The sequence below is a fragment of the Dasypus novemcinctus genome, chromosome 22 (genome assembly GCF_030445035.2).
Source record: "Dasypus novemcinctus isolate mDasNov1 chromosome 22, mDasNov1.1.hap2, whole genome shotgun sequence".
Taxonomy (NCBI): domain Eukaryota; kingdom Metazoa; phylum Chordata; class Mammalia; order Cingulata; family Dasypodidae; genus Dasypus; species Dasypus novemcinctus.
Genome location: NC_080694.1, coordinates 70,508,316 through 70,652,494, shown reverse-complemented (window position 1 = coordinate 70,652,494; position 144,179 = coordinate 70,508,316). Strand labels below are relative to the sequence as shown.

At 37.9% G+C, this 144,179-nt stretch overlaps 4 protein-coding genes, 1 long non-coding RNA gene and 3 pseudogenes across 5 annotated transcripts; 4 read left to right on the top strand and 4 right to left on the bottom strand.

The window, feature by feature from the left end:
* The first annotated feature begins 16,524 nt into the window (after positions 1–16,524).
* On the top strand, positions 16,525–17,460 carry LOC101439978 (olfactory receptor 12D1-like). Its single transcript, XM_004458698.1, has one exon. It carries the CDS (start codon positions 16,525–16,527, stop codon positions 17,458–17,460), a length of 936 nt encoding a protein of 311 aa, XP_004458755.1.
* Positions 17,461–46,830: 29,370 nt separating this feature from the next.
* Positions 46,831–48,842, bottom strand: LOC139437358 (uncharacterized; annotated as a pseudogene).
* A 10,777-nt stretch (positions 48,843–59,619) lies between these two features.
* Positions 59,620–60,546, top strand: LOC105746140 (olfactory receptor 12D1-like; annotated as a pseudogene).
* Positions 60,547–66,346: 5,800 nt separating this feature from the next.
* Positions 66,347–68,225, bottom strand: LOC105746141 (endogenous retrovirus group K member 5 Gag polyprotein-like). Its single transcript, XM_012525232.2, has 2 exons — positions 67,388–68,225; positions 66,347–67,281 (listed from the first exon to the last, which is right to left on the bottom strand). The coding sequence occupies exons 1-2, from the start codon at positions 68,223–68,225 to the stop codon at positions 66,347–66,349; spliced, it is 1,773 nt and encodes a 590-aa protein (XP_012380686.2).
* Positions 68,226–74,623: 6,398 nt separating this feature from the next.
* LOC101440852 (olfactory receptor 12D1-like) lies at positions 74,624–75,550 on the top strand. Its single transcript, XM_004458699.1, has one exon. The coding sequence runs from the start codon at positions 74,624–74,626 to the stop codon at positions 75,548–75,550; it is 927 nt and encodes a 308-aa protein (XP_004458756.1).
* Positions 75,551–80,305: 4,755 nt separating this feature from the next.
* On the top strand, positions 80,306–89,877 carry LOC139437390 (uncharacterized). The gene is made up of 2 exons (XR_011647144.1): positions 80,306–80,431; positions 89,395–89,877. It is a non-coding gene; the product is annotated as an uncharacterized lncRNA (long non-coding RNA).
* Positions 89,878–100,125: 10,248 nt separating this feature from the next.
* LOC105746142 (olfactory receptor 2W1-like) lies at positions 100,126–101,088 on the bottom strand (annotated as a pseudogene).
* Positions 101,089–122,022: 20,934 nt separating this feature from the next.
* On the bottom strand, positions 122,023–122,961 carry LOC105746145 (olfactory receptor 2B6-like). The gene has a single exon (XM_012525235.1). The coding sequence runs from the start codon at positions 122,959–122,961 to the stop codon at positions 122,023–122,025; it is 939 nt and encodes a 312-aa protein (XP_012380689.1).
* Positions 122,962–144,179: the final 21,218 nt, after the last annotated feature.

The window sequence follows — 144,179 nt, the reverse complement described above, 5'->3', positions numbered from 1 at the left end:
CCTCTGTTTAACATACATTTGAATGTGTAATGGATTAATACAGATACATACAAGTTTATAGGTTTCTCAGTGGTCTAATTTCATGAAGTCTCTCACTTCACAGTATTAATCCAACTCATAAGAATATTTAACATTTGTAGATGGTAGCTTGGGATTACAGTGGCATTGCCAAGCATTTTTAATTTTCTTGCTATTTTTAACCAGATCCTCATTGGAGGTATTTTATGTGAAATGCTCCCAATCTATTTCATTGCAGACATACTTGAAAAGGCTCAAGGACTCAGGTGGAATTAATCTGGCCCATAAACACCAGCTTGGTTGCATAGTTTTATTAATGATGACAATTCTCAGCTTCCTCAGCTAATGATATTTTCTTACAAATTTCATTTGCCTGGATCTTCTAGAACAATACTACCCCAAGAATATTTTGAGAAGATGGGAATTATCTAGATCTGGGTTGTCTTCCATGGTAGCCACTAGCCTCATGGCTGGTCATCACTTCAAATGTGGTTGATTCAAATATGAATGGGAACTGATGTTTTAATTTTATTTAATTTTAATTAATTTAAACCTGTGGCTAGTAACTACCATATTGGACAGTGCTGCTCCAAAATATCAGAATAGTATGGACCTAGACAACATTATCAGTAAAATTAATGATAATTAGTGATTGTGAGTTCTAATAATATCCATAATTGTTCAGGACATTGATATATTTCTTCATGTAATTATTATGTAAGTGTTTGGTAGGTATGCCCTGAAGAATCATCTTTGGAAACACCTGAACAATTATGTGTTTACTGGCTTTGAGAGAACATTTATAATATTTTAATGATACAATTTTCAGTAAGCTTTCTAATGAGTACCCAAGTGACTTACTGGTAGACCAAGAGCCAATTTCCAAGAAGACTTTTTAATTGCAAAGAAACTGCAAAATGATGGCTTAAGCAGCTGCTGTTTGCTCTGTGTCTAATGGTTGAACTACTTCCTTATACAGGCATCAGTGATAAAATGTCTTTACTGCAGATTAACAGTTGTTATAACCTGTAGCTTCAGAGTAGAAGTAAATCCTTGAAGGACCTTCAGGATAATGATAGTTGGCCACTTTCTGTATTAGGAGAATGTATTTAAATTTAAAAATTTAAATTTCTCTGATTTGTGGTTAAATGAGCTGGAATAATCTAAAGAAATACTCAAAATACATTGATTCAGTGCTTTATTCTGTTTTTAGTTCCACTGAAAATAAACCGCACTGCTATTTCTCAATATGTATATATACCAGCTAGAATAAAGCCTTTGGAGTTAAATTTCTTGAGTTTGTGCAATGGTCTCATCAGTTCTTAGATATGTGAACTAGGAAAGCTGAAAAACGTTTCTACGGCTCAATTATTTATCTATAAAAAAGATAGGAATAGTACCTCTCTCAAGGGCTTGCTGTGCATATTAAATGGGTTGGAGATTACTAATCATACAAATAGTGTCATACATGATATTCACACAAGAAATGTTCACTCTCATCATTCTACTACCCTAAAACAATGTGTTATTTTTCCATGGTCATTTATATCACAAAGCACATTTGCATTTATGTTTTTAAAAGTCAGGTTCATTTTACAGAAAGGCAAATCTAAGATAAGGAAACCACAGCGACCTAGACTAAGTTTGCCCTGGTATTGAGCAGGGAAGTCTAACTTCAAACACAAGTCTTCTAAAGTAAGCCTGGTGCTCCACTAACTCAAAGCTATTTCCACCCCTATCTGCAATTGCTGTTATAGGTAATCTCTTCTGAAAACAGGATGGAAACCACATCTGGAAGAAATAAGCACCAACTTTTTGTTTTGCTCAAGTTTAATGTAACTTCAAAATATGGCTCTGATTCCCAGCGTGGTGGAGTAAGCACATTCATCCTGTATTTTCCATGGAGGGCACCTGTCCAATCAGAAGAGAGCACATGGGAAGTTATTTGAGCACCCTTGAGGTGCTCTGGAGCTGTATGTACCCAGAAAATTATATTCTTACATTTAATACCTTCCTGTGGGTGTGAGCCATTGTAAGTAGGGGCTTTTGATGAGGCTGCTTCAGTTAAGGAGGTATAGCCCACCTCAGTTGGGAAGGGTCTTAATCCTACTGCTGGAATCCTTCATAAGTAGAATGAAATTCAGACAGAGAGAGCAAACCACAGAGGAAGCATTCGGAAGCTGGACATCAATAGAATCTGAAAGAGGGGGAACCTGGAGAAGCCACTGTTGTAGACATCGAGAGAGGTCCAATTATTTGTGTATAGAAAGGCCAGGACTCAGGAATAATTTGGGGAAGGAAAAATAGGTTTATTTATGACCCATCAGGCTCAGAGCTTCTCATCCCAAAATCCAAGCCCCAAATAAGATTTCTGGTTCCCTTTTATACTGAGGAAGTAGGTGTGGCAGAGTCAAACTGTGCTTTTCTGCGAAAAGGACTTTTCTTTGTTAGTTTTAAGTATTCGTCTCTATACTAGATAGTTTTTTTAAAAAGATTTATTTTTATTTATTTCTATCTCCTTGCCCCTGTTTTCTGTTCCATGTCCATTTGCTGTATGTTCTTCTGCGTCCGCTTGCATTGTCAGGTGGCACTTGGAAATTGCATCTCTTTTTGCTATGTCATCTTCCTGTGTCAGTTCTCTGTGTGTGCAGTGCCACTCATGGGCAGCCTACACTTTTTTCATGTGCAGCAGTTCTCCTTATGGGGCAAACTCTTTTGTGTGGGGCTCCCCTACACAGGGGCGCCCCTGTGTGGCATGGCACTCTTGTACACAGCAGCATTGCACATGGGCCAGCTCACCACATGGGTCAGGAGGCCCTGGGTATAAAACCCTGGACCCTTCATATGGTAGGCAGATGCTCTATCAGTTGAGCCACATCTGCTTCCCCCAGATAGGTTTTGAGTTAACATATCACCCACCTTCCAGGTAAACTTGAATTAACATATTGCCCACATTCCATCTGGATGCTACTTTGAATACATATTAAGCCTATGTCCTTTCTGAACATTCAAAGCCTATAGGGCCTATATTATTTAATTGGATTTCTAGAGACTAGGCACACCTGGATACAGAATTAGACAATTTTGAATTTATGCACAGGCTGTGTTATATCCCCGTCTCTGAGACCAAGCTTAAGTTTATTAAGCATTGGCATCATTATTTTCAGGGGACAAAACAGGGAAGTATGATGAGAACATAGGAGGAGCTTTGGCTGTTTGCTGTTTTGATTGATTATCCCACCTATCAATCACCCCTTGAGGGCCCAGTGATAACGTTCTTAGGGAATAACTGTGGCATTTCCTTGCTCTTAGGAGAAATTCTTATTTTGGATAGCAGAATCCTTGGGGTGGGAGTCTTCCAGCAGCCATCTTTGGGGTTAGTGATGGTTACGTGGAATTCTTGCCAGGTTCCAGATCCATCTATTAATTTTATTTTACCCTTAGAACCTACACCTTTAATCTTAAAAGGGTCTTGAAGGGAAATAATCTCTTTTCTGTAACTACTTCCTGCTGGCCATGGGTTTTAGTTCTTACCTAACAAGGTGTAAAAATTGTTATTTTATTTTGACTGGACGAAGATGGATCTGGCATGAAGCTGGATGGAGTTTTCATATGGCTAATAAGATGTTCCTTCCGAAAGAAACAAATTCAATTAGAATTTTGGAATACCTGTTTTTAAAAGAGGACATTGTATTACAGAGGTAGACAATATTAGGTGCCTAATAAAGATGGCACCCCTTTTAAAAGCTGGTAGGGAACAGTATATATATATATATATATATATATATATATATATATATATATATATATATTAAGTTATTTATTTTCAGAGAGAAATTGTAATGAATAACAATATTAGGTATTTAGCTTTGTTTTGAAGACACATTTCAGGCTGTTTAATGATTGGCACTCATGTGCTCCGTCTGGTGCTTCTGGTGAATTGGTCCTTTTGGGCAGTTGCTTTCATTCAGGATTAATGCACCACTTGGAAACTCTCTTAGTTTTTATCTATGGGAGTGATCAGAACTATAGAATAAAGGATTTTTTTTTACATTTTGTTTTAACTGTACAATTCATGGTAATTTTTCTGTTTAATAAGTGACCCATCACTAGCAAGCAAGCCTTATTTCACTACACAGTAGAGCACAGTAGAGTAGTAGGGTGGCTGAGCCTGGCATTAATTAACTGGTTACCTGTAAGCCACTGGTGGTCCCATTGCTTTTAGCTAAGATTGCTATTTTATTTTATAGAATATTTATTAACCATTTAGAAAATAAAGTTTACTAGGAATTCAATATATTTAATATACTTTTGTACATGATTTAGAAAAGATAGCATTTTAATTATTAGGCATATTAGAATAGGATAAAGGTACAACCCTTAATATTAATTAATGTATTACTTAATGCATAAGGATTCTGAGTTGCAATTAATAGTTTTAAGTTTCAGGTTTGCAATACTTTACATGTTATCTCTCCATGGGAGCAGGCCATAATGCCAATTGTGTTTAAGTTTTACTTACAGTATCCTGGTAATCATGGCTTCACTTAGTATGTTCTTCACACAGTGAGCAAGTCACAGCATCATTGATCTTAGAGAGAGTTTCCAGTATTTCACTGGCCTGATACATAGTGTTCTCTGGCGTTATGGAACAGTGCCAGTTTGGAGGCAATATCCATTGTACATTTAGCTGTACTGAGCCATCACTGGCTGCTGCAGGAGTTTGAAACTGCAACATAGTTTCCGTTCACTTCAGGAGCTCAACCAGAGACCTGATGTGGTAAATACTTCTATTGTTTGGCGGGTTAGTGACCAGCCTAGCCCATAACTCCTATGGAGAGGCAACCTGTAATGTATTCAAGGCCTCGTTTGAATCCACAAGAGTTTGACAATGTTGACGTTTATCTCTTGATTTTTTATACCTTTAAACATTTCCAGTGCAATGTATGACATATCAAATGACTCTGCTTGCTTCTACAATTTTACCATGAAATTTTAATAGGTATTTTAAATAGAGGGGAAAAAATATCTTTCATTGTTAATATGAGAACAGAAGATTCCTAATGGAATCAAGATAATTTTTCATGACCATTTATTTAAATATGTACCTTGCAGTGACCTTCAGACAGGTTTTATTACCATGAAGTTACTTTTTGCCATCAATACAAATCCAGGTTTCTAATAAATGACTCCTTGGAATTGGCCACTTAAATGTTTCAATTTAAAAGATGCTTTCACAAACTTTTTATAATTAACCATAACCACATAGACTAGTTACTTACATTTAAATAAACTTATTAAATTACTATTACCAACCAAAGAAGTTTACTTTATTCATTTAAGAGAGCATACCTACATTTCTTTCTTTAGCTTCATTTCATTAACATGAACTTACAGTTTTTAACACTCCAAATATTTTGTAATTATAATGTTAATTTATTTAATGTGTATTTTATAAGCCAAAGGAGCTTACACCCAAGCTAAATAATATTGAAACCATTATAGTTTTTGCAAGGAATGTTCCCTTTCCTTTCTTTACAGGAGGCTAAAACCTCTTTTCTTTGTTTAAGTTCTTGAAACTGTTTATAATTTTAAAAGCATACTGACTACTAGGTTCTGAAATATATTATAACTATATAATGTGTTTAATCATAATTTAGAAAAGATCTTTCCATAGCTTTTATGGACTTTCTTTTACTTACTGGAACTTGGTAATAGAATTATTAACCACCCTTATTTTAAGGCTGTTAAAAAGTTTAAACTGGGGAATTACAGGGCAAACTGATCCTTAATTCCTCAGCCTAGAAGATAGTTTAATCTGCCACACCCAGCTCCTCCCTCAAAGCTCTTGCAAAGAGAAGGCCCTTTCCAAATGGCTCCTATAATGAAATTTAAATATGATTACCACTAACCCCACAGAAATAAATATTGTAAGAGGATAATTTGAAAAATTAAATGCCAACCAGAAGAATAATTTAGAGGAATGGACAAATTCCTAGAAACATTCAAGCAGCTTACATTGATGAAAGAAGAAATTGATGAACTCAATAGACCAATCACAAGTAGTAGGTTGAATTAATCATAAAAAAAACCTAACTAAAAAGAGCCCAGAATCAAATGGTTTCAAAGGTGAATTTTACCAAACATTCTGGAAGAACTAACAAGTATCCTGCTTAAATTCTCCAAAAAATTGAAATTAGAAGGAACATTGCCTAACTCATTCTTTGATGCAAAGTTACCCTTATACCAAAGCAAAACTAAGACACCAAAGAAATGAAAATTATAGACCAATCTCTCTAATGAACCTAGATGCTGAAGTCCTCAAAAAGTACTTGCTAATCATACTCAACAACACATCAAAAGGAATTGTACATGACCAAGTGAGTTTCATCCTTAGTATGAAACAATGGTTCAACAGAAGAAAACCAATCAATGTAATATAACACATAAGCAGATTGAAAGGGGAAAAATCACATGATCATCTCTATAGATACAGAAAAAGCATTAGACAAAGTACTATACCCTTTCCTGATAAAAACACTGGAAAGGCTAGAAATAGAAAGAAACTTCCTCAACATGATGAAGGGTATATATGAAAAACCCACAGCTAACATCATATAAAATGGTGAAATACTAAAAGATTTCTCTCTAAGATCAGGAACAAGACAAGGATGCCCCTTATTACTGCTCCTATTTAAAATTGTGTTAGAAGTACTTTCTCAAGCACTGAGGCAAGGAAAATGTAAAAAAGGCATCTAAATTTGAAAGGAAGAAGTCAAAATTTCATTATTTGCAGACGACATGATCCTATACAAAGAAAGGCCTGAGACATCTACAACAAAGCTTCTAGAGCTTATAAATGAGCTCAACAAAGTCACAGGTTATAAGATCAATGCATAAAAATCAGTAACATTTCTGTACACCAACAATGATCAGTCTGAGGAGGAAATCAAGAAACAAGTACCATTTACAATAGTAAATAAAAATCAAATACCTAGGAATAAATTTAAAGATGTAAGTGACTTACATTCAGAAAACTGCACAACACTAATAAGGGAAATCAAGGAAGACTTAAATAAATGGAAGATATTTCCTGTTCATGGATGGGAAGACTAAACTTTATTAAGATGTGTATCCTACCCAAACTGATCTACAGATTTAATACAATCCCAATAAAAATCAACACAGCATTTTTTACTGAATTGGAAAAACTATGAAGTTTATTTGGAAGGAGAAGAGGCCCCAAAATGACAAAGACATATTGAAAAAGAAAAATGAAATTGGAGGAATCATGCTACATGACTCTAAAACATACTACAAAACTACAGTGGTCAAAACTGCATGATATTGGCACAAGGATAGAAATACCTACCAATGGAACCAAATTGAGGGTTCCAAAGTAATGCCTTACATATACAGTCATGTATTATTTGATAGGACACCAAGCCCACTCAACTGGGAAAGAAATGTCTCTTCAGCTTGGAGAATTCTATATCCATATCTAAAAAAGTGAGAGAGGAACACCAGCTCTCATCTTAGGCAAAAATCAACTCAAGATGAACAAAGGTCTAAATATAAGAGCCAAGACCATAAAGACTTTGGAAGGTAATGTAGGGAAGCATTTACAGGACCTTGTAATAGGAAAAATTTTAATCAACTCTACACCCAAAGCACAAGCAGTGAAAAAAAATAGAAAAATGGCACCTCCTCAGTAAAAACTTTTGTACCTCAAAGGAGTTTGTCAAGAAAGTGAAAAGACAGCCTACCCAATGGGAGAAAATATTTGGTAACCATATATCTGATAGAAGCCTAATATCCAGCATAAATAAAGAAATCCTATATCTCAAAAAGAAAAAAGACAAACAACCCATTTTACAAAATTGGAAAGTGATTTGAACAGACATTTCAAGAAAGAAGAAATACAAGAAAAAACACAAAAAAAAATGCTCAAAATCACTAGCTATTACGGAAATGCAAATCCAAACTACCATGAGATATCATTTTACACCCATTAGACTGGTGACCATTAAAAAACATAGGACTATAAATGTTGGATAGAGTGTGGAGGAATGGGAACCCTCATCCACTGCTGGTGGGAATGCAGAACGGTCCAGCCATTATGGAGAACAGGTTAGCATTTCCTCAAAAAACTAACTATAGATCTGACATACGATCCAGCAATTGAAATATACTGGGTATATATCCAGAAGAATTCAAAGCAAGAATATGAACAAATATATGCAAATTAGTGTTCATAGCAGCATTATTCACTATTGTCAAAAGGTGGAATCAACCCAAATGCTCATCAACAGATGGGTCGATAAATAAAATGTGGTATATACATAAAATGGAATATTACTCAGCTATAAGAAGGAATACAATACTGGCACACAGGATAACATGGATTAATCATAAGGGCTTTATAATGATTTTAACAAGCCAGGCATCAAAGGACAAATATTACATGACCTCACCAAAACAAAATAAGCAAATCAATCTGACTCAGAGTGCTAGAGACTGAAAGATAGGTTTACAGGAAATAGAAAGGGAGAAGAAGGTTGTGAGCTAACACCCATATGGAAGAAATCTGTGATGAGGTGTAAATGAGTAGTTGTTCAGTGAAGGGATATGACAAGAGTATAATGATACTACTGGTTTAGGTGGTGAAAGTTTGACAGGGGTAGGGTGGGTAGGGTCATCTGAAAGGTCCATGGAACTGGGGAGGGGGGAAGGTTGGGTGATGAAGGAGATAGACACTGAGGATTGGCGGGTATGTGGTTGAAACTACAATGCTGAGAATGCTCTAATGGCAACATGACGAGGGAAGGTTACGGTTTAGGGTGTTGGTTGGAGGTGCATTCAGGACAGGGTGCACCTGTGGCATTCTTCTAGAGCATGTGTGGGTGATCATTTTGACATAGTGTGTTGTATCAGTGGGTGGAGACCAAAATAATAGGTGGGGAGGAGTTTGACTCTCATCCTGGGGAGGCTCAATGTGTTCTCAAACATAGGGGTGGGTGTCTCTCTAGAGCATGGGTGGTTTATAATAGGGGAGGGAAGACCAGTATGTCAAGCCCTCAGTGTTGTTGCAAGTAACTATGAATCCTGCCCTTCAATCACTGATGACTGTTGTTTGACAAAGGTCCCAAAGAGAGGGGGAGGGAGAAATAGAATAGATGAAACAGGGGCATTTTCAGGGCGATGGATGTGTTCTACATGATCTTGCTATGATGGATCCAGACCATATTAAATTACATCAAAATTTATTAAATATGTGAACCAAAATATAAATCATAATGTAAACCTTTGACCAAGGTTGGTAGCTATGTTTTAATATTTGTATATCAGTTGTAACAAATGTACCATATACATATAATAAGATTATGACAAAGGGAAGGGGGAAAAGGGTGAGGAAGTTGGGTATATGGGAGCCCTGTATTCTGTATGTGACATCATTGTGACCTAAAACTTCTTTGAAGACAAAAATTAAAAAGAGGATGAAACAGGAATAAATGGAATAATATGTCACTGTACATACAGGACAACAGATATTACAGTGATGAAGAGTCAAAATGTCAAAAAAATTCTTTAATATTTTTCATCATTTTTAATATCCTATTTTTTATTTTATATTTAGTTTTTCTGAATTATGTGTTTAATTTCTTATGTTTAAAACTATCATTATTATTTCATTTTCCTATTAATTGTATTTGCTGATATTCTTTGCTTCATTTCTGAAGAAATTTTGGATTACAGAAGCGTTAAAACTGTGACAATGCAGGATCAATGGTGTGGAGTATCAGTGATGGGTGATACATGGGAGGAAGTTCACCTGGGCATACATATAAGGTATGTAAATGTGTAAAATGTTCTTGGGGGCATTGTCACAGGGGGTAAAGATTCACAAAATAAAAAAAAGAATATTGAATTCCCATCATAGGGTGCTCTTCCTCATTCTCTAATGGAACAACAATAATCCCCCACATACAGGTGCAATGACTACTGAAGGATGGTCCAATTGATGGGCCCTTGATATTGATGACTGTGTTTATGAGCCTTTGCTCTTGCAATGGCAACCTAGCCTAGTGTTGTAGGGTCCCTAAGCATTACCTATGGAGAGCCACCATGCTTCTAAAAAGTGACCTTTCTCTAGGCCAAACAGCATATAAATGCATTACCTTCCCCCCAGGGTGGGACATGACACCCAGGTATGAGCCTCCCTAACACCGAGGGAATTACTATGAAGTACCAACTAGCAATGCAACTGGAAAAAGGCCTTGAATAAAAAGAGGGGGGAGATAAAGACAAATGAGTTTTTATGGCAAAGAGACTTCAAAATGAGTCAGGAAGTCATCCCTGGGGTAATGCTTTAGCACATCTCAGGAGGATCTTATAGACAGTCAAAGTAGTTAATACCCCAAATAGTGGAGCTCCTGAGGGCTCTGGAGATTCCCAAGTCCTATGTTCATGGCAGATAACGCTGGAGTTTGGTGCCTTGCCAACAGGCCCTACTTTGGAGTGTGTGCTCCTGAGTGTGACAGAGTTGGACTAAATTGTGACATCTCTACACATGCCTCTTCTGTCCCTTCTATTTGGACCTGTATTTGGTGCTGGAGTTGGTAGATGTATGTAAAGAGTCTTGAGTCTGGAATTTCAGTGTGCCATCTGGACCCTGAGCCTCAGCAGAGTTGCAACACCTGCTCTCCATGTCACGGGACTGACCCAGAACAACTAACAAGGAGCTGAGGATGGATAACCAACATACCAACTAATAGAGAGAGTCTATAACTGCAAGCAAGAGAGTAACATCCATCAGCCATATCTTGAATGGCATTGCAATGACAGATATAGGCCATTATATATTCTGCCATAGCCTGCAGAATTGAGTGGTAGAGAGTGTAAACTACAATGTAAACTATGATCCATGTTTCTTGGTAATGCTCCAAAATGTGTTCACTGATTGCAATGAATGTACCACACTAACCAAAGAAGTTGCTAATGTAGGGGAAAGTGGAAGGTGTGGGGAGTGGGGCATATGGGAATTCCTTATATTATTTAATGTAATATTTTATGTAATCTAAGTATCCTCTTAAACAATAAAAAATATGTTTAGAAAATATTAACAATTATAGTGATTCTCCTGAGTCCTTTGAAAGAGCCTTCTCTAAGTATTCACCAATATAGCATATTTTCTGGGGAGAATAATTAACGAATGAATACAGAAGAGGACTGGGCCTCATGTTTAAGATTTTCTACCAGGGATACCTGTTGATTGTCTGCCCAGCATGTTTTCTCTTGAAATTACATGTCCCCTCTTATCCTCTTTGTTGTAAAAGAAGCGGCCATGTGTGGGCTCAGCATGAGTCTTAATCACTCTTTAGACTGGAATAAAGTAATTTCAACTTAAAGCAGTTTAGTGTTTAAACCATTGGTAAATTAAAGGGCCTTTTAGTGCAAATATTCTCAACAAAATTAATGTATTTTTTTAAATCAAGCAATGTTTGTATATGTTTGAACTTTCTTAAAATATATTCATTTCAAACTGAATGTACATTTTTATAAATGATAAATATTATTTTCTGAAGCACATTAGGCTATGAATTATTTCCTCACTTTTGAAGTTGATGAAATGATGGTTTATATCAAGAAATTTATCAAAGAAATAATTTTAAACTACAACAAAAGAGACTGAGTCATTTAATTAGCACCACTAGTGTCAGTTTTCTTTAGCTAAAAACGGAATGATATCAGTATCTATTACTGGATTTTTAAAAGAATTAAATGAGATAATACATACTGAGGATCACAACAATAACTTGCACCTTGACTGTTCTTTAATTTTATCATATTTTCAGCATTAAATAAGAGAATTATTAATGCAATGACTATACACTTAACTCTCCTACAAATTAACAAGAATATAAACGCAATAGAAAAAAAGGACACAGAATAAAGCATTAAAAACAGTTATTATAATAGAAAGTTTGCCTAGATTTCAAAATTATACAGAACTATTCTGCGACCATTTCCAAAACACAGAAATGTGAGCTTTTGGACCCAATATTAAGGGAAAAAACTTCATGTTATTACCAAAAGCAAATAGTCATATTCTGGAGGAACAGAAATTAATGCTTCTATTGATTAATCTTTCTTTATTTCCCATTAAACTTATATAATAAAAAATGAGGATGTTAAATGTAATCATCTGAATGTACAGAACAATGTGATGTAATTGCCTTGCATTTCCTAACTTTTATGACCAATTTTCTTTCCATTTTATATGAGACTATTTTCCAAGGGAGTGCCCAATATGAGAAAGTCAATCCACACCTCTGTCCTAGGAAATCAAAGTAAATGCCACTAAGAAGATAGAGAAGGCAAGTGACATTTGTGGTGTTATCCATGGTGCTGAAACCAAGGAAAACACTTTGGAAGGCTAGAAAATGGAAAGAATGGGAAAAAAAAATGAAATTCAAGAAACGAATTCCCCAAAGATGCCGCCTCATCTTGCACGTGTGGGGAATAACCTGTTTATTCTTACAACATTTTTCTCAGTACCCAGGGGACACTATGTCTCAGGATTTATAAATCTAGAAATCTATCATTCCTAAAAAGGCATGCAGAATTCTGAAAAGGAGAGAAGTTTTTGAGGATGAAGAAACTATGCTGCAACTCAACCTTAATTATGATATTAAATAATGTTCATCTGTTTATGATCACTGTAAGTGTAATCCTGAAAAGCTTTGTTGCCTGGAAGTCTGAATGCTCAGTAAGTAAGAAAAAATAGAAGAGTGGGGTGAAGGGGGGTATGTGGGAACCTCATATATTTTTAATGTAACATTTTTAGTAATCTATCTTCAAAAAATATAATTCAAAAATGATTGATGTGGAGGGTGGGGAGTGGGATTTATGGGAACCTTTTATGTTTTTAATGTAACATTTTGAGTGATCTATTTACTTTTAAAAAGATAATTAAAAATAAAATAAAAAATAATAAAAAAGAAATAGAAAACTAGGAATTTTCCTAGTAACTATCTATAGTGAGCAAGCTGTCTTCCTGCTAGTACTAAAGTTAAGTGCCAAGATTTAAAACCAATTTCCTGTATTAGAGTGGGCTACTCCTTGACATTAGGGGTTATGGAGAAACTTTAATTACCACATTTTTTGCAGTATCCCATTCTCAATTCAATGTGCCTAGTAATTTAGATATTTCCAAAGCAAGTCTGTATAGTTTAAATACTAAAATTGTCACAAAATCATTTAGTAAGAGGAGTCTGATTACTAATTTTCTTTAAAAGTTAGGAAAAGGTTTCTTTCTTCAAGAGATTTTAATACAGTTATATTTTTTGAGTCAGAGACTCAAAAATGATATTGGGCCTATCATCTTTATTTCAAACAAGGATGTTAAAAACTTTAAGATATATATCTATGAACAATCTTTTCTGAGATTTTTGAAAGCAATCCTTAAAAGATGTGTATTACATATTAGATAATTTTTCCAAATTTCTTATAGAACCTAGAATCACAAGGGCTTCCTAAAAGTGCTTTCAAGTTCATTCAAATTTTTATCTAGTAACCTCAAATTATTTTCTTCTCCCATCAATGATTTCTCATACCTTAAATGATTCCTTCTTTTTAGAACACTTCCCAATATCTGCATCACTATTTGGAATTCCTTGCAGTTTTTGTTCTAACAGTTCCTCACATTCTTCTACAGTTCTTATGTATCATTGTATCTTCCTTCCCAATAACAGCCAATCCAATATATAAGGATGGGAAATGTATGAGTGGAAGCTACATCACAAAGTATGTCTGTTTTTATGAGTGAAACTAGGGGAAATAGTGTTAAGTACTGGACAAACAGTAGAGCCAAGATGATTCAAAAGTTTGTCTGCCTTTCTGTAAACAGACCAAATTCAGTCAAATATTGAACCTTGTTATAATTAGCTTATTTCCATTTCTTCAAGAATCTTAACATCACTGAAGAAATCACTATTGCTTCAATTCTGCAAATGAAATGAAAATTAATTCATTACTTGTCTAGGAAAAATGAATTTATTTGATAAAAAAGGGGGGCATAAAGAGAAAACACATTTTTCAGTTCATAGGTTCTGAAAACTTACAGGGATTTGGAGGATTGATATAAGGCAGACAGACTTCCATGGTGCCAATTTAATGGAATTACACATGAAAAAGGTACATTTGACTGAAGGTGGATTTTACCTTAATATCTGAAGTGTGAGTTTATTTAAAGCAAAATAAAAACAAGACATAAGGAAACAGGTATAAAAGAAGATAAGATGTCAAGGGGGCTGAAGTCTTGGACATCTCACAGAGAAGTCGTTGTGTGAACTAAAGGAGGAACTCTTCAGTCCTTTCAGGGAAAGATCTTCTTAACAGGGATGCAAGTATCTGGAAATGGAAGAGTCCCAGGGAAACCACAGAAAAGATATAAAATAACATTGTCATCAAGAAGTAATTTGGGGATCCTGTTTTGAGATAATGTAAAGGCTCATATTATATGAAGACTAAATTTACAAGCTGATAAGGCAAAGAAAAATTCCATTTGCCCCTCAGGCTAACATCTAAATAATGTGGGTTCAATTCCAACCCCACACAAGACTTCAGCATGCTTCCAGTGGTAAGAGTCAGGAAGGGGTCAGAGTTTGCCTCTGAGACTATTTACATTGAAGAAAAGTCAATATCACTATTTTAAAGCACTTTGTGTTTATTAACATAGTCATGGTTCTGAATAGTTCATCCCTGTCCACTTTGGTAAGTTACAATCCTTCAGATGATTTCTTAATTAGCTTTTTTTTTTTTTACTTTTTTTTATTAGACAAGATGTAGATTTAAAAATAATCCACAGTATGGAGGAATAGACTATGAATTAGAGTGGACTTACTGATATTTCAGTATGGAACTATTGTGACTAGTAATGGAAGAAATTATAGCATTGATGTGGAGAAAGTGGTCATGATAGCTGCTGAGGGCAGGGAAAGGGAAGAAGTGATGTGATGTAGGGGCATTTTCAGGACTTGGAGTGTCCTGGGTAGTATTGTTGGGTCAGATGCTGGACACTGTATGTTCTGCCATTGCCCACTGGGTGGACTGGGGGAGAGTGTAAACTACAATATAAACTGTTATCCATGTGGTGCAGCAGAGCTCCAAAATGTTTTCACTAAATGCGTTGAATGTGCCACAATGATGAAAGAGGTTGTTGATGTGGGAGGAGTGGGGTGAGGGGGGTGGGAGGTATATGGGAACCTCTTATATTTTTTTAATATAACATTAAAAAAAAAAATAAAGAGATTGTGGGGGGAAAAAAAACATGTACCAGAAAAGTGCTGGCTGCAGGGGCTCTCTGGGATGGTTGAAAGATGCATGAGGTAAAGGCAAGACTGCAGCTGAACAGCACTCCTCCACATTTACAACTGTACCCACTTAGATGTAAAGCAAAAGTAGTCATCACAGTTCTAATTAAAAATTTCCTCAGTTGGGAACTAAAAAACAAACAAACAACAATCATGCATTAAAAAAAATATTTGTATTCTACCCTATTAACAACTTTCCTTAGTGTGGAATATTTTATACAAAAGATGATTACATGTTCTTTCACTTATACTACTAAATATATTCCATAGTTTATCTTAGATTTCAAAATTTCTCTGGTGAATTTCCATCATTTTTTTCTTTTTTTAAATTTTATTGATACATATTTAGAAAGCATAAATCTGTCCAAAGAGTACAATCAGTGGTATTTGGCAAAATCACATGTTTGTGCATTCATCACCCCAATCACTTCCAGAGAACTTTCATTAGCCCAATAAAAACAACCAACAAAAAACATAGCAATTCATCACCTCTCACTCTCTTTATGCCTCGGCTGCCATACATAGCTGTTACTTTTCCTTCTTTCTAGTATATTTAAAATTATATTATGTAAAGAACAGTCATATATATATATATATGCATGCAGTATCTCCCATATTCATCTTTTACATGGTGTTTCAATACCTTATATTCCTATGTTAAAATTTTTAGCATTCCTTCTAGTAATATACATGATCTTAGACTTTCCATTTCAATCATTGTCATACTCATAAAATAGCACTGCTAGTTACTTATTTGGCTTTTGAGAGAACTGTGGTGGAGTACATTAAAAATTTCATCCCATTAGAACTGACTCAGGAAGAGGAAAGCTGAATAAAATTGTGGATGTTCACAGCCAGAGAGGACATTAGACTGGCAACATAAAACTCTGAGAGAAGGGAAATATTAATGAATAGTCTAAAAATGAGAGGAAGATTGAGTAATTCAACAAGAAATCTTACTAATTAACAATCTAATGGCCTATTACCTGTAAAAGCTCTGTGTACGGGGTCATTTAATACTACCATACTCACCTTCAAAGCAGTTTTTTCTTGGACAAAGATCCTGGGCTGGAAGCATTTGACCCTCCATAACTAGAATTTCCTAGATGGTATTTTGCCTTTTCTCCCAGGGATGCTGAATCAAACGTCAGTCATTGAATTTTTCCTGCTGGGAGTGACAGATATCCAAGAGCTGCAGCCTATTCTCTTTATTGTTTTCCTCATCATGTACATCTGCAATGTGGCTGGGAATGGGGCCATCCTGATGATCGTCATCTCTGACTCAAGACTCCACTCTCCCATGTACTTCTTCCTGGGAAACCTCTCATGCCTAGATATCTGCTTCTCCACGGTGATGCTGCCCAAGTTGCTGGAAAATTTAATCTCTTCACACAAAGCAATTTCTTTCTTGGGATGTATAAGCCAACTGCATTTTTTCCACTTCCTGGGCAGCACGGAGGCCTTGTTGTTGGGTGTGATGGCCTTGGATCGCTCTGTGGCTATCTGCAAACCACTTCATTACACCACCATCATGAATCAACAACTCTGCATCCAGATGGCCAGCATAGTCTGGGGCATTGGTTTCTTCCATGCCTTGATGCACTCCATAATGACCTCTCACTTGAACCTCTGTGGTTCCAACCATATCCGTCACTTCTTCTGTGATGTTAAACCACTGCTAGAACTGGCCTGTGGGAATACTAACCTCAACAAGTGGCTGCTTAATACTGTCACAGGCACCATTACTATGGTCCCCTTCTCTCTGACACTTCTCTCCTATTTCTACATTCTCATCTACCTCTTCTTCAGGACTCATTCTTGCAGTGTGCCTCACAAAGCACTGTCCACATGTGTTTCCCACCTCATGGTAGTTATTCTTTTCTACTCTCCTGCTCTCATAATCTATGTTAGTCCTGCTTCAGGCAGTTCCATAGAACAGGACGTGGTCATTGCCATCATGTACAGTGTGGTGACTCCAGTACTAAATCCACTGATCTATACCTTGAGAAACAAGAAGGTGAAGGGGGCCTTGAATTGGGTGATCAGAAGGAAGCTCTCACATGAGTGAACACAGTGAACTCTTCTGAGGCATAAATACAAGTCATGAGATAGCTGAAATGTCCATGTACCCTGACTCTCATATTGATGACAATGTGTAGTGAAGACAGAATATGATACAGGAAAGTTAAATGGGAATGTCAAGCATTAATAGGTATTATAAGGGAAAGGTGGACACATTGGACACTAGACATGGAACCCAAATGCTAAGCTGGTTTTTGTGGTATCAGTAAATAATTATATATATATATATATATATATATATATATATATATATATATATATAAATCTAACGTGTTCTTCTATGAAACCAGATGTAAAAATATACCTATGTCGCCATTGTGGTTAATATTTAGGACTGTTCATCTGTGTTATCTCTTTTGGTTAACCCATTTTAAGGTAATCATTAAAATTATTATTTTCATTGTTATTTTTTTTTTCATAAAATTTAACTTAGGGTAATGATAACTCAATTGAGAAAAGAAATGATAACCCACATATTAATTAGGAGAATTTTTATGAGCTATGTCATGGTTATTGTTCTCCGTGCAGGAAGATAAATAATTAATTAAAGCCAATGACATAGTAAGCACTAAATAAAAGAAATAAAGTCCATTTCAAGAACAAAGATATCACCTAAACAAATTGTCATGATTGTTGTGAAATATTAACAATGTAGGCAGACTGAAAAAAAAAATTCCTTTCTATCTCATTAGTGTATTACTTTCCCTCTCAGCCTTTGGCAAATTAAAATCATGATTTTCAAAACACTTTCTACTTATTAAAATTTTCTTTCCATATTTATATCCCTTTTGACAGATTGTAATATGACATAAAACAGGTGAAAATGAATTCCTTAAAACTGTTTTGTTTTCCTTTCTTAGCACAAAAGCTGATACTAACTGAAAGCTATGAAATCATAGTTGCTGAGGTATTTCTAGAGTTAAGAGGCAAATGGTGTTATGCTCTTCACTACTAAGGCATTTTACCAGAACTAGTTGGTGCTGGGGTTTAATATATACCCAGGGGACCTGAATCTCTGGACTGACCATGTGATAGCCAGGCCATGAGCCTCAACAGACTTCAGCTCCTACACTCTGGTTTATTGGACTTACCCCACTCAGCTAACATGGAGTTGAAGAAGGTCAACCACCACACCATGGAGCCAAGAGTGCCTACAACTGAGAGTGGGAGGATTGCATCCAGCATCCATGTGGAATCTAGGCCCTCTCTTGTTACAGATGTGGAGTGGACATGACCATTCCAGGGTCCACAGGATGGAGGAATAGAGTATGAAATTGAGTGGACTTACTGATAATCTATTCATGAACTATTTTGATTAGTAATCGAAGAAAATGTGGCATTGGTGTGGAGAAAGTGGCCATGGTGACTGCTGGGGGTAGGGAATGGGAGGAAGAGATGAGATGTGGAGGTGTTTTTTGGACTTGGAGTTGTCCTGGGTGATGCTATAGGAACAGTTACAGGACATTGTATGTCCTCCCATGGCCAACTGGGTGGAACCTGGTAGAGTGTGGGCTATGATGTGGATCATTGACCATGAGGTGGAGTGGTGCTCAGAGATGTATTCACCAAATGCAATGAATGTCTCTTGATGATGGAGGAGATTGTTGTTATGGGGGGAGGAGTGGGGTGAGCGGTGTGGGGGGTATATGGGGAACTCATGTTTTTTAAATGTAATATTTAAAAATAAAGACAAAAGAAGAAAAAAAATTGGGTTGTATGGCTTATTGAGTATTTACCTTATGAGAGTAGCTACCACACGGAATTGTCATCATGACACTTCAACTGAAGGTTCATGCTTTTCATTTTATTTAAATGCATATATACTGCATTTTTCATGTCAGACACTATTTTAAGTAACCTACACATATTAACTCATTTAAACCTGTTAACAACCCTTATCTTTTTTTTACATATGAGAAGAGAGTCACATACAGATATTAAGAAATGTGGCCAACGTTTTGAGACTGTAATTGACAAAAATGAACTTCAAACCTGCACAATGTGGCTAAAGAATCTTCCCCTAAAACCACACACTGAGCTTTCACTCAGTCTGAAAAGTTTTCAGCAGTCATCTCTGTGAATACTGTCTCTTCTTCACTCTCCTTGCTTTCCTCCTCTGGATCCATTTCCTATTAGATGTGATGGGAACCTCTCAATCTATTCTCCATGCCCCATAACCTTTTTTCTTATACTCTGGTTGTCAAGAACCACATTTTGATTTCTTTTAACCTCAGATCTAACTTCTATTTTTGTATTTTTCTCTTTAGCTTTATCCAATCAGCAATTTGACCTATTCATTTTTTATTCCAATAGCTATGCTACACTTATAAAATCTTGTCTTGGTTATTTTTCATATATGCTTTTTTCCCTTAATGCCTTTTTCTTTCTTGTGGTTTCTAACCCTCATTTTAGACCTTTAATAATTTTAACAATTATACTTGCTTTTAGATCTTCTTGTATCAAATACTAAAGGTTTTAGTCTATTGCTGTATTTGATCACATAGATTTATGCTGGATTTTTCACAACATGTTTGCAATATTTATTGTTCACTAATCTTTAACAGGAATTCATTTTTTAGGAAATCTGTTGTAGACTGAATTGTCAAGATACCCTCCCAATGTTACTTTATTTTTTAATTTTTTCTCTCATAGGTCAGTGCAGTAAAATAATGTGATTATGTCAATAAATACAGGCAAAGAATTTGATAAAAATTAATATATATTGTAAGAATCATATGAGGTAATTCATAAAAAGTATTCAGAACAAGTTCCACTAACAAAAAGACACTGGAAGAAATTCTGCAGGCCCACTTACTAACCAAAACAGTGTAATTGAAGAAAACTATGTCAAAACAAACCTTTATAGTCTCTAGAAATGTTCTTAAAGACATACAGCAAATGAGGAAATATTCATTTAAGAACATCTACTAAACTGTGGTAAGAACAACCAGCTTCCATGGCCCACTCCTTCCCACTTCCATCTTTATCCTCATCTCCTCAACTTCGTGAAAGCTCAGCTACATATGTATGTGACCAAGAATACAGGATCCCTCGCCCCTCAGCCCCCAATCCAGGCTTCCTTAATCCTCCCAGGTTGAGCTCACGACGAGTACACATCATCACCTCTATCTCCATATTAAAGAGTATAAATTCCTGGTGTGGTTTACAAGGTTGAGAAAACAAACATAGAGAACCCCAAGAGTACTAGGCCCTGTTGACCCTCACTCCAACTGATTCATATTGTAGCATTTCCATGCTGAGAGAGAAGTCAAGGGACTACTGTCTGGCTACGAGTCTCCAAGAAAGAGTCGAGAGGTCCAAGAAAGAGTTGAGAGGTCATCAGAGGGGTCGCACTTATGCACATCTCAGCAGGGTCCCAGAGACAGCCAAAGTAGCTATAAGCCCAGGTACTGGTTCTTCTGAGGGCTACAGAGACCCACAGGTTCTATGGTTATGGCAGATGGCTCTGGAGTTCAGTGCCATGTCAGCTGGCGCTACTTTGGAATTTGTGTTCCTGAGTGTGAGGGAGTTGGACTCAGATTTGACCTTTCTACACATGTCTCTTCTGTTACTTTTACTGGACTTGTGGTTGGTACTGGGGTTAGTGTATACTCAGGAGACCTGAATTTCTGGACTGTCCATGTGACAGCCAGGCCCTGAGCCTTAGCCTTGCAACTCCTAACCTCTGGTTAATTGGATTTATCCCAACCAGCTAACCTGCCATGGCCCACTGGGTGGACTAGGGGAGAGTGTAAACTACAATGTAAACTGTTATCCATGTGGTACAGCAGGGCTCCAAAATGTATTCACCAAATGCAATAAAAGTTCCATGATGTTGAAAGAGGTTATTGAAATGGGAGGAGTGGGGTGAGGGGGTGGGGAGTATTTGGGGACCTCATATCTTTTTAATGCAATATTTAAAAAATTAAGGACAAAAAAATGTATTCACCAAATTCATTGGATGTCTCACGATGATGAAGGAGGTTGTTGATGTGGGAGGAGTGGGGTGAGGGGTTGGGGAATTTATGGGGACCTCATATTTTTTTACTATAACATTGAAAAAAATATTAAAGAAAATTGTGTCAGAGAACTGACCCAGGGAGAAACTGTCCATAAGAAAAGAGAGTTCTGATGTTTTCCTCAAAGGTCCAAATTTGTTTGAAGGAGAGTGTGGAAGGTTAAAGCATAAGGGTGCTTTTGAAAACATAGGTTCTTTTCATAAAGAGAAATAAGCTATGCCATAGGACAGCTAGTTCATCAGAGAGAACTAAAAAATTATAGATATGAGGAAATTCTCAAGGTCAAAACATCCTCAAAGCCTGGACTCAAATACTATCCATGACTGAATTTATTTGGACAACATTCTGAGCAACTTATATTCCCAGGCATTTTAAAAATCATAGAGCAATCATCCAAGTATCAGTGGAAACTAATAGGAGAATTGTATACTAAATAAGCTAGACATCTTAACAGAAAGATCAGGGAAAGAGAGAGTCAAAGAAAGCCATGCCAAGGGGGATTGAGGGCCATGAGGGCCATGCCGAAGCCTGCACCCTCAAAGAAGGGACACAAAAGGCTTGACATCTTGGGCAAAATAGACTTCTCTAAAATAGCCTTATCAATTAAATACCTAATAAATAAGAAAGCAAAAAGAATGGCAAGACCAAAAGAGACAGAGAGAGAGAAGGTAAGGAGTATCCTGAATTGCTACAATACACTATCCAAAACTTCCAGTTTTCAACCAAAACTTGCAAGACATTTAAAGAAGCAGGAACATAAGACCCAAGCATAGAAAACAAAGTAGACAATAGAAGCTGTGTATGAAATGGAATAGAATTCACATTTTAATAGAGAAAGCTTTTAAAATACCCATCAAAAATATGTTCAAAGAACAAAAAGAAACCTGGTCTATAAAAAAATGAAAGAATACTGTCTCCCATAATGAAGAATTTCAGTATAGAGATAAACATTATTAAAAAGGAAGCAAATAGATATTCTGGATTTGAAACATGTAACGGCTGAAATGAACGTTTCACTTGAGAAATTTAGTAACCGATTTAAACAAGCAAAAGAAACAATGAATAAATTTGAAGATACGTCAATTAAGATTATACAGTCTGAGAAACAGAAGAGAAAAACAATGAAGAAAAAACATGTGCTAATGAGAGTCCCAAAAGTAAAGAAAAGCAAAAAAGGAGTTGAAAGACTATTTTTAAAATAATGTCTGAAAATATTCCATACTTAATGGAAACACAAGAATTTTTCGAGTAGACCAAGAGTACTCAATTAGTACAAATTCTGAAAAAGCCTCATTGAAAAGGTGACAGTGAGCAAAAAAGTAAATGTGGACTGGATTTTAAGGGAGAGGAAGGAACTAGAACAAAGTTGCTAAAGCTAGAGCTGGAGAAATTATTTCAGAGTGAAGGTAGGCTATAGGTAATGGGCATCCGGATTGTATTTGGATTTAGAGGCCACTGCAGGATTTTGCTGGCTTTTCAGTAAAGTGGCATGATCTGATTTATACTTCGAAGGATTATTCTAGCTTGGTGGTGGCAACAGTCTGTAACAGGGAAAGGTTAGTTCAAAGAGGAGACTGCTGCAATCACTCAGGTGAGGGGTGATGGCTCACACCAGGGGAGGGAGCCACCATCACTTGTTGTATTCTGGATATTTAGGCGATGAAATAAGAATCATTTCCTGGTGACTCCGATGGGAAGTGTGAGAGAAAGAACAATGCTTTTGAATAAGAGATGCAACTGCAAACAGAAACTTCAAGAAGGGTGTCGGGTTGTGATGCTGCCATGACAGGTTACCCTAAATTTGGTGGCTTAAAACAATACAAATTTACTGTCTTACAGTTCTGACATCCGAACATAGTCTGCATGGGATAAAATCAGTGTTGGAGGCTGCTGTCTTTTCTGGAGGCTCCAGGGGAGTACAAGTTTCCTGCTCAGCTGGGTTATTGTCCAGATTCACCTCCTTGTGGTTGTAAAACCGAGGCCCCCACTTTCTCGCTGTCAATGTACTGAAGGCCTAAGCTTCTAGGAGCCATCCTGTGCTAGAGGCCCCTGTCCTCCATGCCCAAAGCCACAAAGAGCCTGCTCTGTCCTCATCACATTCACTCTCTCTGACTGCACTGTGACAGGTTCTCCACTTTTGATGACTATTTGGATCTACCCACATAATTTTGGAAAATCCACCATCTCAAGATGCAAGCTCTAATAACACCTGCAAACACATTTTTCAATGTAGGATGACATATTTACAGCTTCTGGGGATCAGGATGTCATCATCCCTGGGGTCCCATTGTTTTTGCTACCAAAGGAAGGCTCCTCATGGAGTGGTTCTCTAAGGGGAATGCCAAGAGTTAGTTCTTAGTCAAGTTAAATTATATATCCAAGTAGAGTAAGCAGCTGGCACACAAGAGTCTGAAATAAGGAGGAAGCTCTGTGATGGGAGATGGCATCTTTGGAGGAAACACAGACAAGAGACTGAGAGGACAGCATCATTTTCAACAGATTAGAGAAATACCCAAGAATTACATTTTGATTTTACACACTCCAATTCATTAGTATTATTAAACTCTAATTTTTTTTTAAGAGGTACTGAACATTGAACCCAGGACCCATACATGGGAAACAGGTGCTCAACCACTGAGCTTCATCTGGTTCCCAGTGAAACTTGGTTTCTTCATTTGTTTGTTTTTAGGAGTTACTGGGGATTGAATTTGGGACCTTGTACATGGGAAGCAGATATTCAACTATTTGAGCTACATCCATTCCCCTCATTCTAAGTTTTAAAGTCTGTTCTTCCTTGGTTTACTTATTAATTCACTTACTAAAATCCTTACTATTTTTTCCTATTGATTACATTAATTGCTGAAAATGAGGAACAAATAATCCAGTTATATGGATTTGGATAGTCAACAGTTTCATTTTAGGCATTTAATTTTAGTGAGAGTAGAGTTGGTTCACATTACAGAATTAACTTCTATTTAAGCACTTTTGCATTTGTTTATAGACAACTCGACTATTCTCTTTTGAAATACATCTGTTCAAAATGTCTGCTCATTTTTCTACTAGGCTGAACCTTTATTAATGGATTTGGGTGCAATGAATCTAGTTATAAATTATGTCAGACTGATAGATAGATGGCAAATATATTCTCCCACTACCAGGTTGATGTTTTATGACCTTGCTTGTGCTTCGAAGTATGGAAATTCCTGAGGATCCTTTCATTTTTTTAAAATTCTGAAACATATCCAAATAATTCTATTAGAGATTTAAGGATTAAATATGAACAAAAATTTATAAGAAATTAAGTGACATAATTACATGTGGTATTTTAACTCACTAATCTATTTCTACTTCAAGTATAAGTAGATTTGAATATATACAATTCTCTGACTCTATTATAAGAACCAGAAGAAAATCAATGAATTTATATCAATTTAGCAAAGGGTACTAAATTTTTAAGTTCCATGAACAGTATCATTCACGTCAAAAGTAATTCTCTACATTTGGACTCTACAAGTGACCTAATGGCTAACAATTTCAAAGGAAAGTTGTTGGCAAGTTTTTTTTTTTTTTTTGCTTTGTAAGTCTTGAGGCAAACAGACCCATTTGCATAGAAACACTAGTAAAAAGCAAAAATCACATGAAAAAATTCCATAAATTCAGCAAATTATTTGGAAAGTATCAAATGGAATTGATGAATGATTTATGTCTCTATATGACCCAGGGACAGTTTATATTTTACTTCATTTAGGTGATAAAAGGATAATTATTAAATGTTATTTCATTACACTAGGTGTTAAGTATTCTTCATGACACATCTTTATATGTGCCATCAGAAATATTTCCTTCAGCCATTTGCTCCAGAGATATAATCACCCTGATGTCACTTTTTGTGCTAAATCTTATTTTCAGAGTTCCAAAATTTCCCCACTGATGTAGAGGCAAATCCATGCACCCTGAAGTGTAGGGCTATAATTACAACTTAAAAAAAAAAAAAACACAGTTCAAGCTACAATAGCACTTTTTTATTATCTCCCTCTGTCTGCACGAATACTTCTTTTCACTATTTTCTTTTTCCTTCAAGCATTCTAGCTATACCTTGAAGTCTCCATTATACTCACAACCTTCTGTTAGATTCTTCCTTTTGGGAAAAAAGTTGTGTTTAACATTGACACTTCCTGGGAAATGAACTGCCAAATCTTCCCAAGGCATTTTTTTGCAGAAGATGAATAAATTTCAGACTGACCAACAAGATATTAAGACTAAAAAGAAAGCCATGTTAATTAAAGTGCACTTTGTTACTGGCACAGGCACAGAGAAGTCACTGGAACAAAATGGAAAGTGGAGGACTGGGTAGTAAATTTATGAGGAGGTGTAGCATTTCAGAATAGCATCACACATCTGTGAAGAAAGAGTACCTAGTTTGCTTACTCTGCACAAAGTAGAGCCAGTTCTGGCTGATTATCTCACAGCATAATTAACTGAAACTCTAAAAGGACTAAAGGTATAAATAGCAAATCTAATTCTCAAAAGCTAATAAGCAGAACCAGCAACATAATTTCTGAGAAGTGATGTGAAATAAAAGGAACTTCTTTGTTCAAATATTAAGAAGTGTTTTAGGATGGTGACAGTATTTTTTTTTATTCTTTATTTTCTTTTAAATGTTACATCCAAAAAATATGAGGTCCCCATCTACCCCCCACCCCACCCAACGCACCCCTCCTACATCAACAACCTCTTCCATCATTGCGACACAGCCGCTGCACCTGGCAAATACATTCTGGAGCACCGCTGCACCATAGCCACAGTGGTCTACACTGTAGTGCACACTCTCCCCCAGTCCACCCAGTGGGACACGGCAGGACACACAATATCCAGCATCCATCCCTGCAGCACCAGGAACGTGGGGCCATCTGAGCACAGGGCCCTGTGACTGTGTAGGTTTCAAGCCCATGAAGCTGGCCTTGCTAATAAAGAAAATTGAAGATATTATTATTATTACTAAAGGAAGTTAATTAATTTATAAACAAGACCCGAGGACGACCAAACATAAAGAGGAAAATTGCTAGTCATGACCTCATCAAAATAACAGACTACTAGTCTACAAATGAAACTGTTTATAAAATTAACATGGTTAATGTGGGAAAGTGTGGGAGGGGTAAGAAGTAAGGTATATGGGAATCCCCTACATTTTTATGCAACACTGATGTAATCTAAGTATCCTTTACAAAAACTTTTTTTAAAATTATTATGGCGACATTTCAAAAAAATGGAGACAACATGGCAGTTATTTCTAGAACTAGAGAGCCTCAGATTGAATCTTAGTACCAGAATTGATCTCAAGTAACTGACACATTTACTTGAACCCCTAACCCTCAGTTTTCTTATGTTAAATTGTAATCATGTTAGTACTTTCTCTGTTGGATTTTTGTAATCCGAAGTAAACTAATATACATGAACAAATAACAATAACTTATACTTACAAAACAAACATTAAATGTTATTTGTGTGTATTCATATTTGCAATATATAACAAAATGGTGATATTAATGTGATGGATATAAACAGAACTCTTCTTCAAAACAATAAGAATGGAAACAATACAAAGGGGGAGAAAGAACACCATATGTGATCTTTAGATCACAAAATAAAAGAATATCTTAGTATTAGTACGGCAGTAAAGAGTCAGCTTTAGCAGGGACAAAAAGCAATCCTACTTCTCTTGATTGTATTACTGAGCAATAGGCCAGCTGCTTGATGTACACAGAAGATAATATTATGACACCAGGATTTTGAAAAAAGAAATAATTTTATTGGAATGTTGTCCAGCAAGAAGATAGAAGATAAGTTCAAATCTTTCTGCTCAATCTGAGAATTTAGGGGAGTTTTATGGCATGGGAACAAAGGGAGGTGGGGACAGTGTTGGGACCTTGGGGTGGCATGTTTTGATAGGTTGCTCACTGTATTGTCTATAAGTGGTGGTAATATGCCTGTGCACCAGATCTTCCTTGTTGAGGGACCCATTGCTTTTTATATTCCATGATGACCTCTCACCATCCTAATCTTGGTTCCAAGGAAGATTATTTCTGCTCCTGCTGCCTCAAAGGTGGCCTGAAGGACAAGAGTCAGTGTTTTCTGTGCAGGTTCAGGTAAACTGACCTGCAGGAAAACAAGGTCAGAAGAAAAGGTTACAGGAACAGAAAACATCATTCCAAACTATTTTTAACCTGCCAGTACATTCAGTTCCTCTTCTTTGGTTTCCATAGAAACAGGGCAATTTTTAAAAGAGAGACTATTAAAGATAATCATATTCTTGTATTAATCAAGAGGATGTGACTTATCCACATTTCCTAATTCGTATTGCCAATTTTCTTTCCACTTTATAAACTAAAGAGTATTTTCCAAGGGACACCCCAAATGAGAAAGCGAATCCGTACCTCTGTGTTGGGAAATAAGAGGAATATCAACAATGGAATCATAACAGGCAATTGAGGCTTGTGTCATTGTCCATGGTGCTAAAATAAAGGGCCAAACATTCCATGGGAGAAAAAAAGAAGGGAAAATGACATTCAAGATTGGAATTTCCCAAAGCTACATTGCAGGGAAGAAAAGATTACCCTGTTTATTCTCAAAACAGTTCTTTTCAGCACCCAGAGGAAGTATTCTCTCTAGATTTTCATGGCTAGACATTCTTGGCTCATAAAAATGCATGCAGAATTTCAGAAAGATAGGCATTATTTTTGGAAGGTGTAGAACTGATACTGAGATTCCAGCATGAATTATCACTTCAAATATATTTCTATTCTTTTTTATAACCGCTGGGAGTATAAACCTAAAAAGCATCCTTGGCTATTTATCTGAACAATCAATCAGGTAAGAAATTTAAGAGGAAACAGACTAGGAAGTTACTCATATAGTCTACCTGTTACTGAATGGTATGTCTTCTTCCTATTATTTAAAACAAATTTCCTTCTTTATGGTAAGCCACAACATACGTGGTGGGTTATGAAGCCACTTTACTTCTCATAATTTTCCTGCCATATCTTATTTTCAATTCAACCCCCTGGTTCTCCAGATGTTTTCCAAAGCATATACATAAATTCCAAATATTTTTTAAAATACATGAAAATCATTAAGAATTGAATTTAATTTCTAATTTTAAAATTTTTTAAAGATTTATTTTATTTATTTCTCTCCCCCCCCCCAGTTGTCTGTTCTCTGTGTCTATTTGCTGCATCTTCTTCTTTGTTCACTTCTGTTGTTGTCAGTGGCACAGGAATCTGTGTTTCTTTTTGTTGTGCCATCTTGTTGTGTCAGCTCTCCATGTGTGAGGTGCCATTCCTAGGCAGGCTGCACTTTCTTTCATGCTGGGTGGCTTTCCCTGCAGGACTCACTCCTTGTGCGTGGGGCTCCCCTACACGGGAACACCCGGGCATGGCAGGGCACTCCTTGCAGGCATCAGCACTGTGCATGGGCCAGCTCCACACGGGTCAAGGAGGCCCGGGCTTTGAACCATGGACCTCCCATGTGTTAGATGGATGCCCTAACAACTGGGCCAAGTCTGCTTCCCTCTAATTTTTTTTTTTTTAAATACCAGGAAATTATATTTTAAAATGGATTTTTCATGCAACTTCATTTTGTGGATTATGGAATTAGTAATGTTGTTGGTCATATCATGTGTATTTTAAACAGGATTGTAAAATTTTTTAAATATGCAAATTATATATGACAATAAAAAAGGTATTGGGATGTTTTGAAAGCAACCCTTATTGGAAGTGTAGTAGAAGTGAGAAAATTTCTCAAATTTTTTTCCACCTAAAAAACCTGGAATCTAATCTGCTCCCTAAATCTGCTTCCTAGGGCACTTACTGTTTTACTGTCACCATTTCAAAATATTTCCTTCTCCTGTCATTGTTTCATCAAATGCTATTACAGAGAGCTCCCAAATCTGCATCAACTTTCAGATTTGAATTCAGTGTTTTATTCTTCTGTCAATGCCTCCCACTGTAAATTTCCCTTATGTCCTTCCTTGTTCCCTCCCAACTACAAGAACTAATCCACTACATTTGAAAATGAAAGGATCAAAAAGAAACTGTAACACAAAATATACCATCTTTGTCTAAGTACATAAAGGAGATAATATCAGGTTTTTGCAAATAATGAAGGAAAGAAGATTAAAAAGATTTTTCTGGCTTTCTGCAAAGAAACCAAATTTAGTGAACTATGAAACCTTATTACAATTACTTATTTACAATCCTCAAGACTTTAACATCACTGAAGAAAACACTGTAATTACAGAAGTACAAATGAGATGAAAATTAATGAACTACATTTGTAGGAAACATGAGTTTTATTTGATGGAAAAAGGAGCATAAAATAAAGCACGTTTTTTCAAATAGGAGATTGGCTCCTATTTGGAGATCTTTCAAAAGATCTGAAACTTATGGTGAACTCAGAGGGAGCTGAAATGAGACAGATATTATACTGGGGTGATGGAAGCCAATGTTGCTACCAGTGTCATATCAATGAAACTAAGGTGAAGAAAGTACATCTCACTTAAAGTAGAGTACTCCTTAATATCTGAAGAGTCAGTTTGTTTAATAGTAAATAAAAACAGGAATTAAGGAAATTTATCATACAAGAAGATAGGATTTCATGGGGCTGTAGTCACAGATACCTCGAGGAGAAGTCAGTATTATGTGATCTAAGGAAGGAATTCCTGATCATTGGAGACAGGAATTTTCAGGATATGATCAGTAAGAAGTCACCTTTAGTCCTGTTTAATTTTTAACTAAGATAAGGAAAAGCTGTGATTAGTATCTAAATGTTTTTGTTCAAGTCTTTAAAAATCAGGTAGTCATAATTCGTTTATCCCTGTCTTTTTACTTAAGACAAAATCCTTCAGGTGTTCTTTTCTCTAGACTTATTGATGTAGTGTGGTGGAGTAAGTAAAAATGTCACCCTGTTAGACTGACTAAGGAAGAGGACAGGGAATTTATATCAAAAGGAAAATGTTTACAGAGACAATAGGCTGAAACAAGGATCTCTGAGAAAATATTAATGAGATCTATACCAGGAAAATATTGACTAAATCTCATTCTTTATATAACCTTAATATCTAACAATCGAATGACCCATGATCTGTAAAACCTCTGTGTTTGGGGTCATTTAAAAGAACCATACTCGCCCTCAAAACATTTTTGCCTTAGACAAAGATCCTGGGCTGGAAGGATTTGATCCTCCATAGTGAGTATTTCCCAGAACTTATTTTACCTTTTCTTACAGTGATGCTAATCAAATCTCAGTCACTGAATTTTTCCTCCTGGGAGTGACAGATATCCAAGAGCTGCAGCCTCTTCTCTTTATCGTTTTCCTCAGCATCTACATCTGTGGTGTGGTTGGTTATGGGGCCATCCTGATGGTTGTCCTCTCTCACCCAAGTCTCCACTCTCCTATGTATTTCTTCCTGGGAAACCTCTCATGCCTGAACATCTGCTACTTCACACTGATACTGCCAAACATGCTGGAGAACTTAGTGTCTTCAGGCAAAGCAATTTCTTTCTTGGGCTGCATGAGCCAACTGCATTTCTTCCACTTTCTGGTCAGTATGGAGACCTTGTTGTTGGGCGTGAAGGCCTTGGACCTCTGTGGCTATCTGCAAACCACTTCATTACACTGTCATCATGAATCATCATTTCTGTGTCCAGATGTCCAGCATAGTCTGGGTCACTGGTTTTTTTCATGCCCTGCTGCACTCCATAATGTCCTCTTGGTTGAATTTCTGTGGTTCCAACCATACCCATCACTTCTTCTGTGATGTTAAGCCATTGCTAGAACTGGCCTGTGGGAATGTTGACCTCAACCAGTAGTTGATTAATACCATCACAGGGACTCCTTCTCTCTCACACTTCTCCTGTTCCATTGGGAAATGAGAAAGAGCTTCCCAGGATGGGAACTTAGTACTCTTTCAGTTGTTATGTGTAACTATGACAATACCCAACTTACATCTAAACATATTTATATACTCTATATACATGCCCTGGAGAACTCCCTCCCAACAATGTGTCCCCATCAATGACACCCCAAAATAGTGTTCCTCCCCTGCCATAGTTGAACCCCTTTGTGGTCCAAAACTTCTTAAAAAATGAATCCTAATATATTGTCAAATTCAATTAGTAGGAAAATGAAATACTAATTATAGTTTTAAAGATTAGAAAGAGAACATGTAATAATTTCTAAAAACTAAAATTTAAGTAAATAAATTAAGGTATTAAAAAATGAAAAATACCATAAAGCATTGTTTTTGATATTTTTTCTTTCATCTCTGTAATAATAGGTGTTGGCCTGTATATACAGGGCAAGACAATTTCTTCCACTCCTTCCTCAGTGTCTACATCCTTTTTTTTTTTTTACTTTTAATTTTGTCTTCAAAAAAACTTTATATCATGGTAAAGTCACATATACAATATAGGGGACTCCCATATGCACAACATCAAACCCTTTTCCCCCTTCTCCATCAGTGATCTTTTTACATGTGGATGTTATATTTGTTACAGCTGATGTACTGATATTGAAACATAGCCCCTAACCATGGTTCCATTATGGTTTATATTTTAGAATGCACAATTTTCTAGATTTTTTGTTATATTATGCTTTCATTTTAGAAAATACCATTTTATAAATTTTTGGTGAAATTTAACATGTCCTATATACATTATTGCACAGTCTTGTGGATCACTTCCATTGCCTCCCAGTTACCCCTTCTTCTGTCTATTCTATTCCTCTCTCCCTCTCCCCTAAGGGCCCACAGACAACCATGTTTCACTCCCTGAAGGACAAGATTCATAGATACTTGCAACAATGCTGAGGGCTTGACATGCTAGTCTGTCCTCCCCCATTGGGAATGACCCATGCTCTCAAGAGATATACTCTCCTCTGTTTGAGAACATCAGGCCTCCCCAAGAGGGGGATACAACATCTTCCCACTCATTGTAATGGTCTACACCCACTGATAGAACATACTATGACAAGATGAGCACCCCTCAAGCCTGTAAAGTCCCATCCAATAGTATCTCTATGCCCCAACTTATCCCTTCACTGCACAACTACTTACCTACACTTTATTATAGATTTCACCTGGTTAGGCATCAGCTCACTTTCTTTTACTCCACCCCTATTTCCTGTAAGCCTATCATCCACTCTCTACTTCTCTGAGACAGCTTCATTAGCTTAATTCATATCAGAGAGTTCACATAGTATTTGTCCTTCAATGCCTGGCTTGCTTCACTCAACATAAGGTCCTCAAGATTCATCCATTTTTATTCTATGTGTTAGTATTGTAATTCTTCTTACAGCTCAGTAGTATTCTACTGTATATATATACCACATTTTGTATATCCATTTATCTGTTGATGTGTATTGGGATGATTCCAACTTTTGGCAATAGTGAGTAATGCCACTATGAACAATTGTGTGCATATATCCGTTCATATCTTTGTTTTCAGTTCCTCTAGGTACATATCCAGCAGTGGAATTGCTAGGTAATATGGCAAATGTATAGCTAGTTTTTTGAAGAACCACCAAATTGTCCTCCACAATGGCTGGATCCTTCTACTTTCCCACAAGTGGTGGATGAGGGTTCCTCTTCCTCCACATCCTCTCCAACTCTTGTACTTCTCTGTTGTTGTTGTTTTTTTAATAGATGCCAGTCTAATGGGTGTAAGATGGTATCCCATTGTATTTTTGATTTGCATTTCCCTAATAGCTAGTGATATTGAGCATCTTTTCATGTGCTTTTTAGCCATTTGTATTTCTTCCTTGGAGAAGTGTCTGCTCAAATCTCTTGTCCATTTTTTAATGAGTTTTTTGACTTTGTATTTTTGAGCTATAGCATTTTTTAAAAATATGTTGGATATTAGGCTCCTATCAACTCTTTTCTCCTGTTGGGTAGGCTGTCTTTTCACTTTCTTGATAAACTCCTTTGAGGTGCAAAAATTTTATTTTTAAGGAGGTCTCATTTTTCTATTTTTTCTTTCACTGCTCATGCTTTGGGTGTGAAATTCATTAAGCCATTTCCTAATACAAGATCCTGCAGATGCTTCCCTACATTGTCTTCCAAGGTCTTTATGGTCTTGGTACTTATATTTAGATCTTTGATCCATCTTGAGTTAACTTTTGTATATGGTGTGCGCTGGAAAACCTGTCTCATTCTTTTGCATATGGATATCTAATTATCCAGGCACCATTTGTTGAAGTGGCCATTCTCTCCCAGTTAAGTGGGCTTGGTAGCCTTGTTGAATATCAGACAACTGTATATGCAAGGGTCTATATCAGGACTCTCTGTCAGTTCCATTGGTCAGTATGTCTATCTTTGCAAAAATACCATGCCATTTTCACAACTATAGCTTTGTAGTATGTTTTAGAGTCAGATAGTTTGATTCCTCTGATTTCATTTTTCTTTTTCAATAGGCCCTTGGCTATTTGGGTCCTCTTTCCCTTCTAAATACATTTCATAGTTAGTTTTTCCAGTTCCTTAAAGAATGCTGTGTACATTTTTATTGGGATTGCATTAAATCTGTAGATCACATTGGTTAGGATAGACATCTTGATGATATTTAGTCTTTCTGTCCATGAGCAAGGAATATTTTTCCATTTATTTAAGTCTTCTTTGATTTCCTTTAACAGTGTAGTGTAGTATTCTGTGTATAAGTCTTTTACATCTTTAGTTAACTTTATTCCTAAGTACTCAATTTTTCAATTTACTATTGTATATGGTATTTTTTCTTGATTTCCTCCTCAGATTGATCATTATTTGTATACAGAAATGCTACTGATTTGTGTGCATTGTTATTATAACCTGCAACTTTACTGAACTCATTTGTAAGTTCTAAAAACTTTGTTGTAGATTTCTATGTATAGGATCTTTCTATGTATAGGATCATGTCATCTGCAAACAGTGAAATTTTGACTTCTTCCTTTTCAATTTGGATGCCTTTTATATCTAGTTCTTTCCTCAGTGGTTGAGCAAGTACTTCTATCACAATGATAATAGGAGGGGTAACAGTGGGCATTCTTGTCTTGTTCCTGATCTTAGAGGGAAAGATTTTAGGATTTCACCATTGTAAATGATGTTAGCTGTGTGTTTTTCATATGTACCTTTTACCATGTTTAGAAAGTTTCCTTCTATTCCTATCTTTAGGTAGAATTCATGTGTGAAGCCATCTGGCCCAGGGCTCTTCATATTTTGGTGGTTTTCAATGACTGGTTCTATCTCTTTAATTGTGATTGGTTTGTTGAGGTCATCAATTTCTTCTTTTGCCAATGTAGGCTGCTTATGTGCTTCTAGGAACTTATCCATTTCCTCTAAATTGTCATTCTTGTTTGCAAATTGTTTTCAAAAGTATCTTGTTATTATAGTCTTGTTTTTTTGTTTATTATTTATTACTCTCCCCTCCCCTGCCCCAGTTGTCTGTTCTCTGTGTCTATTTGCCAGGTGTTCTTCTTTGTCCACTTCTGTTGTTGTCAGTGGCATGGGAATCTATGTTTCTTTTTGTTGCGTCATCTTGTTGTGTCAACTCTCCATGTGTGCAGTGCCATTCTTGGGCAGGCTGCACTTTCTTTCACACTAGGCAGCTCTGCTTATGGGGCACACTCCTTACGCATGGGGCTCCCCTACACGGGGACACCCCTGCATGGCACGGCACTCCTCGCATGCATCAGCACTGCACTTGGACCAGCTGCACACAGGTCAGGGAGGCCCAGGGTTTGAACCGCAGACCTCTCATATGGTAGATGGATGCCCTAACCACTAAGCCAAGCCTGCTTCCTTATTATAGTTTTTATTTCTGTGGGGTCAGTGGTGATATTCTCTTTCTCATTTCTTATTTTGAGTATTTGCATCTTCTTTTTTTCTTTCTTAGTCTAGCTAAGGGTTTTTCAATTTTATTGATCTTCTCAAAGAAACAGCCCTTTGTTTTCTTTACTTTTTCTAGTGCTTTCTTATTTCCTTTATCATTTAGCTCTGCTCTGTTCTTTCTTTCCTTCTTCTTCCTTTGGCATAGTTGCTGTTTTTTTTTTTTGTGTGTGTGTGTGTGTGTTTACTAATTCCTCCAAGTATTCAGTTAGTTTTTTGATTTTAGCTCTTTTTTTTTGATGTATGAATATACGGCTATGAATTTCCCTCCCAGTACAGCTTTTGCTGCATCCCATAACTTTTGACATGTTGTGTTGTCATTTTCATTGTTCTTTCTTTCCTTCTTCTTCCTTTGGCATAGTTGTTGTTTTTTGTTTTTGTTTGTTTTGTTTGTTTGTTTGTTTTTACTAATTCCTCCAAGTGTTCAGTTAGTTCTTTGATTTTAGCTCTTTTTTTTGATGTATGAATATATGGCTATGAATTTCCCTCCCAGTACAGCTTTTGCTGCATCCCATAAGTTTTGATATGTTGTGTTGTCATTTTCATTGTTTTCAAGGTAGTTACTGATTTTAGTTGAGATTTCTTCCTTGATTCACTGTTTGTCTAAGAGTGTGTTGCTAAACTTCCATATCGTTGTGTTCTCTGGTCATTGCAGACTTCTAACTTCATTCCCCCGTGGTCAGAGAAATTCTTTTGTATGAGTTAAAATTTTCTGAATTTGTTGAGACATTCTCTGTGGCCTAGCATGTGGTCTATCTTGGAGAATGATCCATGTGCATTTAAGAAGAATGTATATCCTGCTGTATTTTGGTATAATGTTCTGTATATGTCTTTTAGGTCCAGATCCTCTAATATATTATTCAGAGTGTTGTTTTCTTTACTGGTTCTCTCTTGAGAAGTTCTGTCTAATGGTGTTGATGATATATTAAAGTCTCCCACTATAACTGTACCAGCATCTATTCCTTCACTTAGTTTTTCCAGTGTTTGACTCACATATTTGGAGGAGCCCAGCTTAGGTGCATAAATGTTTATGATTGCTCTTTCTTCTTGAGAGTTACCCTTGTGCTAATATGTAGTGTCCATCTTTGTCTCTCAGAATAGATTTCCATTTAAAGCCTATTTTGTCTGATATTAGTATAGCTACTTCTCCTCTTTTTTGGTTATTGTTACCTTGTAAAATTGTTTTCCAGCTGCTCACTTTCAACCTCCTTGAGTCCCTGGGTGTAAGGTGGTTTTCCTGTAGGCAACTTATAGATGGGTCATATTTCCTTATCCATTCTGCCAATCTGTGTCTTTTGACAGGTGAGTATAATTAGTTAACATTCAGTGATATTACTTTCAAGGAATTATTTACATTAGTAACATTTTCTTTGGATTTCTGTATGTCATATGTTGTTTTGATTTCTGTTTGTCTTTTTATGTGTTCTTATACTCTTCTTTAACTCTGTCTCTCCTGTTTTCTTTTTTCCTCCTGCAGAACTCCCATTAGTATTTTTTGAAGGGCCATTTTCTTGTTGGCATACTCTCTTTGTTCTAATTATCTGTGAATATCTTTAACTGTCTGTCATTATTGAAGACCAGCTTTGCTGGATAGAGTATTCTTGGTTGGATTTTTTTTCTTTTAGTACCTTGACTATGTCATACCACTACATTATTGCTTCTTTTTTTCCAGATGAGAAATCAGGACTTAATCTTACCGAGCTTCACATGTATGTGATAGTTCTCAGTTTTCTTTTTTCTTGATGCCTTCAGTATTTTCTCTTTGTCTTAAGCATTGGATAATTTGACAAGTGTATGTCTTAGAGTAGGCCTTTTGGGTTTATGCTCTTTGGGGTACATTGCACTTCCTGGATATGTGCACCCAATTTCTTCTATAGGTTTGAGAAGTTTTCAGCAATTATTTCCTCCAAAACACCTTCTGTAGCACTTTCCCTTCACTTCCCCTTCAGGGATGCCTATAATGCATATGTTTGTGAACTTTGTGTTGTCATTCAGATCCCTAAGTCCCTGTTGAATTTTTTCTATCTTTTAATATATCAATTCTACTATCTGTTTGATTTCAGATGTACTGTCTTACACATCACCCATTCTTTCTTCTGCCTCTTCAAATCTGCTGTTATTAGCTGAGAGTTTGTTTTTGATGTTTTGGATTGTGACATTCATCACCACCATATCCATTATCTTTTTGCTTACATTTACAATTTCTTCTGTATGCTCTCCAAGTATTTTCTTAATATCCTTAACCTCTTCCTTCCCTTCATGAAGTTGGCCTGTGATATTTGTTTGGATAGCTTTGATTAATAGTTTGAACTTCTTCTCCTCCTCCTAGTTTTTAGTTTCTTCCTTGGATTAGGCCACATATTCCTGATTATCGGTATGGTTTGTAACTTTTGCTGCTGTCCATTCTTCATTTTATCTTAATGAGTTTGTTTAGTTGATTCGTTTCTCTGTGTAGTCTCAGGTTTTATTTAGGTGCTGTTTTTTTTGTGTTTGTTGTCTTTTCTTTGACATCTTGTTCTTATTCTATTGTCTTTTTGTTGTTTAAGTTACCTTGAAGGAAAATGATTAGGGCCATGGAAAGCAAAAGAAGTAAGAAAAGAAAATGTATAATAATAGAATTGATAGTAAATATTAGTAATATATATATATATATATAAGACCTAAGAGAATGAATATAAAACTCATGTAACCTGTATAGAGTTATAGGAGTAAAAAAGTGCAGTACCTATAATAAGATGGGAAATTGAATATGGTGAAGAATATAGTGTGAATTAAAAGGCTAGTGTGATCAGGAGACAGGGAAAGAGAAAATAAAGGACAATACCATGAAGAATGAATAAAAGATAGAAAACAGAATGGAGGTGTTAGAAATAAAAAACTAAAAGAAAATTGGTGGCTTGGGGACTAAACAAAGAGGTGGACTGTAAGAACAGCAACAGAAGATGGAAGATAGAAAACTGTAAATAAAAGGAAATAGAATTGGTAGCCAAAATCAGTATACACAGAGAAATGGAAATCAAGGACAAGGAAGCACAGCAAACAAGAAACACAACCCGGCAGCCACTAATGTAAAAAAAGAAAGAATAATAAAAAAGAGAAAAGGGGTGTATGTGGATAAAGAGGAAGGAAAGACAAGAAAACAAACAAACAAACAAAACCAGACAAGCCCTCAAGCAAGGAGTCCACTTTGCAATTGAATAAACTGATTAGGAATCTGCCCTTCCCCCTTTCTCCCTTCCTCACTTCCCTCTCTCCAAGGGCAGATGGATACCCATGTGAGAGCTCCCCTCTGAGTTTCAAATGTGACCCTGGTGAGCCAACTCACCACAGAAAATAGTGACTCTCTCTTTGAGAGAGAGCTCCCAAACCTTGCTGGTAACACTAAATATGCTATTAGAAGCCTACTATGCATTTCCCACTGCCCCCCTCCCTTATGTATGTTGCACAGGACTAGGCAATTACTTGACTCCACCTTCTCCCAGACCAATTATCCCTATCTCAGGGCAATTAGGTAAATCAGGTTGCCTTAGCAAATTCCCCTCTCATCTCTTTCCAGCCTCTCCCCCAAGCCAGCTGGGATACTCCTCCAAGCTCAAAAAGGGGGGACCAGACAATTGAACCTGCTCTCCTTGGGCCACTCTGCATCCCTCACCAGAGCCCTCCCACTCCTGGAGATTCGCTGAGACCAGCAGGCTCAGCAAATGCTGGGGGTGGGGTGGGTGGGTGAGGCATTTCAGGGAGTGCTGGGTTCAGGGAAAGCAAACTCTGGAAACACTGATTTGGTGAATGTGGGCCTCAGGAAATCTGTCGTGCAAACATTGGGGTTCAGGGACTTCCACAACTACCAGCCCTAGGGGAAGGATTTAGTCTCTCCACAGCTTTGGGCACAAGCACCAGAAACCCATGGTTTTACCTTGAGAAATGACTTCTTTTGTCACATTCTCTCCAGATCAATGTCCAGAAGCCGTCTGCTTTGTGGGTTCCCAAAATGCTCACTCAGCTAGGATTCTGTCTCCACTCAGTCATTTTCTTGCAGAAGAGTTGAGGATTCACTCACTCAGACCCTGTCTTGCCCCGCCCAAGAGATCATTTTTATATCAATTAAATTGTACCTTCAAAGAGTTTTCTCACCATTATAGTTTAAACCACATACCTGACAATCTCCCTTACTCACCTGCTCCTCCCAAACCCTCTCCCCAATTCCATGGATCATTTGATCCTTCCTCCCAACCCTAGCCCCCCTCAAGCCTGCAAAGCCCCACCCAATAGTGTCCCTATGCCCCTGTCTTATTCCTTCACTTCACAACTGCTTACCTCCACTTTATCATAGATTTCACCCATGTAAGTGTCAGCTCATAATTTTCCTCTCCCCCCTCAATTTCCTGTAAGCCTATCATCCAGTCTCTAGCTCTCTGAGACAGCTTGATCTGTTTAATTCATATCAGAGGAGTCTTTTTTTTTGTATTTATTTATTTTCCATTTTTTCTTTCTTTGTTTTTTTAATGTTACATTCAAAAAATATGAGGTCCACATATACCCCCCACCCCCTCACCCCACTCTTCCCCCCATAACAACAACCTCCTCCATCATCATGAGGCATTCATTGCACTTGCTGAATACATCTCTGAGCACTGCTGCACCTCATGGTCAATGGTCCACATCATAGCCCACACTCTCCCACAGTCCACCCAGTGGGCCATGGGAGGACATACAATGCCTGGTAACTGTCCCTGCAGCACCACCCAGGACAACTCCAGCCCCCCAAAATGCCCCCACATAACATCTCTTCCTCCCCTCCCTACCCCCAGCAGCCACCAGGCCACTTTCTCCACACCAATGCCACATTTTCTTCAATTATTAATCACAATAGTTCATGAGTAGAATATCACTAAGTCCACTCTAATCCATACTCTATTCCTCCATCCTGTGGATCTTAGAATGGTTGTGTCCACCCCACATCTATATCAAGAATTGTAATATTTGTCCTTCAATGTCTGGCTTGCTTCACTCAACATAAGGTCCTCAAGATTCATCCATTTTATCCCGTGTGTTACTACTGCATTCCTTCTTGTAGCTGAGTAGTATTCCATTGCATGTATATGCCATATTTTGTTTACCCATCTATTGATGGAAATTGGGTTCATTCCAACTTTTGACAATAGTAAATAATACCACTATGAACATTGGTGTGCATATTTAGGTTCGTGACCTTGTTTTCAGTTCTTCTGGGTATATACCCAGCAGTGTAATTGCTGGGTCATATGGCAAATCTAGAGCTGTTTTTTTGAGGAAGCACCAAACTGTCCTCCAGAATGGCTGGATCCTTCTGCATTCCCACCAGTAGTGGATGATAAGGAAGGGTTACTTGTTTAAAGTGTTTGACAAGGGACATCTGGCACAGGTTATAACTGTTGCAGGCTCCTAGGGAGTGTGTGAATGCTCATCTTGTCATAGTTCATTATATAATTGGGTGGAGACCCATAAAATGAGTGGGAAGGTGTTGTACCCCCATCCTTGGGATCCTTGATGTTTTCAAACAGAGGTAAGGGTGTCTCTCAAGAGCATTGGTGGCTCACAATTGGGAAGGACAGACTAGTGTGTCAAGTCCTCAGCATTGTCGCAAGTATCTATGAATCTGACGCTTCAAGCAGTGAAGCTTGGTTGTCACTGTAGGCCCTGAGGGGAGTGGGAAAGAGGAATAGAATAGATGGAAGAGGGGAAAAATGGGGAGAACTGGAAATGTTCCACAAGTTTGTACAAAAACAGATATAGGTCATGTTCTGTTTCATCAAAAATTTATAAAACTGTATAGCCTTCAATGTAAACCATAATTCAAACCATAATGTAACTAAAATTTTAGAAAAGTGTAGAGTCTGAAATATGCCTCATAATGTAAACCATAATGGAACCATGATTAATAGCTATGTTTCAATATCTATACATCAGTTGTAGCAAATATAACATCCACATGTAAAATGATCATTGCTGGGGAAGGGGGAAAAGGGTTCGATGTTGGGTATATATGAATCCCTTATATTGTATATTGACTTTATACTGATCTAAAACTATTTTAAAGATAAAATTTAAAATAAAAAATGATTTATAAACTGAGGAAGGATTGGAAGTGATTGCCTTGCCACTGAACTTATAGAGCAACACCAATTATAGTGATGACAGGCATAACATCAAAAACAAAGTTTTATAATTTTTTTCATTTTTCCACACCTGAATTTATTTTTTATTTTATTTTAGTTTTTCTAAATTAATGTGTATTCTATTTATAATCTTTATCCTCTCATTACTATATCATTTTCCTACCAATTGAATTTGGCAATATATTAGGCTTCATTTTTGAAGAAGTTTTGGATCATGAAGGGGTTCAAATATGGCAGGGGAGGAGCTATGGTGTGGGATGTCATTGATGGGGGGCACATGGTTGGAAGGGAATTTTCCAGGGCATGTGCATGGGGTATCTAAACATGTTTGGATTTTAGTTGGATATTGTCATAGTGGATAGAGTTACACATGACAACTGAAGGAGTGCTGAGTTCCCATCCTAGGAAGCTCTTTCACATTCCCCAATGGAACAGCAACAATCCCCATGTGCAAGGGCAAAAATCAATGAAGAAGGATGGTCCAATGATGTGCCCTTGATACTGATGACTGCTTATGAGCCTGTGTGCTTGAAATTTCTAGTAATCCTAGTGTTGCAGGGTGCCTTGGAGTTACCTCCTAAGAGCCTCCATGTTGCTCAAATGTGGTCACTCTCTAAGTCAAACACAGCATGTAAATGCATTACCTTCCCTCCAGTGTGGAACATGACTCCCAGGGATAAGCCTCCCTGGTGCCAAGGTATTACTACTGATCATCTGATGGTGATGCATCTAGAACAAAACCTTGAATAAAAAGGGGAAATGGTAAAGACAAATGAGTTTATATGGCTAAGACTTAAAAATGAATTGGGAGGTTATCAGAGGGGTCAGGCATATATACATCTCAGCAGGATCCCAGAGACAGCCAAAGTAGTTATGACCCAGGTACTGGTGTTCCTGAGGGCTATGAAGACACACATGTTCTATAGTCATGGGAGATGGCTTGGGGGTTCAGTGCCTTGCCAATGGTGCCTACTTTGGAATTTGTGTTCCTGAATGTGATGGAGTTGAACTCCATTGTGACCTCTCTACACATGCCCCTTCTGTCTCTTTTACTGATCCTGTGATTGACTCTAGGGTTGGTGTATGATAAGGAGACTTGAATCCCTGTACTTTCCATGAGCCAGCTTGGCCTGGAGCCTCAGTAGAGTTGCAACACTTACTCTTTGGTTTGTTGAACTTAACCAGGTCAGCAAACAGCAAGGTGAGGATGGTCAAATGCACACCAGGGAACTGAGAATGTCTACTACTGCAAGCAGGAGAATTCCATTCATCACCCATGTGGGATCTAAGCCCACTCTCTATTTAGAGGTGGAGTGGACATCACCATCCCAGGGTCCAAAGGATGGAAGAATAAAATATGGATTAGAGTGGTGTTTCTGGTATTCTACTATAGAACTATTGTGACTCTAGCGCTGGAAGAATTTGTATGATTGATGTGGAGTCAGAGGCCACAGGAGTTGCTGATGGTGGGGGAGGGAAGAAAAGGTGTGATATTTGGGCATTTTTGGAACTTGGAGTTGTCCTAAATGACATTGCAGGGACAGAAGCAGGACATTATGTATTCTTCAATAACCCACTGAATAGACTAGGGGAGAGTGCAAACTACAATGTAAACTATAATCCATGTGGGGTTGCAGTGCTCCCAAATGAATTCATCAAATGCAAAATGTATTCACCAAGTGCAATGAATGTGCCACAATGATGAAAGAGGTTTTCGTTGTGGGAGGAGTGTGGGAGGTGGGGTGTGGGTTATATGAGAACCTCATATTTTTTAATGTAACATTTTTTGTGATCTATATATCTTTTAAAAAACAATTAAAATTTGCTATTAAAATAAGATAAAAAATAAAAATAAAGAGGGTAAGTTAAAAAAATGTTGTACCTCCAATTGCCATATCAGAGTCTGGAGCTGAGGAGGAAGATCTCAATGGAGGACAGGAACTTCAGAGAATACACAACCAAGGAACCAAGAGGCATATCCAAGTTTAGAGAAATTGCTAGGAATTACATGCTAAATTTATAAACTCAAATTCATCAATATTAATATTATTGTTCAATTTTTATGTTCAATATTTTCTTAGTTTATATTTACATATTCATTTACTATGTCTTTATTTTTTTCTGGCAATTTTATTAATAATAGGAATATATAATTGTATATAGTTCCATTATGTGGATTTGTGAATATATATCATAATCCTATAAATTTTATTTTAAGGTCATGTTATTATCAAATAAGCTTAGAATTATTGTATCTTCTTGGTAAATAATTTATTTTATCATTGGAAACTAGTCCTCTGTATCATAAAATTACTTCACTGAATTAATAGTGTAATAATAAAAAACACTTTGGTTAGTGTTTTCATGGGAGATATTTTCTTTACTTATATTTTCAACCTTTCTGAGAGCCTTTGTTCCAGGAATATTTTATGGAAACAGCAAATAATAAGTGGCTTTTTAAAATAATTTACACTTTTGTCTTTTAATTAGCTCAGTTAATCTATTTCCATTTGCTGCAATTACTAACAATTTTGGAAAACACCAGCCATATTATTTTGTGTTTTCTAGTTACCCTGATTTTTCCTTACTTATCATTTTCTCTTTCCCAAATTATACAAAATAAATGGAATTTTTAAATATTATTTTCTTCTCTCTAATTTTTAAGTAATAATATATTCTCCTTCTAATTTTAGTCAAAGCTTTTATGGATATTTTAATTAACGAAGTCCAGAGCTATCCAATATTTCTGTCAACCTCTTCAAATTTTAATACAAGGACCTCAGAACATTTTTACCTCCAATCCTTCAATTCACTAACTTATCCAATAATTTTGTTCTTCTAGGGTGTATATATTCTAAATTGGGCAATATTGTTATGTTTAAATACTCATTGTTTGATTAATTTACATATACATATAGTTTTTATTATCATTAATTATCATCATTACTTTTCATATCCCTCTCCTTCCTTTGTCCTTTGGATTAAATCTCTTTTCTGAAATTCTTGAAAAACTATTAGTATTTTTAAAAAGTCAGAGTTCCTATTTGTTGGAAACTGAGGCACAGTGGTCTTGCAAGGAGAGGCATGCTGTTTCCATGGCTATGCTTGTAACCTAGGAATGAGGTAATTAAGAGTTCCTGGCAAACAGGATGAAGCTGTTAAAGGCTGAAAGAAAAAGATTAGCAGATAACGTTTTGTAGTAAATAGAACGAACACTTAGACTTTGTACTTTGAGATAAGATTTTTTGAATTCCTTAGACTATGAGTAATGCTGATAGTTAACTGCATGTTGCTGTTTGTTCTCACGTAGACTGGGGTATATATAGCGCTCCTTGTAAACAATGAAGTTGTCTGATGAGTCTCCACTCGCAGACTCCCTGATTCCAGCTCTCTCATTCTTTCTTTCTTTCTTTTTCTTACTTTCTTTCTTTCTCTTTCTTTCACTCTTCTTTTTCTTTCATTCCTGATACCATTTGGGCCCAAATCTCCAACACATTTTTCTCTTTTTAATTCAAGAATAATGGCAATTCAGGAGAGGTATAAATCACAGGAGTAATGCACAATAAATTTTCACAAAATTAACTCACTAGTCTCTGTGAACACTCAGGTACCTTTTTCTAAAGGAACTTTCGTGTTGGCTTTTGTTGCATGTACACATGTAGAATGAATGTTCACATATAAACATTCAAATAAAAATATAGAAGGAAAAGTATTGAAGGAGAGGTATCAATTTGTTCAGTTTGCTAGGAAATTGAGAAAAAGCCTCCCACTCTGGTTGTGAGAATTGATTTCCCAGAAGACACATATGAGGGCCCTAGCTTTTCCATGTATAGACCAGCATTTGTCATAGTCAGTCTTTTTCTTTTTAGCCATTTCATTTTAGTGGATGTGTAGTTGGATCACATTATAGCATTAATTTCTGTTTCTCTGATGACTAATGAAATTAATGTTTTTCAAAAATTTTAGGCCATTTTTCTATTGAAGGTCTACCTTTTTAATTGATTTGACATAATATGAATCAGGATACAAATTATCTGTCAGACAGATAAATAGGTGGCAAGTATATTCTCCCAGCCTTGCTCTGTTTTTTTATAAAGTCAGGTATGTCTTTTGATCAAAAGAAATTCAGGTGGGTTCTTTTGATTTATTTAAACTTTAATCTTGCCCAGATGAGGTTTTCAGAGGGTTAAGGGTTAAAGATGAACAAAAAGTAGTAAGAAATTGTCAATTCTTTGCTTGTGGAATTCACTTAGTTAAATGTTATAATGGTAATAATTCACTTCATAATAAAATATTAATGATAAAATACTTATATTTGACTTGATCAATGGTAAACAAATTGAATATATAAAATTTTCATACTTTAAGAGTCAGAAAAACAAATAACTTAATACACTTTGGCAGAAACTGGTAACAATTTTCAGTTTCATGAACACTGTAGTTCATATCAAGAGACATTCTGTTTTGTTGAACTTATAAGTCACCATGGGATTGTAATTTAAGAGGAAAGTTGATATAAGTTAATTGCTATTCCATAATCAAGTCTTGGAGCAGAAAGATCTCCATTCACCTAGAAACAGTAATAAAAAGGAAAATATCACTAGGAAAATTCCTTAAAATCAACAAATTATTTGAAACCTATCAAAGAATATTTAAGAATAATTTTTCCTCTTACTAGATGACTTTGCAAGCAGTTTTATAATATATATATTCATTCAGTTAGAGGATTGTTAGAAAGAAATCTTCTTCTGGAAGAAAATAAGGCTCACCCAACTGTGAAGAAGAAAAGAATTTATTCTCAATCTTGCAAGAAGGGACGCACAACCAGAAAACATGGCTGGTGCCCCGAACAAAGAAAAATGACACAATTTATACCCCTAAGCCTAGCATGCAAGCCCTTCCTCTGTTTCTCCATAGATTGGATATTTCAGAAGTTACAGCCTATCCAAGAAGATCTAACTTTCCCATGCGAAAGTTTGTGATTAACCGCTTCCCCCATCACATTATAACCACTTTAGTTTTTACCTGCTCCCCTTTGTCAAATAAGGAATGGAATTTAGTGCCAAATTGGTATTGATTTAGCTCTTTCGTGGGCATCTTTTTATTACCTATAGGACTGGCTTAAGCTGGTTTCCTTTGTTGCTGTTTAACCTGGGAGTGGGAGACTGAGGCAGTAGGCTGCCAGGTTATATTAATCATTATTTTCTTCCTTTATGTGAAAACTAAACTAATCTTTGTTTCTTACAATTGCCCCTCTTTCTTTTAAATTCTTTTTAGTTTTCACATTTCCATTCTTCAAACTTTCTAAGTGCTATCTCACACTCTTCATCATAAGAATCTCCTTCTTTAAGGGGGTACATATTGTTTTGCCTACACTGTATGGGCATTTGTTTGGTTAGGGCAGTTTCAATGAGTCTTTGAACCAGCCCTCGGGCACATGGAATGATACAGCATCTGACTGTGGTAAGCACCCCAGCTGAGATAATGAGGGAAGTTAAGATGGACAATGCAACCACCTTCCATTTTCCAAACCAATTTTCAAGCCATTCTGTGAGTGAATTACTAATGCCAGAATTCTCTGCTAATTCCTCAAATAGGGCTGTTAGGCCTTATAAATCTTTAGTGATAGTTCTGTCAGGGGCAGTGTTATTGGGGATGAGTGTACAGCAACTACCTCCAATCATAACACAGACTCCCCCTTTCTCAGCTAGCATCATATCTAAGGCCATTCTATTTTCCCATGCCATTCTGCTAGTAGCATCTAATTGTTCTGCAATTCCTTTAACTACATTTGTGGTGTAATTAATAAATCTCTGTTGGTTATAGTAGATATAACTAATCCAGTCTACACTTTTATTAATGGTGACCCACCAGAACAAGAATGACTTAAACCTAGCTGCTACCTGATTTCTAGCCTTAAACTCATTTGGGACTCCTCAGGGAACACCTATATTGTCTAAACAGATCTGCTCATCAAAAGAACCAATAAACTTCTTTTCTCTCTCCCTCCCTGGGATGATATTCTCGCTTCTTTTTCAAATGCCAAGGTGAATGGGATAGCCAATTGGACCAGAGCACAGGTTCCACCCCACCTCTCAAGCAGTATTGGTCAGAGAACACCCTTTCCACAGTACCACCACAGGTCTGCTTGAGGTCTGACCAAACTGGAGAAATTGTCAGTATGATCACTGCTTACGTGCCACACTTGTGTACACAAGGCCATAGATCCAAGGTCCTGGAATCCTTTCCCCTGTCTAGAGAGACAAACAGAATGATTCCCTGGGCCCAGATGGGAGGCAGGTATGGCATTGATGTTTCCATTTTTGACTGGTGGGAAGAGAGAGGACAACGTACTACAATTTTCACCCAGAGTAGCATTTTGAAAGAGGAGTATCATACACTTAAACTCTTTTTCATGCTTTTCCATACCAATCGGAAAGGGTACAATATGAGCTGTGGGGTGGCCTGTTGCACAAGCATAACAGTTGCTTTTGTTTAGACTCTGGACTGTATATTTGATCCATTCTACCCAGGCATTTATGTCCTCATATCCGGTCTCTATTTCTATGGTTTGCTTTAAATCTTCTGCCTTAAGTATCCTAACTGCTTTGGGATCATTTTGAATTGGGGAACTGACCTTTGGTGGTTTTTCCTGTGGTATTTCTGAAGGGCTAGCTGGAGAGGGTGTTGTCAATGTCATATCTACAGGGGGAGGAAGGACTCGGATACGGAACCTCCCCAGAGGATCTTTACCTGTAACATCTGCTCCCATTCCATAGACTCTATCGACCACTTGGTCCCTGCTGCTTCTCCTAGTTTCTAATTTGTCTGCTTTCTTAATAGTTATTACTATTGGATTGCACTGAGGACTTTTACAGTCTGGTGGGGTATTACCTTTGTAAAAGTTTATCTTACCCTTTAATGGCCTTGAACTTGGTGAGACCCATCCCATATTCACGGTCCATCCCTTATACTGGGTAGTCCACCATACATCATCCCAGGAGGGGCAAGGGGGGGCTTGACTGTAACCATTTCCCACTGGCTCTGGGCATAGGGATTTATTTTCCCCACTCAGCCATCGCTGGTGCTCAAAATTCCCACAGTCTATTACTTGGCAGACATGAAACTGCACCATCTGGGATTCTAGACCTTCAGTCACATTTATAACTAATTTGATGGGGCTAGTTGCTTCTTGGGTTTGAAACATCATGTCTAGTAAGATTATTTTCACCTGTAACTTAAGATCTGAATTTCTCCTTTGGTATTCTGATAGGACTAGGGCCATTGTTGACCAGGACAACACACAGATCAGCCCCATCCTCCCACCCCAGTTATTGTTTTTTCAGTGTAATCTTTAAGGGATCTGGGGCTGAAATTTTTTTTCCAAGACTCAGATGAAGTTGTTGGGTACTTATCATCCGGTTCAGGTACTGGTCCCTTTACTCGAGTGTAATGAGTCCAGCCTTTTTGTGCCATTCTGACTGTTGTTTCAGTTGTCAGCAAGATTTTATAAGTTCCTTCTAAGGTCTGTTGGAGTTTGGACTCTTTCCACGACTTGATTAGGACCCAGCTGCCAGGTTGGTGTTGGTGGACTGCAATTTCAAGAGGCGGAGTCTTAGCCAGCAAACCCAGATGTCTGTGGGATGACAAAGTAGAAGACAGGGCCAGTATATAATTTTGAAGAAACAGATCCTTTGACTCAAAGGAAGGGAGTTCTCCAGACTTCCCAGGGAAGGGCAGACCAAAAAGTATTTCATAAGGAGAAATTCCCAGTTCCCTCCTAGGGGCAGTTCGGATTCTTAACAGAGCTATAGGTAAACATTTTAACCCATGGTAATTTGGTTTCTAAGACCAACTTCGAGAGATGTTTTTATAAGATTTAGTTCATTCTTTCCACTTTCCCTGAGGGTGGTGGGTGCCAGGGTTTATGGAAGTTCCATGTGATACCTAGACCCTGCATAATATTTTGCAATACTCTGGATGTAAAATGACTACCATTGTCTGAATCTATGTTTTCTACTAACCCATATCAGGAAATGAGTTTTTCAAGGATAATTTTTGAAGTCCCTGATGCTGTAGCTGAAGCAAGAGGGTATTCTTCTACCCACTCTGTCAGGTAATCCACAATAACCAGAACATACTTTAATCAACCTACAGGGGGCATTTCAGTATAATCAACCTGAATGCTCTGTAATGGTCTGAGGCCAGGCTCCCTCCCCCCTGGCACTTGCTTTCTTAAAACTTTCTTATTAACTTTCTGACAGATTATGCACTGTTCACTTATTTGTTTGGCTATAGTATAAAGGCCCATATACCCAAAATGCTTAAGAACCAGGTCACACATGGCCTGTACTCCCCAGTGACTCCCTTGGTGCATAACTGCTAGTACTTCCCTCATTATTTGCTTATTCAACATCTGCCAGCCATCTGGGAGGAGCCACTTTCCTTGGCTATCTAACCTTGCCCCCAGTTGTTCTAATTCTTTTACTTCCTTTTCAGAGAATACAGGGATTCCAATTTGTTTGGTGATTGAGGGTATCAGGACCATTAGTTCCAGAGGGGAACAGAAGGAAGCCTCTTGCCTTTTCATCTGCCAATCTGTTGCCTTTTGCTTCAAAAGTGTGACACTTCTGATGCTCATTTATATGTACCACAGATATTTCCCTCGGTAAGAGCAGACTGGCTAACACTTCTTTTACCAGTTCCACATGGACTAATTCCTTCCCTCTGCTATTGATCAATCCCATTTCTTCCCAAATTTTTCTAAAGATGTGGATCATGCCAAAGGCATATTTAGAATCTGTGTAGACTGTACTATCTTTTTCCTCTAACAATTTAAGGGTTTGATTTAATGCATACAGCTCACAAGTTTGAGCTGACCAATTATTGGGCAGTTGGCCAGCTTCTTTCACCTCACAAGTTAGTCCATCAACAACAGCATAGCCATTATGCCTTTTTCCTTCCAGGATCCTAGAAGACCCATCTACAAACAATTTTTCCCCTGAATGTAAGGGAAGATCCCTTAGGTCAGGCCGGACTTGGGTTTGGTATTCAATTAAGTCTAGACAATCATGTTCAGGAATTTCTACTTGGTTGGGACCTTTACAAAGGAAAGAAGCTGGGTTCAGACTATGATCAATTGTCAGTATTAAATCATCTTTTTCCATTAGAATAGTCTCATATTTCAGAATTCAGGAATCTGTTAACCATCGTCCTGCTTTTTGAGACAAAATAGTCCTGACCTGATGAGGGGTGCTAACAACTAAAGCTCCTCCAAAGGTCAGTTTCCTGCTTTCTTCTACTAAGAGAGCAGTTGCTGCCACGACCTGAACACACCCTGGCCATAGCCTGGAGACAGGATCCAGGATTCTGGAAAGGAAGGCCACAGGCTTCCTTTGGCCTCCCCAGATCTGGGTTAGGACTCCTAAGACTGTCCCCTTATCTACTGTCACAAAGAGATGGAAAGATTTCTTGAGGGAGGGAAGGGCTAGAACAGGGGCTTGCACCAATGCCTGCTTGAGCCCCTCTAAGGCCTTTATTTCCTCCTCCTTCCATTCTAATTTGTCAGACTCCTCCTCCAACAGTTTTTGGTATAACCCTTTGGTTTGGGATGCATAAGAATCTATCCATAATCTACAATATCCCACCAATCCCAAAAATCTTCTTAGTTCTCTTTTTGTCTGGGGAAGAGGTAATTCAGTGATAGCCTGAATTTTTTCTGGATTTATCTTCCTCCTTCCCTCACTAATGAGATGAACCAGGTATTTGACTTCCTTTTCTACAAATTGTAGCTTATTTTTGACACTCTTAGCCCTTCATCTCCCAGGAAATTCGATAAACTCTTTGTAGTTCAGGGCACTATCTGCCTTTCTTCACCTGATAACAGCATATCATCTATATATTGTAAAAGGGAAATTTCAGGTGGGACTGCAAATTTCTCCAATACTTTTTCCAGTTCTTGCCCAAAGAGTTTGGGGGATTCTGTGAAGCCTTGGGGTAAAACTGTCCATCTATATTGCTGTTTTCTTCCTATAGAGGGATCCTCCCACTCAAAGGCAAATAAGTCTCTACTCTCTGGGTCAAGGGGACAGGCCCAAAAGCCATCTTTTAGATCTATTACACTATACCATTTATGATGGCAGGGGATCTTACTAAGGAGAGTGTATGGATTTAGGACTACTGGGTGTCAAACCTGAATGATTTGATTAATGGCCCTTAGATCCTGTACCAGCCTCCAACTACCATTTGATTTCTGAACAGGCAAGATAGGGGAATTGAAGGGAGACATGCAGGGCTCCAAGAGTCCATCCCGAAGGAGGCCTTTGATGATGGGTTGAAGTCCCTGCCTCCCCTTAAGGGGAATGGGATATTGTATTTGACAAATAATTTCCCCTTCCTTTTTCAATTTGATTTTAATAGGGCATACCTGCAAAACCCCTCTATTCCCTTCTCTTACCCTCACTTCCTCTCTGATATCTTTTTCATCTTCTTCAGTGAGCATGGCTAAGGCTACTTCTGTCTGCCCATCTCTTACTTCGGAATCCAAACCCATGAATACTATTAAGTCCCTTCCCAACAAGTTAGTCCCGGCTTCTGGGATGTACAACAAAGGGCTTACAATATGATTGTCTGCCCAACAAATATTAGTGGAAGAAAGAATGGAGACCTCAAATCTTTCTCCTTTTACCCCTGAGACTGTAAGGGAACTTCCAGAGAATTGGGTTCCTCTGGGAGATGAGTCACAGAGGATCAGGCTGCACCAGTGTCCACTAGAAATGTAATTTCTTCCTGATAAGGGCCCACCCTTAGATTTACTAAAGGCTCCCAGTGGGCTTTAGAAGTAAGGAGCCTCAGACACCCCCCCCCAATCCTTAAAATTCATGAGTGGAATCACCTGACTCTCTTTCTTTAAACTTGGGCATTCCCTTTTGAAATGACCAGGCCTTGCACAGTGATAGCTTCCGGCAGAGCCTTGCATTCTCCTTGTCCTTTTATCTAAATAAGCCCATTTTGCATCTTTATCTTGGCTCTGCCTGTTCTCTCCCTGACTCATCTCCAGTCTTTTCCTAACCATTTGATCAAATGTTCTAATCATAACCTTTGCTTTCTGTTTCTGCTTTTCCTCCTCTCTCCTTACAAACACTTTCTGGGACTCTCTCAATAACTCTTCCAAATGCTTATCCATCCATCTTTCTATTTTCTGAATTTTCTTCTGAATGTCAGGCCAAGACCCTTTCACATAGCTGACTTTTAACATTCCCTGAGCCACAGGATCATCAGGGTCCATCCCTGAGTATTTCCTTACTTGGTCCCTCAATCGTTGCAGGTAAGCAGAGGGAGTTTCATCCTTCTCCTGGGCTACTTCAAAGGTCTTACTCAAGTTTTGAGATTTGGGTACAGCCAATTTGATCCCCTGTATAATGAGGTCTCTAAGATCTTTCATTTGTGCTCTGTCCCCCAGGTCATTATTATCCCAATTAGGGTCTGTGTTTGGGAACTTCTGTTCTGCTGCCATTACCCCCTGTCTGGGTGGATGCTGCCTTTCTCACTCCTTCATAGCTGCCCTCCACACCATTCCTCTTTCTTCTCCTGTAAAGAGGATATTCAGTATGGACATAAGTTTAGGCCAGGTATATAAACTAGGACCTAGGAATTGATCTACTTGTTCAGCCAGCCCCACTGGATCTTCCATTAGAGATTTCATCTCCTTTTTGAAGTTCCTTACTTCAGTACTTGTCAGTGGGGCATTTACATAGCCAATCTCCCCTTGCCCCATTGGTACTTCTCTCAGTGGATACAAAGGCTCAGTGCAGTTTTGTTCTTTCACTCTCTTTTCCTCAGATGCTCTGTGGAATGGAAAATTTTATGTCTTTCTTACACTGTTCCAATTCTTTCCTCAGCTGTTGGTGGGTTGTAACCAGTGGGGCTGTTGGTCCCACCTGATTCTCCAGTTCCCCAGGGCTTACAATGGGTCCTATTGGGCCCTCCAAGTCTAATGGCCCTTCTCCTGGGAGGGGAGGGGGAACATAAGGATGAGGGAGATTAGACAGGGGTTCCCAGGATTTAGTTTCTAAAGCTTTTGTTTATGCAGCCTTAGTTTATGCAGCCTTAGTTTCTGCAAGCTTAGTCTTGGGGCCTGGATATTCAGCTTTCATAGGATAGAAAGTGGCCCCCTTCCCTTTAACCAGCACATGGCATAGTCAGACTCTTCTTTGGAGAAGGGTGGTTTTCCATTAAGATACAGTACAAGGTCAGCACAAAGCCAATCCTCATCTGTCCCGTATTTTGGCCAGAATACGTCACGCAGTAAAGTACTTTCCTTGGTTCAGATACAACAGCAGTATTTAATCATTTTCTGCTTGTCTTTTCCCTTGGTCCAATCACTATCTGTCCAATGCCTTAACATCCTCCCTAGTGGACTATCTAGACGAATGTCTCTGGGTGATCCTACAGATACCACTTTCCCCTTTTTCCAGTCAACTGACTGCCTCTATTTCCCATTCTGAATCTTGTCTGGATCTCTTTCATTTGAAACTTTTACTTTGTCTGTATCCAGCCCTTTCCCTCACAGGAGAAGGGAAATCCGAAGTGGGTCTCCACACTCACTTCACAGTGTTATGTCATGCATCTCATGAACACATAGTGAACCCCAGACTCATCAGAATTCCCGACCACCAAGGTAATACTTAATATTCTTTGTTCTTACCTTGGTCCATGCATGGAGTCACCTGGTCAACAAGAGACAGATTTTCCCTTTCTTTTTTCTCATCCACAATCAGCAGATCTAAGTGTCTGTTCTCAGGCCTCCTGGCTGCCAGAGGCGATGCCGCTGCAGGTGGAGTCCAAGACTGCTTAAACAGTGGAGCACACCTCCCTGTCGTACACCCCAGGACTCCACTCTGAAGTGTCAGAATCCCAGGCAAGCCCCCATAGCTGTTAGAAAGAAATCTTATTCTGAAAGAAAATAAGGCTCACCCAATTGCGGAGAAGAAAAGAATTTATTCTCAATCTTGCAAGAAGGGACGCACAACCAGAAAACATGGCTGGTGCCCCGAACAAAGAAAAATGACACAATTTATACCCCTAAGCCTAGCATGCAAGCCCTTCCTCTGTTTCTCCATAGATTGGATACTTCAGCCTATCCGAGAAGATCTAACTTTCCCATGCAAAAGTTTGTTATTAACCGCTTCCCCCATCACATTGTAACCACTTTAGTTTTTACCTGCTCTCCTTTGTCAAATAAGGAATGGAATTTAGTGCAAAATTGGTATTGACTTAGCTCTTTCTTAGGCATCTTTTTATTGCCTATAGGACTGGCTTAAGCTGGTTTTCTTTGCTGCTGTTTAACCTGGGAGTAGGAGACTGAGGCAGTAGCCTGCCAGGTTACATTAATCATTATTTTCTTCCTTTATGTGAAAACTAAACTAATCTTTTTTTCTTACAAGAATGAAATGATAACTACTAAGTTATTACACTGTACATATTAAATACCCTCCATGACATCTCTTGATGTACACCTTCAAAAATATTTCCTTTAGCAAGGGGTTCCAGGGATAAAGACATCCTGATCTATATACATTCTAAGTACTCTTAGGTTGGTTCTGAGCTGTCTTAAGAAGTGTAAATTCACATTCCAAACACACTGAAGGGCAGCCCTGCAGTTATGCCTTCAAAGCCTACACCACAGCAGAAGAACTTCTCCCTAATCTCCTTTTGTTTACGGGTGACTTTTGTCTTTTATAACATTAGATACATTATTATTCCTCAGGTATCCTGGGTTTAACCAAGGATCTCAATTTTAACCCTCTCCCTTCTGGTGACCTTAGATCTTCCTCCCCAAAGCAAAGAGTTCTCTTAAATGTAAATTCCTTATAAAATGACCTGTCAAACCCTATCAAGGCATTTTTACTAAAGACCAATAAACACTGGAGCCACCTATAAGATATTAAGACTTAAAATAAATCTACCAATTATTTTACAGTTTGTTGCTGATAAAAAGAGAAAAGTCAATGGAACAAAATAGAATGAAGTGGACTATTATGATGTGGCATACTTTGAAATGGCATCACATCTGTGAAGAATAGCTAGTTGTCTGGCTCCAAATAGACAAAGTAGACCCAAGTCTTGGTGATTATCCCATAGTGTAATAGAATTTGAGAGAGTTTCAATTATTTGTGTATAGAAAGGCCAGGTTGATGGCTGGCCAGTCTCCAGAGCTTTCTGTTGCAAACCCAAGCCCCGAACAAGATTTTTGAGTTTCTTTTATACAGAGAGGAAAGGTTAAGTGGTCCTTTTGTTTCAGTTCTCAAAAGTCTTGAATTAGCATATATATCTTCCACATCTTAGGTAAGCTTTTAGCATGGACTTCAGACATTCTAGATAAGCTTTTAGCCCATTTGGTTTGCATTTCCTCTGAATATTCAAAGTCTACAGAGTTTGCATGGATAAACTGTTTCCTGGGACTGGAGTCATTGCCATGGTCACCAAGGGCAGGACTGCAGCCTCTTACCTTCTCACACCCGCAAGTCACAGACAGCTTAGGTTATCTCTGAAGAGACAAAGAACCTCCCACCCATAGCCCACATCACAGCATCAGTAAGCTAAACTCTAAAAGGACTAGAAACAAAAATAGCAAACCTAAAGTTCTAAAGAGCTCATGACGATGAAAGAAGTTATTGATATGGAAGGAGTGGGATGAGGGGGTGGGGGGTATATGGTAACCTGATATTTTTAATGTAACATTTTAAAAAAAGTAAAGAAAAAAATTATATAAATTTTAAAAATAATTAAAAAAGAAAATATACCACCAGAAAATATAATGAAGATAGAGAATGGAAAGTCGAGGGTTACTTTTACACTATTGGTTAAAAGTTGTTTGGAAATGTTTGGAAATGAATGGATATGTTGAGAGAACCTCATGGTGTTTGTGACTAGCAGAGCTTTTATATTGGTATGAAAGTCATCTAAATAGAAAGTCTAAGGACATGTATATTACTAGAAAGAAAGTTTTAAAATGTTACATGGGATTGAACAACATTATGTAACCTCATATAAAATACTAATATGTGTGATATTTTATATATAATACTGTTTTATAAAACAGAAATACAAATATACTGGAGAGAAGGAAACAGAATAATACAGAATAATACAGAAGGGGAAAATGGAGACATTGAGAAGTGATGAGTTTTGTTTATTTGTTTGCTCTTTGCTTTTATTATTCTTACTGTAATAATGAAAATGCTTTAAAATGATTGAGCTTATGAATGTGTAACTGTGATTATAAAAAATATCACTTGTTGCAAACTTTGGATGGATTTCTGCTTTATTAATATGTATCAATTAAATTTATCTGTTAAAAAATAAATGGTGGGATTAGTAAAATGCAGGGTCCCTTGATCAAAAATTATGAAGAACTTCAAAACAGTGCTTGAAAGTCATTGAGCCAAGAAACAGGCCCTTCAGGGCACAAGGATTGGAGCAACCAGCCATATCAGGGCTCAAGAAGCCAGCCTAGCTGATAGAACTCAAGACCATATCAAGATGATTTAAGGAGGAAAAATACTGCATGTACATCACACTGAATGAAAATAACATGAAGAAGAAAATTCCTGGTCCTGACTTCATCATCATTGTTTATTCATACATTCTTCAAAGCACCCAGGGACACACTTTCTCTGGAATTTATGTTTGGCATAAATTCATAAAAAGACAGGCAGTGTTCATAAAAAGACAGGCAGATATCTGAAAAGGGCAGAGAAGTTTTGAAGATGAAGAAATTATGCTGCCACCTAAACTGAATTACCACAATAAATAATGTTCTCCTATTTCTAGCCACTGAAAATGTAAACCCAAAAATCTTTCTTTCCTGGAAGCCTGAATGCTCAACTAGGAAAGAATGAAATAGAAATCAGGCTAGCAGGTGGCCTTCATAAACTATCTGTAGTGAGTAATCTGTCTGCCTGCTAGTACTAAAGTCAAGTGCCCAGGATTTAAAACCAACTTCCTATAGTGGAGTCGACTGCTTCTTGAGGTGGTGGGTTATGGAAACACTTTACTTTAAAATTTTTCTTTTTTATTATTTTACTCTCAATAATATACCTGGTTCTCTAGACATTCTAAAATCATGTTAAATAATTTAGTAGAGTGGGGTCTCATTTCTAATTTTCTTTAAAACTTAGGAAGAGTTTATTTTCAATGAATTTTGATACAATTAGAGTTTTTGAGTCAGAGAACCAAAAGCAATATGTGTTTTATCATTTCTATTATAACCAAGGATGGTAATATCCTTTAAACACACAAAATATATATATATTTCTATCAGTAAAATTTTCTTATAGTTTGGAAATCAACACATATCTAAGTGTAGTAAAGATTAGATAATTTCTCCAAATTTTTGCACATAGAAAACCTGGGATCCATGGGGTTCCTAAAAAAAAGAGCTTTAAAGTTCATTCAATAAATTACTGTAGCAACCTCAAATCATTTTCTTCTTCCCTTAGATTTCCTCATACTTTGAATGATTCTCTCTTTATAGAAAGCTTCCAAATACCTGCATCTCTATTCAAAATTCCTTGCAGTTTTTGTTCTAACAGTTCCTCCCACTCCCCTGAGCTTCTCACATATCCTTACTTCTTCCTTCCCCAAAAGTGCTACTACATATGGAAGTGAAAAGGACAAAGAGGAAGCCACCTCAAAAAGTATGTCTGCTTTTTGAGTGTACCTAAATGAAGTAATGTCGGTATTTTGCAAATAAAAGAGTAAAGAAGATTCAAAATTTTTTTCTGTTTTTCAGTAAACAGGTCTAAATATAGTCAAACATAAACTTGTTATAATTAACTTATTTTAGTTTCTTCAATAATTTCAACATCACTGAAAAAACACTTATTTCAAATCTGTAAGAGAAAAAAAATTAGTGCATTAATTTGTAGGAAAGAAGTTTAAAAATTTGATGAAAAAGTGGGGCATGAAGAGAAAACACATTATTCAAATGATAAGAACTGGAAACTTACCGGTATTTGGAGGGACTGTTTGGAGTCCACATTAAAGGAAATACAGGTGAAGAAAGTGAACTTCATTAGAGATAGATTATTTCTTAGTACCTGAAGAGTAAGTTTTATCTATCAAAATAAAAACAGGGCTCAAGGAAACAGGTATAAAAGAAGATAAGTTTTCAAGGGGGCTGAAGTCTTGGATACCTCAAGGAGTGGGGAATGTTGTGTGATCTAAAGGAGGAACTCTTGAGTCCATCAAAGGAAGGGTCTACTTACCTAGGGATGCAGGTATCTAGGAAATAGAAGAGTCCCAGGGAAACCAGAGGAGAGATGTAACATATCATTGTCATCAAATGGTGATCCTGTTTTGAGATAATATTAAGGCTCATACTATATCAAGACTAAACTTGAAAACAAATAAGACAGTGAAGAAGCTCCATGTACAACTCAGATTAATATCTAAATAATGTGGGCTGAAGTCTGACCTCAGATAGGCTTGCACGATGCTTCCAGAGATAAGAGTTAGTAAAGGATCAAAAAGGGGACACCATTGGTGTTATTTACATTACAAGAGGAAGAAAAGGTATCATGATTATTTTAATCACATTGTTAGTTATAGATGTCATGATTCCGATTACTTCATCCATGTCCATTTTCCATAAGTTAAAATTCCTCAGGTGGCTTTTTATTTCACTTTTGACAGTAGTGTGGTAGAGCATATTAAAAATATCACATTGTTAAGGTTGACTTAGGAAAAGGACATTTGAATAAGTAGATGTTCACAGCCAAAGAGGATGATGGACTTACAAGATGGAACTCTAAGAGATGGAAAATATTAATGAATAATCTAAAAACAACAACAAAAAGTTTGTTTAACAGACAACCTGTAGACTTAATATTTAACAGTATAATGACCCACGTTGAGTAAAACACCTCTTTTTATGGAAAGGTAAAACAGCCATACTCTCCCTCAAAGCATTTTTGTCTTAGGGGAAAAATCATGGGCTGGCAGGATTTGACCCACCAATCTGAATGATTCCCTATGATATTTTGTCTTTACTTTTATTGATGTTCAATCAAACCTCAGTCACTGAATTTCTCCTCCTGGGAGATTCAGACATCAAAGCACTGCAGCCTCTCCTCTTTGAGGTTTCCCTCACCATCTGCATTGGCAGTGTGGCTGGAAATTGGGCCATCCTGATGATCATCATCTCTGACCAAAGACTCCATTATCCTATATAATTCTATCTGGGAAACCTCTAATTCCTATATAACTGCTACTCCACAGTAATGCTGCCAAAGATAATGGAGAACTTAGTGTCTTTACACAAAGTAATTTCCTTCTGGGACTGCATAAGCCAATTGTATTTCTTCCACTTCCTGGGCAGCACAGATAACTTGCTTTTGGGCATGAGGGCCTTGTACCTCTTTGTCATGATCTGCAAACCACTTCATTACACTGTTATCATGAATCATCAGCTATGCATCCAGATGGCCAGCACAGTCTGGGACATTGGTTTCTTCAGTGCCTTGCTGCACTCCATAATGACCTCTTGTTTGAACTTCTGTGGTTCCAACCATATCCATCACTTCTTCTGTGATGTTAAGCAACTGCTGGAACTGGCCTATGGAAATATTGACCTCAGCCAGTGGCTGCTTAATTCTGTCACAGGGACCATTGCCATGAACCCCTTCTTTCTGACACTACTCTCCTATTTCTACATTCTTACCTATCTCTTCTTCAAGACTCATTCTTTCAGAATGCTTCAGAAAGCACTGCCCACCTGTGCCTCCCACTTTATGGTTGTTATTATTTTCTATGTCCCTGTTCTCTTCACCTAAATTCATCCTACTTCAGGCAATTCCATGGAAGAGGATGTTGTCATTGCCATCATGTACAGTGTTATCACTCCTGTACTAAATCCACTGATCTATACCTTGAGGAACAAGGAGTTGAAATGGGCTGTGAGTAGGGCAATCACAAGGAAGTTCTGAACTGAAGCACTCTCACACATCTTCTGAGTCTTGAATAAGCAGGCAATGAGAAAGTGGAAATTGGAATATTTGCCATGCCTCCTTCAAATAATTTATAATATATATATAAAATTAGGAATTGGGTATGTAAAAGATAAATGGGAATGCGGGGGGATCTCTTCCTGATGGGGGCAGCTGGAGGGGTCAGGAAAGCTGCACTTCAGCGGGGTTCGAGGTCACGGCAGATGGCCTCTGGGGCTCTCAGGTGTGGAGGACGCACGGCGGGGGAGAAGGAAGAAGCCGCGGAGACCAGGTCTGTGCGCAAGTCCGTTTTATTAAGGAAGTACAGTGGGTTATATAGAGAATGAGGAGGGCAGGGGGAGACATGGCGGTAGGGGATTGGCAGAAGCATGGGCGGACTTGTGGTTGGCTGTCGTAAGCAGTTACTAGGGATGGGGGCGGGTATTAGGTCTATAGGGACGGGGATTGGTGCAAGCGGGTACTGCCTTCCGATAGGTGGTTACTAGGCAGAGGGCAGGCAGAGAGGCTAGGGGCGGTGGGGGGGAAAAGGGGGGGGAAGTGATCTGGTGGGAGTCCACTGTCCAAGCCTCCAGTACAGCTGTTTGAGGAGATAGGCCAACATTTGCCCCTTCTAATTTTTTGAATTGAAGGAGCGCGATGGGGTAGCAGGGGAGGGGGAGTGGTGCTGGACATGATTGGTTGTGGGCTGTTTCCTCGCCTTACATGGTTTGGCGTATGCCGAGTGTTGTACGGCTTTGCTCGCAGCGCGGGAGGGGTGTGTGAGCGCGGGTGGCCCAAACGGCTGCCGGCAAGCAGTTGCAGGTTGACTGGGCGAGACTGAGGACAGTACGCCCGTTCCATGGCTGAGGGCAGTGCGCCCGTTCCAACCGCCCTACACCCGGGTGGTGGGCTGCGCACTTCCCCCACCAGGCGCGGCTATGCTTGCCAGCCAAACTTGAGCCTGTCTCGCCTCATCTCCCCTTCTATTTTTGTATATGACCAATGTCGCTGCCGCTATTAACTTTTGCCGATCCTGGGTGGTTCGGAGGGACCGCAGAATGCGGCGCAAACCATAGAAGACGAGGAAGAGGAGGATACAAAGGAGTCCTATAGACCCATATGCTATGAGGGAAGAAGGGGAAAACAAACTAGCAATCTTTGATAAGACATCATTGAGCAGGTTAGCTGATAAGGTGGGAACGCTCACGGTCTGTAAACTTTCAATGTCCGCTTGGAGGCTTAGGATATAGTTCCAAAAAGAGTTATTATAAGAGGTAATAAGCCAAATCCGAAGCTGCAATCTGGTGGCGTTGAGCGCGGAGACTGGCGTTACGCAGATGGAGGAGAAGGGGAAGCGCCCATCGCAAAGCATGGTAGACACTTGCCACAGGGCGGCAGTTTCTTCTGCTAAAAGATCAATTTGCTGTTGAAGGTTGAGGATAGCCTGATGGGTGACAAGGTTGATGTGCTCCTGCTGCTGTAGCGCATGAGAGACGGTACTGGAGATGTTGTTGAGGGCACTCACAGTGAGACTTTGTTGAGTGAGAGCCAGGGCAGCGGTCATTGTGGCTGCTAAACTTGTGATGAAAATTAGGGAAAGAATGGCGGTTAATCCGAAATCTCGTTTTGAGCGCGGTAAAGAAAGAGCTTGAGAGGGATATTCACAGAACACAGGGGCAACCCATGAAGAGATGTTGATCGGGAGCCAGAGAAGAGTAGGCTGTTGTATGAGGAAGGCATAAGGATGGGATGTGTTCCAAAAGTTGGAGATATTGCAGTTTGAGTCAGAAAATTTGAGGGATGAACAGATAAAGAAGGCAAAAGGGGGGTTCACATAGACGTGAGTGGAGATTTGTTTGATTTTGTGGGGCATTACATGGGTGGCTTCTTCCCAAGAAGAAGAAGTGTTAGTGGTATAAGTTCCATTGCTGAGAGACAGTTGTTTAAACAGAGGAAGGCGCAGAGGTCAAAGCATTTGAAAGGTCCACAGAGCTGGTGTCGGCCAAAGGCTGTAAAGAGATGTTGGCTTGGGTTTCTGCGCATATAGTGCTTTGATGTTGCATTTGTCATTGCTGGAGCAGAGGCTAGGGGGGATATCCAGAGATTACCGGGGTGAGGATGAAACACTGCTTCTCCCTGAGAGGTGGAAAGACAGGGGAACCAGCGGAAATCTTCTAGCCATGATGATCGATTGCGTAAGGGGCTGCAAAGAGGAAAGCTAGGGCGTGGGGTAAGCACCCGCTCTACACTAGCATTTCTTTTAAACGCTCCGAAGGGCCAAGTACCGTTAATCATTAAGAAGGATCCAGCTGTTTCATTGTAGCGATAGAAATCTCCTGTCAGGTAAGGAAAAAGAGTTAGGTTATTGAGGAAGGAGGGGAGACTTGTTGTATCATCTGAGTTGTTTATGCTTTTTCTAAGAATAAAAAGTAAAGTGTCAGCAGGGGGGGTTAAGGTGGTGTTGAATATGGCAGACGCAGGAATGAATGTCAGGTTGCAGGGTAGTCCGAGGGAACAATTGGAGTGATAGAACTTAGGGAAGTTAGGGCTTTCACTAGTTAAGAAGAGAAACCCAGGGGGGTGACGGACTGCGGCTCATACTGGCTTGGCATTTGCAGTAGTGGCTGCGGAGAGAAGAAGGATTAGTAGGGCCACAAGGTTGATGGGCTGGTTAGGTGGGCGGGGAGTGTGTGCTCGAACTCGGCGGTAAAGATTGAGGAGCAGTTGTTCTTCTGTTGGAGGAGATGGGTCATCAAGGACGAAGCGTGTCATCTGATGAGTCAGGTGCCTCAGTCGTCAGCGTTCCCTCCTCGTCAGGCGCTGGGTCAGTGGGGGCTGGGCGGATGTTGCGTCCCGGGATCCAGATGGGCTGGGCGGCGTCATCTGGGAAAACACAAGCAAAACCCCTACCCTGGGCAAGGAGGGGAGTTGGCCCTTGCCAAGTATTATTTTTGGGGTCTTTCCAATGAACTAGAGGGGCTTGGGTGGGGCGGTATGAGGGGCCCCAGTGCTTATGGACAGGAGATATCCCCTTCTCATCAAAAGAGAGCAGATTAAGATGGATAAGGCAGGAAGTAATGACGTCTCCTGGCGTCTTTAAGGGATTTTCCTGTCTTTTTTTGTGGATCAAGAACTTGAGTTGCTGGTTGACACGCTCGACGATGCCTTGTCCTTGCTGGTTGTGTGGGATGCCGAAGTGATGGGTGATCTTGTAGAGTTGCAGGAAGGCCGCAAAGGCAGCACTTTGGTAGGCAGGGTCGTTATCTGTCTTGAGGTCCCAGGGCACTCCCATGAAGAGAATGGCTTGGCGCAGAGCTCGAATGGCGTGTTTTGCTGTTTCTCCAGGCAAGGGCATGGCATAGCACATGTGCGAGAAGGTATCGATGGCCAAGTGCATGAATTTGAGCGGTCCGAAGGAATTGACGTGCGTGACGTCCATCTGCCATCGGGAGTTGGGGCGGAGGCCGCGGGGGTTGACTCCTTGTGGCTGGAGAGGCCCGAGGGGCAGGAGAGGTGCACAGGTGCATCAGGAGTGCACTAGATGCTTACAGGTCTCTATGGGTAAGTCTGGAAAGAGTCGGTGGATGGAGCGCGCGGAGAAGTGGAACTGCATGTGTAGGAGCTTGGCTTGGTTGATGGTATCCCCAGGGTCAAGGGGCTGAGGCACCGTGTGGTTGGTGAAAGCAGCAGACGGGGTGGTTGAAGGTTGCATGGCTTGGTCGGCTGCCTTGTTTCCGGTGGTCAGCGGGCCTGGGAGGCCGGAGTGGCTTCTGATATGTGAGATGAACCACGGATGATATCTCGACTCTAATTGACGCTGAAGGAACTCGAGCGCTCTGTCGATGGGTGAGTCCATTGGGAAAAAGGTGGCGAGGGGCAGGGCATGGCATGCCTGCAAGGTATACAAACTGTCCGTGAAGATGTTCAGTGGTTGATCTGCACAGGTGTGCAGTGCGATGGTGACTGCAAGCAGTTCTCCCACTTGGACAGAGAATGCATTGGCGAACAGGAGAGTCCGTGGTTTCTTGGTTGTGGGAGCATAAATGATTGCAGCATAGCTAGTTTTGGAGGCATCAGTGAAGATAGTGACGGCATGAGGAATGGGCTTCTGAGCAGGAAGCGGATGAAAGAGGGGGGAGAAGGGCAGCCGAGTGATGCCTTGCAGGAGTCGGTGATGCGGGTAGTGGTTGTCAAAGGAACCTCTGAACACTTCGGCGAGGACTTGCATGTCTGCATCATGCTGGAGCAAGTTGGTGATGGCCTTGGCGTCGAAGGGCCAGATTATTCGAGCGGTTTGGAAGCCATAGGTATGCATACTTTGGTAGACCAGGTCGGTGGCGAGAGTGATCCATGCCCGAGTGAACGGGCAAATTTTTGGGAGTTTGCTCTTCGCCGTGTGAAGCCAGAGTAGCGGCCCGTCTTGCCAGAGGAGTCCGGTGGGTGTTCCCCGCGTAGGGAGAACAAGAGCTTGAATAGATTTGCCAGGATCATGGCACTCGAGTTGGCAGTTTTTGAGCGCTTCATTAACAGCCTGTACAGCTGCTCGGGCTGCTGGGGTGATGATGATTTTCTGGGCAATGGCTTCTGGAGGCTGGCCCTTAGTCTGCAGGAGCGAAAAGAGAGGTTGGAGCTGGGCGGTGGTGATGGGGAGCGCAGACCGCAGCCAGTTGATTTGCCCGCATAATTGCTGCAGCTCCGCGAGCGAAAGTTTTGGCGGGATGGTTAGCTCTGGTGCTAATGGAGTGATGGTGTGATGGAAGCGGAATCCCAGGAAGTTAAAAGGTGGTTGAAGACGAACCTTGTCCGGCTGAACAGACAAACCGATTTGGGCGAGGAGACAAAGAAGGTCTTGAAGGACACTTTGTACTTCTTGAGCGTCCTCGTGGGCAACGAGCAAATCGTCCATGTAATGGATGATAAATGCCCGTTTGCGCAATGGAGCAACAGCACGGTCGACATAGAGCTGACAGTGGGCAGGGCTGTTGCGCATCCCTTGTGGAAGCACTCTCCATTGGAAGCGCTGCGCTGCTCCTTGGTGATTTGTCCGTGGCACGGTGAAGGCAAACCGTGGGCAGTCATTTGGGTGGAGAGGAATAGAAAAAAAGCAGTCTTTGATGTCGATGGTTGCTGCATGCATATACTGAGGAACTGCGGTGGGGTGGGGACACCCTGGTTGCGGTGAGCCCATTGGCTTGATGTGTCTGTAGATTTCCCACAGATCGTGGAGGAGGCAGTACTTTCCATTGTTCTTCTTCAGAATTACAAAGACAGGGGAGTTGTATGGACTGGTGGAAGGTTCAATGTGTCCTGCTTGTAGCTGCTCCTGAACGAGAGACTCAAGAGCTTTCAGTTTATGGGACGGAAGAGGCCACTGCTCAACCCAGATGGGTTCCTCTGTGTCCCATTGTAGAGGAATGGGTTCAGGCGGTAAGACGAACAGTGGCGCTTAGTATTGGGGGGACTTTTGGACTGGGGAGGCTGCCGTGGTGAGAATTGCTCCCGTCTGTTCGAGGATGTCTCGGCCCCAAAGAATGTTTGAGATGGTGGAGAGTATGAGGGGGTAGAAGCGGCCATGGCGACCTTCTCTATCTTCCCACTTGATGGCAATGGCGCACCTCCAGGAGTCAGAGGAGCCCGTGGCTCCAATGACTTGCGGCCCTTGCTCAAGGGCCCAGTGGTTGAAGGCAGCAACCTCAAACGGGATGCAGGAGATTTCTGCTCCGGAGTCGAGTAGACCTTCTAGCCATTGGCCTTCTACTTTAAGCTCCATGAGGGGCTTTGTACCTCTAATGGGAACACATCACGGCTGAGGCAGGCGTGGCATTTTGGCCTCTTGGGTGCAGGGCTGAGGCCTGCCCCGGGAGGTGTTTAAAGGCGGCTGGTTGGCATTGGTTGAGCGGCAGTCACGTGCCCAATGGTACCCTTTTCCGCACCTGGGGCACGGGGTAGGTCGTCCTCGGCAGAGAGGTGGAATAGCTGGAACAGCGATCGCATGGGGTGGCGCAGTGGGCCGAGCATGAGGGCATTCTCGGGCGAAGTGACCTGTCTCTCCACATCTGAAGCAGTCAGAAGAGATGGCGAGGGCTGTAGCTATAGCCTTGGCTAGAGAGGTGGCTTGTGGATCAAGGCTGCGACAGGCCAAGACCCAGTCATGCACCCCCTTGTCTCTCATAGTGAGGATGACCTGTCTGCAAACCTCGTTCGCTCCCTCTAAGATGAGCTCTCTGGAGAGAGCTAGCTGGGCTTGCTCCCCGACGACTTTACGCTTGCAGGCTTCAGTGACTCTTGAGACGAAGGTAGAGAACTCTTCATCCTTGCCCTGTGTCAGTTGGGTGAATTTCTGAGGCCGAGAGGTGGCGGCGCTGCGGAAGGCTCGGAGGGCGACTTCCCGGAGCCGGAGCCAAAAACCAGGCAGGGCATTCTGGTAGCGAGTGGGGTCAGCGTACCGTCCGGTGCCGGTGTACGCATCCGTAGGGTCTTGGACGCCTGTCCTGGCGTTCTCGGCGACACGCCTTTCTGCCTCTGCCTGGAAATGTGCTCTCCATTCAATGAACTGTCCTGGGGTTAGAATGGAATGACCCAGGGAGACCCAATCGTACGGGAGGACCAGCTGCGTGCCGAGCTCCTCTAAGAGTTGCTGAGCGTATGGGCTACCGAGACCATCCTCCTTCACTGCGCGCCGGAGATTCTTGATTTCATCGGGAGTGAAGGGATACCAGTCATGCGGGCACTGCGCTGCCGGGTGTGCATTCAGCGGATAGAGGTGCAGAGTGCACGGCGCGCACTAAGGCTGGCCCCAGCCTGCAGGACTAGGCTGCCCTCGGGGGGGAGGTGGCGGCACTGCGAGTGGGTGAGTGGGGGGGGCCGCTGGCATGGCGCGGTGGGCCCCCAGAGTCTGTCCAAGTGTCAGCGTCCACCCATGATGGCGCCGATGGCCTCGCTGCCTCTGCCTGTCCCCAGGATGGTGCTGTCCCTCCTTCCGGCGGACCACCAAATGGTGGCCGCGGCACTTCCAGCGGCTTATAGGATGGCGGTGGCCCACCCTCTGGGTCGCTCCAAGATGGCGCCATGACAGGAAGGGGCGGGTATAGGGAGCTGGAGTTCCCACCCGCCTGCCCCTCTGGCAGGGGCTTCCCCCTTTCAAGCGGAGAAGAAGGAGGAAGTTTGCCATCTTGGCGCCCTGGTGGGGACTTCCCCCTTTTGGGCGGAGAAGAAGGAGGAAGTTTGCCATCTTGATGGCCACAGTCCTTAGGGGGATTCTGTTCGAGATCGGCATTAAGCTGATCTGACAGAGACTCGTTGTCAGAGTCATCGGGATCCGACTCCCCCTCTCCAGAGCCGCAATGGAGGGGTCGTTTATCGCCCCGTGTGTCACTGTAATAGGCGCCTTTCGGAGCAGGTGCACCAAGAAGACAAGCGCGAATGGCCACGAGCGTGGGCAGAAGGCCCAGGGGGAACGATCTGCCGTCATTCTCCATCGAGGAGGTAACGCGATCAATTAGGCGTGTGTAAGTTTCTGGGCTCCAAATGTGGCCGGTGGCCAACCACGGATTGAAGGGTAGGAGAAGGTCCCAGTACTTTTGCAGTTGGCGCAGGGAAACCCTGATGCCATTAGTGTCTAAGAGGCTGGCAAGTGCCCTGACTTGCAGCGCTTGGCGGGAAGATAGATGCCCGCCCATTTTGCTGCCGGTGGCCGATCAACGGGGGGTCCTTACCTTGAAAGTGCGGCGGAGTGGTGGGAGTGGGATCCCACGGGGGTGAGGCGTCGGTTGCGGTGGAACTGCCCCACGTTGGGCGCCAAAGTGCGGGGGGATCTCTTCCTGACGGGGGCGGCTGGAGGGGTCAGGAGAGCCACACTTCAGTGGGGTTTGAGGTCGCGGCAGACGGCCTTGGGGGCTCTCAGGTGTGGAGGATGCACAGCGGGGGAGAAGGAAGAAGCCGCAGAGACCAGGTCTGTGCGCAAGTCCATTTTATTAAGGAAGTACAGTGGGTTATATAGAGAATGAGGAGGGCAGGGGGAGACATGGCGGTAGGGGATTGGCAGAAGCATGGGCGGACTTGTGGTTGGCTGCCATAAACAGTTACTAGGGATGGGGGCGGGTATTAGGTCTATAGGGATGGGGATTGGTGCAAGCGGGTACTGCCTTCTGATAGGTGGTTGCTAGGCAGAGGGCAGGCGGAGAGGCTAGGGGCGGGGAGGGGAAAGGGGGAGAAGTGATCCAGTGGGAGTCCGCTGTCCAAGCCTCCAGGACAGCTGTTTGAGGAGATAGGCCAACATGGGAATGTCTAGTCCAGTTGTATTAAACAATGCATTCATAGGTATATTAGAGAAACTTGAACAGATGTACACTAGCCTTGAAACCCTAATGTGCATTTATTTTAGGATAATAATTGCTATAATCAATTTGTTAAAAACTTTAATGAACTCTAGTATGAAATCAGAATAATATGCCTATATTTCTAATGTGGACAGAATTAGGTCTTTTTATGTGTATGATCCTTCCTGATTAATACATTTCAATGTGAGCAATAAATACTATTATTAGTAATATTATTATTGTTGCTCTTAAATTTTGAGTATGTTGATTTAGGGTCATGATTACTCAAATCTAAAGCATCTCCTAATTCACACATTAGTTATGTAGAATTTTTCAAAGGTATGTCATGATTTTTTCTTCTCCAAGCAGGGAAATCATTAAGTAATTAAAGTCAATGACATTGTAATCAGAAATGAAAAGAAATAAAATAACCAAAGGCCTACCTAAAGTGTAATGGAACCTCTCTATCCAGAGATCTTTTGGAATTCAACTAGCCAAACTTTCAAAGAATCCTGTGAAATTGCATGAAACTGCAAGCAAGTTGAAAAAACTCTTCAGAATTTCTTTTGTCTAGTGACTGTATTATTTTCCCTTTGGATGGGACATGGAAAATTATGACTTTCAAAACCTTTCACCTTTTTTGTTTTCCTTTTTGAAAGGATGTATTGTACTGTGTTGTAATGCTGGAGAAATATGAAGAATTCAATAAAACTTTATATTGTTTTCCTTTTCTGACAACAAACTCATACTAATTTCAGGCAAAGAATTCTTTGATATTGATATTGAGATGATTCTGGAACTAATAGAGAAAAGGTATTATGTTCCTCACCTTGAGGTACCTATAAGTGAAAAATAGTACTAAAATTTAGGGGAGTTGTCAGCATTTTTATGTATTTAGAAAGTCAAACAATAAGACAAGACCATGAAAATACATTTTGAAGTGTAGGGCTACCCATTCAAGAATCTGCATTCACTGTTGCAGACCAGGTTGGCTCTGGAGAAAAGGAATATGCATATCTTTTAAGAGTACTGGACAAATGATTTGATTGGCATTGATCCTCAAAGAGACTAGACATCATGGGCCACCTGTGCACCTGTGGCTGGGTCATACAGATGCAATGTAATAAACAGAATCTTGGTTAAAATATGTTCTACAGTGGATCTTCTGGTACTGCAGACACACCCAATAGTTACTTACCCAATTCCTGGAGGTATAATTGGGATTGAACCAAACTTGTCAATTAGAGAATCCTCTATACCAGGTTTTTCACTGTGGGAAATGAGTTCTCACAATGAGGAAGAACAAGTGGAAGCCTTTAGAACTTCTCTCCTCAATCTGGCCAGGACATGTGAGTATAACAGTAGATTATCCCAAGGCAGTTTTACAAGAGAAGAATAAGCAGTGGAACCAGCTAAAAAATATTAAGACTTAAAATAAAGTCATCAATTAATATGTAGTTTGTTGCTGGCATAAAAAGAGAAAAATCAATGAAATAATCTGTGGAGCAAAAGGCTCAATATTTACAGAGACCTGGCATACTTTAGAAATGGCATCCCACATCTGTGAAGAATAGCTAGTTATCTGACTCAACAGAAACAAAGAAGAGCCAATTCTTGGTGTTATCTCACAGCATAAGTAGGCTAAACTCAAAGAGGACCAGAAATGCATTTAGAATTCCAAATTCTAAAGCTAATAAACATATCAGCCCTATAATTGATGAGACTGAAAAACGCAGGACTCCTTGATAAAAAATTATGATAATTTGTGGAGAGTGAGTTCAAATCACTCAAGAGAGAGACTCTCCAGAAGTCAGGGCCCTGTGCAGCTACTAATGTCAAGGCTCAAGAATCTAGCCTGGCTCATAAAACTTAAGACCATATCATGATGATTTGAGAAGGAAAACTACTTCCTAAATAACATGTGGAATGGAAATAGCATGAAGATGAAAATTGCTGGTCATAGTTTCATCATCCTAATGGATTTCCGGTCCACAAGGGAAAAGGAGTTAATATTGAGATAATGATATTTGAAAAGAATAGAGGACCTGGTGGGGATCTCTAAAACTAGAGAGCCTCAGTTAATGTCCTAGTACCACAATTGATCTCAAGAAACTGAGACATTTACTTAACTCCTCTGAACCTCGGATTTCTGAAGATAAAATAGGAAAGGTATTAATTTTTCCTTCATTGTTTTTTTTTTAAGAATTAAATGAGATAATACATATTGAGGATCAGAACTGCAGTGTATTCATTGACTGTTAGGGGACTCCCTTCAAAAATTCTGTTTTGTATAAAGTGGAAAGAAAAATTGCCCATAGGAGTTAGAGAATGGAGAGCAGTTACATTCCACCGATCAGCACAGAAATACAATTGCCTTTAACATTCTCATCAGTTAAAAATGTTTCTCTATTTGGGAAAAAAAGATAGAGGAATAAAGACAAATATCTGATTTCCCCTTTCTCTTTAAATCTGACTATTCATTCTTGGTAATAACACTAAGTAATTTCCTTTAATTTTGGGGCCCAAAAGTCACATTTCTCTGTTTGGGGTAATAATTCTGGTATCTACAGAGTGTATTCTGCTTCTCACTGTATCATTTAGTAATAAAACCTCAGCCTTTTAGCCAAGGAATATGTTTGTATGATTTTTATATCTAGTGAAGCTTTCTAATAACAATTAAAATGCCATATCTTTGTCTATTTTTTTTCTATTGAGTTTACATTGTTGTTGCTTTGTAGGGGAATTAAGTATATACTCATTACATTAATAATTCTCTGTTATTTTATCTGCCTCAAATATGATACAATTAAGTCAATTGATACATCTTTCCTAGGATTTCAAAGTAAAATCAACAAAGGAAATATATAACGCAATTGACACTTGTGGTTTTGTCCATGGATCTGAAACCAGGGAAAACATATTGGAAGGAAAGAAAAGAGGGAGAATGGGGCGAAGAAGGAGAAAAAAATTCCCCAACGAGGTCACCTCATCTTGTAGGTGTGCAGAATATCCTGTTTATTCTTAAAACATTCTTCCCAGCACCAAGGGGATACTCTCTCTCAGGATATTTATGTCTAGAGATCTAGAGTTCATAAAAAAGCAGGCAAATATCCAAAAAGAAGATAGAAGTTTTGAAGATGAAGAAATTATGCTGCAACCCAACCTGAATTACCACATGAAATAATGTTCTCCTATTTATAGTCACTGAGAGTGTAAACTTGAAGATCTTTCCTGCCTGGAAGTCTGAATGCTCAACTAGGTAAGAATGAAATAGGAAACAGGCAAAGAAATTGCCTGTATAAACTATACGTAGTGAGTGATCTTTCTTCCTGCTAGTGTGAAACATAAGTGAGTGATCTTTCTTCCTGCTAGTGTGAAATATAAGTGCTCAGGATTTAAAATCAACTTCCTCTATTAGAGTGGACTGCTCCTTGAGGTTGTAGTTTATGGAGACACCTTACTTTCTCATATATTTTTTTAATATCTCATTCTCAATTATATGCCTCTTTCTCTAGACATTCTACAAAGCAGGTTAAATAATTGAGGAGAGCAGAGTCTCATTTGTCATTTTTTTTAAACTTAAAAAGAGTGTATTTTTAATACAATTATATTTAACAGAGAATCAAAAATGATATGTGGGTTATCAACTCTATTTTAAACAAGGATGGTAATGTCCTTTATATACATAAAATATATATGGCTATGGAAATCTTTTCTCAGGCTTTGGAAATCAACACATTTCTAAGTATATTAAAGATGAGATAATTTCTCCAAATTTCACACACTTACAAAATCTAGAATCCAATGGGTTCCCAAAAGAAAGTTTCCAAGTTCCTTCAATTTTTTACTCTAGTAACCTCAAGTCTTTTTCTTTTCCCCTCAATAATTTCTCATACTTTGAATTATTACTTCTTTATAGATATCTCCCCAATACCTGCAATCTCTATTCAGAATTCCTTGCAGTTTTTATTCTTCTAAAATGTTCTCCCACTCTTCTAAGTTTCTCACATATCATTGCTTCTTCCTTCCCAAAACAGTCACTACCTTTATAATTGAAATGGACAAAGAGAAAGCTACCTCAAAAAGTATGCCTCCTTATATGAGTGTATCTATAGGAAATAATGTCAAGTACTTTGTAAACAAAAGATCCAAAAAATTTTTATACCTTCCTTTAAACATGTCAAAATTTACTCAAATATTAAACCTTTTTATAATTAATTTCATTTCTTCAATAATTTCTACATCATTGAAAAAACACTACTATTTCAAATATGTAAGTTAAATAAAAATTAATAAAATACTTTTTTAAGAAAGGTGTTTATTTGATGGAAGAGGGGGCATAGTTTTCACGATGTTGTGTTTGTCCAGATGACCATGCAATGACAGACACAGGCCATTATATATCTTGACATACCTTATAATATTATGTGGGAGAGGGTTTAATCTTTAATGTAAACTATAACCAACACTAAGAGCAAATGCTCCAATATGTGTTCATCAATTGCAGCGTACGTATCGAACTAATGAAAGATGTTGCTAATATGGGAAACTGTGGACTGAGTAGGGAGTGGGGCTTATGGGAATCCCCTACATATTTTATGTAACATTTATGTAACCTAATAATCTTTAAAACTTTTAAAAAATATATTAAAAAGAGGGAGAAATAAAGAGAAACACACTTTTTAATTAAAAATTCTAGAAGCTGACTGGAATTTGGAGGGACTGATCTGGAATCCATATTAACGGAAGTACAGGTGAGGAAGGTGACTTCCCTGGAGGTAGATTATGCCTTTATACATGAACAGTAAATCTGTATTCATGAAAATAAAAGCAGGACCTAAGAAAACAAGTATAAAACAAGATACGTTTTCAAGGGAGCTGAAGTGTTGGATACTCAAGGAGAGGAGAGTGTTGTGTGATCTAAAGGAGGAGCTCTTGAGTCTATCGAGAAAGGATCTTCTTACCTAGGAATGCAGGTATCTAGGAAATGGAAAAGAGTCCCTGAGAAAGCAGAAAAGAGCAATAAATACCACTTTGCATTGAGAAGAAATTTGGGTATCCTTTTTAGAGATGATACTAAGGCTCAGATTATAAGAAGACTAAATTTACCAGCAGAAAAGCAATAAAAAAAATTACAAATGCACCTCAGGCTAATATCTGACTTATGTGGGCTCACTTCTGACTGCAGATTGGAATTCATGATCATTCCAGGGATAGGAGTCATAAGGGATCAGAAAGAAGTCACCTCTGAGGCTACTTACATTGAAAGATAAAGAAGAGTTAGTATGACTTTTTAAAATCAATTTTTGTGTGTTACAGATGTCATGGTTCTGATTATTTAATCTCTTTCTTCTTTTAGTATACTAAAATCCTTTTTGTGGCATCTTATTTGACTTTTTGAGGTCCTGTGGTAAAGTACATTAAAAATCACCCTGTTGGTACTGACTTAGGAAGAAGAAAATTGAATAAATATATAGGTGTTCACAGTCAGAGAAGACAGAACTTGTAAATTGAACTCTGACAGAAAGGAAATATTAATGATTAGTCTAGTGAAATAAAAAAGGTCTGTGCAGCAGTTAATACGGAAGCTTAATATTTAAAAGTCTAATGGTCTATGTTTGGTAAAACATTTTAGGAACATGAAAAATAACCACTCTCTCCCTCAAAGCATTTTTTACTTAGAGAAATGATCCTAGGCTGGAAGGATTGTCTCTATACTGAATATTTCTCAGATATTTCTCTATCCTTTCTTCCTAGTGATGCTAAATAAAACTTCACTCACTGAATTTTTCCTCCTGGGACTGACAGACATCCAAGAGCTGCAGCCTCTGCTCTTTGTGGTTTTCTGCACCATCTACATTGGCAGTGTGTCTGGGAATGGGGCAATTCTGATGCTCGTCATCTCTAACCCAAGACTCCACTCCCCTATGTATTTCTTCCTAGGAAATCTCTCATGCCTAGACATCTGCTACTCCACAGTAACGCTGCCAAAGATGCTGGAGAATTTAGTCTCTTCACGCAAAGCAATTTCCTTTTTGGGATGCATAAGTCAGCTGCATTTCTTTGACTTCCTGGGCAGCACAGAGGCCTTGCTGTTGGGCATGATGGCCTTGGACCGTCTTGTGGCTATCTGCAAACTACTTCATTACACTGTCATCATGAATCATCAGCTCTGCATCCAGATGGCCAGCACCATCTGGACCATTGGTTTCTTCCATGCCCTGCTGCACTCCATAATGACCTCTCGTTTGAACTTCTGTGGTTCCAACCATATCCATCATTTCTTCTGCGATGTTAAGGCCATGCTGGAACTGGCCTGTGGGAACATTGACCTTAACCAGTGGTTGATTAATACTGTCTCAGGCACCATTGGCATGGGCCCCTTCTTTCTTACAATTCTGTCCTATTTCTATATTCTTACCTACCTCTTCTTCAAGACCCATTCTTTCAGAATGCTTCAGAAAGCACTGTCCACCTGTGCCTCCCACTTCATGGTTGTTATTCTTTTCTATGTTCCTGTTCTCTTCACCTACACTCGTCCTGCTTCAGGCAGCTCCATGGACCAGGATGCAGTCATTGCCCTCATGTACAGTGTGGTGACTCCTGTACTAAATCCACTGATCTATACCTTGAGGAACAAGGAGGTGAAGCAGGCCATGAGTAGAGCAATCAGAAGGAACTTCTGACTGAAAGCAATTTCAGAAATCTTCTGAAGCATAAATAGTCAAGCAATGAGAAAACTGAGGTTTGATTGTATACTCTGTCTCAAGTAATTTATAATATGTATATATACAGATGGAATGGTTACCAAAATGAATGGAATGTCTAATATAGGTGTGTGAAACAATGCATTCCTAGGTAATATTGGAGAAAATTGAACTGATAGAAACTGGCTTTGAAACCCTAATGGTGAATTCATTTTAGAATATTAGTTGCTATAATTTATTTGTTATATATTCTAATGCACTCTTACAAGAAATGAAACAAAGTAATTTGCCTATTTACTCTAGTAAATAGAATGAGGTCTGTTGATCTGTATTATCCTTCTTAATTAACACATTTTAATGTGAGCAGTAAAATACTATTACTAGTAATATTATAGTTGTTGTTATAAAATTTTGAGTATATTGATGTAGGGTCATCATTACTCAACTCTAAAGCAACTGCTAATTCATGTATGAGTTAAGCGGGATTTTTCAAGGGTATGTCATAATTTTTTTCTCTAATCAGGGAAGTAAATAATTAAAGCCAATGACATTGCAATCAATAATTAACAAAAATGAAATAACCCATGGGTCACATAAATTGTGAAAATTCTCTAAACAAAGGTGTTTTGGCATTAAAGTAGACAAATTGTTCAAAGAATCCTGTGAAATCACATGTAACTGCAGTCATGTTGAAAAAAATTCTGCAGAATTCCTTTTGTATAATGACTTTATTATTTTCCCTTTTGCTGGGACATGGAGATTATAACTTTCAAAACCATTTAAACATTTTTATTCTCCTTTTTGACAGGTTGTATTGTTGTATGAAATGATACTGGTGAAATAGGAAGAGTTCATTAAAACTTTGTATTATTTTCCTTTCCTGGCAACAAACTCATACTAATCTAAAGCAATGAGTTTGTAGATGCTGAGATGATTCTGAATCAAATGAACAAATTTATGATATTCCTCATCTTGAGGAACCTGTAAGTGACAAATGACACTAAAATGCTAAAAGTTGCCAACATTATTACATATTTAGGAAGACAAGCCATCAGACAAGACCATGAAAATATATTTTGAAATGTAAGGCTACCCATTCAAGAATCTACATTCACTGTTTCTGACCCTATTGACCCTACAGAAAGAGAATATGAATATCTTTTAAGAGCATTGGACACATGATTTGATTGACATTCATACTCTAAGAATCTTGGCATTATGGTTCACCTGCAATAGGGGCATACAGTGTGCATGTAACTTAAAGAGTCATGGTTCAGATCTAATCTACAGTGGACATTCTGGGTACTGCACACACACAATAGTCACTTACCCACCTACTCATGATATAATTTGGATTAAACCATAATTGGCAATTAGACAAACCATACACCAGGTTTTTCATGTTGGGAAATGAGTTATCAGACTGTGAGAGATCAGGTGGAAGCCTTTAGACAGTCCATTCTCAATCTGGCCAGGGCATATTATAATGACAGTAGACTACCCCAATGCATTTTAACAAAAGAAGAATAAGCAGTGGATGCACCTATAAGATATTAAGACTCACAATAAAGGCATCAGTTAATATAAAGTTTGTGGCTGGAATAAAGAGAAAAAAAAATCAGTGGAATAAGGTAGAATGTGGGGTGACAGGTTGAATATTTATGGAGACATGACCTACTTTACAAATGGCTTCACACATCTGTGAAGAATAGCTAGTTGTCTGACTCCACAGATTCAGAATTCCCCAACTCTTGGTGATTATCTCACAGCATCAGTAAGCTAATCTTTAGAGGACTAGAGTGATTAATAACAAATCTAAAATTCTAAAGCTAATAAAACTTTGAGCTACCTAACTGGAGGGACTTGAAAAACACAGTCACTTGATTAAAAGTTATGAAGAATTTCAAGACAGTGCATGCAAATCACTCAGCCAAGAGAGAAGCCATCAGAGCCCAGAGTCATAAGCAACCATTTAGGTCAAGGCTCAGGAAGCCAACCTGACTAATAAAACTTAAGACCATATCACAATGATTTGAGAAGGAAAATTACTTCATAAACAACACCCTGAATGAAAATAACATGAAGAAAGAAAATTTCTGGTCATGATTCATCAACAGAATGGATTTCTCACCACCAAGGGAAACAAGTTAAAAATTGAGACAGTGATCCTTGAAAAGAATGAATGACCTGGCACATATCTCTAAAACTAGAAAGGCACAGTTCCAGTTCTAGTTTCACAACTTATCTCAAGAAACTGAGATATTTACTTAAGTTCTCTGAGCCTCAGTTTTCTGAAGATAAAATAGGAATGATACTAATGTTTCCTTCATTGAGGTTTTGTAAGAATTAATGTAGATGATACATATTGAGGATCAGAATAACAATGCACTCTTTGACTGTTATTTAGTTGTATCATATTGGAAGCATATAATATAGCAGAGAATTATTAATGTAATGACTATATAATTATTTCCCCTACAAAGCAACAAAAATGCAAAATCAAGAGAAAAAAAGGACAAAAAGCTTGACAAGATATAAGAATCATACAAACATATTCCTTGCCTAAAAGGCTGAGGTTTTATTACTAAAGGATAGTGCAAGAGGCAAAACACACACTGTAGATACCAGTAATTATTACCCCAAAAAGAGAAATGTGAGCTTTTAGACCCAAAAATTAAAGGAAATTATCTAGTGTCATTACCAAATGTGAATAGTCAGATTTAGCAGGGGATATAATGCAATATTTTTCTTTATTTCTTTCTTTGCTTCCCATAATATTAATGAATTAAATTTTGAGAATATTAAGGCAATCATATGTCTGTGGTGATCAATGGGATGTAACCACTTGCCATTCCCTAACACATATGGCCAATTTTCTTTCCACTTCACACGGAAGAGTTTTTTCAATTGAGTCCCCAATATGAGAAAGTCAGTTGACATCTCTTTCCTAGGATTGCAAAGTAAATTTGCCTAAGAAAATATGTAACACAATTGACAGTTGTGGTTTTGTCCATGGTGCTGAAACCAAGGAAAACAAATTAGAAGGGAAGAAAATAGGAAGAATTGGGAAAAGGAGAAAGAATTTTCCCGATTTGGCTGCCTCACCTTGTAGGTGTGGAGAATAGCCTGTTTATTCTTAAAACATTCTTTCCAGGACCCAGGGGACACAATCTCTCAGGATGTTTATGTCTAGAGATGTGGGGTTCATAAAAAAGCAGGCAAATATCCAAAAAGGAGAGACAAGTTTTGAAAATGAAGAAATTATTTTGCAACCCAAACTGAATTACCATGTGCAATAATGTTCTCCTATCTTCAGTCACTGAGAGTGTAAACCTGAAAACCTTTCTTGCCTGGAAGTATATATATCTCACTCTCAATAATATGCCTGGTTCTCTAGACATTCTACAAAGCAGGTTAAATAATTTAGTAGAGCAGAGTCTCATTCATAATTTTCTTTAAAACTTAGGAATAATTTATTTTCAGTGGATTTTTGATACAATTATATTTTATGAATCACAGAATCAAAAACAATATGTGTTTTATCATGTCTATTTTAAACAAGTACAGTAAAAGTCTTTAAACACACAAAACATAAATGACTATGAAAATTCTTTTCTAAGAGTTCAGAAATCAACAAATATCTAAATGTATTAAAGATTATATAATTTCTCTGAATTTCTTGCACTTATAAATCCTAGGATCCCATGGGTTCCCCAAAAAGGAGATTCCATGTTCATTAACATTTTTACTCTAGTAACCTCAAATAATTTTCTTCTCCCCTTAGTTTTTCTCATACATTTAATGATGCCCTCTTTATAGAAACTCCCCAATAACTGCATCTCTATTCAGAATTTCTTGCAGTTTTTTCTTCTGACATTTCATCCCACAACTCTAATTTTCTCACATATCATTGCTTCTTCCTTCCCCAAAAGAGCCTCTACATGTCGAAATATAAAGAAGAAAGAGGAAGCTACCTCTCAAAGTATGTCTGCTTTGTGAGTGTACCTAAAGAAGATAGTATCAGGTACTTTCTCAGATACTTTGCAAATAAAAGAATAAAGAAGACACAACAATTTTTCTACCTTCTTGTAAACATATCAAAATTTACTCAAATATTAAACCTTATTATAATTAACTTATTTTCCTTTCTTAAATAATTTCAACATCACTGGAAAAACACTATCATTTCAATCATGTAAGTGAAATAAAAATTAATGAATTATTTTTGTAAGAAAGGAGTTTACTTGATACAAAAGGGGGCATAAAATTCTGCACATTGGGATTGTCCTGAATGATCTTGCAATGTCAGATAATGGTCATTATATATCTTGTCATAACTTACAAAATTACGTGGGAGAGAGTGAACAATAATGTAAACTATAATCCACACTTATTGGAAATGCTCTGAAGGAAGTAATGACTTGTTGGCTGAAGAAATAAGACATGATGTAACCTAGGATACAGAACAAGAAAAGAATGTTCTTTGTTAAGCCTCCCTTGGTCAACAGGCCAGTTTAGTAGAAAGAAAAAAGTCACTTTAATAGTTAAAAAATAAATGGTCTTTCCCTGTTTCTAATAATAAGATGACAACCATAAATCTGTATGTGCTTTTAGCATGCAGACTTTCTCTATAAATGGGTAGCTGAACAGAAATAAGCTTGTCTGTAGGCATTGACTTGCAGATCCCCTGATCCCGTCTCTCTTGCTTTTCATTCCTGATACCCTTGGTTGGTTGCAATATCTGATACCCAATGTAGGGCCTGAAGAAGCTCTCTTCTCTGCAGTATTGAGGAACCAGTGGAAAGGACACCTGCGAGGGTCACGAGCATTGTCCACTAAGTTTTCGACTTGAATCTTATGGTAAGTAACATTTTCAAGGATCATCAGAGTAATGGGTAATCAAACAGGACGACTGGAAGAATATTCTGAGGTTTTGAAAAGTTTACTGAAAATCACTGGGGTGCCTGTTAAAACTTTGGAATTGCTTGAGCTTTTTGCTTTAGTTCAAAAACATTGTTATTGGTTTCAACCACAGGGATGAAATATCTTAAATTTGAAACAATGCAAATTAGTTATGAAGGTGCTTTGCCGAGCTTATCAGAAAGATGAGACTGTTCCTTTGTCTGTTTGGGCTTTATGTCATCAGATTGCTGCTGCACTAGATCCTTTGCAATCAAAAGATGGAGATGATGATGAGGTTATTATATTTTCTAAAACTGCTGTTAAGCAGGAATCTCATGATAACAAAAACTCAGGTTCAGATAGGGGCAATAATAATGACCCTGATTGTTATATGCCTTCCCAAAATACTAATCCTTTTTTGGATGAAAATGTTTCCATTAATCCCAGTGAAATTCTCAGACTTTAAGTTTTGCATCCCACTAGTATATTGGGATTAGATGATCTGGAAGCACATGTTTTTCCTGTTCAACCTACTGCTCCTTTATATCCTCAGTTGATTTCTTCAGTGGCTCCTCCACAAATGTGTCCTATGGTGAATGACCCTTTGGGTTTCTTTCTGATACTCATGATGCACTACCTTACATTAACAAGGTTGTGCATGCAAGGAGTGCCATGCCACGCAGGGGTGTCCTCTGCATAGGGGAGCCCCACGTGCAAGGAGTGCACCCCATAAGGAGAGCTGCCCAGCACAAAAGAAAGTGCAGCCTTCCCAGGAATGGTGCCACACACATGGAGAACTGACACAACAAGATGACGCAATAAAAAGAAATGCAGATTCCCATGCCACTGACAACAACAGAAGCGGACAAAGAAGACGACGCAGCAAATAGATACACAGAACAGACAACTGGAGTGGGGAGGAGGGGAGAGAAATAAATAAATAATAAACATTTTAAAATTAAAATTAAATTAAAAAAAAGAACACAGGATTAAAAAAAAACAAGGTTGTGGTGCCTAATTCAACACAACAAATGCCGTTGATGCGTTGTCTATCGCAGGGTTCACACCAAGAGGATCCTGAAGCAATACAGTTTTTATCCACTTTTAATGTTACACTTAAACCCATTCCATCAGATTTAAATTACCGTCAAGGTGGTATAGAGTTTCATCATGAACCAATTCCTTTTAAATTATTAAAAGACTTGAAACAAGCATGTGCACAATATGGGGATAATTCTCCTTATACTTTTGAATTAGTTCAAGGCATGGCTAAGATTGATCGGCTCATATCATGGGATTGGGAAATGTTAGCTCAGACGATATTAAACCTAGCTGAATTTTTGCAGTTTAAAACATGATGAATGATGAGTTTAATCAGACAGCTCACTGGAATGCTAGTCTCCAACCTCCTGTTCTTATAACAGCCGAGCAACTATTGGGCATAGGACAATGGGCAGGGGTAGCCAAGCAATTACAATATGATGACACTGCTATAGTCCAGCTGTGTCTGGCATGCTTAGCTGCATGGAGAAAAATCTCTCCACCAGGGCAGCCTACTCAGTCTTTTTCAAAAGTGATTCAGGGTGTCAATGAGCCATATGTTGAATACATAGCTCGTTTATCTGACATTGTGCAAAAAGCTGTTGACATTTCTGAAGCAGGAGATTTGATCTTCTTAACACTGGCCTTTGATAATGCAAATAATGAGTGCAAAAAGTTATCAGACCACTTAAGGTGGCAGGAGGATCAGTGCAAGATTATATCAAAGCTTGTCAGGACATAGGTTCCACTACTCACCAGATGGCAGTATTAGCTGCCGCAATGAGAGGTGATCAGGGACCACAAGCCAAAAAAGGAAATCGTTTTAAATATGGGAAATCATTTTCAAAAGGATTGCAGAGCATATTTTGCTCAACCACAAAAGAGTGGCAGGAATAAAACCCCCTCCAAAGTATGTCCAATGTGTCAGAAAGGTGTTCATTGGGCTAATAAATGTAAATCTAAATTTCATAAAAATGGCTCTCCCATTTTGTCATCAGGAAAATGCTTTGTGGGGCTAGCTCACGACCCTCCGACAAACAATATGAGCCTACAGGAAAAATACCCAGTCAGTAATGGCCAGCAAAATGCATCCCAGTTTCCAAACTAAGAGCAGCTACTCAAGGGAGCACTGCTGTTGATTTACCTTCTACAGAAACTAAACTTATTACTCCTGCTATGGTTATGCAAACTATACTTAAGGGCATAAAAGGCCCATAACCTCCTGAAACTGTTTGCTTAATTGTAGGTAAGAGTAGTTTTAACTATGAAAGGATTGCTAGTACAATTTGGCATTATAGATAGTGATTATAAGGAAGAAAATAAGGTTATTGTGCAAGCTATAAGTCAAGTACAAGTTACTTTGGGGGAAAGTATAGTTCAATTACTACTCCTGCCCTATCACAAACCTTGCACTCTTCCTTTTGATAGAAATGGGGGATTTGGGTGTACGGGGAATGAAATTTATTGGCAGACTTCTGTAGGTGATGATCTGCCTGAAGTTACTATTACTATTAATGGGAAAGTGTTTTGGGGACTAACACATGCAGAAGCTGATATGTCCATCATTGCTAAGTGATGTTGTCCTCAATCATGGACATTACAAAAGTCCCAAAGTCTTTACTGGCATTGGGACTATGACAGATATTTATCAAAGTACTTCTGTTTTTGATGTATTAGGACCTGATGGGCAAAAATCTATGCTTCAAACTTATGTGGCTGATGTAGGACTTAATCTGTGGGGCCGAGATTTGCTTAGTCAATGGGCAACATTTTTACATATTCCTATACTTTCAGAGCAAGCTAAAACTATTTACATGGATATGAAGTATAACAATATCAGAAAGAAAAATGAATGTCAAGGATTAGGTTTCCAAATCCCTTCTGAATCCATAAGGACACATTTAACATAGGGACCATTGTAACAAAGGACATTACTATCCCCATAACTTTGCTTATAAGTATATCAGTTTGGGTTGATCAATGGTCCCTTCCTTTGGAAAAGCTTAGTGCCCTTCACACCCTTGTTCAAGAACAATTAGCCCAAGGGCATATTGAACCATCACGATCCCTTGGAATTCACCAGTATTTGTAATAATAAAGAAATCTGGCAAATGGTGGATGCTCATGGATTTTAGGGGTGTTAACAAAGTTATGAGCCCTATAGGAGCGCTACAACCAGGGGTTCCACAGCCCTCTGATTCTTAGGAATTGGTCTTTGATTATTATAGATTTGAAAGATTGTTTCTTTACTATTCCTCTGCATCCTTCTGATAAAAAGAAATTTGCTTTTTCTGTTCCTACTATAAATAATCAATCCCCTCTGCAAAGATATCAGTGGTGTGTGTTGCCTCAAAGCATGATGAATAGTCCTACCGTGTGTCAATTATTCATTCATCAAGTCTACAGGTGCTCAGAGAAAGTTTCCAAAAGCCATGATTATCCATTATATGAATGATATATTATTTGCACATTCTTCAGATGATAAATTACAGCAATTGTTTCAGTATGCTGAAAAGGTGCTTCCTGAGTATGGGGTTACAGATTGCTCCTAAGAAAGTTCCGCAGAATGCCCCTTATTGTTATCTAGGTATGCAATTGGCAAATGGACATATATGCCCACAAAAGATACAACTAAAAAGAGATAAATTAAATACTTTAAATGATTTTCAAAAACATTTAGGGAACATTAACTGGATTTGATCTACTCTGGGAATCCCTAACTATATGTTGCAGCATTTATTTCAGACTTTGGTAGGGAAGTCCAACCTCTTGAGCCCAAGGAAATTTTGGAAGAGGAATTTGTTCTCATTGAAGAGTGAGTTTCTCAAGAACAATTAACTCAAATAGATCCTGATAAAACTATAGATTTGATTATCTTTTCCATCCTACAATCTCCAACTGCCTTATTTTGGCAAGATGGCATTTTAAAATGGATATTTATTCCTAATAGTAAACAAAAAAGATTGCAAACATATTTACAAAAACTTATTTCTATCATTACTAAAAGTCAGTTATGACTCAGCAACTTAAAGGGACTGATTCTGATGGAATAATATGTAGCCTCTCTACTGATGAAATTAAACATCTTTATGCTACAAATACACAATGGAAAATTGCTGTTAGTGATTTGCAGGGAGTTATTGATAACCATTATCCCACCTCTAAGCCATTAACATTTTTATGAAGAACAACTTGGATTTTACCAAAAATAGTTAAATCCTTTCCAATAGAAAACTCACTTACTGTTTTCACAGATGGTAGTAGCAATGGTAATGCGGCTTACGTCACTCCCCTTAAAGAAAAAGTTTGGCAAACACTGCATACTTCTGCACAACATACAAAATTATCAGCTGTTCTTACGGTCCTGCAAATTTTAAAAAAACTCTCTAATATTATCTCTGATTCTGAGTATGTCTGTTTAACAGTTACTCAAATTGAAACTGCTAATATCTCTCTAGCTGATGAACTTTCTCAAATGTTCCTGCAACTGCAGGCACTCATTCATCAACGAGTAAATTCTCTGTATATTACTCATATTCGATCACATTCTGCTTTACTCGGACCCTTGTCTGCATGTAATGTACAGGCTTATATTCTGATAGGGTCTGTACAGGATGCCGCCAAATATCATGCTCTTACTCATCTCAACTCTAAGGGATTGTGACATAAATTTCCATCTTTAACAAAACTGCAAGTGCAAGATATTGTAAGGCATTGTGCTACCTGTGTCTCTCCCATGTCAACACATTTGATAATGGCATTAATCCCCAAGGGCTGGCTCCGAATCAGATCTGACAGATGAATGTTATGCTTGTCTCATCTTTTGGTAAATTGCAATTTGTTCATGTTTGTATTGACACTTGTTCTCATTTTCTCTAAGCAAAAGCATATAGTGGGGATAGATTTTGTCATGTTCGTTTATATTTGTGGTTTGCCTTTGCAGTTATGGGTTGCCCTGTACAAATTAAAACTGATAATGGTCCAGCTTATTCTGGTAAACAATTTGCAAAATTTTGTTCTCAATATTCCATTGTTCATATCATGAAATTGCTTATAATCCTACAGGATAAGCCATAGTTGAATGGTCACATCATACCCTTAAACAAAAAGTGTTAAAAAAAAAAGGGGAGATGATGTTATCATAGTTCGAAAGGACCAATTGAAAAAGGTTTTATTTACTTTAAATTTTCTTAATGTGTATGATTCCATCACACCAGCTGAATGGCATTATTCTTTAAATAAAGAAAAGGTTTTATCTGAATATCAGCCAGTATACTGGAAAGATGTCTTGACTAACACTTGGCACAAAGGGATAGCTAAAGTATGGGGGCGAGGATATGCTCCTGTAATTAGAGGAAACAGAGAACAAATTTGGTTACTGGCACAGCAGATTAAACCACAGACAGAGAATGAGACATCCTTCCTTGGTGTTTTTTCACCTCTTCCTGATAACACTAATGATTCTGGGTCATGTAGCTGAAAACCATACTTATTGGGCTAATGTACCTAATCCACCATTGTTGAGAGCTTTAACATGGGCAGATTCCCCATTTCCAGTATTTTTAAATAAAACTTACATGCTCCCAGAATCAGGTAATTGATTGTCTTTGAAACCTGAGGAAGAAGGAATAATTATAATAAATTTAACCCTTCCTTTTGATGATCGTCCTTTATGTATAGGAAAAGAGCTTCCTTGTGTGAGAATACAGAATCACACTATGATCATTACTAAAGCCAATGGTACCAAACTGCTTATTACTGTATTTCCATCCTATAATAGTTCTCTGGCCATGTTAAAAATTACAGTTGTCCACCACAAGAACAAGGTGATGAAGAAAGATGGCGAGATTGCCGTAAGGGAAGAGGAATTATCACTTTTAATGATTCCTACAGAATGGTATGGGACAGTGCCCCTATGGAGTATCCCACGAATAATAGCGGCAGCTTTACATGGTATGGAATGAACAATAGTTAGCTTAGTGCTAATGGACAACATCCTTTTCCATTGCCCACAAATGAAAAAGCTGTATTTACTAATAGATCAGTTATTTGGAAAGACAAAGGAAAGTGGTTACCTTCCCCATGGACTAATCGTCCACAAATTGTTCAGAGAAATTTATGGAAAGTATTTCTTGGACTAACCCCCTCCCCCCCCTTATCAGTGGATCAGGAATAAGAATACACCAGACAATATCTTTATTTTAATCAAGCATGTCATTTCAAGACATGTATATGAGATCCCTATGTTTCTGTGACAGGAAAATTAGAAATTAGAAATCAAACCCTGTTTTGTAAAAATTGTACACTATATACTTGTATTTCTGAGAATATTTTACAGAAAGATGAAACTCTCATGGCTGCTTGGAGAAGAAAAGGAGTATGGGTTCCAGTGCAGATGACCTGGATATGGCAGTCATCACCTGAAAGTCAATTGCTGTTGCATCTTGCACAAGCATATATAAAATGATCAAAGTGGCTAATAGGACTAATTATTGCTGGAATATTGGGACTAACTGAAATAATAACAGCTGCCACCATGGCTGCCATTGCATTGTATGAAACAGTTCAAACACAGCAATATGTGCGTAATTGGCATGCCAGTGACTTATGGTATAGTCAAGAGCATATTGATGAACAGCTCAATAATAGAGTTAATGATTTAGAGTCTGCTATATTGCATATTGGAGATCAATTGCATAATCTAAACTTGTTGAGAGGACTTAAGTGTGACTGGAAAGAAAATAACTTCTTTACTACACCACTTGCATGTAATTCCTCAGAGACAGGATGAGAAAAGATTTTAAAAATCATTTATTGGGCCACAAAATGAACATTTCATTAGAAATTGTTGATTTACAAAAGAAAATATTAGAATTATCTCAAAATCAAATACATGTAGCCACTGATAAAGATTTTTTTTTTATTTAATTTCTCATGTTACAAAGCTTAATCCTGTAAATTGGTGGAAATCACAGCATTTTGTATCATCCTTAGGAATAGGGATGACTGTTTTAGTAATACTTATTATTACAATGATCTGTTTTAAATGATATGTTACAAAGTGATTACAGAGTACTGGCCAGCTAGGATGAGCCAACAATCTTGTTCTTGCATGAGCATTGCAAAACACCCTTTAAATATTGTGCCAGAAGAGATGGCTGGTAGACAGTCACCAGTAAGACCCTTAAATTGTGATGAGGGTGACCTAAGATAGGCACAGTCACCCTGGCACTGAAACAAAAAAAGGGGGAGATGAAGGAAGTAATGATGTGTTGGCTGAAGAAATAAGACATGATGTAACCTAGGAAACAGAACAAGAAAAGAATGTTCTTTGTTGAGACTCCCTTGGTCAACAGGCCAGTTTAGTAGAAAGAAAGAAGTCACTTTAATAGTTAAAAGATAATGGTCTATCCCTGTTTCTAATAATAAGATAACAACCATAAACCTATATGGGCTTTTAGCACGCAGAATTTCTCTATAAATAAGTAGCTGAATAGAAATAAACTTGTCTGTAGGCATTGACTTGCAGATCCCCTGATCCTTTCTATCTTGCCTTTCATTCCTGATACCTTCAGGTTGGTTGCAACAATGTTCCAATATGAGTTCATCAATTGTAATTTATATACCAAACTAATGAAAGATGTTAATGTGGGAAAGTGTAGAAGGGGTAGGGAGTGGAGCATATGTTAACCCCTTACAGTTTTCATGTAACATTAATGTAATCAAAGTATCTTTTTAAAAAATTTAAAAGTATAGTAAAAAGGGGGGAGGGCATAAAGAGAAAACACACTTTTCAATTGAAAAGAACTAGAAACTTGCCAGTATTTGGAGGGACTGATCTGGAGCCCACATTAATGGAAATACAGGTAAAGAATTTGCACTTCACTGGAGATAGATTATATCTTAATACATGAAGAGTAAGTCTATATTCATCAAAATAAAAACAGGACCCAAGGAAACAGGTATAAAAAAGATAAGCTTTCATGGGAGTTGAAGTCTTGGATACCTCAAGGAGATGTTAGTGTTGTGTGATATAAAGGAGGAACTCTTGAGTCCATCAAGAAAGGATCCTGTTACTTAGGGATGCAGGTATCTAGGAAATGGAAAAGAGTTCTAAGGAAACCAGAGAAGAGCAGTAAAATACCAATTGCCATCAAGAAGTAATTTGCGCTTCTATTCTGGGATGATACTAAGGCTCAGATTATATGAAGATTAAAGGACCAGCAGATAAGGGAGAGAAAAAAAAAATTCCATATACATCTCAGGCTAGTATCTGAATAACGTGGGCTCACTTCAGACCCTAGATAAGACTTGATACTTTCAGGAATAAGAGTCAGGAAGGGATCAGAAAGTGCTGACCTCAGAGGCTACTTATCTTGTAAGGTGAAGATAGTCATTATGACTATTTTAAATCACTTTTTGCTTGTTACAGATGTCATGGTTTTGATTAGTTCATCCTTGTCCATTTCCATAAGCTAAAAGCCTTCAGGTGGCATCTTAAACTTGGTTTGGAAATATCTTAATGGAGTATATTAAAAATCACCCTGATAGAACTGACTTAAGAAGAAGGAAGTTGAATAAGTATATAGATGTTCATAGCCAGAGAGGATAGTAGACTTACAATATGGAACTCTGAGAGAAGGGAAATATTAATGAATAGTCTAACAAAGGAAAAAAAGAGTCTGTGTAACACTCAATATTTAGGCTTTATATGTAAAGGTCTAATTGCCCATGATATGTAAATTGTCTCATTTTAGGGACATGTAAAAGAACCATAGTCTCCCTTGAGGCATTTTTGTCCTGGAAAAAGATCCTAGACTGGAAGTATTTGGCCCTCAATAGTGAGAGTTTCTCAGATGTTTTCTTGTCTTTTCTCCCAGTGATGCTGAATCAAACCTCAGTCACTGAATTTTCCTTCCCGGGACTGACAGACATCCAAGAGCTGCAGCCTCTTCTCTTTGTGGTTTTCTGCACCATCTACATTGGCAGTGAGGCTGGGAATGGGGCCATTCTGATGATCATCAATTCTAACCCAAAACTCCACTCTCCTATGTACTACTTACTGGGAAATCCCTTGTACCTAGATATTTGCTACTCCATGTTGACACTGCCAAAGATGCTGAAGAACTTAGTCTCGCACACAAAGCAAGTTCTTTATTGGGATGCATAAGCCTGCTGCATTTCTTTGACTTCCTGGGAAGCACAGAGGATATGCTGTTGGACATGATGGCTTTGTGGCTACTGTATACGTGTCCTTTGTGTATGTGGTAATGTTGATTTTATGACAACTGTAAAACACAATTGCTATGACTAAAATTCACAAAATGAAAATAAAAAGAGATACTTTTTACTTTAAAAAATGATATGAAAACACTGGAAAGTTATTTTAAAACTAAAGTCAGGCTGTAAATTCTATTTTAATTACCACTAGAGAACCCAAATTTAACTCGGGAAGAAATTAAAATTCTTCTTTGGCCACATATAAAAACTGACAGGAAATCTTCAGATATTTTCCTTGCACATTATGATATTTAGAAATAGATACAAAAATATCTTGAGGCCTTCCTATTTCTACAATCTTCATGAATAAAATATGAAATTTCAAGTCTTCTTTTACAATTTAATCTACAATTTCATCTTTTATTTCTGCTGTGTCAAAATTTCCAAAATCGCAAATCAAGACGTAGCCTCATGTCCTCCTTTGATAATACAGATTAACTTTATTCATTCCTTAATAATGTAGATAGAAAGGAGATTTCTCTGTAGAGATTTAAATCATTTATTTACTTTCATATCTCTTACTGAAAAACAGAAGCAGCAGCCCATACAGATTTAAATGATTTCCTTCTATTTCCCACAATATTTTTACTAACTCAGGAGAACAGTTTTCCTAAGGATGCTGAAGATGAACATTCCTGTGCTCAAGAGAGTTCCCTTGATGTTCAACTTCTTGACCAGTGTTGAGACCAGACCTTTGCTGAGCATTGCCACAGCTCTCTCCTGCTTCCCCACAATGACACTTGATAGACACTTTTCACTCACTGTGTTAAGGTAGATTCTCCACAGGGCTCCTCCTCCTGGAACACATGACTTCAGATGAGGGCATGAAATCTGTCAACAAGACTCACTACTACATCAACATGCAAATAGGCCATGAGCCTAGAGAAACATTACAAAGGTGATCAGATATTCAAAATAAGAACTGAATAAAATTTCCCCACCTTGCCTGGAAATCCAGATCCTCAAGAAAGATGATTGAAACCACTGGGACTTCCTCTACTTGACCTACTAGAGTAAACTGTAGAAAATGCCAATCATGAAACAGTTGGAGAATTAGAACATAGCCTGATATTGAGTAAGGAAAAATTCAGTAGAAACAAAAAAATATTCAATATGAAGGAAAGAATAAGACTGGGAAAAGAGAAAATGTATTTGCAGAAACTTTTTCTCTAGATAGTAAATACACTATAAATTAAAACATTATTTTAAATTATGCACAATTTCAACATTAGTATAACATATCTACTCTGTAAAATAATCTTACTTTTAATAGGACACATACTGATTTTAAAATAAATTTACTCTGAGCAGATTGAAACAAGATACCTCTGATCTTTGACACTCAAGGTTGAAACAATTGTCTGCGAAGGATATATCAATCTCCTAAGTCTGAAACAGTAAGTTAAGGATCATAAGAAATATCTGTTTTCATTCAGCACTAATATGCCTTCACCTTGATGGCTACCACTGCTGATATGAGTACTTTGGTGCCTACAATTGGTTTCTCTGCTGTCTCAGAGGCCACTATTTAAACCCTAAATTTTGGAGCAAGTGTATACCCTGCAAATTTTTATGAACTGGCTTATGACCATTAAGTTTTTTTTTTTTCTTTTTGTTTTTAGAGGTACTGGGGTTTGAATTCCAGACCTTGCACATGCAAAGCTGGTGCTTAACCTTGGAGGGGCACTGGTGGCTTCTACTTTAAAAAAATAATAGTAATTTAATTGCCTTTTTTTTTTAAAGATACATAGATCACAAAAACATGTTACATTAAAACATATGAGGTTCTGTTACCCCACAACCCACCCCACCCACACTCCCACATCAACAACCTCTTTCACCAGTGGGGCATATTCATTGCATTTGGTGAATACATTTTAGAGCACTGCTATACCACATTCTTCCACTTTTTAAATTATTGTTTTAAAACCTTCCTTGAATAAAATTACATATTACCAATAATTACTTATTAAGCACATAAGCACACATTAATTGTCTAATGATATGTGTTTAAATGTGGATGACTTCTCATCATTGAGTAGTAAAACAGTTTAAATGGTCTGTTTTTGAGTGATGGTAATCATTACATCCTACCTGTGAGGGATGGTGTAGTATGGTAATTAGATAAGAGTTGAATCAAACTTCCTGGGCTCAAATCCTGGTGGTTCTACTTATCAGGTACTGAGATGGGGCAACTTAGATAACCTCTTGGTACCTCATATTTCTTATCTATGACAGAGGGATAATAGGAGTACCTGCTTTACAGGGTTAGGATGTGGATTAGAAGAGTTCAATATATGTAAACATTACAGCACTTGTTGCCACAGAGCAAGCATCTGAATCAGTGTTAACTGTCACAGTTTCAGTCAATTCAGGGGGTCTATATGCTGCTAAATACTCATTTTTATCATCTTGGGGAGAGCTCATAGTGCTGTCTGACAAAATATCTGAGAAATAGTTTCCTCCCCTCTACCACTTCTCTAATGATTTTTTGTGTATGTTTATGTTATAGTATGTGTGTAGATGCATACATACATATATGTCTGTATACACACACGTATATTTCTATAAATGTTATTAATAATGGTGAAATAATAACAAAAATAACAAAAAATGGCACATTTTTGTCTGTGAAAATTCTAAACATTTGGATACTTGAAACTATTTACTTTGACTAAAGGCTTCAAATTCTATTCATGCATTTTCTCTTCTCCTTTTACTCAAACTTTGTACAGCTCTCCTTTTATTTAAAAACTGTTTAAAAGTGATCATATATCTCCTAGTCCAAAAGAATGTCATAATTTAAATCCCAACATGAGGAAATCTCTGCTTTGAATCTGAAAAAAAACTAAGTATATGTAAGTTGCCATGCCTACTTTAAATAAATTGTGTATATCTAATTTAGTTACATTTCAGCAGAGCTCCTTCTCCTTATTTCATGATCTGGCCCTTGAGTTTGCTGCTTTGGGGAAATATAAACATCTGGGTTATTTAACAATTTTTGAAAAATTTCTCAATAGTTTCAAAAATTAGTCTTTCATTTGAAATAAAATTTTAAATGTGTATACTTAAAAAGTTGTAAAACAGGTGTTTTTGCCTCAGACATATAAAATTTTCCCTTCCTGAAGTACTTTGATGTAATCAAGACATACTTTTCATTTTTCTACTTACCCCCATTTTTCCTGCCTGCTTTAGCCCTTTATTAATGAGTCTTGCAATTATTATCAGGGATGCCCCAACTGTCAGCTTAGCAGAATAAATGGGAGGGGGTATTGTGTTAGAATACAGAGCCCTGAGATTCTTATACCCTAACCAGGAGCTCTATTCTTGTCTGTTCATATTGTCTACATTGACAATATCATATAGTTCCAGGGTTTATATGCCATCTGCATAGTAATGGTTTCAAATGTATATTTCAGCCTTCTGCATTGAGCATCAAATGGTAATTCCAAATGCCTAATTTATTCACATTGAGTGTTTTAAAAAAGCATGAATTTAACATGGCTCAAAAAGAACTCTTAATTCACAGTATCCCAAATCTCTTATCACTCCAGCCTTTCTCATCATAGTAAATGGTATTGTAGTAGTTTGAGATTATTGATGAATTCCAAGAAGTGAAATTATGTTTGTAAACTAGTCTGTTCACCTGGGCTTGATACCCTTTCATTGTATGAGATTCAGCTGATACGTCTTTGATTAAATTATGTTAAGATTAGGGCTTTGATTTGACCATGTCATTAGGGCAACTCGATTTGTATCCTCACCACCTTTGTGGCTGTATAAATGGACACTCCATCAAGAAGACACAGAGAAGTAGATACATAGTAGCAGATATGCCAGAAAAGAGGAAAGGTGCTCCATAGACGTGAAAGAGAATCCTGTGGCCCTGGGAAGAGAGATGAACCATTTGCCTGATAGTTTACAACTAAGTTTGTGAACAGAACAGAGCAGTTGAGTCCAAAAAGAAATGAACCCTCTAGCTTACAGCTGAGGTCAGGAGGAGCTGGGACCATAGAACCTTAAAAGGAAAGACATTTATCAGGTTAACTGACATTGCCTGCCATCTCATTTCAACATGTGGCAACAAACATTTGTATGGAAGTACCTCATATGGTACTATGAGTTCAACTCTTTGGGAATTGAACCTTGAGTTCAACTCTTGTAAGTGTAAGCTTTTACCCCCATTAAATACCCTTTATAAAAGCCAACCAATTCCTGGTACTTTTCATCAGCATCCCTTTGACTGACTAAGACAGGTATCAATATCATTATCTATATTTTACTGGCCAAAAAGCTAAGAATCATCCTTACTTGCTTCCCTGCCCTCACTTTGGAAATTTGAGTTCCACATTTTCTGAGCAATTCTACTCTTACTAGCATAGACTGAACCACAATCTATATCCAGAATAGGTGTTTATTCTGGGAAAAACAAAAATGTTGGCCTTTCCATGATAGAAGTGGTGCAATGTAATCAACCTGCCACCTTAGGGACTCAATGTGTGTCTCTGCTGCTGGCAGTTTGGGTGTTCAGCAGTGACTCTAGCCAGATCATCATTGGTGGGTCAAGTCCATATGGTGAGCCCACACATAACTTCCATGCCTGCCACCATGGTCATTTCGTTCATGGGCACATTGGTAATGCCAGGTGTAACTGGGGAAAGAGAATGACTGTAGCCATAAAACAGATCATCCTATTTGATTGTTAAAATCCTCCTCTGCTGAGGTAATCCTTTGATGAGCATTCACATTGGCTCAAATAGCTTCACATCTTCTTCCCAATCAGAAATTTCTAACAATATATCCCTCTCACAGACATTCTTGTTACCAAGTTTCCAATAATTTTCCTTCCAAGTCCTTAGCCATCTAACCAAACCACTGGCCACAGCCTATGAATCGATATACAACTGCATCTTTGTTTTTTTCTCCTTTTAAGCAAAATGAACAGCTAGGCATACTGCTTGAAGACTTCCCTAGAAGAGGTATTTGGGAATGAAAGGCAAGTAATAAAGGAAATAGTCAATGGACCTTATTGTGGTGAACGCTCAGATGAAAAGGAGAGAAGATTGAGGCATATTGGAGGATGGGGAGTGTGGAGGATGGAATGTTCCTGGTCATAAAAATCTCTCTGAAGGTAAACCTCTGAGCAAAGTCCCACAGGAAGTTTTGTAAAGACAGCAACAAAGAGTTTAAAGTGCCCAATCACCCCCCTATGGAATTGTCACGGTTTTAGGTAATCTCCTTGTATCAGTTAAAAGGCTTTCAATTAGTTAACCTGATAAATTTGTGAACCATTAATATGTTTGCAATTTATCTTTGTTCATACTGGGAAAGAAGGAATTTTAGAAATTATTTGCATCAAGGAAACCAGTCACATTTGTGAAAACCATAGATAATCTGTAGGCCAAACTACAACTTGTCAGTCCACAAAGAATAATCATGAGTTGTAAATCCATTAAGATAGTATATTTTAACTTCTTTGAAAGAGTATTAGGGTTTTTCTCTCTTTACTAATTTCAAAAAATATAATATCCCACCAAATTAGTCTCTCTCCAGCAATTGTGTTCCAGTCAGTCCTTTATTTCTTCCTATGTGCTTTTAAGGCCACTGTCTCCCAAAATTTTAAAATAATAACTGGTCAGGAACTGCTAGCCCTGTGGGAAATCTGTGCTCAGGCTTCCCATGCTCCTCTAATGGCTTCCAATGACTCTTCAGTGCCTGAAAGAGGTGGACCATATAGTAGGGTTAATCAAAACCAGTAGAACAATGCCTGATATATATATCAAAATACCACATTGAGTAAATGTTACCTGTGATGGTATATACATAAAATGCAATAATGCAAACTCATTAAATGTGATGGACATCTACAGTTAACGGCATTAATCATCAAATAGTCTGTATAAAAAGTATGTCCGACATAATACACAGACTATTTTAATCTAAATATCTTAATTTCTAACCTTTAAAAGTGTTACTTACTTACCACATCCTTTTCTTTCTATCATCTCATAAAATAAAATCTTATCAGTTTGGTGTGTATCATTCCACAAACTTTACTATGCACACAAAAATCATTACTGTATGTCAAATAAATAGATTTTTATTTTAGTTTGTAATTTTGGGATCAAATTATATGTAGTTTGAAGAATCTAGATTTTTCCACTTAATATCTTTGCTGTTTCTAATATTTTGCCACAAAAGATGATCCAGTGAACATCCCTCTAATTCATTTGCCTATATATGTCATCATTACTTTATCTATTAGTATATATTTTTTATTTAAAAATTTATTATAAATGTTCACATAACATAAAAATACAGAGTATAATATGAAATGATTCTGCATGCTCACAACACTAATTGAGCATCTTAACATTTTGCCAAATTTTTACATCTTCTGTGTTCTCCTTGACTGAGTGGCCATTTACATAGCACACACATGGGTCAAGGATTCAAACTGAGTTGCCCTAATGATGTGGTTGAATCAAAACCCTAATCTTAACATAATTTAATCAAAGACATCTCAGCTGAATCTAATATAATAAAAGTATATCATGAACAGAGGAACAGACCAATCTAGAAACATAATCAATATCTCTTTTTGGAATTCATAAATAATCTCAAACTGCCATACTAGCCCATTTGAAAATCGTTTTGCTTTAATAGATGCAGTAATAGCTATTGATATGATCGATATGTTTGGCTTTAGATCTGTCATATTATTTTATATATAAAACTACTTATACACACATGTATACTCTTACTATCTGGTCTGGGGACACAACTACCTATTACTGGTGTAACTTTTAGCACTTAGGAAAGTGTGTTTTTGTTCTAATAGCTATCTTTCTATAAAATAATCAGTCCTTTATTTTTAAATCATTTTTACTGATATTGAAATTGTTCTTTTTCCTTATCCCCTCTGTTTCCTACAATCTCCAATTTGAAGCAATTTGGTTTTTTCTCAAAATTAATAGCTATAAGGAAATAACCAAGTTTATTTTATATTCCATATACTCCCCCATTTCTTCCCCCATTACTGACTGTTGTTTAAGAGAATATAGCCATTGCCATCTATTTTGTTTCTTTCATTTCATCATATATTAGTCTTGCCCCTAGATTATTAAACAAGAATGCCTAGGTCTCATGCCCTGACATGGATGTATATATTTTAGAGACAGGGACTATTTAGTAATTGAATTCTAGAGATGGAGGGTTCTTCAAATTAGAAAGAGTGGTGGGAACTTTACTGGAGGAAAGGATAAATGTTTAGGCTAGTTGTGAATCTTTATCAACATTTACTAGTATACTTGAAAGTGGTTAAAATGGGAAATTTTAGGCTGCATATATGCTAAAAGAAGAAAAAAAAATACATGCAAAACTATAGAACTGCATGATACATAGAGTGACCTAATGTAAATTATGGACTTTAGTTGATGTAATTATAATACAGTTTCATCAGTTGTAAGAAAGATCATAGTAATGTAGAATGTAGTTACAATACTAATGTTAATAGTAGGAAAATGTGTATGTGTGAGGGGGGTACATGGGAAATCTGTACTTGCAGCAAGATATTTCTGTAAACTTATAACTGCTCTAATAAAATTGAAAAAAAATGTTTATGCTACACATAAGTAATTAAATTATAGGCTAAACTTCAGTTGTGACTAATTAATTTGTTCTTAAAATTAAAAGAAAACTACATGAATTCAAATCTCCCATTTTCAGGAGAGAAAAATAACATTTTTTTAGCCAATGTGTGTGTGTGTGTGTGAGCATGAATGCAAGTGAAGAGAAGGAAATTAATCCACTGTGTATGAAGGGCTTCCCCACCTGTTTTATATCTTTGTTTTTTCCTCATTTAATCTTCACTTCTATGCAATAGCTATTGTATCTATCTCAGATGAGAAAACAAAGGCTCAGAAAAGGAAAATAAATTGCTCAAGGAGACACAGTTAAACTTGTGAGTTAAGGTAGATTGAAAATAGCTAACGACATGAAAAAGTTTATGCCATGTGGGTAACTTGTGACTTTTTTGCCTCGATGGAAACTAATTCAAATGGATGATATTTTAATTCTTGAAGAAAATCTAGAAAAGCCTTTCCAATATGCAGATTTTGGGCCACTTTTCGCATGACTTACTAACTTCAATGATAAATGTTAGAGTCTTGCAATAATTAACAAGCTGTAGTTGAGTTTCCCTTGATATGCACTGAGGAAAGGCTAACCACATCCCCTGTAAGCCTATGTGTCCAAGGGCATGGCACTTCCTCACAAGTTAAACAAAGAAACCACATAGAGATGGGAGTAAGGGAAATGAGAACCTTCCCAATCTGAGGGAGATAAAATCCCTACAGATCAAAGAAACATCTGCTCCTGCAGCATTCCAAGAAACCATAACTCCTTAGCCCACTATATTCTAGTCACTACCAGGGACAATTTTCACCTCTAGGACTTACTATTGGTCCCTGCACCTCACTTGGGCCCTTAACTCCCTCCCACCAGCTATCATTTCCCTACCTAGGAAAGTTCTGTATAAATTCAAGTCCCCCCTTCCAGGAGTGGCCTGAAGTCTCTCTTCAGACCCACAGCATGCTGATGGAGGGGCTGAAGTCTGTTCTTCAGACCCCCTCCATTGGGAGAGCTTTTCAATAAATTATTTGCTTGTGGTCAATCAGTCTCTGTGCCCCAGTAAGTGCCATATTTTCTTCAACAATAACATTGTGGAGGCTAATCTGACCCACACATCCATTTATCTATTTTACCTTTAACAAATAACTTTCTTTACCTATTTTGTGCTGTACAGTTATATATATTGGGGCCCATAGATTTTAGATTATTTTTTCTCATTTTAAAACTCTACTTGTCCACGTAAAAAGACAACACTTTCTCATAAGTTCAGACAACTTATTCCATAGGTCTGAATTTGTTGTTAGGCATCAGAAGGATTAGGCTAGTAGTTTTTTTGATTTTTGAGAATTTGATAGCACAATATATGTGATAACACAGCTACATGTCTTCCAATCTCAACTGTTTTAGTAATGAAGAATTCACAAGACAAATCACTTAGCTATTATATTAGGGAAATTATAAGGTTTCCAAGTCACTCTGTTGGAGAGAATACTTTCTTAGGGCATCTACAGTCCCCCATATTGAATACTTAGTAATATTGCCGCTTTGAGTCTTTTTTTAGATTTTACAATGATGATTGTTTATTAAGAAGATGTAAGCCTATCTAACCTATGATATATGTCTAAATAAAATTGAAATAAATTGATAGCACAGATTAATGAACATATATAAGTCCCATACTAACTGGGAATGGTTAAGAAGGAATCTTTTCATTTATCTTATATTTCCAGTCTGCCATAATTTTGACATATAAAATATTTGATTTTAAAGGAATTTACTTTCTGAGGTTTGTTCATTTTGTATTGTTTCCAAGCTATTTATCTGTTAGTCAGATGCATTTAAGAGTCTTTCTTTGCAAAAAAAAAAGAAAGAAAGAAAGAAAGAAAGAAAGAAAGAAAGAAAGAAAGAAAGAAAGAAAGAAAGAAAGAAAGAAAGAAAGAAAGAAAGAAAGAAAGAAAGAAAGACGTAGATATACTTGAAAAATGTCAGTCTACAAGTTTGTTTAAGTCAAATATAAATGGGTTTTGTGTGGATTTTTAGCTTCAGTGTCTTGAAAGGCAATGGATTTAATTGGTTTTATTTCTTGGACTGCTTTTAATTCTGAGCTACTTATTGGCTAGTGTCTGATGATAATGTAAGGGGGATAAGAAATGTGTTGATTTCTTTATACATCTTTACTAAAGCAGAGCAGTAGTTCCCAAATATTGATTATATATGAGTTAAACACAAGAGGTGGATTTTCACACTGCCTCCCACAGAATAGACATTCAGTACATATTTATTTAATGATTGTTAATCTGGTCTCCATATTTCAACCCACATTTATTCCTTGAGGCTATTTACTTACATTCTTTATTATATCTATTACCATGCTGGCTTTCAACCTCTATGGGTTTGCCAAGTTCTTCTTTTTTACCTGAATATTGTCTGCCAAACTCAAAACTTAGAGAATCCTTAAGTTCAACCCAAGTTCCATCTACTTAAAGTATGTGTGAATTCCATGATTTTAATTCCTTGACTGTTTTCAATTACCCTGGGACTCCATTCAGGAAGGAGTCTATTTTAAAAACTGACATAGAATATCTTCAAATAATTTTTGCACATTTCATGCACATTATGAGTTTGGATACAGATGTAAAATATCTAAAATTGAAGAAAACTAGAAAGTGTATTCCATTATTTCAGTCACTCTATATTTTCTATGACTTCCATTTCCTCCTCATCTTTGCAGCTTTGTGCTCCACCCTCATCAGCTTCTTCAGTGCATCCTTCGTGTCCTTGTTCCTCAAGGTGTAGATGAGGGGGTTGAGACTTGGAGTGATGATGGTGTAGAAGAGGGTGAGGAACTTGCTCTAGTCCTGGGAGGCACTGTTACCTGGTCAAAGGTACATGTAGATAATAGTTCCATAGAATACGGACACCACAGGGAGATGAGAGCCACAGGTATTAACTGCTTTTCATTGGCCTGCTTTTGACCTTATTCTTAACACAGTTTGTGCCATGTAGCCATACTATATAAGAATAAGTATGAGGGGGGTAAGAACAATGAAAATAATTAAAGCAAAAACAGACATTTCCACAGTTGTGGCGTCTTCACATGTTTGTTTGACCATAGCCGGCAACTAACACAAAAAAAGGTCCAGAATATTGTTTCCACATCTAGGCAAATGCAGGGTGAGTGCACATAAAACTACAGAATTGGCCAAACTAATGCCCTAGACCGTGGTAATCATCCTGAGGCACAGATGAGGGCTCATGATGACCAAGTAATGCAAGGGCTTACAAATGGCGGTGAAGCGGTCGTAGGACATCGCCGCCAGGAGGAGGCACTCCGTGGAGCCCAACCACATGTAAACGTAGAGTTGAACGATGCAGCCCCCCCAGCTGATGCTCTTGTCAGGCCCCCACAAGTTGACCAGCATCTGGGGGATGATACTGGTGGTGAAACATAGATCCAGGAAAGATAAATTCCTGAGGAAGAAGTACATTGGTGTGTGGAGATGGGAGTCTAGGAGTGTAGCCAGAATGATGGCCGTGTTACCCACCAACATGATTAGGTGGAAGATGGTGACAACTCCTGAGAGCATCACCTCCAGCTTGGGGTGGTCAGTGAAACCAAGCAGAATAAAACCATGGGGAGAACTATAGTTGCTTTGGTCCATAATCCTCCAAAACCTAAATCCTAGAATGAGAATGGGGGTGGGTAAGAGGATGGAGGAGGAGAAGAAGAAGGAGCAAGGAGAAAGAGAAGGTGGAGGAGGAGGAGAAGGAAAAGAAGAAGAATAAGGAGGAAATTTTTCAATGCAAACTTTCTAAATCATTTAATATTTGATTAAATACATGAACTAAAGAGGGAGAAAGAATCTATATTAACAATTTTAAAAATCAGGTGAATTTAATACTGTAGTCAAGTAATAACATATTTGTTGCAGATTCTATTATGGTGATGAGTTTAATATTAGATTTCTTTTTTTTATCCTGGTGACCATGGAGAGCTCATTCATAAATTCAGGGCCTGATTATCTTCCAAGTAACCTTGACAATTTGGAATATACTGGTTCTAAAATAACATAATCCTATGATTCTCCACAAAACTAGTTATCTTGATATAGTGGCCTTATTCTCTTACATGGTCAGAGAGTTCACCTATAAAATACAGTGATTTGGCTAATGTTGGAATGAGGAAATGAGTGTTCTTCTTTTTCCGTATCTTAGTGAGAAGCTCCTTCAATCTCACAGTTTATGTAAGAGATCTGATATTTGTCATGGGCACATTATCTCCCTCAGTCCTAATACCTAACGTATCACCTCATTCTTGAATGCAACAATTTTTGTTATCTTTTGCTTTTTAAAATTTCCACCACCTCTGCTCTCCTTGAAAACACTGCCATTTTTCCTCTAGATTCTGTCAATACTCTCTTATGTATAAAGGCTGTTCATTTACATTGTATCACCGCACATAACATCGCACCATCCATGTCTTGATGCTAGCCAATGGCTTTCCAGTATATTAAGGTTGATTTAAAGTTCTAAAGAAGCACTCAACAGACCTGCATGATTTGGCTCTTGCCTAACCCTCATTCTCATCTCACAAACAACTTTCCCCATCTTGTTACTTCCTTCTCTCAGTTTTTTCACATGCCAAACTAATTCTCATCTAAGCTCTTGGAAACCTCTTGTTTTCTAAACTCCTGCTCATTCTTTAAGCTGCTTCTTAAATGTTTCTTGCTTACAGAGGATGTTCCTGGCCCACAGTCTCTTCTCATTTCATATCTTACATCAGGTGTAGGGAGTTCTTAAGAGCGTCAGCATAGCATGGAACTTAAGAGATTGGGCAGAATCGTTTTGTTAATGTGTTACCTGTGCCTGGTGTTTAGCCTTTGATCCCATGCAATTTACAGAACACTGCTGGGTTTAGTTTTCTATCTGTAAACATAGAGACCAAAATAATATGTAGGGTTGGGGTTAAGATTAAAAGAACAATGTGCATAAGATGTTTGAACAATGCTTGAACATGATCTGCCTCAATCATCATGTTACCACAATGATGAAGAAAGTGTACTTAAGCACCATGTAGGTAAATGTTTAACACCCCAGTCCCCCACTAGTCTAAGCTTTAAGGAGGAAGGCAGGATGTCTATTGTTTTCACTCTTTCTCTAGTACCTAAAGCAGAACTTCAAAACACAGATAATTTTTGAATAAATGAAAAAGTGTTCACACTGTGGATAATGATGGAAAAATCACTAAAGCTATTAGTTAGCATTTTCTAAACTTTGAACACTAACACTGATATTTTGTGAAGTTATTTGAATGCGGTGATAGTTGGGGTTGGAATAATGGAAAAGACTTTGGTATTATATATGTAGTAACAAATAACCAATTTATTCAGTGTGTTGAAAAGTAATTGAAAATACTTGTCTCTATTTGAAGGACAAATAAGTTCAACTTTCTTCATTAGTGGTGCTCTAGATACACATGGGCAGAGGTGCAGGAAATTTTAACATATAAACAGATTATGAACACTCCAAATTCATAGTTTCTTGCCAATGATTATGGAAAGAGAGCTTCTTATCATCTGAAGGAAAATTAATATTCAGAAAGTTTCATTTTAAAAATAGCTAAGAGAAAATATTTGATTGAAGCATTACAGGTATATATCAAAATGGTGTGTGTGTATGTAGATAAGAACAAAATTCTGTGCTTTTTGTTTATTATCCCATTTCAAATATGTTTCTTCAATATGAAAACTTGAGTCAAACTGTGATCATGTTTCAGAAGTAGACACATTCACCAGACTAACTAAATATACTGGGCAAGATAGTTATTTCGTGAATTCCTCAGAATTTGCTTTTCAAAAATCATGATTTAAGCCATTGATCCAGTTAGATAGAAAGAAAAGAAATAACTCTAAAATGGATCGCAAGCTTTCAAACACCATTTGAGTTCTAAAATGTCTGAGCAGGAGATGAATAAATGATTAATAGTTTCTTATTGACAGAAATCTTGGTGTGTGTATTTGTGCCTAACTTCTGAATAAAATAGAGCTTTAGTTAAAATTATCTAAATAAAATTAAAATAATTTAAAAATTATATAATGCTTTTATTTCCTTGACAATTTCATTAGTAATGTGACTTCCATTCAAGAAGTAATAAAAATCCCTTTCAGCCTATTAAAATAGCTGACATAGAATACCTTCATATAATTTTTCATGCACGTTATAAGTTTTGCATACTGAACTAAAATCTTGAGTCCTTCCTAGCTTCACAATCTTCATGAATAAAATATGATATTTCAAGTGTTTTTCAATTTAATCTAGTTTCCTCTTTTATTTCTGCTGCATCAAAATTTCTGAAATCACAAATCAAGAAGTAGCCTCATATCCTCCTCTAATAATACAGATTAATTTTCTCGGTCCTTCATAATATAAATAGAAAGGAGGCTTTCTCTTCAGAGATTTAAAATATTTCTTTACTTTCAGATCTCTTATTGAAAACCAGAAGAACTAGCCCATACAGATATAAATCCTTTTTCTTCTGCTTCTCACAATATTTTTACCAACGTAGGCACACTTTTCCAAAAGATTATAAAGATGAACATTACTGTGCTCAAGAGAGTTCCTTTGACCTTCTACTTCTCGAAGCAGTGCAGAGCCCAGACTGGAGGCAGAATTTGTTAAGCACTGCTGTCCACAGCTGCACTTCTTTCCTGCTTCCCCGCAGTGACATTAGATAGGTGCCTTTCACACAGTATTAAGGTAGATTCTCCACAGGCCTCCTCCTTTGGAAACCTGTGACTTCAGGTGAGGGGATGAAACCTGTCACCAAGTCCACTCCTACATCAACCTGCAAATATTCTTGAGCCTAGAGAAATAAGAATGGAACAGAATTTCTTAACTGTCTGAAAATTGAGATCATCAAGAAAAGCTAACTAAACCACCGGAAGTGCATCCCATTGACACACTAGGATACACTACTATAAAAATTCCAGTTGGTGAATCATAATATATCCTAATATTTCAAAAGGACACCTTTAGTAGATAAAAAAGTTATTCAGTATGAAAGAAGGACAGGGAAATGAGAATGTATTTCCAGAAATTTTTTTCTAGTTAATGATTGTATTACAAATAATCAAATTTGCTCTTAAATAAATAAAGTGTGATTCTAACACTAGAGTTATAACATATATTGACTATTTAAAATAATCTTACCATGGATAGTAAGATTAATTTTGGAAATAAATTGCATTTAAATAAGATACCTGTAATACTTATTTCTGATACCCAAGGTCGAAACAGTGTCTGTGAAGATGTTCAATTTCCAAAGCCCTAAAGAGTATGTTGTGGTTCACAGGAAATTGTTTTTTTTTTATTTGGTACTAACATGCCTCTGACTTGATGATCATGGTTGGCGATTTAAATACCTCTGTGCTTATGACAGCTATTTACTTTGGTATGTCAGAGGTCATGTTTAACCTGAGGTCCTGGAACAAATGTGGGCTCTGAGGGATTTTATAAGTTGGTTTATGATCATTCAGTTTATTTTAAACTTTTATGAAATAAATCAAAGCTCACAGAACAGAAGAGTGGGTGCAGCTCAGTGTTTGAGCACCTGCCTCCCATGTATAAGACCCTGAGACCAAACCCACTACCTCCTAAAAAATTGCTGCAAAAATAGAAAAAATAAACAGGACAGTAACAGAAATAATACAAACTCCACACAGAGAACTTGAAAATATTCTACACCTCTAAATACCCAGATTCACTAATTCTAACATTTTGCCACCTTTGCCATTTCATTCTCTCTATCCATCAATCCATCCATCCATGCGTCCATCTATCCATCCATCCATTCATCTCTCAATGTACCTGTCTGTCTGTCTGTGTATATCTATTTATTGATCCATTTGCTGGACACTTGAATATATGCTATATATATCATGCTCCTTGATCACATAACACCATTATACATGTTTCCTAAGAACAAGGAAAATCACTTATGTATCCACCTTAAATGCAGTTTTCAAGTTTGAGAATAGTGATATGAATATAAACCTTAACGTTTATATTCCCATTTTTCATGTCCCACCAATGCCCCTTTGCGTCTGTTCTCCCTTGTTAGGCCCCGCCCAGGACCATGTATTGCCTTTAATTGTTACTGTCTCTTTAGTTGCTCTTTTTTTGTGCATGGGAACATGTACACATTCTAAACTTTCCCATCTAGCCCGCCTTCTCCCCCAGTTCACCATTCAGTGGGATGAATCACATTCACTAGGCTCTCCCCGCCTTCCTTTCCTAAAACTTCCCACCTCCCCAGTCAGGAACCCTACACCCGTTAAGAATTAACTCCTCATTCCCTCACCCCTGAAACTAGTAACCTGCACTAGAACTTATGACCTTATGAGCTGGCATTTACTTGGATATTTTCTTTGTAGTTTCCATGGGGCTTACATTGAACATCCTAAACTGTAATAGTCTCATTAGATGCCAAATTTACTTCAATATATATACAAACCATGTTCCTACAACCCTCCACCCCACCTTTATGAAGCTTTTGCCATGAATTAAATGTTTATACATATGAGTCCCAAACGAAGGATTTATCATTACATTTAGTGCACCTATCTGCCTTTTAGATCCTATAGGAAATAAAAAGTGGAGTTACAAAACCAAAACCACAATAGTACTTGGGTTTGTATTTATGCCTTCATTACCCTTCCCAGAGATCTTTATTTCTTCATGCCAGTTCAATCTATTGCCTTTTTTTTCTCTTGCAGAACTTTCTTTCTATATCTTATAAGGTTGGTCTATAGCTTTTGTTGCTCTGGGAATGGCTTAATCTCTCCCTCAATTTTGAAAGAAAATTTTGCTGGTTGTAGAATTCTTGGTTGGCAGATTTTTGCTTTCAGCACTTTAAATATCTCATTCTAATCTTATCGAGTCTCCCTTATATGTGACATACTGCCTCTCTCTTGCAACTTTTAGAATTTTCTGCTTTAGCATTCAACAGTTTTGATTATAATATTCCATAGTGAGAGTCTATTTGGTTTATCCTGTTTGGAGCTTTTTGAGCATGTGTATGTTTTTGATGGGTTTCATTAAATTTGGGAAGTTTTCAGCCCTACTTCTTTGAGTATTTTCTCTGCCCCTTTCTGTCTTTCTTTTCCTTCTGGAGTTCCCACAGTGTGTAAACTGCTGTGCTTTAAGTTGTTCCACAGGTCCTGCAGGCTCTGTTCAGTTTGCTTCATTTTTCCTTATTTCTGCTGCAAAGGATGGATGATTTCAATTGTATTATCTTTAAGTTCACTGTTCTCCTGCCAGCTCCAATCTGCTGCTGAACCCCTTTAGGAAATGTTTAATTTCTGTTATACTGGTTTTCAGCTTTGTTTGGTTCCTTTTCATAATTTCCATCTCTCTATTGATTCTCTCTTTGTGTTCATCTAATGTTTCCCTGATTTCCTTTAATTCCATGTTTTCCTTTAGTACTTTAACCATGTTTAGAGACATTTTTTTCTTTTCCTTTTTAAACAAATCAGTTTTACTGATACATAATAACAAAGCATAAATCCATCCAAAGTGTACAATCAATATCATTTGGTACAATCACAGTCATTCAGAATAACTATGTGATTGTACTATGTGATTGTTCTGTATTCATAATACAGAAGGTTGTTCCTAATAACCTTCATTATTCCAGCAACAATAATGACAATACTGAGAAATAAAGAAACAACCAACAATCCAACAAACCGAAGAGCACTCATCACCTATCAATCTCTATGCTTCCCTTGCTGTACATAGTTGCTATTTTGTTTTCTTCTCCCTACTTTATTTTTATTTTTACTCTGTAAAAACAGGCTTATATATGCAATATCACCCATATTTGTATGTTACATGAGATATCATTATGTTATAGAGTCCTATGTTACAGTTTTTAGTTTTCCTTCTAATAATATACATGTCCTTAGATTTTCCCCTTCAACCGCTGTCATTCCCATATAATAGCTATGCTGGTCACAAACAGCATGCTGTGCTCTCACCATTTCCATTCATTTCCAAAGATGTACAGACAACCTTTTAACCATTTCTGCACGGATTAACCATCAGCTTCCCAACCTCTACCCTCATTCTATTTCCTGATGGCTTATATTATAATTATTAATCCCATGAGTATACACGATATACGTAGTTCATAATAAGCAGTCATGTAGTATTTGTCCTTCTGTGTTTCACTTGCTTCACTCAACATAATGTCCTCCAGGTTCATCCAAGTTGTCTTATGCTTTAAGATTTCATTTCTTCTTACGATAGAGTCATTTAAAAAGTCTTTGTCTGGTATGTCCCAGGTCCAATCTGTCTTGTTGACTGCTTCTAATGCTTTATTTTTCTCCTTTGCCTGGGCCATCATTTCTAGTTTCTTTGTATGTTTTGTATGTTTCCTGGACCTCTGATTTTTTAGCATGTATTTGCTGGAATTTAGATTCTGAGGCCTCTGCTTCTTAATCTAGTATTAGGAGAAGAGTTTTCCTTGTCTGCAAGGAGCTAAGGAAGGAAAAGAGAAAACACCTTTCCCTTCTTTGAAGACTGGCCTGTGCTAGGGTCTCCCCCAAGGCTTATCCTCTCAATTACCTTAGAGAACAGCTCAAGGCCACAGTGCAGGGGTCCTGGCTGGGTCTGCACCTGCTCCCTTTTGGGCCCTCACATGTGGCCCTGGAATTCCCCATGTACACAGCTATGAAATCCCCTTTCCCGAGGAAATGGTTTCCTCTTAGCCTGGGCTACACCGTGTCCTCCAGCCATGCAACAGCCGCCACACAACTGCCTCCCTGCAGTGTCCTGTGCAGCAGCTTCTGCACATTCTGGGTGGGGAGTTCCTCACCCCCAGGCAGACTGGGTGAGGCTTAGGTGCTTCAGCACGTGGGCGATTGCAACCCTGCTCCCTCTAGACCCCTGACCAAGGACCTGCACCGAGGGTGAGTGACCTGCTCCCTGCTGAACAGTGACGGGGAGCGGGCACCTGAGCACCCAGATCTTACTGTTTTAGATTGCCTCTTTCTTGATACCTTGATGGTCATGTGGGCATATCCCTTTTTGTTTGTTTGTTGTGTGTTTTAGCAATAATAAATTTTTAGAAATTTTTAGATTTACAGGAAAATTATACCGAAAGTATAAGGAATTCCTTTATAACCCCTCCACCCCTCGCCACACACACGACTAGTTATTATTACATGACTAGTGTGGCACATTTGTTACAATTGATGACCCTATATTGAAGCATTGGGACCCTACCCGAAGTCAATGGTTTAAATTATGGCTTACGTTTTGTGCTTTACAGAAATGTGTACTGTCATGTTTCCATCATTGCAGTATCAATCACAACAGTTTACTGCCCTAAAAATGCCCTGTGTTCCCCCTATTCACTGTCCACCCCGAATCCCTGGCCACCACTATCTTTATATCACTCTTACAAGTTCTTCCCTTAACACAAGATAACTACAGTAACGGTAAATCTACTTTGGTCCTAATTACACTCCCCCTTACATTTGTTCATTCCTCACTCTTGATATTACAATCTAATATTTCCCTTCTAATCATATTCTGATGTTTCAGCAATACCAGTTGCATTCACAAGTTGTGCTACCATCACCCCCTCTCTTACCAAAGCATTTCCAAATTGGAACCTTGTATATTTTAAGCCTATACTTCCTATTCCCTGGTAAACTTTAATGTATATTCTGACTCTATGGGTTTGCTTATTCTAGTTGGTTCACAACAATGAAACCATACAATAGTTGTCCTTTTGTGTTGGGCTTTTTTCACTCAATGTGATGTCTTCTACGTTCATCCATGTTGTCATATGTATCATAACTTCATTTCTTTTTACAGCTGAATAATATTCCATTGTGTATACATTTTATTTGTCCATTCCTCAGTTCATTGACACTTAAGTTGCTTCCATCTTTTGGCATTTGTGAATAATGTCATTATGTATAATGGTAAGCAAATATCTGTTAAGTTCTTTATATGCCAAGTGAGGTTGTGAGGATAAAGTCTGTGAAAGTTCTTGGAAATGTTTTTGGATCATATTGAATTCTAAAAGCTATAACAGTTTCCTTCTACCATCAGAGAATTATTAGTCTATTTATATCTCATTCCCTTCATTTTTCACACTGGTAAATTTAGAGCTATAATAGAGTGCTTCTCTAAATTTCTCACAATTAAAAAAATATACAAACATACTTGTGTACCCATGAAATAACCCACAAACACAATGCACACATTGAACTGATAAACGTCAGGTACAGGAGATGGCTGGCTTTGCCCAAATGCTTTGACTACAGAAGGCACACAGCTCGTTTGGACACGTAGGGGGAGCTTTGGATGGGATTTAAGAGTCCACACAGTGTTAGATGTAATGATCCTTACAGGGCAGGAATCCAGCCTTCAGCCCTGCACTGGAAATCCTTCCACAAATAGTCACAAAACTTCTATTAGCACAACTTCCTGACAAGAAAGTCAATTGCACAAGAAGCAGCCTCTTTCCTATAATCAGTACTTCTTACTTACTTCTATTGACTTGAAAGATGTTGCATTGTAACATCCAGCCCCAGGTTCCTTTTTAAAAATTATACTTTTAAATTTTTAAAAAAGATACTTAAATTACATAAATATTACATTAATAATATAGGGGATTCCCGTATGCCCTGCTTCCTACTGCTCCCACATTTTCCCACATTAACAACATGCTTCATTAGTGTGGTACATTTGTTACAGTGGATTAACACATTTTGGACCCTTCAAATTGAGCATGGAGTATAGTTTATATTGTAGTTTACCTTCTTTCCTGCACAATTTTGTAAGTTATGAAAAGTCACATAATGGCCTCTGTCCTTGCAATGTCATTCAGGACAATTCCGTTCCAATGTCCCAAAAGTGCCCCCCATATTACACCTAGATTTTTCTCTCCATCCCCTCAGAACCTACAGTGGCCACTGTCTCCACATCAATGACAAAATATCTTGCATTGCTAGAATCACAATAAGTCTATCATAGAATACCAGTAAGTCCACTCTAGTCCATTGTTCATTCCCCAATCCTGAGGATTCTGGGATGGTGATGCTCACTATGCCTCTAACTGAGAGGGGGCTTAGATCCCATGAGGCAAGTGGATAGGATTATCTTACTTGCTGTTGCATACTATATCTGGTCCTTGGGATGGTTGTTGTCCATCATCATCTTGTTAGTTGCCCTGGGTGAGTCCAATGAAACAGAGAATAGGAGTTGCAACTCTGTTGAGATTTTGTTTAAACTCTGAAAACAACATGGTTTAATTATTTTTTTTAGAAGGTACTGAGGATGGAACCTGAGACTTTGTACATGGGAAGTAGGAACTCAACCACTTGAGCTACATCTGCTCCTCTAAATTTTAATAAATTTAACTTTAAATAAAGTTTTATTATAAAATAAACTATATATAAGGCCCTTCCCTCCACCTCCCCCCCAACGAATTAAGGCGGATATTCTTGTAACTAACAACCAGGTCAAGAAAATAACACTTTGCCAACTACCCCAGGAGCTCCTTGTGCTGCATCCCAGTCTTAACCATGCCTTGTTCCCCAGAGTTTGTACTAATCTCACCTTTTTAGTTATCACCTCCTTGCCTTTTTAATACACACCAAAAGTGTATGCCTAGAAAACATTGTTTATTTGGCTCATTATAAAAGTTTGATATGTCTTTGTTTCTTTGACTATTATAAATTATCAACAAATTTACTCTTAGAGTTCTTTTCCCAGACTGAACGCATAGAGGACGTCAACTGTTTTTGATACTCCCTGTGCTTTAATGGCCTCTGTTTGCTCTCCACTGGACACAGCATGGCTATGAAACTCCTCCTTACTGAGCTCACAGGTATATTACACTGAGGGGAAAACAGAAGAAGTAGACCTGCTCACATTTTCTAAAATATGTTAGTAAGTGAGAAACATTGTTGTCTCAATTTAAGCTTTGGATCATGTGAGGTTCCAGGAACTTTTATTAGAAATGCCAGGAATTATACTTTTTGTCATTAATGTTGTGACCCCAAATATAAGACTTTTTATTTAGGCTTTAAAAAAAATCATTTTCCACATTGATTTCAGCTTTGGGTCTTAATCTTCAGATGGTATTTTGAATTTAATTTAAAAGCGAATGTGAATTAAAAAATGAGACAAGGCACCAGACCTGAAGAAATAGATAGTAAAAAAAATGCATGGGCTATATTTTAATTGAAGCTTAGTTCTTCTTTTTTCTTTGTGTGGCCTGCAGGTCCAGAAATATCATCCTTTTGCCCCATAAATTCCTCTGTGACATATAGTAAACCTAACCATGTTTAGACATAATTTGAATGTATACATATATGTGGAGAGAAAATTAGTAACATTAAATCTCATAGCTGTATCAAAATTTGTAAAAAGTAAAAGTATATTTCACAAATATTTTATTAATATGAAGAGGTGTAACTTCTAGCCAACCAATATCAAACAGAAAAGACAACATAAAAATCGGGAAAAGGTTTTGTGGTGGATGTATGGGAGTGCTGTATATTATATACATACATTGCTGTGGTCTAGGGCTCCTGTGAGGAGAAGCTCAATAATTAGGGGAAAAAAAGAAAAAAAGATAGGATGTAGAATTTTTTCCAAGTCAACACGTATTCTCTATCTAACCTTTAAACCCATCGCTATATGCCATTCCCTAGTAAGGGACCCTGACATTATATTGGGCTTCAAATTTCGGTGAGTTCTGGATCACAGAGTGTTTCAACAATGGCAATGGAGGGATACTGGTATAGGATACCATTGACAGGTGATATATGGCGGACAGGGAGCTGTACAGAACATATGTCCAGGGTGCATGGTAATGTTTGAATATACTCATAGTGGCAACAATTAAAAATCACAGCAGGGGGGGTACTGGGTTCCTGGCCAGTGGTGCTCTGTTGTGGTCCCTAGGGGAGCAGCGACAGTCTCCCAGGTGCAGCGGCGGGGAACGGGAGGGAGTGAGGGTTCAACAGTGAGCCCCTGACACTAATGACTATGCTTGTGAGCTGATAAGCCTAAAATAAGAACAAGGCCTAGAGCAGCATTGTGCCTGGGAATTTCCTCCTGTCAGCCTTCATGTTACTCAAATGTGGCCAGTCTCGAAGCCAAACTCAGCATGTAAATGCAATGCCTTCCCCCCAGGGTGGGACATGACACCCAGGGATGAGCCTCCCTGGCACCGAGGGACCACTATCAACTACCAACTGATGATGCAACTGGAAAATGACCTTATACGGAAGGTTCAATGCGGATCAGCAGAATATCCCTGTCTACATAAAATAACATGTCTTTAAAATGCTGTTTGACCTAATGTAAGGGGGAAATGGAAAGGAGAAATGAGTTTATATGGCTACGAGTCTCTAAAAAAGAGTCTGGAGGCTGGCAGAAGGATTGCCCTTATGCACAACTGAGCAGAGTCTGAGAGACAGATAAAGCAGATACAACCCCCAGATATTGGTTCCTTTGAGGGCTAAAGAGACCCATGAGAGTTATGGTCATGGCCGATGGGGTTAACTACTAGGTCAGATGGCCCCTCTTTGGAAATGGTGTTTATGTGTGATGAATCTGGACTCAGATGGGATCTCTCTTCATAAGACTTTCATGCTAATGTGCTGGAGGTGCAGTTAGTGTTGGGGTTTAAGATATATTTAGGGGATTTGAATCTCTGGACTGACAATGTGATAGCCAGGTCCTGAGCCTCAACAGACTCCAGCACCTACAATCTGATTTATTGGACTTACCACACTCAGCTAAGATGGAGTTGAAGAAGGACAACCACCACACCATGGAGCCTAGAGTGATTACAACTGAAAGTGGGAGGATTACATCCAGCATCCATGTGGAATCTGAGCCTCCTCTTGACATAGAGGTGCAATGGCCACAACCTATCCAATATCCACATAGAAGAGGTAGCATTGGATTGGGAATAGTGGACATGGTGGCTGATGGGTATGGAGAAAGGCAGGAAGAGATGAGAGGTGGAGGCATCTTTGGGACATGGAGCTGCCCTGGCTGGTGCTTCAGGGGCAATCACCGGACATTGTAAATCCTCACAGGGCCCACTGGATGGAATGGGGGAGAGTATGGGCCATGATGTGGACCATTGACCATGAGGTGCAGAGGTGCCCAAAGATGTACTTACCAAATGCAATGGATGTGTCATGATGATGGGAACGAGTGTTGCTGGGGAGGGGGAGAGGTGGGGTGGGGGATGGGGTTGAATGGGACCTCATATATATATTTTTAATGTAATATTATTACAAAGTCAATAAAAAAAAATCAGTAAGACCCTAGAATCTGTGATTTTATTAGAGCTCAACCTTGGCCACTTCTTCACAGTATGAACTTGGACAAGATAATTAACTTCTTCAAGTCTTATTTTCCTTGTCTATAAAATTGTTATTTTAATAGAACCCGCTTGATAGAATTGTTGTAAGGATTAATGCCACTATGTTTGGCATTCACTAACTTCAAAATCTACTAACTGCTCTTGCTGAAACTTGCTGCTAGGGCAGTAAATTATGCATATTTGTTTATATATCACCTAACTTTCACACTTTTGCTTTCGTGTTAGACTGCGGACAATGTTATTCATCATCCACTTTCTATCCTGTGTCTTCTGTTGGAGATTATAGAGAATACTTAGCACATATGAAAAGATAGGCACATATTCATATTTTCATAATAGAAGAATTCACAGCTGCTGTGCTCTCATGTAGTCCAAACATACCCATGGTTTCAATATGAAAGTCCTTCATTTCTCTAAGACTGTAAAGAAGTCACTATTTCATGTGAACGTTGGAGAAATACTAGATGTGGGCTGGTGGAAGAGTTGATGAAGTAGATTTGGTTAAACGTGATTTGTAGATATTTGTATTCCTTTAATATCTATTCTTGTTAGACTTACATATAGGTTGATTTCTGTCTATTTAACACGGAGTACACTACATTGGTAGCTGTGTACTCAAACAATCTTTAAGACAAAGTATTTATGTACAGCTCTGAAGGCAAAGGTCAGTGGCTTAGACCCTGGGGACTGCTGTCCCACAGAGGATATTAAACAAATCCATGACTATGGCCAGAATTCTATCCAAATAGCAATTTTGTGAAAAGTTCTCCTAAGAAATTCAGATTCAACTTCTCTTTATTAGATTTGTTCAATGGGAATTAATTTCAGGGAACAATTTAATTAATGATTATATTAAACATTGCTGAATTGGGAAAATATGAAATAAACCATATCTGTAAACATTAAGACACTAAATTGAAACTTGGTTTATTTAATAGATATCAGTGAAGTCAAGAGATGCAGGCAGTTAGCTCTGTAGGTGTTATGTCCACAATACAGAAAATATTGGGTTGAAAAGAAATCTGTGGCCCTTAGGGGTAGTCAAAAGACGAGTAATTCTAAGTTCATGAATCACATCAAGTTTCATTACTAATTAATTTTAAAAATACTGTGAACACCCTTGAAACCTCCACTCTGTTCGAGGACTGGGTCTTAAAATTTTCAGTTGATACTGGGTCTTAAAATTTTCAGTTGATCATGCTGGATTTTAAATTTGGTTCCGGGCAGAGGTCAGGTGCAGTACAAGGGGAAACCAGGCCCCAGAGAGAGGGGGTGCCTGTGAGAGGTCGATCATAGTCATGACTGGCTTGGGAGGCCCCACCAGCAGGTGGGGAGCGCATAGCAGAGTGAGGGGGATGTGGGCTTGAGCCTCTTTTGTGCTCTCCAGTGAAGGTGAGCAGATTCCCAGGGGAGTCAAGGATTGGTAAGTTTAAGGCAAATGGCAACATCAGGGCAAAGGGTTACGGTCCAAGGGTGCTGGGAGGTGAGCTGTGGGTTTGGATGTGGCATGTGGGTGCTGTGGGTGGGGGCTGCAGGTGTGGGTATGGGCTCCAGGGGAGGTGATGACCCCTTACTGAAGAGCTGCTCTTGAACCAGGCCATGGGTGGGAGCAGAGGCCAGAGGTTTAACAAAGTGAGGTGGGCACCAGGGCAGGCAAAAAAAAAATGCATAGTAATAACACCAACAACTTCTGGCTACCACATGCCTCTTCACTCTCCTTCTTCCTACCTGGCCCCCTGGAACAATTGCAATCTTGCATTTGTGCTCACCATGCACTTATTTTAGAAAATAATTTGTATGCTAACATATTCACAGATATGAATGCCTCAAAAACATGTACTTTTAGTTTTAGAAGTTTTGAACTTACCTTCTTATGTGCTCTTCTGGGACTTCCATTTCTCACTTAACACTTTCTTCTAAGATTCACTCAATATATTTTATTTAGCTATAATTTCTTAATTTTCATTTTTGTATACTATTCTGTTATGCAGACATATAACAGCTATTGTATCTATTATCATGTTGAACATTTGTGGTGTGTGGGAGTCACAGACTTGAAGGGTATCGGGAATGAAATACAAAGAGAGAATGGGATCAGGGGATCTGAGAACATTGCAGCCTCAGGCTCATCAGACAAGTTTATTAATCTCAGGGGCTTCTTTATATACCCCAAGCAATCATGAGAACCAGCAACTATCCTAGCTAACTATTCCCATTTCCTCAACCTGTGTAACACAATGGATCAAAATCTACGATTATAATTCAAAGTACAAAATTCCAATGTTCTATTATATTGTTAAGAAAACATACCCATAAATCTTGTTGCCCAGGTTGTCCAATTCTACCTAGTCCTCGTTCCACCTGAATGTACACATTTCCTTACTAGATTTATGACCTGCACATATAGGTATGGAGACAGCATGACTCCGTGGTCAAGGAAGTAACTTGCCTCCAGGGAAACAACATGCCTTTGTTTTCCACAGTGGTGATTACTATTGTTGACTTTATGAAAGTTAATAAAAGGAACATTTTTTGGGTATGTCTGTTGGAACATATATGAAAGAACGTCTTTTAGGCACACACTTAGGAGAGGAATTTCTGCTTATAAAATCTTTAAATATTTAATTTTACAAACTATTTTCTCTAATGGTGGCTGTATCAAAATTTACACTCTCCTGTGTAATAGATCTATGTCTTCTCCAAAACTGGTGCCTGTTTTAAATTGCAGGCTTTAAATTGTTACCAGCAAAAAGTGTAAATTCTGTGTCCATGGTCTTCATTTCCTTAGTAACTACTGAGGTTGAATATATCTTCATATAGTTACTGCAGTATATAATTACCCTTCTTTGTAAATCCTATTTGTAGAACCTGCCCATTTTTTACTGCATAGTTTGACTTTATTATCTTATTAATTCATAGGCACTCTTATTTATATTTGCTTTAATTCTTTTTCTGTTATGTGCCTTGCAAATACTTTCTCTAAGTTTATTGTTTGACTCTATTTTAAAAAATATATATTTTTAAAAATCTTGACCATCAGAAGTTTTCAATTGCATGGAATAATTTATTAGTCTTTTTTTCCTCAGGTGTTAGTAAATCCTTCCCAATCCCAAAATCAGAATGATATTATACTGACTATAGTATTCCTAATATATTATTGGAATAATATATAGGATATTATAAATAATATTCACCTATTTTATTTCCTAAAAGTTTTAAAGTTAGGTTTCCTTATCTCCTGCAGTCAATTTCTGTGTGTGGTTTAGGGTATGCATCTTAATACCATAGATTTGCAATTCGGATAACCAGATTGCACATTAATTTATTGAAACATTTTTTTCTTTGTTGATGCCATATCTCTTTCATATATCAACTCCCTAGGAGTATGTTTATGTGTGTATATGTATCTGTGTGTGTTCATCCCTATGTAGGTATGTTTCCGGGCCTTGTATTCTGCTCCATTGCTGAATTTGTCATTGCCTGTTCCAATACCATCTTGTTTCAATTATTATGCATTTATTATGAGTCTCAGTATCTGGTAGGGTATGAGGCACCTTAACTTCCTCTTCAGAAGTAGCTTGGCCATTTCTAAACCTTTGCCAATCCATAAATATTGTGGCTTTAACTTATGGAATATCAAAAAAAGTCACTTTTCTTTATTGCTTTTGGTTGGCACCATAGATGAATTTAGGGAGAACAGAAATTTTTATTATATTAAATATTTCTACTTTTTAAAATGGTTTTTCTTCATTTTAAAAATTTGATTAACCAAGGAAGAAGAGAGCATTTTCCCATTAATTCAGTCCCAAGGTTTCTATTTAATGCTAGGTGTCATGGAAGATTAGGGTGGGAGTTGATTTTGATATTTCAGAATTTCACAGCATAGTATGTTTGATAACACATCTAGATGTCTTCCGTTCTCAGTTGTTTTAATAACAAAGAATTCACTAGATGAATAATTGAAGCAACTATACTAGAGGACTGAGAATGTCGTGCACATCACTCTGAAGAATTCTTTATTAGGGCGTCTACAGCCCCCTATATTGGACACTCAATACATTACTGCCAAGAAGACATTTTTAGATTTCACAATGATCATTTATTGAGGAGATTTAAGGCCTGTGTAACTTATGATATACACCTGAAATAAAATAGAAAAACTAATTGTGCAGATTTACATGTATATTTAGGACCCTTGCTAAGCGGAAACAGTTTAGAAGGAATTTTTTTTTGTCTTTATATATTTCCAGTCTGTCATAATGTGTGACTATGCAATGTTTCACACTTGAAGGAGTTTTGTGGAAATTTAATATGTCTGCATATTCTGACACTGGATCATTGTGATACGTTTCTAAGCTGTATTTATTAGTCAGATGTATTTAAGAGTTTTTCTCTGTAAAAACAAAACAGATAGATACGCATGAAAAATTATGTCAGTCCAAGAGTCTGCTTATTTCCATAAAAGTCAAATGACATAAAATGGGTTTCATATGGATATTTGGATTCAAGGGTTTTGAAAGACAATTGATTTAATTTGATTTTTTTTCTTTTTTTAAATGTTACATTAAAAAACCTTAAGGTTCCCATATACCCCCCACCCCCTCACCCCACTGCTCCCATATCAACAACCTCTTTCAACATCATGGCACATTCATTGCATTTGGTGAACACATTTTGGAGCACTGCTGCACCACATGGATAATGGCTTACATTGTAGTTTACACTCTCCCACAGTCCACCCATACAATGTCCAGCATCTGTCCCTGCAGTACCACCCAGGACAATTCCAAGTCATGAAAATGCCCCCACATCATATCTCTTCTTCCCTCTCCCTAACCTCAGCAGCTACCATGGTCACTTTCTCTTCCTCAATGCAACACTTTCTTCCTTTACTAGTCACAATAGTTCCATAGTAGAATATCAGTAAGTCTACTCTAATCCATACTCTATTCCTTCATCCTGTGGACCCTGGGATGATTATGTCCACTCCACCTCTATATCGATAGGGAACTTAGATTCCACATGGATGATGGGTGTAATTCTGCTTACAGTTGTAGTCTCTCTTGGCTTCCTGGTATGGTGGTTGACCTTCTTCACCTCCCTTTTAGCTGGCTGGTAAGTCTGATCAACCAGAGTGCAGGAGTTGTATGTCTGCTGATGCTTAGGGCCCAGGTGTCACATGGACAGTCCAGAGATTCAGGTCTCCTGGGTATACACCAACCCCAGCACCAACCACAGGCTCAGTAACAGTGACAGAAGAGGCATGTGTAGAGAGGTCACATCTGAGTCCAACTCCATCACACTAAGGAGCACAAACTCCAAAGTAGGGCCAACTGACATGACACTGAACTCCAGAGCCATGTGCTATGACTGTAGAAACTGTGTGTCTCATAGTCCTCAGGAGCAACGGTACCTGGGATTGTATCTACTTTGTCTGTCTCTGGGATCCTACTGAGATGTGCATAAGCACAAACCTCTGATGACCTCCTGACTCATTTAAGTCTCTCTTAGTCATACAAATTCAGTTGTCTTTACCATTTCCCTCTTTAATTCAAGGTCTTTTTCTAGTTACATCATCAGCTCATAAATGGTAGTAATCCCTTAGCACTAGGAGGCTCATGACCAGGAGTCATGTCCCATGTTGGGGGAAAGGTCATGCATTTACATACTGAGTTTGCCTTATAGAGTGCCACGCTTTCTTTAACTATGAAGTGAGTCTAAATTCCCTGGACAAGGTGGTTGGCAGGAAACTCTGATAGGAGCCAGTGCTGTAGTTGAACCAGGAATTTTTCCTATGATCTCTGAAAATTTCAGATCTGGTTTTTAAGATTACCACCTTATTGTAGGAGAGGACTCCCCACATTACTGAGACTAATTTTCTTTATTGATTGTAGAGGCAATCAACTGAAAATAGGTGCAAATCCCATCTATGAAATACCACATATTACAAGAAGGCCCGCACTTGAGCAAACAATTGGAGCCTATAATCTAGCCAGGTTGACATATAGGAGTAAAAATTACTGAGGGCGGAGCTCTTCTTAGACTGCAACTGTTATGTTTCCCAGATCCGATGATGTGGCCAGTGTGGAGAAAACCATGGTCAAACCATCTTGACTTCTACTTTAGAGGCTTTCACAAATGCATGTCCACAGTTTTTAGGGTCACTACAAAGAAGGATTAAAAAGCCTTGGTGTCTATCTTTTATCTTCAACAATGACTCACTCCTTAAGGGAAAAAAAAATAGGAAATGTCTTTGATCACCTTTCTTGGAATGGTGATCTCAGGATTGATCATACTTTACACAAAGGATAACGAACATTTACACCTTCAAATATTATACCTGCCTTCACTTCAACAGAGTTTCACAAACACATACCAAAGTATCCTTCATGGTTGAAGATAATAAACATATAACCCTGTAGTTTATATGTAGAGAATGAAGCTGTCTAGCACAAGTAAACATTTCTATGCGTTTCTTCACCATACTCTTAGTATTCTTTATAAACAGAATTTTGTATATCATTCCTTTAGGGAGTCTTGACACTCACCCTCCTGAAGTGAGCAATCTTCACAGGCCTAGCAGGCATCCACATTAATTGAAACCAAGTCAAAAGGATATATTAAGGAAACAATCATGACATTCTAATTAGTTTCTGTATAATGAATTTGACACAAATCTTGCTAGGCTTTTTTTGCCAAACTGAAAGTTACTATATTCCTGTGAATATACAAATACCTTATAAAAAGGATACTTTAAATGATAAAAAAAATCAAATACATTATTTAACATCAGAGAAGTTTTATTTTCATGAGAATATATGGGAAATTTAAAAATATTTTAAGGTAATAAGCCAATTTTGATATTTACTAAGAATACTTTCCAAACTAAATATACCAAAGTCCATTTGTCTCTAAAAATGGACCTGTACCACATGATCTATCATTTTTCAATGAACAGCTCTGGAGTCAGTTAATTCTTATTATAGTTAGCATGCATTTTTCCTTCCAAAAACTTCCTTAAGTATTAATCATACTAGAAGACATGCCAGAAGATCAAAAGGGAAGAAATGTCAGAAAAAGTCCAAATGACCTCTCCTTTTTCTTACAATCCTTATTTCTTTACTAATCAAATTCATTTTCATTTCTTACCATAGGACTTAATACTTACAAATCCATTTACTCTTGTCCTTATAAATTGCATTTAACTTCATGATGGTATTTTAAATTTTGGGTCCAAGTCGTAGAAACAACTTGTGACAATTTCAAAATTTAATATTGATTTTGAGCACCATTTATATTCAATATGTACATTAAAAAGATACTAATATTGTTTGCTGAAGTAATCAAATTGCTGTTCATTCTAGAAATAAAATTTCTTTCTTTCTTTTACTTATTCTTGCAGAGATTCAAAGACATCTCTGGCTGTTCATATTCCGCACAGGTGTTTCCAGGATGTGGGTCATAATTGATACCACATCTTTGTTTTCTCACAGAATCAGAAGATTAGTGTATATTTGAAAGGAATGTAAATTTAGGCATATCTTTTGTTACTTTATTCTATTCAATTTAATATTTAATGATGAATTATTAAAATATACAAAAACAGTATTCTTTCAAAGAAGAATAACAATATATTTTAAAGCAATAACATCTATATTAATTGAGAACCATAAACTCATGAGGCTCTCCTAAAGGTCTCCTACAGCACAGAATCCTCAATAATAAATGTGCAGTGCATGCTCCTTTAGATGTGTGTAACTATACAGAGAGTAATGTAATGTTACTCAGGGAACACAGTGATAGGAGGCCCGTTAATGAGAGGCTGTCATATTATTTTATGACAATTATCTTGAACTAATGAAGTATGAATTATAATTTTTATTATTAGCAAATTTTGCTACTTAATACAATTTATATTTAAGTATGTATGATATGATCCAGAATAGAACTATTTTAATATACATTTACATATACCATGTCCATATGGGTACATCATAGAACCGAATCATACTTGCCTAAAACCTTTTTCAAGAATATCAGAAACATGAGGCATTATGCAAGAGGAATATCTAATATGGGATTTGGGAATATTGATGGAGGGGTGTTAATAGAGAAATCATGTTCTATACCTATTCTAGTGTTAAATGATTTCCTTTGATGTCTACAACTGTCACTTGGAACTGAAAATTCTCCTCACCAGGTTGCCCACTGCCCTCTTCACATCCTTATTCCTGAGTGTGTAGATGAAGGGGTTGAGTGTAGGAGTCACCACTCCATAGAAGAGAGCCATGAACTTGGGCTGGTCTTTTGAGATGGATGAAGGGGGCTGAAGGTACATGCTGATGGCGGGACCATAAAACAAGAAAACAACAATGAGATGGGAGGAGCAAGTCCCAAAGGCCTTTTTCCTTCCCTCAGAAGATTTCATCTTAAATACAGCATGTCCAATACAAGCATAGGAAGTGAGAATTAAGCACAGAGGAACAGCTAACATAAAAATGCAAACCACTGAGAGTGTGAGCTCATTAGCACTCTTTTCACCACAGGCAGTCTTTATGAGAACAGGAATCTCACATACCAAGTGATCCAGCTTGTTGAGACCACAGAGTGGCAACTGTAATGTGGTAGACGCTTCGGGGATAGCATAGCTCAATCCCCCAACCCAGGCAATGGATGCTAACAGGATGCAAAAGTGTTGATTCATGATGACGGTGTAATGGAGAGGCCGGCAGATGGCCACATAGCGATCCAAGGACATAATAGACAAGAGGAGACACTCAGTCCCCCCCATAGTGTGGAAGAAATAGAGCTGAACTGCACACCCCACATAGCTGATCGTCTTCCTAGAGCTGCCCAGGTTAAACAGCATCTGGGGGACAATGCTTGTGGTGTAGCACATGTCCAAAAAGGAGAGGTTGGTGAGGAAGAAGTACATGGGGCTGTGCAGACGGGGCTCTAACCTAGACACCAGGATGATGGAGATGTTTCCTGTCATGGCCATAGGGTATGTTATGAGAAGAAGAACGAACAGAGGAAGCTCCAGCCAAGGGCGGTCAGTGAAGCCTAGTAGAATAAACTCCAGGGGGTGGCTCTCATTAATTAGTCCCATCATCTTCCATTTAATTCCTAAGGAATAGAGAAAGAGTTATGAAAAATGGAAAAAAACATGACTATGATCATCCACTCACAGCAGGGAGAGGGCAATAACTTGAGGGGCAAATAAAGAATTTGATACCAAGTGACAAAATTTCCCTTCATCACACTGGAAATTAGACATTCTGAAACTGAACATTCTTCTCCAATTATTACAGATGAAAATAACTGTCACCTTTATTTGTGATGAAGATTAAATGAAAAGTAGATATGACTGTTTCTCTAAAATTGCATAGCAATGACATTGAATCTTTGGCTTATAAATGCAACCAGGTATGCTGTTAAAATGCAGAATATTGGTTATTGTCTCCAAGTGTCTGATAGAGTAAATGTGTCATGGAACCCAGGAATCATTAGAATCATTTGCAGAAATACTGTTGCAAAGCTTTTTAAAATATCAAGAACATTCAATGTATTAAGTAGTAACACTTGAAGAAGGGAGAGATAGTCTGGAATGGTAATGCTCATCAATTTAGTCACCAGTGGCTCTTACATGTCAGTGGAATAACTATTTCATCTCTCCAAAATTTAAGAAGACTTTAATGGAAAGAAAATCTGTCTTACTGTTGTTAAATTAAGAAAGAAACAATTATTTTTATTTTTTAATTAAAGTTAATAGATCACAAGGAATGTTACATTAAATAACATAAAAAAAAAAATAAGAGGTTCCCACATAACCCACTCCCCATCCTCCACACATCGTTTTTATAAAGTGTATTTTTTGAAGGTATATACATCACACAAAAAAATGTTACTCTAAAATATATAAGAAGTTCCTGTACCAAGTGGGCTGCATTCCTGGTATGCAAGGATGGTTCAATATAAGAAAATCAATTAATGTAATACACCACATAAACAAATTGAAGGGGAAAAAAATCACATTAACTATCTTTAGATCCAATTTGGTCAAGTAAAGTTGAGAGAGTTGACATAGGTTTCCCATGTCTAAGAATATTTTGGCAACATTTCTTTTTCATGTAAATATTTAGTTCAAATTTCAGGCATTTGAGTATTCTTTCAATTGTCCTATAAGCAGTTGGCACATTCTGTTTTATGTAAGAGTTGGGACAGTTTCAGTGATGGTTCATAGCTATATAAACATTATAACCCTGGGAAACTGTTGTCAGGAGGAATGTTGATATCCCAATTCAACTCAGAGTCTTGTTCAAGTCAAGTAATTATTTGACATTTTCAGGACATGCCCCTGTGTTTGTTTTTGTTTTTGTTTTTAAAGGCACATAAAGATAATAAACAAGACTAGTCAAATGAATTAGCATTTTGAGAAGGATTAATTAGGATATTAGGCTTATAATTTTCTCTATTTTGTGGTAAAGTGTGTTTCTTGAAATTCACAATTTTTTGTAAGATGAGAATATTCAGATGGGAAATTAATACACGGAGTCCAGTGTCAAAAATCTGAGGTAATCTGTTAGTTCGTAGAGAAAGTGTAGCATTACAGTGACAAAGGAGAGCTTTTACTTTCTCTTCCATTAAATCCTCAAAGCCCCCTGTGAGAGCTCACACCAAGCTAATGAGGGCTGAGGTATTAAACTGATCTTTGATTACTCTCTACCCTAGGTCAATTCTGTGCAAAGCAATGATAGAACAAACTCAATAATTGTAGCTAATCCTCAAAGCCCTAGTGTCAAACACTGCAATAAACTTTCAACATGCATCAATTTATTTAATACCCATCCCCCAGCCCCAGGACAAAGGAATTTTTAGTATCTATCCTATAGTATATAATTGATTCTTGATTTCTGTCATCTGCTAATAACCAGGGAGTCTCTAAAAATGAAAAAGTAAGAAATGCATCAGATGACATAGTGCTGTAATGAGATTCCATAAATTCAGTGTTTCAACACTCCAGAGAAAGCCTCTGTTAACTTAGGGATATTTCCTGAATGAGTGCTGCCTCTGACACCCTAATTTCACTTTGACGTTATTCAAGATGTTGTCTGATGCATGCAAGAAGTGCTGTGCCACGCAGGGATGTCCCCCACATAGGGGATCCCCAAGCGCAAGGAGTGCACCCCATAAGGAGAGTCGCCCAGCATGAAAGAAAGTGCAGCCTGCCCAAGAATGACACTGCACACACAGAGAGCTGACACAATAAGATGACGCAACAAAAGAAAGAGATTCCCTGTGCTGCTGATAAGAATAGAAGGGGTCACAGAAGAGCACACAGTGAATGGACACAGAGAGCAGACAACTGGGGGGAGAGAAATAAATAAAATAATAAATCTAAAAAAAACTTAAAAAAAAAGATGTCTGAGCACACTGAATTTATAACAAACCTCAGACTAAATGAAAAATTCTTGCCACAGATGGAATCTGAGATAAACTATGGGATGAATTAATTTGACTGTAAATATAAACATTCTAAAAATTACAATGTCCCATATTATTAATTAATTAACTTTAAGACACCTAATGCCTATTCATTTAACATCTTTATAGCCAGGCACCCTTCAATTTTTTTTTTCCCTTGGATCATTCTTTAATCTTTTAAAGATGATTTTCAGGTTTGATTATCCAAGAACTCATCCATAATCAATTCTATTTAACTCTAATGACAATATTTGCTTGAGTATGTTTTCATGAATTTTATTAATTGGTAGTTTGTTCTTATTATTCACACTATTTAATGTAGCTTAGTGAATGGTGCCTATCCAAGAACACTGGAATCTTTTCTGGACATTTCTAGACACCACAGCAGGGAATCTCGTCATTGTGCATTACCGACATCTATAACATTTTCAACGTCACTGTAATGAGATTTCATTACCTTAAGTTCTTGGGTCGTTGACCTTTGGATCTGCCACTTCTAGCACTTCTCCATCAGTATTTCACTACACAGGGATACATTTATCCACAGCTGTTAAGACATCTTCTCTTTGCATCCTTGCTCACAATTTTGTTATAATGGCTCTTATTCATACAAGTTTTTTTTTTACAACACACAATTAGTTATTTATATTAATAGCACTTTATAGTCTTATGTATAGTAAAACTTCATGAGAAGACATAAAATTTACATCAATCTGACACTAAAACATTTGGATGATATTCATGGTTAAGTCAATACTCAAATTTAGATCATACATTTAAAAATCACATGATTGATTTAGGACTTTATACTTCATGCACATATTTGACTTTTGTCAGATGTAATATTGTAATTTATCATTTTTAAGGTTTATTAAAGAGAGACAGATTGAGAGAAATGAGAGATCATTACAAAGAAAAAGCTATTTGCTTTTTATACCCACAAAACTAGGTATTCTAAAAGTTTAGAGGCAGCTTTCTGAAATGAAGTGCTCTCTTCTTTTTATATGAATGTTAAGAACTGTGATTACACACTTCAAAACCTTTCCTAAGAATACATGGCCATTTTAGAAAATGTAGTTTTACTCACCTGATTTTTAAAATATATTTTTAATAGAGAACTTGTGAACTTACTAATCATGCACTTGTGCAGAATTCCCATACAACATCCCACAGCATGATGGAATATTTGTTAAAGATTATGAGATAATATCATCAGACTTTTCCCACAAGACATGGTCTAGAGCATACACTTGGTATATTTTTTAAATTCTCTCATTATTTTTAACATAGTCCACCAGTATTTTTTGAACAAATGGAAACATAATTATCAAATTTATTTGGAAAAGAAAGGAGGCCCAAACAGAAACATCTTAAAAAAGAATAGTGAATTTGAAGGACTCTCACTTCCAGACTTTAAATCATATTACCTAACTACAGTTGTAAAAAGAGCATGGTACTGGCTTTAGGATAGATACATAGACAATGGAAACAAACTGATGTTTCAGAAACAGGCCCTCCTATCTAAGGTCAAGTGATTTTTGACAAGCCTGTCAAACCCACCCAGCTGGGACATAGCAGTGTATTTAACAAATGAGAACTGGATATCCATATCCAGAAGAAAGAAAGAGGACAACTATCTGACACCTTTTATAGAAATTAACTCAAAATGGATCAAAGACCTAAATATAAATGTAAGAACTATAAAGCTCCTAGAAGAAAATTTAGGAACACATCTTCAACACCTGGTGATATGTGGTGAATTCTTGAACTTTACATAAAAAGCACGAGCAACAAAAGAAAACATGGATAAATGTGATCTCTTCAAAATGAAACATTTGTGTGATTCAAGGGACTTTGCCAAGAAGATGGAAAGAAAGCCCACTCAATGTGAGAAAATATTTGGAAACCACCCATCCAATAAGGGTTTGATTTCCTTTCTATGTAGAGATCATAAACTCAACAATAACAGAGCAAGCAATCCAATTAAAAATGGGCAAAAGGTTTAAATAAACATTTCTCCAGAGGAAATAGAAATGGCCAAACAGGATATGAAAAAATATTTAGTATCACTAGCTATTAAGGAAATGCAAATACTCACCTTATTTTGAAACTATCATTCAAGGAAAAGCAAATATGAACAAATGCATTTTAATTTCTAAAATGTTCAGAGAAGAGTGGAGTACACGGAGGAATATCTAAAATTTAGTTTCAGATGATGAGTTTTTCAGTAGATGAAAGGGCTAAGGAGAGAAGAACTTAGTTAAGAGATAATAGTAGATAATATCAAGCAAGCTTTGCTGATGTGTTATTTGTATTCTATTCCTGAGGCCTCTTGGGCTTTGGATTCAAATAGGTCATTTGTTCTTATCCCAGATGGGGGAGCACAGAAATTTCCTTGGGACTAAGTTCTCTGAGGAATTAATTATGTTCAATCACCTATCTACTGGCTTGTAGCTGATAGTAAATCTCTCCTGTTAGAGTTGTTTTTAAATAAACTGAGTCTATTTTCAAACTGCAAGCAACTAATTTTATAAAAGGATAGAATTAGAGTAGAGCTAATTTGAAGAAATTATTTTCAAGAACTTTAATGTGAATTCTTTGAATACTTTATATCATTTCTCCTTAGAATATGTCTAAGAGGATTCATTTATTAGTATTAGTATAAATATTGTGACATGAAGAGGAGATGGAGAGGAAAGAAACATATATTTAATTCAATGTAATACATTCAATGCTGGAGGTAAGGGATACACAATAATAAGTACTTGGTATAAGTACTGATAATGTATATACAACTATCAAAAATCGGTGTAGAAAGGAGAGAATGTCGGGGGAGAAGAAACATCTGACTGATTAAATATTAAATAGAGAAAAAGGAAATAATTTTGAAATTGATGCTGGGGAAATGGATGGAAGAAGAGGCTAATCACTCATTTCAATAGAGCGCCTACTAGACAACCAATAGATTGATGAAAGTATTGATGTGAAGGTAATCACAAGAACTGAAAACACAAATCTTAAATACCAAAATATGAAGAGAGAAAGCAAAAATACTGACCAGTGAACAATATATATACTTTGTATGAAAATATATTTATAAATATACATTTATTTATTTATAAATATAATTAAATAAATACATGAATTAAATCACTTGGAACAATAAACTGAAATGTGCTTAAAATAATTACAAAGCTCAGTTTTTCTAACAAAGCCAGTTCCAACTTCATACTATATCAAAGGGAAACACATAAAACGAAAAGAATCTGAAACATGAAAAATTAAAGACAGGGCAAAGATTATCAGACACATTCAATAAATGAAAAGAGAGGATTCCTATTCTTGATATTTGACAAAAGATTTTTTTGTCTTTGTGTTTTGACAGTTTTGTGTGTCTCAATGTGGATCTCTTTGAGGTTATGTATCCTGCTTAGAGCTGGCTGACCTTCTTGGATTTTCATATCAATATCTTTTATCACATTTGGGTAGTTTACGGTCATTAATTTTTCAAATATATTTTCTGTTCCTTTGTATCTCTCTACTCCTCTGGGACTTCTAAAATGTATATTTTTGTATTCATTAAGGGTCCCACAGGTTTATTGAGTTCTGTTCATTTTTCTTCATTCTTTTTTCTTTCTTCTCTTCAGGTTGGGTAATTTCTTTTTTTTAATATATATATTTTTAACAAATCAACTTATTGATACATGCTAAGAAAACATAAACCCTTTCAAATTTTACAATCAATGGTATTTGGTATAATCACATAGTTGTGCATTTTTTTACTTCAATCATTTTAGAGCATTTTCATTATTCCAATAATAATAAAAACAAACAAAAAATTTCATCACCTCTCAAATTCTTTATTAACTGTCTTTATTTTAAAAAGATATATATTGGAAGCAGACTTGGCCCAGTGGTTGGGGTGTCTGTCTAACACATGGGAGGTCTGTGGTTCAAACCCCAGGCATCCTTGACCTATGTGGAGCTGGCCCATGCGCAGTGCTGATGCATGCAAGGAGTGCTGTGCCATACAAGGGTGCCCCCGTGGAGGGGAACCCCACATGCATGCAAGGAGTGTGCCCCATAGGGAGACTCACCCAGCTTGAAGGAAGAGTGCAGCCTGCCCAGGAATGGCGCCGCACACATGGAGAGCTGACACAAGATGACGCAGCAGAGGGAAGCACAGATTGCCATGCCGTTGACAAACACAGAAGCGGACAAAGAAAGAACACACAGCAAATAGACACAGAGAACAGACAACTGGGGTGGGGGGGGAGAGAAATAAATAAATCCTTTAAAAAAATAAAAATAAGAGATGGGGCAAGATGGTGTCTGAGTGAGTGCCCCTTATCTCTCCTGCAAAGAAGCGGCTGAGTAGGGTTGGAATCCTGCTGGACTGGACTGTTTCGGGTGTTTGCAAGGCAGGAGGTGTCTGGACATCGATTTAGTGGGACAGTGACAGAGAAGATTCTTGTAAAAGGTAGAATTTTGAGTCTCTTTCATAGAGATCAGGGCTGCATGCGGGATGCTTCCCCCTTGGGCTGGCGGCCTGACGATGACGATTCCTGGAGGCTTTGCTGCACTGGGGAGTCCCCAAGCCCTGAGCGGGCTATTCAGGGGATTGTAGGGTGGGAAGTGTCTGGAGATAGATTTGGTGAGACAGGGATGGAGGAGATTCTTGCGAGACATAGAATTTTGGGTTTCTGAGTTTCTGACATGGAGATCAGAGCTTTGGGCTAGACCCCATCCCCCTAATGCTGGCAGCCCATCTGTGGTGGTCCCTGAATTGTTTGTAGGGCAGCGGCACCCCAGTAGGCTGTTTTGGGGGCTTGCAGGGCTGGAGGTGTCCTGAAGTTGATTTGGTGAGACAGTGACAAAAGAGACTCTTGTGAGAGGTGGAATTTTGGGTTTCTGACATAGAAGTCAGAGTCTGTGGGTGTGTCACCTCCTCCTATGGCTGACACTAGGCTGTGGGGATCCCTGAAGGCTGTGTTGTGCTGCGGTGCTCCCAGGGTCCCTGTTAACTGGGTGCATGGTTCCCAGGTCGGTGTCCCCTAAACCCTGGTGGCCCACACTCCAGAGACTCACACCTCTTGTGTCTGCAATATCACAGACTTCCCATCCTTGAATCCACCACACCCTGAGGTCCATTTGAGGCCCTTGATTGTCCTAACCCTCAGCGTTTGTGGTTTTTTTCCTTCTTTTCCTCTTTTTTCTTTCTTTTTATTGTCTTGGTTGCTAATATTGTATTATCTCCTGGTATTTTCTACCATTGTATCCCCTAAGGTCCTTTTTCATTTATTTAGGGTTTTTTTCCTTCTTTCCTTTTTATGGCTTGTTTCCCTCCCTTTTCTTTGCCCACCCACACCCACCTTTTTTCTTCTGTCATTTTTCTTTTTATTCTTATTTTATTTTATTTTATTTACACAATAGGTGCTGCAGGGAGCATCTCACATTTGTTGTTTTTCCTCAACCTCCATTTCCTCATTTCTGTGTGAATTGATTTTGGCCACCTACACTACCTCCTTTCCCCCACATCTTGATATCCTCCATCATCTACTGTCTCTCTTACATTCCACCTCCCTTTCTTTGGTCCCCAAATTGTCTAACTTTTAATTTCTAATACCTTTGTTCTGTTTTCTGTCTTTTATCCACTCTTGATATTATTGTCTTTCTTTTCTCTTTCCCTCTCTAAAGAAAACACTGGCTTTTTAATTCATACTATATTCCCTCCGAAATTCAGTTGACTCTCTTATTATAGGTACTCTACTAACTGCTATAACTCTACACAACTTACATGAGTCTAATATCCATTCTCCCAGATCTCATATTTTTGCTCTGTTAACAGTTATTACTAATACTACTTTACACATTTTCTTTTCCTACACAATTTCCTTTCCCTGGCCCTAATATTTTCCTTCAAAGTGAACTTAGCCAGCAACAAGAAATTAGAGTAAGAAGAACAAAGTGACAAAGAGAAGATATAACACTTACACAAGAACAACAGCTAATTAATCCCCAAGACTAGACAAAGAATCTAAGGAACTGATTAAACATGTCAAGATAAAAGGATGACCAGATAGCATCAAAAAACTACAAACCAAACCAAAAATCAGGAAAACATGGCTGAATCCAATGAACAAACTAAAAACCAGGAAGGGGAGCAGAACATCAGACAGGTAATTAAAGATCTCAAAACATATTAGAGACCAACTTAATCAACTTAAAGGAAGAGTTTAACAATATGAAGAAAACACTTGGAGAGGAAATTGCAGACATACATAAAAAGATAACAGATACGATGGGAATGAACACCACAGTTCAAGAAAACAAAAATACACTCTCGGCAAATAGCAGCAGATTAGAAGAGGCATAGGAAACAATTAGTGATGTGGAAGACAGTACACAGATAGTAGAATTGACCAATAAAAAGATAGAAAAAAATCCAGCTAGGACTTAGAGACTTGAAGGACAATGCAAAATGCACAAACTTACATATTATAGGCATCCCAGAAGGAGAAGAGAAGGGAAAGGGGGCAGAAGGGGTGTTGCAGGAAATAATGGCTGAAAACTTCCCAAATCTACTGAGAGAGATGGATGTACATGTCCAGGAATCACAACACACCCCAAGCATCTTAAACCCCAAAAGGCCCACCCCAAGACATATACTTGGCAAATTATCCAATGCTCAAGACAAAGAGAAAATTCTAAAAGCAACAAGAGAAAAGAAAACCATCACATACAAGGGAGGCTCCATAAGATTAACTGCTGATTTCTCATCTGAAACCCTGGAGGCAAGAAGGCAGTGGTATGATATAGTCAAGGTACTAAAAGAATAAAATTACCAACCAGAAATACTCTACCCAGCTAAACTAGCATTAAAAAATGATGGTGTGTTCAAAATATTCACAGACAAACAAAAATTGAAAGAGTATGCCAACAAGAAACCGCCCCTTCAAGAAATACTAAAGGGAATTCTGCAGGAAGAACAGAAAAAAGAGCAGAGGCAGAGTTGGAGGAGACTGTGAGAGCAACAAAAAAGACAAAAAGAGAAGGAAAAAAACAAACAAAATATGACAAACACAAGTCCAATCAAAATATGGCTAACATAAATAATTCCTTGAAAGTAATAATACTGAATGTTAATGGATTAAACTCACCTATCAAAAGATTCAGACTGGGACATTGGATGAGGAAATATGACACATCTATATGCTGTTTACAAGAAACTCATCTTAGACCCAGGGATTCATGGAGGCTGAAAATGAATGGCTGGAAAACAATCTTACAAGCAAACAATAACCAAAAAAAAGCAAGAGTAGCTATATTAATATCAGACAAAATAGACTTTAAATGCAAAACAATTGTGAGAGACAAGGAAGGATACTACATATCAGTGAAAGGGACAATCTCTCAAGAAGAATGAACAATCATAAATATTTATGCTCCTAACAAGGGTGCCTCCAAATACGTGAGGCAAACACTGGAAAAACTAAGTGAAAGAATAGATGCAGCTACAGTTATAGTGGGAGATTTAATATACCACTATCAACTTTGGAGAGAACATCTCAAAAGAGAATCACCAAGCAAACAAAATATTTGAACAGTATATTAGAGGAGCTGGGTCTAATAGACATATACAGATCATTACACTCAAATACAGCAGGATATACATTTTTCTCAAGTGCACATGGATCATTCACCAAGATAAACTATATGATAGGCCACAAAGAAAGGCTCGATGAATTCAGAAATATCGAAATCAAACAAAATAGTATCTCTGACCACAGTGGAGTGAAGCTGGAAATCTGCAAGGGACAGAGGCCCAGATTTCACACCAAGATATGGAAATTAAACAGCACACTCTTAGAAAAACAGTGGGTCAAAGAGGAAATCTCAAAAGAAATTAATAACTACCATGAAACTAATGACAATGATAACACAACATACCAAAACTTATGGGATGCAGCAAAAGCAATACTGAGAGGGATATTTATAGCCATAAATTCACACATCAAAAAAGAAGAAAGAGCAAAAATTGAAGAACTAACTGCACATTTGGAGGAATTAGGAAAAGAACAAAGTAACACCACAGGAAGAAGAAAGAAAGAAAGAAAGAACAAAGATAGGAGCAGAACTAAATGAAATAGAAAATAAGAAAGCACCTGAAAAGATAAACAAAACCAATAGCTGATTCTTTCAGAAGATCAATAAAATTGACAAACCCTTAGTGAGACTAACAAAAAAAAAAAAAAGAGGGAAGATGCAAATCACAAAATAAGAAATGACAAAGGAGATATTACCACTGAACCCACAGAAATAAAGACTCTCATAAGAGGATACTTTGAAAAACTATATTCCAACAAGAAAGACAATTTAGAGGAAATGGACAAATTTCTAGAAAGACATAAGCAGCCTATATTGATGAAAGAAGAAATTGATGATGTCAACAAACCAATCACAAGTAAAGAGATAGAATCAGTCACTAAAAACCTCCCAACTAAGAAGAGCCCATGGCCAGACGGCTTCACCGGTGAATTCCACAAAACCTTCCAGAAAGAACTAATACCAATCCTGCTGAAAATCTTCCAAAAAATTGAAATGGAAGGAACATTATCTAACTCATTCTATGAAGCCAACATTACCCTAGTACCAAAGCCAAATAAAGACACCACAGGAAAGGAAAATTACAGACCAATTTCTCTAATGAACCTAGACGCAAAAATCCTCAACAAAATACTTGCAAACCATATTCAACAGCACATCAAATTAATTATACACCATGACCAAGTGGGATTCATTCCAGGTATACAAGGATGGTTCAACATAAGAAAATCAATCAATGTGATACACCATATAAACAGATTGAAGGAAAAAAATCACATGATTATATCTATAGATGCAGAAAAAACATTTGACAAAATACAGCACCCTTTCTTGATAAAAATACTCCAAAGATTGGAATACAAAGAAATTTTTTGAACATGATAAAGAGTATATATGAAAAAACCACAGCCAACATTGTTTACAATGGTGAAATCCTAAAATCCTTCCCTCTAAGATCAGGAACAAAACAAGGATGCCCACTCTTTCCCCTTCTATTTGACATTGTTTTTGAAGTACTTGCTCGAGCACTGAGGCAAGAACCAGATATAAAAGGCATTCAAATTGGAAAGGAAGAAGTCAAAATTTCATTATTTGCAGATGACATGATCCTATACATAGAAAACCCTGAGAGGTCTACAACATAGCTTCTAGAACTCATAAATGAGTTTAGTAAAGTCGCAGGTTATAAGATCAATGCGCAAAAATCAGTAGCATTTCTGTACAGCAATAATGAGCAAGACCAGGAGGAAATCAAGAAACAAAACCATTTACAATAGTCAATAAAAAAATCAAATACCTAGGAATAAATTTAACTAAAGATGTAAAATACTTGTACACAGAGAACTATGGAAGATTGTTCAAGGAAACCAAAGAAGACCTAAATAAATGGAAGAATAATCCCTGTTCATAGATAGGAAGATTAATATTATTAAGATGTCTATTCTACCAAAACTGATCTACACACTCAATGCAATCCCAATAAAAATCAACACAGCATTCTTTAAGGAACTAGAAAAACTATGAAATTTATTTGGAAAGGAAAGAGGCCCCAAATATACAAAGACATATTTGAAAAGAAAAATGACATTGGAGGAATCACACTATCTGACTTCAAAACATACTACAAAGCTGCAGTGGTGAAAACAGCATGGTATAGGCACAAGGAGAGACACAAAGACCAATGGAACTAAAGTGAGAGTTCTGATATAGATCCTCATATATATAGCCACATAATATTCAATAAAGCCACCAAACCCTCTCAACTGTGAGAGAATGGCCTCTTCAACAAATGGTGCCTGGAGAACTGGATATCCATAGGTAAAAGAATGAAAGAGGATTACCATTTCACACCTTATACAAAAATCAACTCAAGATGGATCAAAGACCTAAATATAAGAGCCAAGACCCTAAAGACTTTGGAAAGCAGTGTAGGGAAGCATATACAAGAAATTGTAATAGGAAATGGTTTCATGAACTTCACACCAAAAGCATGAGCAGCAAAATAACAAATATATAAATGGGATCCCTCAAATTAAAGCTTTCTGCACCTCAAAGGAGTTTGTCAAGAAAGTGAAAAGGGAGACTACACAATTTTGAGAAAATATTTGGTAACCATATATCGGATAGAAGACTTATAATTTGCATATATAAAGAACTACTATATCTTGAAAATAAAAAGATAAACAACTCACTTAAAAAGTGGGAAAAAGATTTAAACAGAGACTTCTCCAAAGAAGAAATACAAATGGCTAAAAAGCACATGAAAAAATGCTCCAAATCTCTAGATATCAGGGTGATGCAAATCAAAACTACAATGAGATGCCGTCTTACTCCCATAAGATTGGCAGCTATGAAAAAAACAGAAGACTATAAATGCTGGAGAGGATGTGGAGAAATGGGAACCCTCATCCACTGCTGGTGGGAATGCAGAAGGATCCAACCATTCTGGAGGACAGTTTGGCCGTTTCTCCAAAAACTAACCATAGATTTGCCATATGACCCAGCAATTCCATCGCTGAGTATATACCCAGCAGAAATGAAAACAAGGACACAACCCGATATATGCACACCAATGTTGATAGCAGCATTGTTCACTATTGCCAAAAGTTGGAATCAACCCAACTGCCCATCAACAGATGAATGGATAAATAAAATGTGGTATATACACACAATGGAATACTACTCAGCTTTAAGAACAAACACACTACAAACACACGTGATAACATGGATGAATCTTGAGAACCTTATGTTGAGTGAAGCAACCCAGGCTTTGAAGGACAAATACTACATGACTTCAATTATATGAACTAAGTACACCAAGCTGCCTCAGAGAGCTAGAAACTGGATGATAGGCTTACAGGAAATAGGGGGGTAGAGGAAGGATGTAAGCTGACATTTACATGGGTGAAATGTATGATAAGCTGGAGGTAAGTATGTGTACAAGGAAGGGATAAAATGGGGGCATAGGGTTACCTTTGGGTGGGGCTTTGTGGGCTTGAGGGGGGTTAGGGATGGGCGGTTGGGTAATATTGCCTAAGGAATTGGGGGGAGGGTGGGGCAACATATGAACATAGGAGATTGTCAGGTGTTCATTGAGAGTGTAATGCTGAGAAAACCTTTTCAAAAATATAATAAGGAAAGTTATCTGTTTAACATACTTAAAGGGGATAACCTGACAAAGGGCAGACTCCTAGTGCATATGTGAATGCTCATTTTGCCAGAGTGGGTTATATCATTGAGTAAAGACCCATATAATGAGAGTGGAGGCATACTCACATCCTGGGGAGGATTGATGCCATCAAGTAGAGGGAATTGTATCTCTCAAGAGAAATGGTGGCTCCCAGGGCATTAGGGCAGTTGAGTATGTGAAGCCCTCAACACTGTTGCAAAAGTCTCTGAACATGGCTCTTCAAGAAATGAAGATTGACTGTCACTGTGGGCCCTAAGGGGAGGGGGAAAGAGGTGTTGAATAGATGGAACCAATGTAACTTTGTGGACAATAGAAGTGTTCCACAAGAGTACGCAAGGATGGATATAAGACATGTAAAATTACACCAAAAATATATAGGGGCTTACAGGCTAAAATGTAAATCATAATGTAAAATATAAGATAACTAAAAATTTAGAAAATTGTATAGTCTAAAATATAAACTACAATGTAAACACAAATGTTACCTTGTTTGAAAGCTATTGTCTCAATATCTGTACATCAGTTTCAGTAAATATGGTATGAATATGTTAGAAGATTATTGCTATGGAAGGGAACAGTTTTTATGTTGGATATGTGAGAGTACTGCAAATTGTATATCTGAATTACTTACTGTGATCTAAAACTCTTGTGAACATAAGATTAATAATTAGAAAAAAAAATAGGATGTGGAATTTTTCCAAAGTAATAGGTATTCTATATTTAACCTTTAAACTCATCACCATATTCAATTTTACTATTAAGAGAACCTGGCAATATATTGGGCTTCACTTTTTGGGAAGTTTTGGATCACAGAGAGGTTCAACAATGGCAGGGGAGGAATACTGGTGTGGGATGTTATTGACAGGGGACACATGGTTGGCAGGGAGTTCTCCAGGACATATATCCAGGGTACATCAAAGTGTTTGGATATTTTCATAGTGGAAACAATTAAAAACAACAACGGAGGAGTGCTGAGTTCCTAGCCAGGGCAGCTCTATCACAGTCCCTAAAGGAACAGCAACAATCTCCCAAATGCAATGGCAAAGACCAAAAATGAATGAAGGTCCAACAATGAGCCCCTGATACTAATGACTATGCTTGTGAGCCTGTGCACCTGAAATAAGAACAAAGCCTAGAGCAGCAGTATGCCTAAGTGCGGTCGCCCCTTGGGCTGAAGTGTGGTTTACTGACCTGGCGGGGGGCGGCGGCCGCAGTAGGCCTATTCCAAACCGCTGCCCCTGTAATAGGGTGGTTGGTCGGGCCCACCGCCACCCCTGAAGGAAGCTCGGCATGGGCGCAGAGTGCCCTCGGGTCTCCCCTTCTCGGCAGCCATGCCTCCGTGGCCGCCCCTCCTCCCCGATGGTGCCACACGATGCCTTCTTCTTTCTCCCTGCGCAGGCGCAGGGCAGAAAATTCCAGTCTGCCCTTCCCCGCCCCCCCCCCCCCCGACAGCAGCAACAGCCAGGCGTGGGCGGGAAACTCAAGTCTGCCCTCCACCCCAGCAACAGCAGCCACCAATCCCTAAACCCTGCCCCTTCCCCCAGCAACAGCAACAGCCAATCCCTAACCACCACCCCTCCCCCTTCCAGTACCTCCCACTGACCTTTCTCCAGCAACCAATCAGAACAGGGTGTGGCTTTGACCAATCAGCCTTCCCCAGCCCCTATAAAACTTTTGCCTCTCCCTCAATAAAGTTGGACTTGCGTGTTTACCTCGTCTCCACGGTAGTTCTTCTGCCATGCGCCCTCCAGTCCTGAGAGCCCCCAACAAGGGCCTGGCCTCCCTTGTCCCCAGTTCATCGCCTGCTTCTCCGGGCGACCCCCTCATCGTCGGCTTTGCCGGGCGACCCCGTCAGCCGAACCACGCAACCCCTGTGAGACCGACCCCTCGTCTGCTGCCGGACCGACCCCTCGTCCCAAGTGGGACCGACCCCTCATCCCAAGCGGGACCGACCCCTTGTCCAAAGCTGGACCAACCCCTCGTCCGCAGCTATACCCCACCTCTACCGACCAAGCAAACCGCCGCACCTAAGAGTTACCTCCTGAGAGCCTCTGTGTTGTTCAAATATGGCCAGTCTCAAAGCCAAACTCAGCAGGTAAATTTGTTGCCTTCCCCCCAGCATGGGACATGACTCCTGGGATGAGTCTCTCTGGCACCGAGGAATTACTACCAAGTACCAACTGATGATGTAACTAGAAAATGACCTTGAATAAAAGGTTCAACTCTGACCAGCAGAATATCTCTGTCTACATATAATAACAGGAGTTAAAAATGCTTTTTGACCTAAATTAAGGGGGAAATGGAAAGGACAAATGAGTTTATATGGCTATGAGTGTCTAAAAGAAGAGTCTGGGTGCTATCAGAGGGGTTGCCCTTATGCACACCTGAGCAGAGTCCCAGAGACAGATAAAGTAGATACAACCCCAGGTATTGGTCATTCTGAGGGCTACAGAGACACACAGGTTTTATGGTCATGGCAGATGGAGTTCAGTGTCATATCATTTGGCCCTTCTTTGGAGTTTGTGTTTATGTGTGATGGAGCTGGACTCAGATGTGATCTTTTTTCACAAGCCTCTCCTGTTACTTTTACCAGAACTGTAGTTGGTGTTGGGGTTTAATATATACCCAGGGGATCTGAATCTCTGGACTGACCATATGATAGCCAGGCCCTGAGCCTCAACAGACTTCAGCTCCTACACTCTGGCTTATTGGACTTACCCCACTCAGCTAACATGGAGTTGAAGAATGTCATCGACCACACCATGGAGCCAAGAGTGCTTACAACTGAAAGCAGGAGGATTCCATCCAGCATCCATTTGGAATCTAAGCCCCCTCTTGACACAGAAGTGGAATGGACACAACCAATCCAAGGTCCACAAGATGGAGGAATAGAATATGGATTAGAGTGGATTTACTGATATTCTATTCATAAACTATTGTGATTAGTAATCGAGAAAATGTGGCATTGTTGTGGACAAAGTGGCCATGGTGGCTGCTGGGGGTAGGGAATGGGAGGTAGAGATGAGATGTGGAGATGTTTTTGGGACTTGGAGCTGTCCTGGGTGGTGCTGCAGGGACAGTTACTGGACATTGTATGTCCTCCCTTGGCCCACTGAATGGAACGTGGGAGAGTGTGGGCTATTATGTGGAGCATTGACCATGAGATGCAGCGATGCTCAGAGATGTATTCACCAATTGCAGTCAATGTCTTATGATGATGAAGGAGAATGTTGCTATGGGGGGAGTAGTGGGGTGAGGGGGTGGGGGGTATATGGGGACCTCATATTTTTTAAATGTAATATTAAAAAAATGAATAAAGACAAAAAATAAAAAAATAAAAAATAAAAAATAAAAATAAAAAGATATACAGATCACACCCTATGTTATATTAAAAAATATAAGAGGTTCCCATAAACTCCACAGCCCACCTGACCCCCTTCCTCCCATATCAACATCTCCTTTCATCATTGTGGCACATTCATTGCATTTGGTGAATACATTTTGGAGCACTGCTACATAGCCTGGGTAATTTCTATTGCATTATCTCAAGTTTGCTGATCTTTTCTGCTGCTTCCTCCAATCTACTTTTGAGCCCCTTGACTGAATATTTCATTTCAGTTATTGTGTTTACCAGCTACAGGATCTCATTTGGTTGCTGTTTATAATATCTATATCATAATTCAAATTTTCATTATGTTCATATACTATTTCACTTATATTTTTTAAATTAATTTTTTGTAAGAGAAGTTGTACAGAAAGAAAGAATGCATAAACTATATAAAATGTAGAGTTCTCATAAGCCAGCTTGTATTTAACAATTTGCATTAATATGAAATGTTTGTTATACTTCAGTAATATAATTGTACTATTAACAGTAGTTCTTTAGTTGCAAGAGGGTGCATTTTGTTTTATAGTTCATTCACATATATAATTCAGTGCTGTTAATTACATTCAACACAGAGTGCTGTTATTATCACCATCTGTTATCAGAGTTAACTTAATCAAAAAGAATACAATATCTGCATTGACATCCCATTCCCTACCCCCCAAAGAAACACTTGCTTACCTATATTCTAGATTCTTACTCTATGGGTTTGCTTATTCTAATTATTTCATATCAGTGAGACCATACAATATTTGTCCATTTGTGTCTGACTTATTTCACTCAACATGATGTCTTCGAGTTTCATCCATGCTGTCACATGAAAAAAACTTCATTCTCTTTTAATGTTGAATATTATTCTGTTTATATTCCATATTGTGTTTATCCATTCATTGGCTGGTGGACACTTGGGTTGCCTCCATCTTTTGGCAAGTGTGAATGGCTACGATGAACATCAGAATGCAAATATCTGTTTTAGTCCCTGGTTTCAGTTCCTGCAGGTATATATCTAGTAGTCAGATTGCTGAGTCATATGAGTAATTCTATATTTAAATTTCTGAGGATATGGTAAAATGTGTTCCACTCTGGCTGCAACACATTACATTCCCACAAGCAATGCATGAGTGTACCAATTTCTTCATATCCTCTCCAACATTTGTAAATTTTTAAAAAATCAGTAGCTATTCTAGTCATTGAATGGGTATCTCATTGTGGCTTTCAGTTGCATTTCCTTAATAGCTAGCAATGTTGATTATCTTTTCAAGTCAGGTACCTTTTACCAATTTGTATATCCTCTTTGGAGAAGTGTCTGTCCAATTTTTTTGACCATTTTAAATTGAGATGTTTGTCTCTTTATCATTGTGTTGTAGGATTTCTTAATACAGCCTGGATATTAAATCCTTATTAGATACATGGTTTCCAAATATTTTCTACTATTGACTAGATTGTCTTTTCATATTCATGATAAAGTCCTTTGATGGACAAAAGTTTTTAATTTTGATGAAGTCCCAGTTATCTATTGACCCGACCTGCGATCAGTCGAACCAAGACCTGAGGGAGGGAGTGGGAATGAAAAGGGACAAGAGACAAAAAGAATGGAGACAAGACAGAATTCTGATCAAGTCTCATTTATTGAGGGTCAATCAGGGGTATTTATAGCCAGGGATGAATGAAGTGGTATATACTGATGACAACACATGTGTCAGTAAATGATTGGTTAACTAGATTTTGATTCTCGTGCCACATGCACGTGCAGATGGTTATTTGGCAACATCTGCAGAAAGACTTTCGTGCTCTTTAGGGAGTGCTAGATTGGAGCCCGAGGGAGTGGCATAAGAATAGAAACTTAATTGCTTCAGCGAGGGTGGGGAAATAGAAACCTAACTGGGTTAGTATCTAAAAATAGCGTTTAGCAACAAGATGGCCAATACAACACCTGTGCCAGAGGCAGCTTCCCACAATCTATTTTTTTCTTTTCTAGCTTGTGCTTTGAGTGTCAAGTCTAAGAAATTATTACATAATATAAGCACCTGAAGATTCTTCCCTGGTTTTCTTCTAGGGATTTTATAGTACTGGTTCTTATATTTAGGTCTTTGTCCAGTAGGAGTTAATTTTTGTGTATGGTGTGAGATAAGGATTCTCCTTCATTTCTTTGCATATGGATATCCAGTTGTCCCAACATCTGTTTAAGAGACTATTCTTTCCCACTTAAGTGGACTTATCACTCTTACCAAATATCAATTAGTTATAGATATGAGGGTATATTTCTGAGATCTTGATTCTATTTCATTGATATATGTATATATCCTTATGCTAGTACCATGCTGTATGACCATTGTTGCATTTTAATAAGATTTTTTCATAACATTAATATCATTGCTTTATATGAATACTGTATTGCAACCCAAACATTCACTTTACACAACAAATTTTATAATTACATTCTGCTTAACTATGACAGTGAATATAGTATATTCTAAAAAATCTACTTTACATAAATTTAAAAATTCTAAATATCAAAATGTACAGCTGAAGAAACAGGTACAAATTTGGCAGCCAGTAATTTTGACAGGGAAGTTCCAGCTTGCATAACTTTAAGTATGTGAATTTGAAAATATTGAGTTTAGAGTAACCATAGTGCTTTGTATTGAATTGAAAAATATAACACTGATTGTTGAAGAAGCATGTTCAAAAATATTTAATTTACTTCAAAATTTCATACAAATTATGTTGGTTTCTATGTATTCCTAAAGCTTCAATCATTTCACTTAAGTACATTACTATACTAAAGTAATATGTTAATTTTTGTAATACAGTAGTGTTTCATACTGTTGATATTTATATACTCTAGAATTTAGAAAGAATTCACAATGTTCAAAAATGCAAGCAAAAGATCAAGAAACTTTCCCAATTCTTTTGAGATGGTTTTATGTCAGCCTTATAAGCATTTATTCTAAAAAATTGTAAACTAATTCTGAACATGATTTCATTGCAAATGATGAAGTCTTTTTTCTCAGGCACCTCAAAAGTATGCAAAAGTATTTTAGTTTAAACATATCTTTTGGAATGTATTTAACCTGATATTTCAATAGATTTAAGACATCCAGGGTTTCACAAGGGCCAGATTTCATTTGAATTACTCAGAAGAGAAAGTAACTGTCTTCTGAAAGAGATGAATTCAATCATTGCCAATAAAAAAGTATTCACTGTATTCATCTCTTATAGAAATAGAAAAATATAACATTTCCCCCTTAGAATAATATATATGTATATATGATTTAAATTTCCATTTTTCTTAGTCAAACAATAAAATCTGGAAACCAGCATGAAACCCTGTAATTCCCATGTTAAAATTTTGAACCTATGACCAAATATGAAAACTGTTTTCATATGAAGCTGAGCTTTCAGAAAGAGACAAGACAAAAAGCTTTCTTGCATATGTATAACCTTAACATGATCATCTTCTAAATGTTTTCAAAATTATAATTATTACCTTCCAATTAAAAAACTTTCATTCTAAATTTCCAAATTTCTATACACAAACTACTGATTTGACCAGATCAAAAAAGTCAGACCAGATTCCTCCATTTGATTGTTTTCCCCAGAGTGTCTTCATTCACAGTTAAGGCATCAGCAGATTCTTTTCCTTCCTGGGACCATTTCCCTTCATGTCATAAAAGACTCTTCATCTTCATCCTCTCCTTCATGTTTTCTGAACAGTTGCCTGGATCAACTACTTTGTTCATCTTTATCCTGAGATGAAGATGATGCTTCTGTTTCTTCTACTGTGTATTAGTCAGCCAGAAGGGGTGCTGATGCAAAGCACCAGAAATCTGCAAGCTTTTATAAAGGGTATATATTTGGGATAGAAACTTAGTCACAAGACCCTAAAGAGTTTAACTCAAGGTACCGTTAGAGGTACTTTCTCCCCATTAGATAAGGGCCATGTGCTGAGTCAAGATGGCAGGCAATGTCTGCAAGATTTCAGCCTTCCTCTCTCTTTAGGCTCCTTGGTCCCAGCTTCTTCTGATCTCAGCTGCAGGCTGGCATAAGGCTTGTCTCTAAAGATTTCTCAGCTGCTCTCTTCTCTTCAGCTGCAAACTATCTGGCTCATGTCTTTTCTCTGGGCCTCTCCCATGTCTCTATTCCTCTGTGTTCACCTTCT

Excerpts from the sequence above, each read along its gene's own strand:
- LOC105746145 (XM_012525235.1), bottom strand. The coding sequence starts at position 122,961 with ATGGGACTAATTAATGAGAGCCACCCCCTGGAGTTTATTCTACTAGGC.
- LOC105746141 (XM_012525232.2), bottom strand. The coding sequence starts at position 68,225 with ATGGGCGGGCATCTATCTTCCCGCCAAGCGCTGCAAGTCAGGGCACTT. Across the intron at positions 67,282-67,387 it reads CCCCCACTCACCCACTCGCA|CGCAGTGCCCGCATGACTGG; the intron begins GTGCCGCCACCT and ends CACACCCGGCAG.
- LOC101440852 (XM_004458699.1), top strand. The coding sequence starts at position 74,624 with ATGCTAAATAAAACTTCACTCACTGAATTTTTCCTCCTGGGACTGACA.
- LOC101439978 (XM_004458698.1), top strand. The coding sequence starts at position 16,525 with ATGCTGAATCAAACGTCAGTCATTGAATTTTTCCTGCTGGGAGTGACA.